The 125,714-nt window shown below is 42.6% G+C and overlaps 2 protein-coding genes across 5 annotated transcripts; one reads left to right on the forward strand and one right to left on the reverse strand.

The window, feature by feature from the left end:
• Positions 1-10,200: 10,200 nt before the first annotated feature.
• LOC115142072 (probable U3 small nucleolar RNA-associated protein 11) lies at positions 10,201-15,061 on the reverse strand. The gene is made up of 8 exons (XM_029681546.2): positions 14,878-15,061; positions 14,579-14,640; positions 14,334-14,436; positions 13,805-13,927; positions 13,386-13,479; positions 11,334-11,464; positions 10,963-11,073; positions 10,201-10,565 (listed from the first exon to the last, which is right to left on the reverse strand). Exons 1-8 carry the CDS (start codon positions 14,935-14,937, stop codon positions 10,482-10,484), a joined length of 768 nt encoding a protein of 255 aa, XP_029537406.1. The 5' UTR covers positions 14,938-15,061; the 3' UTR covers positions 10,201-10,481.
• An 8,617-nt stretch (positions 15,062-23,678) lies between these two features.
• LOC115141215 (four and a half LIM domains protein 3-like) lies at positions 23,679-75,926 on the forward strand. 4 transcript variants are annotated; one of them, XM_029679949.2, is made up of 6 exons: positions 23,679-23,929; positions 69,288-69,472; positions 70,516-70,690; positions 73,264-73,433; positions 73,667-73,853; positions 74,166-75,926. In XM_029679949.2, exons 1-6 carry the CDS (start codon positions 23,851-23,853, stop codon positions 74,321-74,323), a joined length of 954 nt encoding a protein of 317 aa, XP_029535809.2. In that variant the 5' UTR covers positions 23,679-23,850; the 3' UTR covers positions 74,324-75,926. The 4 variants fall into 4 exon arrangements, with proteins under 4 accessions (XP_029535809.2, XP_064856196.1, XP_064856197.1 ...); XM_065000124.1 differs by lacking the exon at positions 23,679-23,929 and adding an exon at positions 41,254-41,340; XM_065000125.1 differs by lacking the exon at positions 23,679-23,929 and adding an exon at positions 49,270-49,321.
• Positions 75,927-125,714: the final 49,788 nt, after the last annotated feature.

A 125,714-nucleotide genomic window follows, 5' to 3' on the forward strand; every position in this document is an offset into this window, starting at 1 on the left:
GAATTAGAGCAGTAAAAATAAATGTTTTGCCATACACATAGTATACAGTCTGATATACCAAGGCTGTCAGCCAATCAGCATTCACGGCTCAATGCACCCAATTTATAACAGCACATGTTAAACTGGTATACAGTAGGCCTACATACAAACATATTAAACTGGTATACAGTAGGCCTACATACAAACATATTAAACTGGTATACAGTAGGCCTACATACAAACATGTTAAACTACAGTACAAACAAACATATTAAACTGGTATACAGTAGGCCTACATACAAACATATTAAACTGGTATACAGTAGGCCTACATACAAACATATTAAACTGGTATACAGTAGGCCTACATACAAACATATTAAACTGGTATACAGTAGGCCTACATACAAACATATTAAACTGGTATACAGTAGGCCTACATACAAACATATTAAACTGGTATACAGTAGGCCTACATACAAACATATTAAACTGGTATACAGTAGGCCTACATACAAACATATTAAACTGGTATACAGTAGGCCTACATACAAACATATTAAACTGGTATACAGTAGGCCTACATACAAACATATTAAACTGGTATATATACAAACATATTAAACTGGTATACAGTAGGCCTACATACAAACATATTAAACTGGTATACAGTAGGCCTACATACAAACATATTAAACTGGTATACAGTAGGCCTACATACAAACATGTTAAACTGGTATACAGTAAGCCTACATACAAACATATTAAACTGGTATACAGTAGGCCTACATACAAACATATTAAACTGGTATACAGTAGGCCTACATACAAACATATTAAACTGGTATACAGTAGGCCTACATACAAACATATTAAACTGGTATACAGTAGGCTTACATACAAACATATTAAACTGGTATACAGTAGGCCTACATACAAACATATTAAACTGGTATACAGTAGGCCTACATCCAAACATATTAAACTGGTATACAGTAGGCCTACATACAAACATATTAAACTGGTATACAGTAGGCCTATATACAAATATATTAAACTGGTATACAGTAGGCCTACATACAAACATATTAAACTGGTATACAGTAGGCCTACATACAAACATGTTAAACTGGTATACAGTAGGCCTACATACAAACATATTAAACTGGTATACAGTAGGCCTACATACAAACATATGAAACTGGTATACAGTAGGCCTACATACAAACATATTAAACTGGTATACAGTAGGCCTACATACAAACATGTTAAACTGGTATACAGTAGGCCTACATACAAACATATTAAACTGGTATACAGTAGGCCTACATACAAACATATTAAACTGGTATACAGTAGGCCTACATACAAACATATTAAACTGGTATACAGTAGGCCTACATACAAACATATTAAACTGGTATACAGTAGGCCTACATACAAACATATTAAACTGGTATACAGTAGGCCTACATACAAACATATGAAACTGGTATACAGTAGGCCTACATACAAACATATTAAACTGGTATACAGTAGGCCTACATACAAACATATTAAACTGGTATACAGTAGGCCTACATACAAACATATTAAACTGGTATACAGTAGGCCTACATACAAACATATTAAACTGGTATACAGTAGGCTTACATACAAACATATTAAACTGGTATACAGTAGGCCTACATACAAACATTAAACTGGTATACAGTAGGCCTACATCCAAACATATTAAACTGGTATACAGTAGGCCTACATACAAACATATTAAACTGGTATACAGTAGGCCTATATACAAACATATTAAACTGGTATACAGTAGGCCTACATACAAACATATTAAACTGGTATACAGTAGGCCTACATACAAACATATTAAACTGGTATACAGTAGGCCTACATACAAACATATTAAACTGGTATACAGTAGGCCTACATACAAACATGTTAAACTGGTATACAGTAGGCCTACATACAAACATATTAAACTGGTATACAGTAGGCCTACATACAAACATATGAAACTGGTATACAGTAGGCCTACATACAAACATATTAAACTGGTATACAGTAGGCCTACATACAAACATATTAAACTGGTATACAGTAGGCCTACATACAAACATATTAAACTGGTATACAGTAGGCCTACATACAAACATGTTAAACTGGTATACAGTAGGCCTACATACAAACATATTAAACTGGTATACAGTAGGCCTACATACAAACATATTAAACTGGTATACAGTAGGCCTACATACAAACATATTGAAGTGTAATATACCAGAAACAACGTTATATAGAGCTGTGGATAGAGACTTGTTGCGTTGCTCTTCCTCTTCTAACCAGGCTGCACTTTCATGCTCCTAAAACAGTTCAGAGTCAGCGTCATGCCCTGCAGCTGTCTAAATGACATAGGGCACACCCCCACCCCATTCCTCACCCCCTCTTATAGCTGTTGACATGCAAGACCTTAACAAACCTCCGGGGTATCAGAGTGGGGGGCACACAGGATGCCCTGTGCATGTCGGCAAAAAGAGCTCAAACTACCAAACAATGCAGAGGAAAAGGAATGTTACGTCAATATCTTTCAAATCAGAGGATCACCCTCCACCCACCGCCCGCTCTGCTACCCCGCCAACCCACCCCAGCCTCCCCTCTCCAGGCTCTGGGTGAATGAAAGGCGGGCTTCAGGGGGAACAGTGGACTGTCTGTTGCGGCCGGACAGAGGGACAGAGGGGTCCCGGAACTGCGCACACAGCGGTGTGACCGCTGTGGCCCATGCCGCCCCCTCCTACCACCACTCTCACCGCCCCTGGTCCTGGTACCCTGGACCTGAAGGTCCTGACGAACGCACTCCTCTGGTCATGTGACGCTGAGAGAAAGGGGTAGGGTGAGAGGAAGGAGAGAGGGATGGAGTAGGGAGGAAAAGAGAGAGTAGGGAGGGAGAGGAAGAGACCGATAAATGGCGTGTGAGTAGGGAGAGAGAAAGGGGAGGTAAGTCAGTCACACCGCCACCAGGTAGAACAGGACTCATGCACAGAGGATCAATATTGAAGTGCCACACAAGGATTCATGTTAAGCAGCTCTGTGGCTGTGTGTGTGCTAGTGGGTCAAAGTGCGCTACAGCACCTTGACTTATTTTGATCATCTTGAATATTATGAAATATTGCCCAGGAAAATGTCCAAATCTAGCCAGAAGGCAACACTTCTTATTTAGTATTTGTGGAACCAAAGTATTCCATCGGTCTGGTTTAATTTGGAAAAGTTTGACCTATTTTGACAGTTGAGTTGTGTTAAGGCTTTGGTGTCCATATTAAGGCTATGTTGAGTTGTGTTAAGGCTATGGTGTCCATATTAAGGCTATGTTGAGTTGTGTTAAGGCTTTGGTGTCCATATTAAGGCTATGTTGAGTTGTGTTAAGGCTATGGTGTCCATATTAAGGCTATGTTGAGTTGTGTTAAGGCTATGGTGTCCATATTAAGGCTATGTTGAGTTGTGTTAAGGCTATGGTGTCCATATTAAGGCTATGTTGAGTTGTGTTAAGGCTATGGTGTCCATATTAAGGCTATGTTGAGTTGTGTTAAGGCTATGGTGTCCATATTAAGGCTATGTTGAGTTGTGTTAAGGCTATGGTGTCCATATTAAGACTATGTTGAGTTGTGTTAAGGCTATGGTGTCCATGTTAAGGCTATGTTGAGTTGGGTTAAGGCTATGGTGTCCATATTAAGGCTATGTTGAGTTGTGTTAAGGCTATGGTGTCCATATTAAGCCAGTCTCAGAGTCAAAAGAATTGGAGCTGCTTCGTGTGAGGCCTAAACTAAAACATCACTCTCCATTTCCTTTTGGCCTCTCCTTAACAACTGTCTCCCCTTTGCTCTGGTCAGCACCGCAACAGCCAGACCCAAGCTCAGTCCTCCACCCCCCAGGCCCGGTGACATTTGTGCAGGGCTCCCTCCGTCCTCCCGTGGGTCCCAGGAGAAGCTGATGGATGGGGCCTGTTTATGAAGCTGCTGCCACCACAGTGATCAATCAAGCCTGACTCAGAGTGATCTGGGCTCAGGGCCTGCAATCTTCTGTGTGTGAGAGAGCTCACACACACACAGAGATCGGCTCTCTCGCAAACACACCGCAAATCTCTTGCAGCTCCTTTCCTGATGAACACATAAACCCATACATGTTCACAGTACATACAAACACGCACAAAGGTGTGTACATCTAGAGTGGGATGTTTTCCTTTGAGTCGATTTGAATTTTTGATACAGTAAGGCTGTGACTCTTGTGACTTTCGCCTGGAAGTCAGCTGTGGGTACAGTTCTCACCTGATCCCAGACCAAAGTTGTTGGACATAAAAAAAACAAATGAGAGGGAAAATATGAGAACTTGGTAATGAGATCAAAGGAGGTAAAGTTTGTATTGAGTCGAGTAGAGCCGAGTAAATTGGCAGGATAAATCTGATTATGGAAACTTTCCTTCAGAAACTTGTGTTTACAACATTCAATAGATATACTGAGTGCACAAAGCATCAACACCTACTCTTTCCATGACGTAGACTGACCAGATGAAAGCTATGATCCCTTATTGGTGTCACTTGTTAAAAGCATCAATGTAGATGAAGGGGAGGAGACAGGTTCAAGAATGATTTTTAAGCCTTGAGACATGGATTGTGTATGTGCGCCATTCAGAAGGTGAATGGGCACGACAAAATATCTAAGTGCCTTTTGTATGGTGCCAGGTGCACTGGTTTGTGTTAAGAACTGCAACGCTGCTGGGTTTTTCACACTCAACAGTTTCCCGTTGGTTGTATCAAGAATGATTAACCACACAAAGGACATCCAGCCAACTTGACACAACTGTGGGAAGCATTGGAGTCAACACGGGCCAGGATCCCTGTGGAATGCTTCCGGACGCCTTGTAGTCCACGCCCTGACAAATTGAGGCTGTTCTGAGGGTGAAAGGGGTGGGGGTGCAACTCAATATTAGGAAAGTGATCTGAATAGCTCCACGTTTTTCATATTTTGGACGCTGAACCAAAACCAAAACATAATATTAGAGAAAGGGAACCTGAGTGAACAAATAACAAAACATAGTAATACTTTTAAAAAAATGTATTTAATAAACAAAGTTATGCAACACACAATGTGTGAAAAAGTAATTGACCGCTTACACTCAATAACGGGTTGTGCCAGTGACTGCAACTAAACGCTTCCTGTGGCTGTTGATGAATCTCTCACATCACTGTGGAGGAATGTTTGCCCACTCTTCCATACAGTACTCCTTTAACTCAGTGACATTTGTGAGTTTTTGAGCATCAACAGTACATTTCAGGTCCTGCCACAACATCTCAATCAGGTTTAGGTCTGGATCTTGACTAGGCCATTCCAGAACTTTAAATGTGTTACTTTTCAGCCATTCTCATGTAGACCTGTGTTTTTTGGTTCTTACTGTGGAATGCAGGTCTACATCAGAATGTCTGAAAAGCGACACATTCAGTGTTCTGGAATGGCCTAGACAATGTCTAGTTAAAGCAGTTCTACATGGAAGAGTGGTCAGAAATTCCTCCACAGGGATGTGAGAAAAGGACCAAATCACATGTTTTATTTGTCACGTGCGCTGACCACAACAGGTGTAGACTTTACTGTGAAATGCTTACTTACGAGCCCCTTACATTTGCAAACAATGTAACAGGAAATTGTAACACAATAAAATAACAATAACGAGACCATATACAAGGAGTACCATTACCGCGTCAATGTGCAGGGGTACGAGGTAGTTGAGGTACAGTAAATGAGGTAACATGTACATGTAGGTAGTGTGACGACCCTCCCACTCTGTCTGCCGAATTCTCTCTTTGCTTTTGTTTTCCATCATAGGATGTCGGTGGGCGGATCCGGGAGGTTCGTCAGCGAAATGAAACACACCTGGGCTCGGGTTCGACCCAGGGATATATACACCTTTCCCACATACATTGAGAAAACTCTCTCCACGCAGATACACTGTTTTTTTTCCATTGTGGCATTTGGGGTTTCTTTGTGTTGATTTGTTATGGAGCGTTTCAACACCCCTCATTATCACCACCTATTCAAGCATCCACTCACTTACAATACTGATTACACACACCATTGTTACTTGTATATGGTTGACTTTACTTAATAAAAATGTTTGTCATTTCATTATCTCCGTGTTTTCTCCCTCTTGGTTACGGGCTACGAGGCGGTTCGTAACAGTAGGGTTAAAAGTGACAATCAGGCAATCAGGATAGATAATATACAGAGTAGCAGCAGCGTATGGGAAGTGTGAAAGTGTGTCTGAGGGAGTGGCGTCAATAAGCATGTGTGCGTGTGTGAGCGTGTGTATTCTATATGTGTGTGTTAGAGTGCCAGTGTAGTATGTGTGTGTAGGTATAGTCCAGTGAGTGTGCAAAGAGCCGGTACCAGAGAGCCAACGCAAATATTCCGGGTAGTCATTTGATTTACTTTTCAGCAATGTTATGGCTTGGGGGTAGAAGCTGTTCAGGAGCCTTTTGGTCCCAACCAGTTATTGAGACTAACGGCCCTGCTACACTATAGCCATCGGGCGTCCGGCGTTGTCATCAGCCGTCAGACGTTGAGTAAACGCTTCCATTGAAATCAATGAAAGTCGCTTCACTTGTGCTCGCGTTGTGCCACATCCAATGGCAGTGTCCAAGCTCAAGAATCGCTGAGGTTCAATTCTCGATGGCTGACGCACACGTTCATTCCATCTGAGTAATGTGTCGTACTGGATTGCTAGTACAAAAAGTGAATTGCTTTGCCACATTTTTTGCAGAATTATTTTATTGCCTTGTTTAAAACAGGATGCATGTTGTGGAATATTTGTTATTCTATATCGGCTTCTTTCTTTTCACTGTCGATGAAATTAGTATTGTGGGGTAAGTTTTCTATCACAGCCATTAATCTGTCGCTGTATTAAAGTCACCAAATTCCTGAGCTGTTTCCTTCCTCTCCGGCAACGGAGAAGGACGCCTGTATTTTTGTAGTGACTGGGTGTATTGATCTGCCTATTATTATTTTTTATTACCCATCTACCTATAGGTGCCCTTCTTTGCGAGGCACTGGAAAATCTCTGTGGATGAATCTGTGTATGAAATTCTCTGCTCAACTGAGGGACTTAAAGATAATTGTATGTGTGGGGTACAGAGATCAGGTACTAATTCAAAAAGGACGTTAAAACACTGAGCCCATGCAACTTATGTGACTTGTTATGCAAATATTTACTCCTATTTAGGGTTGCCATAACAAAGGGGTTGAATACTTATTGACTCAAAACATTTCCCCTTTTCATTTATTTGTGAACATTTCTAAAAAGATAATTCCAATTTGACATTATGGGGTATATTGTGTCTAGGCCAGTGACAAAGTTTCCACATTCAATGATTTTAAAAAACAGGCTGTAAAACAACAAAATGTGGAAAAAGTGTGTGAATACTTTCTGAAGACACTGTAGCTAGGTTCACAATGTAAAAAGCAACTTCTGAAAGTAGAGGATCCTTTAGTACCACTAGCAACATTTTAATGAATAAATGGAACAAAGCTATTGTCCTTACGCATAATCGATGAATATGGTTGAGTACAGTAAGGGAAAATAGAATAAAGAGGCTCTTCCCCTCTGCTCCTCTCCGCTTTCAAAACAACATGCTCCGTGTAGCAGGTAGAACGTCACATTGACGCGACACTGATGGCAAAGCAACGCTTATAGTGGAGCTGAAGTGTAAAGGGGCAATTCATTTTTCACACAGGGGATTTGGGTGTTGCATAACTTTGTTAATTAAATAAAATCAAATAATTATTAAGTTATTTATTCACTCAGGTCCCCTTTCTCTAATATTAGGTTTTGGTTGAAGATCTGAGCATTCAGTGTCCAAATTATGCAAAAATAGAAAAAAATCAGAAAGGGGAAACTAAAATTTTCACACGTATAATGGCAGCTATAAAAACTGGACCAGTCAAAAGTTTGGACACACCTACTCATTCAAGTGTTTTTATTTAGTTGTACTATTTTGTACATTGCAGAATAATAGTGAAGACATCAAAACTATGAAATAACACATGGAATCATGTAGTAACCAAAAAAAGTAACAAATCAAAAAATATTTTATACTTGAGATTCTTCAAAGTAGCCACCCATAACTTGATGACAGCTTTGCACACTCTTGGCGTTCTCTCAACCAGCTTCCCCTGGAATGCTTTACCCAAAAGTCTTGGAAGGAGATTCCACATATGCTGAGCACTTGTTGGCTGCATTTCCTTCACTCGCGGTCCAACTCATCCCTAACCATCTCAATTGGGTTGAGGTCGGGTGATTGTGGAGGCCAGTTCATCTGATGCAGCACTCTATCGCTCTCCTTCTTGGTCAAATAGCCCTTACACAGCCTGGAGGTGTGTTGGGTCATTGTCCTGTTGAAAAACAAATGATAGTCCCACTAAGCCCAAACCAGATGGGATGGGGTATCGCTGCAGAATGCGGTGGTAGCCATGTTGGTTAAGTGTGCCTTGAATTCTGAATAAATCACTGAGTGTCACCAGCAAAGCACCTCCACACCTCTTCTTCCATGATTCAGTGTGAATCACACATCCAGAGATCATCCATTCACCTACTCTGCGTCTCACAAAGAGATCAGGCCAAAGGACAGATTTCCACCGATCCATTGCTCGTGTTTCTTGGCCCAAGCAAGTCTCTTCTTATTATTGGTGTCCTTTAGTAGTGGTTTCTTTGCAGCAATTCAACCATAAAGGCCTGATTCATGCAGTCTCCTCTAAACAGTTGATTTTGAGATGTGTCTGTTACTGAAACTCTGAAGCATTTATTTGGGCTGTAATTTTTGAGGCTGGTAACTAATGAACTTATCCTCTGCAGCAGAGGAAACTCTGTATCTTCCATTCCTGTGGTGGTCCACATGAGAGCCAGTTTCATCATAGCGCTTGAAGGTTTTTGCGACTGCACTTGAAGAAACTTGACTGACCTTCATGTCTTAAAGTAATGATGGACTGTTGTTGCTCTTTGCTTATTTGAGCAGTCTTACCATAATGTGGAATTGGTCTCTTACCAAATAGGGCTATGTTCTGTATACCTCTCCTACCATGTCACAACACAACTGATTGACTCAAACACATTAAGAAGGAAACAAATTCCACAAATTAACAAGGCACACTAGTTAATTGAAATTCATTGAAATGCATGCCAAGTGTGCTTTGAAGAAACAAAAATATATTTAGATTTGTTTAACACTTTTTTGGTTACTACATGATTCATTGTGTTATTTCATTGTTTTGATGTCGCCACTATTATTCTACAATGTAGTAAATATTCAAAGTAAAGAAAGACCTTGGAATGAGTAAGTGTCCAAACTTTCAACTGGTACTGTATTTACCTATGACAATTCTGACTAGTCTTATGTATACTGTTATGTAGACCATACTTGGTCTTTAAACGACGCAAAGAAAATACTAACTAAACTATGTTCTTGAATTGAGCGGCGAGAGAAAGTTAAGCTCAACTGTACTTACTTCAAATCTGCCAACTAGACCCTCTGCCAAAATAAAGGAAACACGAAAATAAAGTGTCTTAATAGGATGTTGGGCCATCACGAGCCAGAACAGCTTCAATGCACCTTGGCATAGATTCTACAAGTGTCTGGAACTCTATTGGAGGGATGCGACACCACTCTTCCAACAAGAAGTTCTATAATTTCGTGTTTCGTTGATGGTGGTGGAAAGCGCCGTCTCAGGCGCCGCTCCTGAATCTCCCATAAGGTGTTCCAATTGGGTTGAGAACGGGTGACTGAGCCATGGCATATGGGTTACATAGTTTGTGTGTGCATCAAAGCATTCAGTGACCACTCGTGCAATGTGGATGGGGGCATAGCCATCGTAGCCAAAATAATGCCCAGAATAACAGGCTGCCCAGTATTTTTTTTACGTGAACTTAAGATTGATGGGATGTTAATTGCTTAATAAAATCAGGAACCACACCTGTGTGAAAGCACTAGCTTTCAATATACTTTGCATCCCTTATAATATTATTTACCAAGTGTTTCCATTATTCTGGCAGTACATTCCATTGATAAAGTACACTAGTGCCATCTACTGGTAATATAACTGAACAGCATGATATTGATAAACGCTCACATGAACCTATAAAGATGACGTTTGACAGACAAGATTGAGGCTTTAGGAATCTGTCTCAAAACAATTTATTCATACAATAATCAAACTTATATCCTTTGATAAATGTGTACAAAAACCCTGCAGTGCTGCAATCATAGAGATAAATCTATGCCTCCAACAACAATTGAGAGTGAATTATTTTACCATTTCACTTGTCCATATCCACATGAATTGCGCTAGGCAAACCAAAGTCCACATTTCTGTCCGATGTAGACCGACTGGTGATTGTGTAACAGGCCACAGAAAGGTCTGGTTGATGATGCGTTTCCTGTTCAAAGAGGTTTACCTTTCTCAGCACTTTCTCTTAGCTTCAAACTTGTAGACAGCAGAGGCATTGACCGTCTCTTTGCTCACCTTCACCTTCTTGTTCTTATCCTGGACAGAGGAGACACCACAGAGATGGTAATACTGTTGAACATTTATCATTTAGTGTGTCATCGTATTCTGTGGGAGACACACACAAGCACAACGAGGATCAAAGAAACCTCCTATATAGTTAACAAGCAGGCTGTTCTTTCTAGAAGTAGACGCCCCCTTTGGGACAGTAGATAGAATCGAATGGATTAGAACAGAACACAATTTAAAAGCCTAGAATTAAGTACAACTTATCCACCAGAGGGGGGAAACGTACCTTTGGACTTTCTAACATGTGAAGCGCCTAGAAATACCCCATCAATACAACTATCATGAGGAAATCCATGTCTTTCCCAACCACCGTCGTAAGCATTACGAATCATTAAGTTTATATGGCTTGCGGTCATCTCCTACTCACGTGTAGGTCTTTGCGTGTCTGGATCTTCTGGCCAATGACAAACATCTTCTTCTCCCGGTCAATCCGCTGGGACAAGATCTTATACTGGTGCTTCCTCTGTCTGGCCAACTTCTGCAGAGAGGAAAACATACGCAACAATCAACACATGTAACAGAGAAATACTCTGTAGAGTTGAATAACCACACACACCATAATTGAGAAATCCTATGAGTTTATGCTAACAAAAGGCCTTAAAATGAGAGACTGGAATGGTCAAAAAAATAAATAATGCAAAATCGACCCACCCGGTGCCCTGGGCGAGCTAAAAAGAATGCACCCATTGCTGAGGATCAGTGTGGCTATCAGGCTACACGGGGGCAGTCCCGACTGACCTTTATCACGAGAGGCTCCACTGCACCCTGGATGGTCTGGCTCTCCAGCGTATGGAGGGTGGGCCGGTTGTACACTCTATCCACCAGCTCAGGAGCTGTATCCAGGTGGCTGGCCAGGTCAAAGTCTGCTACTGTAGTGGAACACAAAACCAGGAGATATGAGGGCTCTGTCTGTTTCAGATGGTCTTTAAAAACAGTCTTCAATTAAAGGAAAGATTCACCCATCTCATTTCATCTCTAAGCAATGTTCTAAAGATTCCTGGAGACAATTCATGTTTATCGGAGATACCTGATCCTAGATTGGCTCTCCTATTCTTAGAGGCTTTATGAATATGGGCCCTGATTCCTAGGTGTACAAGAAGAACGTCTGTACGTATGATGAAAGTGGGAGTTAATGGCCTTTGTATGAAATATCCAACACAATACTACAAAATAACACTGCCCAGTGTGTATATACAGTTGAAGTCGGAAGCTTACATACACTCGTTTTTCAACAACTCCACAAATTTCTTGTTAAACTATAGTTTTGGCAACTCGGTTAGGACATCTACTTTGTGCATGACACACGTAATATTTCCAACAATTGTTTACAGACAGATTATTTCACTTATTATTAATTCACTGTATCACAATTCCAGTGGGTCAGAAGTTCACATACACTAAGTTCACTGTGCAGTTAAACAGCTTGGAAAATTCCAGAAAATTATGTCATGGCTTTAGAAGCTTTAGAGGCTAATTTTAGTCAATTTTACATCATTTGAGTCAATTGGAAGTGTACCTGTGGATGTATTTCAAGGCCTACCTTCAAACTCAGTGCCTCTTTGCTTGACATTAAGGGAAAAATCAGAAATCAGCCAAGACCTCAGGAAAAAAATTATGGACCTCCACAAGTCTAGTTCATCCTTGGGAGAAATGTCCAAATGCCTGAAGGTACCACATTCACCTGTACAAACAATAGAATGCAAGTAGAAACACCATGGGACCACGCAGCAGTCATACCGCTCAGGAAGGAGACGTGTTCTGTCTCCTAAAGATGAACATACTTTGGTGTGAAAAGTGCAAATCAATCCCAGAACAAGAGCAAAGGACCGTGTGAAGATGCTGGAGGAAACAGGTACAAAAGTATATATATCCACAGTAAAACGAGTCCTATATCGACATAACCTGAAAGGCTGCTCAGCAAGGAAGAAGCCACTGCGCAAAAACCGGCATTAAAAAAGCCAGACTACGGTTTGCAACTGCACATGGGGACAAAGATCGTACTCTTTGGAGAAATGTCCTCTGGTCTGTTGAAACAAAAATAGAACTGTTTGGCCATAATGACCATCATTATGTTTGTAGGGAAAAGGGGGAGGCTTGCAAGCTGAAGAACACCATCCCAACCGTGAAGCACGGGGGTGGCAGCATCATGTTGTGGGGGTGCTTTGCTGCAGGAGGGACTGGTGCACTTCACAAAATAGATGGCTGCATGAGAAAGGAAAATATTGAAGCAACATCTCAACACATCAGTCAGGAAGTTAAAGCTTAGTCACAAATGGGTCTTCCAAATTAACCATGACCCCAAGCATACTTCCAAATTTGTGGCAAAATGGCTTAAGGACACAAAGTCTAGGTATTGGAGTGGCCATCACAAAGCCGTGACCTCAATCATATAGAACATGTGTGGGCAGATCTGAATAAGCGTGTGCGAGCAAGGAGGCCTACAAACCTGAATCAGTTACACCAGCTCTGTCAGGAGGAATGGGCTGAAATTCACCCAACTTATTGTGAGAAGCTTTTGGAAGGCTTCCCAAAAAGTTAAACACAAGTTAAACAATTTAAAGGCAATGCTACCAAATACTAATTTAGTGTATGTAAACTTCCGACTCACTGGGAATGTGATGAAAGAAATAAAACACTACTATTATTCTGACCTAAGACAGGGAATTTTTACTAGGGTTAAAATGTCAGGAATTGTGAAAAACTGAGTATAAATGTATTTGGCTAAGTTGTATGTAAACTTCCAACTTCAACTGTACTTTGCTTGGTGTTTGCATTAATGTATTCCTCTACCTTCTTGCTTTGAGTCCACGTAGAAGGTGTGCCCGTTTTTCTGTTTGCCGTCAGCGTCCAGGAGATGGAGTTCTGATTTCAACCTCTCAATTTTCTGAGGGCAATTCAAAACACTTAAGCCTGCACCATCACCATTGTATACCACTATTGACAACTTCAGTGATTTAACAGAGTGAGTACAAGAAAGCAACAGTCTGCACGTTGCACTCCACGGGATAAATTAACAGTTGCTGTTGTTCAATTGCTTTTCATAGGCTCTTATTTGTGCTGACTGGCATAGGTTCACCTCACAATTTCACACTGTACATATTCACAGCCCATTCATTTATCCAATCATACAGCTAGAAGGAAATAAGTTCATTCAAGAACACAAGGAACAGTTTATTCAAGTTTAAAAAGGCACCACACTGAGCTCTTACCTTGCCCTCAGCCACTCTCTTCATCTCTACATATCTGATATCCTGCGTCCTCATCACCTTCCTCTGTTCCTCTGTATTCTCCTCCTCTGTTCCTTTAGCCTTTTTTGCCACATGCACTCCATCCTTTCAGAACACAAGAGGACCAGAGATGAGGCTATTGTATTATCGGACTGTAGAAATGGCACAACCATTAATCTATCATGTTTTACTTTCATTCTTATACCAGCGAGGATGAAATATGGACATGGTAAGACAGTCAAACATGAAATGACCGTATAAGCTAGCTATTGTATTAGCCCGAGTGCCAGTCTGTTTGTGCCATCATGCCAACTGATTATCACGCCTAACAATGAGCATGGGAGTTGGCAAGTGCACAAGCAGATCTGGGACCAGGCTACTCCTGTACAACCCGGACCCAGATCTTTGAGGTCTTACTCCATTGTGTTTGGCTTGACAATGACCAGAGGAGTTGACAAGACAGCACAAATCTGGGACCAGGCTAAGCAACATCCAACGAGTGATGACTTACCTTAAGCTGAGAGCTGACCATCTTAAAATAGAACTCATCGGGGTTTTTGTCCAAGGTTTTTTTATGCAAAGCAGCAAGGGTGTTCTGTTTCTTGTGGTAGTCACTGAAAAGGTCGAAACAAAGGATATTAAAGATCAGCAACCAAATCAAATCTGTACATGGACCACACATATCTAGCTGTGTAGCCCATGTGACAGATCAGCAAATATGTGTTACTAGAATAAGCATGAATTAGATTGACTTACTCCGCGCGAAGTTTGTAATCCTTTTTCTTTTCAAGATGTCCCAGATGTTTTCTGAAAACAGGCTGTGGCACAAAATTGAAGATGATTAGTTAACGTTATTTATTACAGTAGGCAACAGGAACCAAATTCACATTGTCATTAAATAGTTAGCAACATAATGCTACATGTCAACAACCACCAATCAATCAATACTTTACACATTGGTAGCTGTACAAACAATAGCATTGCTACCTGGAAAGTTAACGCGTTAGCTAGCTAGCGATAGTAGCTAGCTAACGTAACAATTTTCTCATCCTTACCTGGGATCTTTCTTTGTGATTTTTTTGTTGGGATTTCAATGCCTTTCTAAACGACGACATATTTCCGATTTTCAAAGTAAAATAATCTATAAAGTAGACAGTTCTTCCTAAAACAAGCAACTGTCTGACTAACTACAAAGCCAAGACGCAAATGCCTCAAAATTCTCCCTTAGTAAAACACGTGGGTATACAGGAAGCGCTACTTCACTTTTCATTTAAGAAGATTCGCTATTTCTTCGCTCTTCGCTGGCAACTAATATGTAGTACAAATCAAACAAATTATATTATAGTGAGCTCTCTTGATGTTATGGTGGGTGAAACGAGTGATGACAAAATATTAATATATGTTTCGAATTTCCGTTAGTGTCATTATTCATATCAACAAAAATAGACAACATCAAACTTTTGTTGAAATTATTGGATGCAATATTCGCAATTAAACAGTAGGTGGCACTGTTACACACATTTTGAAAATTAACCAGGCACTCCTGCCCTGATGTTGAAGGTACTATGTGATAGGTATTTGGGTATGACGATGAGCCAGGCTCCTCCTGTACGTGTCATCTTTCTGATAATGAATGTCCGAATACAGATGATATAACTAACCCCTTGGTCCTCAGGACTACCTCTAGTATTCAGCAGAATATGCTCACTAAATCGAGGGGCTTAAAATATCTATTTTAATGCTATTATGTGCGTATATTGTCATTTTTCAGCGTGAATTTAAAAAGTAGCTTTAACTTTCGTTGTTGTGAGGATAATCAAACTAAGACAACCAAATGAGCAATTCAGCCCAGTAAATCATTTACTGTGTTGAACGTTTTCCGTTAAATGTTTTACTGTGGCTTTAAAATATCAACTTTGGCAATCTTTCTTCAAGCAGACCAAGGCAGATGCCAACATCCTGCTCCAGAGACACTGAGCACACATCACCATTATCTTTATATGGACTTTTTAAATCATCGGCATCCAAAACTGGGATCGTCCAGTCTGGTCTGTTCTGTCGCATGCTGCAAAATGCCAGGCTTGGAACCAGGAAAAGCTCCATAACAAACCCAGGTCACTGCGCTAGTCAGTTTATATGTCTTGGCCACAGTTTTGATGCTCCAAATTACTTAAGTCACCGTAATGAAGACCTGCTTTTGCCAAAGAAGTTGATTAACACAAACAGATAATAAACTCAGCAAAAAAAGAAACGTCCTCTCACTGTCAACTGCGCTTACTTTCAGCAAACTTGTGTAAATATTTGTATGAACATAACAAGATTCAACAACTGAGACATAAACTGAACAAGTTCCACAGACATGTGACTAGAAAATGAATAATGTACCCCTGAACAAAGGGGGGGGGGTCAAAATCAAAAGTAACAGTCAGTATCTGGTGTGGCCACCAGCTGCATTAAGTACTGCAGTGCATCTCCTCCTCATGGACTACACCAGATTTGCCAGTTCTTGCTGTGAGATGTTACCACACTCTTCCACCAAGGCACCTGCAAGTTCCCGGACATTTCTGGGGGGAATGGCCCTAGTCCTCACCCTCGGATCATGGCAGAACACTGATATTCCTGTCTTGCAGGAAATCACGCACAGAACGAGCAGTATGGCTGGTGGCATTGTCATGCTGGAGGGTCATGTCAAGATGAGCCTGCAGGAAGGGTACCACATGCGGGAGGAGGATGTCTTCCCTGTAAAGCACAGCGTTGACATTGCCTGCAATGACAACAAGCTCAGTCTGATGATGCTGTGACACACCGCCCCAGACCATGACGGACCCTTCACCTCCAAATTGATCCCGCTCCAGAGTAGAGTACAGGCCTCGGTGTAACGCTCATTCCTTCGACCATCACCCCTGGTGAGACAAAATCGCTGCGGAATAGTGGTAGCCATGCTGGTTAAGTGTGCCTTGAATTCTAAATAAATCACAGACAGTGTCACCAGCAAAGAAGCCCCACACCAATGAACCTCCTCCTCCATGCTTCCCGGTGGGAACCACACATGAGGAGTTAATCTGTTCACCTACTCTCCATCTCACAAAGACACAGCGGTTGGAACCAAAAATCTCAAATTTGGACTCATCAGACCAAAGAACAGATTTCCACCAGACTAATGTCCATTGCTTGTGTTTCTTCCTATTGGTATCCTTTGGTAATGGTTGCTTTGCAGCAATTCAACCATGAAGGCCTGATTCACGCAGGCCTCTGAACAGTTTATTTTGTATATCACCCCTACCTTGTCACAACACAACTGATTGGCTCAAATGCATTAAGAAGCAAAGATATTCCACAAATTAACATTTAACAAGGCACACCTGTTAATTGAAATGCATTCCAGGTGACTACCTCATGAAGCTGGTTGAGAGAATGCCAAGAGTGTGCAAAGCTGCCATCAAGGCAAAGGGTGGCTACTTTGAAGAATCTCAAATATAAAATATATTTAGATTTGTTTAACACTTTTTTTGGTTACTACATGATTCCATAAGTGTTATTTGATAGTTTTGATGTCTTCACTATTATTCTACAATGTAGAAAATAGTAAAAATAAAGAAAAACCCTATAATGAGTAGGTGTGTCCAAACATGTGGGGCCACAGTGCATGAACCATAACCATGTCGGAAATTACACACTCCCCATCTCTCTCGCACAAAAATAGTTATTATTAATACATTACATATACTATCACGGGCATCGAAAGCATGCTCTTCTCCTCAGTGACATGGGGGTAAGGGGGTACAACACCTCATTGGGGAACACCGCTCTCTCTCGCTCCACTTCCTGATACAATAATCCAAGGAGAGACCACGCAAAGCCACAGTGGCACCAGATCCCTAATCCCTAATCTCATGTAGAATCTCACTTTGGGAATGCTATGGAAAAAGCTCAAGAAGGAAGAGGGATATTCCACTATTCCACAAACCATCTTTTTTTTCTGGGTTTGCACTCTCTTTGCTCTATCCCCCATGACCACATGACCACAAAGAATGTGTTTAATATGTGTGAGATTTGCCCAGCGAGCAGAATATTCTGCGAGTGATGAAGAAACCACTGAATGGGTTCAGTGTTTCCACTTTATGTCACTCACTTGTTTTTCATGTTCATCTCTAATGACCCTACTGTTTGGGGTCTGCCTCGGGGCCACTGTGATATACTAGTCCACTAACATGAGTCTAATTACCAAAACACAGACAGCACTTTAGGATTTACGGGTTAAATCATGTCTGCGTAGATTTAGACTAATCAGCACTACAAGCCCAAATGCCTGTTGAATTATTGTAAGGGGTAAATAGTAGAATGAAGATTGTGAGTCATAACAAGTGGATCCTAGAGTGGGAGGACAAGAGCATTCGCCAAAGGGTCAGGGATTTCGAAATGCCCCTATGGTGGCAGATCAAGTCAAATCAAACTTTTTGTCACATGCGCCGAATACAACAATTGTAGACCTTACCGTGAAATGCTTACTAACAAGCCCTTAATCAAACAAAAGTATCAATTGTGATGTTTATGGGACATATTGGAGTGCCAACAAAAGACGCCCGTCAAAGGTAATGCATGTTTTATATTTTATTTCAGCGTTTTGTGTAGCGCCTGCAGGGTTGAAATATGCTAACCCCTTTGTTTACAGCTGGTGCTATCATCAGATAATAGCTTCTTATGCTTTCGCCGAAAAGCATTTTTAAAATCTGACATGTTGGCTGGATTCACAACGAGTGTAGCTTTAATTGAGTATCTTACATGTGTGATTTAATGAAAGTTTGAATTTTATAGCATTTTATTTGAATCTGGCGCTCTGCATTTCCCCTGGCAATTGGCCAGTTGAGACATTTGCGTCCCGCCCATCCCTAACTAGATTTATCCAACAGTGCAGTTCAAGAAGACTTAAGAAAATATTTACCAAATAAACTAAAGTAAAAAATAATAAAAAGTAACACAATAACATAACAATAACGAGACTTTATACAGAGGGTACCAGTACCGAGTCAGTGTGCAGGGGTACAGGTTAGAGGTCATGTGTACATGTAGGTAGGGGTGAAGTGACTTTGCATAGATAATAAACAGCGAGTAGCAGCAGTGTACAAAAGAAATGGAGGTGGGGGGCAATGTAATAGTCCTGTGGCCATTTGAATAATTGTTCAGTAGTGTTATGGCTTGGGGGTAGAAGCTGTTAAGGAGCATTTTGGTCCTACGCCTGGCACTCCGGTACCGCTTGCCGTGTGGTAGCAGAGAAAACAGTCTATGACTTGGGTGACTGGAGTTTCTAACAATTCTATGGGCTTTCCTCTGACATCGCCAATTATATAGGTCCTGGATTGCAGGAAGCTTGGCTCCAGTGATGTACTGGGCCGTACACATTACCCTCTGTAGCGCCTTACGGTCAGATGCCGAGCAGTTGCCATACCAGGCGGTGATGCAACCGGTCAGGATGCTCTCGATGGTGCAGCTGTAGAACTTTTTGAGGATGTGGGGACCCATGCCAAATCTTTTCAGTCTCCTGAGGGGGAAAAGGTTTTGTAGTGCTGTCTTCACGACTGTCTTGGTGTGTTTGGACCATAATAAATCATTGGTGATGCGGACAACAAGGAACTTGAAACTCTCGACCCGCTCCACTACAGCTCCGTTGATGTTAATGGGGGCCTGTTTGGCCAGCATCGGTCTGTGGTGGTACATAGATGGCTACAAATAATATAGATGAGAACTCTCTTGGTAGATAGTGTGGGCTACAGCTTATCAGCCAAGCAATACCTCAAGACTTCTTTAATATTAGACACCAGCACCAGCTGTTATTGACAAAAAGACACACACCCCCACCCCTCGTCTTACCAGACTTAGCTTCTCTGTTCTGCCGGAACATGGAAAATCCCTCCAGCTCTATATTGTCTGTGTCGTCGTTCAGCTATGACTCAGTGAAACATAAGATATTACAGTTCTTAATGTCCCGTTGGTCGGCTAATTGTAATCGTAGGTCATCCGTTTTATTTTCCAATGATTGCATGTTAGCAAGTAGAATTGATGGCCATGGGAGTTTACTCGCTCTCCTATGGATTCTCAAAAGGCAGCCTGATCTGCGTCCTCTTTTCCTTCGTCTTTTCTTCACACAAATGACGTGGATCTGGGCCTGTTCCCGGGAGAGCAATATATCTTTCTCGTCGGACTCGTTAAAGGAAAAAGTTTCTTCCAGTCAATGGTGAGTAATCCCCGTTCTGATGTCCAGAAGTTATTTTTGGTCATAAGCGATGGTAGCAGCAACATTATGTACAAAATAAGTTAAAAATAATCCAGATCTATGGCCTGTTTGGTTTTTAATATGACCCCATAAAAATAACAGCATTGAAATAAGCCTGCTGGACAGTGGCTGAGTTCAGGACTCTGGTCCTGTCTCCGCTGGCCCTGACCATTGCAGGGCCTTTTTTACAACAGGCCGACCCTGTCAGAAAAGTCCTCGAAAGGAGTTCCTGCGTGTGGTTCTAGATCTGTTTGTGCTGTCTGTCTAATTCCTATGGTCATTGGCGTGACAATGGCCATAGAAGTTGACAAACAGACCAAACAGATCTGGGACCAGGTTAGGAGTTTAACATTTTAGTCCCCCGACCAAGACCACAGTATTTTTCCAGTACAATTACATTACATTTCTATGATGAGGCCCAGCCTCTAAGACAGATAGTGCGAGACATAACATTCTTCCTGTTTTTTCTCCCCATCTCCCCCACTGTTCCTCGAGAGCCAGCAACAGTAAGTGCACCCCTGGACCTGATTCCCACCCTCACTCTCCAACCACAAATTCCCATAAAACGTAAATCATCTCCAATTAACTGTTAAGTCTGCTGCTTAATTTCTCTGCTTGAGGTTGTGGTGTATATTGCTGGATTACCTGTTATATTATGGAGCCTCAGAGTGAGGTAGAGTGGGTGGTGGGTGTTGGGTGTTGTAAGTCTCCAAAATATGTCTGCAATCCTGAGGTAAAGACAGTTCATCTCAAGCTTCAGCTCAAGCAGCTGTGAGCTTTAGGCCTAGGATTCTCTTATTGTCTTCTACTTATGCATAGCCTACATTTAATTTTTGGACAAGCAACCAATTGGATATTGCATTTGGACAAGCAACTACCACTTCTTAGAAGTGGTCAAAAATACGTGGTCTTAGACATGGTCTATAGATAGCTACTCTAGCCCATGGTGACCCATTATGGCTAACTCTCTTGGCAGATGCGACAACACCCTTCAGAAATTAACATCTCTTTTTTGTGCCAATGACACATATAGTACATGACAGTCACCTGGCTGAACTCATAACAGGTCATACCAGGTCGTATTCCGAACCGCATCCAAATTTGATTCTAAATTGAATCTAAAACTCTAAATCTAAATCAAAGGTCAAAATGTGTCCTGACATTACTGGACTCTGGTGGAAAATTGGCACTCGTGTTATTTTTGCTGTGACGGTTCCCAACCCGACACCACACACACACACACACACATGACAGGCTGGGTGCAGAACAGGGTCAGCCGCAAAGCAACACCCCTGGAGCAGTTTGGGGGATAATACCTTGCTCAAGGGCACAATGGCTGTACAATAGGTGGTACCAGAAATAAATGCCAGCCTCCGAATGCCAACTCACTCCATATTTTTCCCATCAGCACGGGTAATCCCCCCCATCAGGAAATGTATCATACTCATATCTCTAGAGTCATGGGGCTTCAATTAAACTCTGTGCTTCTTTTCCAAAATTGAGACAGAGAGTTGTTCTGTGTTGGGGTACAATATGGATCTCAACATTTCTCAACAAGAAGAAGAAGATCACTTTTTTCCCTGTGTGAATAGAGCAGCTTCGATTCTCTAATTTGTTGTGCAGGACTGACAGGCTTCCACCGAGGTGTGTAAAATAAGAATTTATAATTAGGGGAGTGAGGTGTTGAGACGTCCTGACAGTATCAGAGACACACTCTTCAAATTGTCTTGCCTTTGAACCGTGAAGACTGAGGAGTCTCACATGTCTTAGGAAACGTGAAGAATCCTTGCTTATCAACCCTCCCTGATCCTTTTAAGAAATGTGACACAATAGTTTTTTCCCTAATGTTTCGCAACCCATGATGCAGGTTGTAAAATATAAAATAGGGGTTCTAATATGGTTCACATCACATGCGTGTGTTCTTTATCCCATCAAATACAGTATTCTGAATCTAACGGTAACATGCACACTCTTGGTAAGGACCCTGCTTCAATGTCAAGACCATATCCACCCATTTACTTTTCCAAATGACACTATCTTGTTTTCCATCTATGTACATTGATGATCTCGAGGCAGCACTCAAAACACCTTTTTTTTAAAGCTGCTTTTAAGAATAATCCAAGCAGTGCTCAAAACTATTTCCTTGTTCCCTTTTTAAATTATAATTTGAAAACCATAGATTTATTTTATCACATCCATCTTTTTCTTGACCAAGTCCTCAGTGAACTGGCACCGTTGGCACCCAGTTGGCACTCATGCCTAGTTATGTAAAATGTGTTTGGACTGAGTGCAGAACCATGTGAAATGGCGATCTGCTAGAGCTAGCCTTGGCACTTGTCTCCGTGTAGTCTAAATAAAATGTGACGGTCAAAACACACCAGTTCAGACCAGAACAATACCATGGTGCAGGGTGATGTATGTGTCAACATCATGTTCTACAGGCTCAGCACAGCTTGCTGATGAAACACTTGGATTAACCTCTCCTCTATTCCTGGGAGTGTATAAAAAAAAGTGTATATAAGTGCCTGATCTAGGATCAGGTAACGTCATGTCCTTATAATGTTATTCATTATGATCTAAAAAGCCAAACTGATCCTAGATCAGCAATCCTACTCAGAGACACGTTTTGCATACTGGCCCAATTTCTACCCCAAGGACATACAGCTGCTGACATTTATATTGAGAACGCTCCCTCTTGTTGACTCATATAGACAAGATGAGACAAATGAAAAAAAGAGGGGGACAGAAGACAAATCGTATGAAACAGGAAGTGAGATCATTACCCATATTGGGGCAAAGTGCGCCAGATAGATCGTGCCTGAGTTAAGAGAAAGAACAGCTGTGCAGTTTTGGGAAAATAGGAGAAAGTACTGATTCTGGTCACACACACACACACACATACATACACACATATAGGTTTCAGTTTAACACGTGTAAAAGCTATCAATAAACTTACAACAGGAAAAAACATAATGAAAGAATGACCAAAGGAATTGAAAGCAATACCAATCCCAGAGGGCCTATTATGCACTTGTTGACAACATTGGATGAACTCTACGCAATGGCAATTCAAGCCCATAACACAAAACTATACAGTAGTAGGCTTACTGTCCATATTGTTGTGCAGGTTTGTTTGTCAGTGTTGTGTGTAAGCTAGGCCTACTTGTTGTCTGTTATCCCCACCTACCTGTTATGTGTGTCTAGCAAAATAATGATATCAGCTGTAGCCTAGATTGCAATCAAATCACAATTTCCATCAAGATATTTTTGGGAGAACTTGCATCTGTGTAAGGTGTGAATATACTTTGTTAGGGCTAATTGAGTGACTGTCAGTGACTGACATAACAATAGAAAAACTACTGAGGCACAACCCAATTTAGAAATTGCACCTTGTGTATTCTACTATTCTTACTCTCAACAGTAAATCGAGACCCCGACTTTTGGAGGGGAATTCATCGCGGGCCTACAAAAGGGGGGCTGCCAGTTTCCCCATCCCTGGCCTACATGACCAAAGCACAGCACAGTCCGAAGGTTCGAAGTCAGAGGGAGGAGATTTTTTCTCCAATATCGGGGCGGGGTCTTGTGACTGACTCACCATCAACTTCCTCATAGACAGTAGAGCCGGTAAACTGTGTCACACTTCAACATTGTACAGTTAGAGGTCTGAGTAGATTGCAGTGAAAAAGGAACGGGAAAAATTGTACAGTATAATAATCTGCCAGTGGAGTAGCGACCGGCAGAAATTCAAATCGTTTGAATGTCTGGTGACACAGCGCGAGAGGTGGGCTTCGATTGTCAAGTCGCAAAGGTGCATTCAACAGCAGATATAACGTCGGGTAAGCGCGATCACCCATTCTACCTTGAATAGTGAATTGCAAACTTTTCGCCATCATATCTCCACTGTTCTTAGGTAGACCTACGTAAACTCTAGAGTAGGACGACACACACGTTTCTTATTCTTTGCACATGGATATACTGATAAACCATTCTCTTTCTTTTTAATCATTATATTGTGCTATTTTTGAGTCGTCCCATTCATTGCGCATTTTAGCCAGATGTCAGTAATGTAGGCATAATATGCATTTATTGAAGGAAATACGTTTAATTTGAACTTTTCAGTTTTGAACTTTTCATTTGCAATGTGAGGCAGAAAAGAAGTTGAGCAGTGCTCCCGGATTCTGAATGAATGAATGAATGAAGGATAGATACAACAATGCATATAATGCATGTCAGGACAGGAAGAATGGAATATCCGACAATTTAGAAATAGCCTACTTTGTAGCAGTTTTGTCCATATTATACTAATGAGACTAAGTAACCCGAGAACAACTGGAAATTGAGACTAGACTATACTTATAAACTAAACTTTCTACTGGACAATGGAACAACGGGAGTTATAAAGTAATTCCATAACAGCATGTACGTGTTTGTTGTCTCACGTCAAGCATAAGAGCCTCGGAATGGGATCTTGTGCCTAATGATGTCAATTTCCACATGACGTTTCTACTTTCCACATTTCTAAAGCAACAAATGGTCATTAGCTCCCACCTAAACCACTCCAATTATGTCCTTATAACTATAGTAGGGAAGGTGACCTAGTAGGCTATATCACTTCATTCGTGGATTTCTGCAAGTCTCAGTTGGTTGGAGAGATATTTAATATGTCTGCATATTGTTATGTCTACTAACTCAGTATTTAACCATGTCTTCTATACAAGGGTATAGAAGTGCTGAGATAATTGGAGGTTCTCTAGACTTTGTAGTGTCCCTGAACATGCTCCAGTTGCACTGATTCTTGCCACTTAGCACCTTCAGTAATTACACACCGTGATAACTGGGACTGAAGACAGACGGAGCCATGAATGGAGGAGAGAGGGAACGATTGCAGGGAAAAAGGGACTATTCTTGTCACAGGGAGTGCTGGCATGTCCAGTGCCCACAGATGGGGCTGCATCCCAAATGGAGCCCTATTCCCCACAGTGGAGGCTGCTGAGGGGAGGACGGCTCATAATAATGGGTGGAAAGGAGCAAATGGAATGGCATCAAACACATGGAAACCATGTTTGATCCCATTCAACTGATTCTGTTCCAGCCATTACCACATGCCCGCCCTCCCCAATTAACGTGCCACCAACCTCTTCTGATTCCCTACAGAAACTGCAACACATAGGGCCACATATGGCTCTGGTCCAATGTAGTGCACTATGTAGGGAATAGGGTGCCATTTGAGACGGAGCCATGGAATACTTACCACCCTCTGTTTTTCCCTGGCTTTCGTGCTACATGTCGTACCCCGAGGCTGTCATCAGGACTGGCATGCCTGGGGCATCCTGGCACTGATGGCGGTAGCTAGCTATCTCCTCATTGACTCGGTGGTCAGTCCCCAAGGCTGAGCAGTTCTTGGTTAGAACACTTCTGGAATCAGTATGGACTAAGCAGGAAAACCTGGGACTTTTGCAACCCTAGTCATGTTTCTGTCTCATCTGTTGCCGTTTCACACGTGTTCCATTGGGCGAGAAAGGGAAGCTAAATCATACCCTTAAAATAGCTGTGCTACCAGGCTTACTGTGAGTTCCAGACCGACTAGCTAAGGCGCCAGCGCAGTTGGTTCTCCCTTGCATGCTGCCTGCCTCCTGCTTCACCTGGGACAACTTTTTAGAGATCCCTGTTGTCCTACACTTAAGACTACAATAGCCACAAGGCTGTTGACAACCAAAGCATCCATTACTGCAGTTGTTTAGCAGTTAACCCATTTCCTGTAGTTTGTTTCATGTAATCATTTTATTTTCAATTTCTACTTCAAGTGGCGCACACTTTGTTAATAACATGTATTAAATAATATGAAATAAAAATAAGTTTAAAAATAAGTTGACTCACCCACATAAGTATACTTGGATGCACATGTATCAACATTGAAATATGTTTTTCTTTGTTTGGCTAATGGCTAGGCTAATGTGGATTCTACCTAAAGCGCAGACATGGCAGTGGCAATAGCCTGCAATTCACGTCACCCATGTAGATGGCAAACATTTGTTTAACTCTCAGTGCCCGGCCTCTTTCCCTCCAAACATTGTTCATTTAGCAGCATTGCTGCGTGAGCTAGGCGATGGGAGACCAACTACAGCGCTGCTTAATTCACTGCCCTTTCGCCGACGCAGGCGGTGACTCTTCTTCTGTCGGTGGCATCATTTAGGTTGGCCCCTAGGTATACTTTCTTTTGGGCTATGAACCAAGTGCGAACCGGCAGAGTTCCCACATTTGTTGTTGCGTCACCTCGCCTTAGCTGAGGAACGCACCTCTGGCAAACTACAGTGTTCTTTGAAGGAGCCTCTCTTCTGGGTGTGTTGGTACAATATAACAGATGCTCAAGCTAATTTATAAATCGGCACCATTCTAATTACTTTTGTGTATATTGTGTATGTGGACACCCCTTCAAATTAGTGGCTATTTCAGCCATACCCGTTGCTGACCGGAGTATAAAATCGAGCACACAGCCATGTAATCTTTTTGGACAAACATTGGCAGTAGAACGGCCTTACTGAAGAGCTCATTGACTTTCAACGTGGTGCTGTCATAGGATGCCACCTTTCCAACGAGTCAGTTTGTCAAATTTCTGCCCTGCTAGAGCTGCCCCGGTCAACATTAGGTGCTGTTATTGTGACGTGGAAATGTCTAGGAGCAACAATGGCTCAGCTGCGAAGTGGTAGGCCACACAAGCTCACAGCCAAGTTCCAAACTGCCTCTGGACGCAACGTCAGCACAAGAACTGTTAGTTGGGAGCATCATGAAATGGGTTTCCATCGCCAAGCAGCCCCACACAAGCCTAAGATCACCATGTGCAATGCCAAGCGTCTGCTAGAGTGGTGTCAAGCTTGCCACCATTGGACTTTGTAGCTATGGAAACGTGTCCTCTGGAGTGATGAATCACGCTTCACCATCTGCCAGAAGAACACTACCTGCCCGACTGTATAGTGCCAAATGTAAAGTTTGGTAAAGGAGGAATAATGGTCTGGGGCTGTTTTTCATGGTTCGAGCTTGGTGTTCATAGTTCCAATGAAGGGAAATCTTAACGCTACAGCATACAATAACATGCTAGACAATTCTGTGCTTCCAACTGTGTGGCAACAGTTTGGGGAAGGCCCTTTCCTGGTTCAGCATGACCATGCCTCCGTTCACAAAGCGAGGTCAATACAGAAATGGTTTGTTGAGATCGGTGTTGAAGAACTTGACTGGCCTGCACAGAGCCCTTACCTAAACCCCATCAAACACCTTTGGGATGAATTGGAACACCGACTGCGAGCCAGTCCTAATCGCCCAATATCAGTGCCCAACCTCACTAACGCTCTTGTGGCTGAATGGTGGAAAGTCCCTGCAGCAATATTCCAACATCTAGTGGAAAGCCTTCCCAGAAGAGTGGAGGCTATAATGGCATCAAAGGGGGCATCGGCTCCATATTAATGCCCATGATTTTGGAAAGAGATGTTCTACAAGCATGTGTCCACATGCACTACAATACCAAAAGTATGTCTTCTAAAAGATCTCATTCATTATTTTAAATAAGAAAATATGCTATTGATTTCATAAACAAGGATGGAAATAAGTATCTTATGCAAAAACCTTCATTTATTAGATCAAATACAACGCTCGTTTCATAAACATGGATAGAAATAATAGTAATCCTTGTCTTTGCTCTATGCTAAATTACATTTGATTTATAAAATTAGATTAGATGAGAATTAGATTACTTTCGACATCGATGCTCTTCATTTTTCTGTAGCATCACATTGTCACTTATGAAAGTCCAAGGTCATACCCCCAAGACATGCTAACCTCTCACATTACCAATAACAGGGGATGTTAGCGTGTCTACGGGGTATGATCTTTGACCCTCTCTAGGGTCCTATAAAATCAGTGTTACGGAGAACGCGGGACGGAATCACAGAATCCAGACATTTAAAACGGAATTCAACAATATGAAAACATTTATTGACCATAGCAAATCAACTAAATGCATTAATATGCCAAAGATTATCACAAGACATGAACAAAATGCATCAGTGAATCATATTTTCCTGTAAGCTTTCTGAAGAGGCAACTTCACAGGAATTCCCCTGTCTGAATTTGCGCATTTGTCTACCACTTTGTGTAGCCGTTAGCGATGATGCTAATTTAAGACAACCTCTTCTGGTAGATGGAAAGGTTCTCAAAAACCTTCTCAATTAAATGTTAACTACAAAGTAGCCTATGCCTACCTGGCAGAATGTTAACATGATTGTTTGTATCAATCCAGTGGCCATTTGTTTTGTAAAATCTGCAGTCACATGATCATTACAGAAACATTGCTAACCAAATGGTCTCAGGATGGTGCACAGTTAAATTTGAAGGTTAACTACACGCAAAAAACGAAATTGTCTTAGATTTTTCCAGACCGTAAGTCGTTTCCTGATATGGTTTAAGCATTGTTGTGGACTTAGAACATCCAATTTGGTTGTTTTCTATTACAAAGGTGTGATTTTGAGAGCAAAAAGCAGAGAAAAACAGAAACCTGGAAAATAAACTTTTTTGGGGGGTGGTGGCGGTGACTAACTTAATCAGGCATAAGATTTGGCAGATTTTTTTTATAGGGCCCTACCTATGTAACTCAAATGATACACTACATTATTTACCATTTCATTTCTCTTGGGCACAAAATAATCTGAAAAAGAAACTGCAAATGCATCCAACAAGTTTGTAGCCACAAACTTGATGCAGTCATGGCGTGCTAGGAATATGGAACCAAATACTAAACTTTTGACTACTTTATTGACATTGTTTTAAAGCACAATTTCATTTGTTTGCGAGGCATTTGAAGTTGTGGCCGCAACCAAACTAGATTGTGAACAACTCTTGGCAGAATGCATTGCTTGACTGCCGTGAGTGTGATTGGCACTATATCATTTGCGAATTGCAGCACCCCCAACGATTCATTCTCGAGTTCGAGGTTGTTGAGCAAAGGCTGTGTGTACTGTATGTTTTGGTTCTTCAAATCTGTCCATAACATTCAATAATAAATGAATTGCATTAATTCTTACACCATGCGATCAGTTATCAGTTCTATACATGTATATAATTTTTTCTGTGTATTTTACCCACCTTTTCTCCCCTATTTTGTGATATCCAATTACGATCTTGTCTCATCACTGCAACTCCCCAACGGGCTCGGGAGAGGCAAGGGTCGAGTCACGCGTCCTTCAAAACATGACCCGCCAAACCGCGCTCCTTAACATGCGCCTGCTTAACCACGAAGCCAGCTTCACTAATGTGTCAGAGGAGACACCATTAAACTGACCATAGAAGTCAGTCTACAGGCGCCCGGCCCGCCACAAGGAGTCGCTAGAGCGCGATGAGCCAAGTAACCCCCCCCCCCCCCCCCCCCCGCCCGGCCAAACCCTCCCCTAACCCGGACGACGCTGGGCCAATTGTGTGTCGCTCTATGGTACTCCTGTTCACGACTGGTTGTGACACAGCCTGGGATTGAACCCGGGTCTGCCGTGCCACTCGGGAGGCCCACGTGTTTTCTTCTTTATGCTGCCAGCAGCATGAAATGTTTCCCTGCGCGCATATATGACCGACAGCTGTTGGTCGGAGCACAGCTCCCAAGCCACTGAGTTGAAGGAGTGCGTATTAAGTCATTCAAATAATGAACTGTTTGCGAACTTCACGTCACTAATCAATGTCAGTGTCAATCATTTGATTTAAAAAATACTTGCTAAACAAAATCTTTCTGAGATATTTTTTTTTTTGTGTAAACAGTTTCCCATTTTTTGTTGCATACAATATTATTTGAATAATGTATTTTATACAGTCATTATTAAACATCTTTGTCAAGGGTGTTAATCATTTCTGACCCTACATGGACAGTGGTAGTTCCGCTCAAAGCCATGTACTATCGTCAACTTTTAAACAAATAGCTCTTCCTCTCAATTGTACACCACAACTCAACTTCCTCCTATGAAGAACTGTGTATCTGTAGTGTCCTGCTGTGCCAACCAGGCCAATCTGATGGTTTTACAGTTTTTTTCACAAGAGGGCAATAAAATCCAAAAGTAAACATCCTTTATGTAGCGTCTGGCATGCCTGCCTTGACCAAGCTAATGGAGTATATCATGTATTTGTTTGCCCCTCTCTCTTTCCTCTTTTCTCTCTATGGTGTTTTAAGCGATCACATTCTGTTCCCCGGGTGCCGAAGACGTGGATGTCAATTAAGGCAGCCCCCCCGTACCTCTCAAACTCAGAGGGGTTGGGTTAAATGCGGAAGAGACATTTCAGTTGAATACATTCAGTTGGACAACTGACTAGGTGTCCCCTCCCTTTCCCTTTATTTGGAGGTCTCTGTGTTTTGCTGAAGGTTAGCAGTTCTCTGTTTTGGAGTGGTGCCATGTTTAAACTTCAGTGGGACCATAATGACTTGTAATCAAATGTATCTTAAGGGGAATCAGTATTGCAGTATGTGACATATTGGTTAAGATGGCCAGTTACTTTAAGACGAACGTAAAAGCTACCCAGGCAATCTGAACACTAGTTCAGAAAATAGAACATTACAAAGGCATTGAGCACACAAGTGAACCTGTCAAGCATTACCTCCAAAGCAGGCTTTTCTCTCTCTATCCTATATCCTCAAACCCCAACAGCCATTTCCCCCCCTTCTTCCTGCCTTCCTCTGGTAGTCAGACTAGCCACTAACCAGGCACCCTTCAATTGAGTATGTGGTGTGTGGCACGCAGCTTGAGTGTGTCTGGCCTGTCTGTGAATGGGGGGGGGGAGTGACCTCATGTTTCCTGCGTGAGTGGGGTTGGGTGTCCAGGTGCTGCAGTGTTATTGTGAGGGGGCACAGCTTCCTCCAGCGGCTATTTTGTAGGAAATGTAGGAAAATGGCCGAAATCCGATTCTGAGAGTTTGACCCCCTGCGGGAGGCATCGTACGTTTTTTGTATTTTTGTTTTGTCTTTTTAATTTCACCTTTATTTAACCAGGTAGGCCAGTTGAGAACACCTTTATTTAACCAGGTAGGCCAGTTGAGAACACCTTTATTTAACCAGGTAGGCCAGTTGAGAACAAGTTCTCATTTACAACTGCGACCTGGCCAAGATAAAGCAAAGCAGTGCGACAAAAACAACACAGTTACACATGGAATAAACAAAAGTACAATCAATAACACAATAGAAAAATGTGCATACAGTGTGTGCAAATGAAGTAAGGAGGTAAGGCAATAAATATGCCATAGTGGTGAAGTAATTACAATTTAGCAATTAACACTCGAGTGATAGATGTGAAGATGAGAATGTGCAGTAGAAATACTGGTGTGCAAAAGAGCAGAAAACAAGAACAAATATGGGATGAGGTAAGTAGGTAGTTGGTTGGATGGGCTATTTACAGATGAGCTGTATACAGCTGCAGCGATCGGTAAGCTGCTCTGACAGCCGATACGTGAAGTTAGTGAGGGAGATATAAGTCTCCAACTTTAGTGAATTGATTTATTTATTTTTTAGCAATTTGTTCCAGTCATTGGCAGCAGTGAACTGGAAAGAAAGGCGGCCAAAGAGGTGTTTGCTTTGGAGATGACCAGTGAAATATACCTGCTGGAGCGTGTGCTATTGGTGGGTGTTGCTATGGTGACCAGTGAGCTAAGGCGGAGCTTTACCTAGCAAAGACTTTATAGATGACCTGGAGTATGTAGCGAGGACCAGCCAATGAGAGCATACAGGTCGCAGTGGTGGGTGGTATATGGGATTTGGTGACAAAACGTATGGCACTGTGATAGACTGCATCCAATTTGCTGAGTAGAGTGTCGAGGCTATTTTGAAAATGACATCGCCAAAGTCGAGGATCGGTATGATAGTCAGTTTTACGAGGGTATGTTTGGCAGTATGAGTGAAGGAGGCTTTGTTGTGAAATAGGAAGCCAATTCTAGATTTAATTTTGGATTGGAGATGCTTAATACGAGTCTGGAAGGAGAGTTTACAGTCTAGCCAGACACCTAGGTATTTATATTGGTCCACATATTCTAAGTCAGAACCGTCCAGAGTAGTGATGCTAGTCGGGTGGGCGGGTGCAGGCAGCGATCGGTTGAAGAGCATGCATTTAGTTTTACTAGCAGTTGGCGGCCACGGAAGTAGTGTTGTATGGCATTTAAGCTCGTTTGGAGGTTTGTTAACACAGTGTCCAAAAAAGGGTCAGATGTAGGTGCTCTGTGCTCTCCTCTGGTCTCTCTCTCTCTCCTCTCTTATGTATAAAGGTTATTTAGGCCATATGTTGTTCGCTTCTCCCCTCACCCCTTTCACTCTTTCTGTCATAATTGTTTCTTTGGTCCCTCCTATGACATCAAATAATCCTTACTGTCTACCCGATCTTGCCAATTCATGTTGTGTAAGAGTTTGGCTATTCCAATAACATTTTGTGAGAAAGCCCTGTCCACTCTCCTAGCTGCGTTCGAAACCGCATGATGTCAGCGACAGCCCCATAGCTCTTGTGATGAAGCAGATGTTTTAGGTGCGTGATTCCTGTCGAGTCACCCCCCCCCCCAGTCATGTATCCGGCTTTGTGAGTCAGCCATGACTGGTTCCCTGGCTGCGCCCAGACTTACAGCAGGAGGATTGTGTCTACTGCAAGACTGAGAAGTACAGCTATTGAGTAGTTGAATGTAATCATATTTAGGCCCCTCTGCACAAAACAATCATGTGACATAAATACAAATTGTACTATTTTAATCCTGTATTTTAAGCCTCATCCAAAAATAAGAATTGGACAAATGAAAGTAATTGGCTGAGGATGATGCTGGACCATCTGACCATAAAGAGGACAGTTTTGATATATAATTTTTTTTTTTTAAGTTCAAATCCAGGCACATCACATGATTGCGCAAAACACATGGCCCTCGTCATGACGCAAGACGGACTGTCTCGTTAGCATCAACACCTCCCTCGTGATTAGTGTTATCACGTTAGAAAAGGTTCACCGTTTTAATGGCACATCTATAGTGAGTTAACCTGCCGTCTAAGTTGAACTGTTGTGAAACAATGGTGAGGACGGTGTTCAGTCTGGTTTAGGCAGTCTGATGGTTGATTTCAGCATTTGGCATGCATTTCTATCCCCCTCGCCTAGACTTGCAACACTGTTAGAGAATGTGCCCTAGAACCCTGGCAGCCACACCACCGTGCCTTGTCAGTTGTAAACATCACTCTTATTCCCCATTTTCCCATAAATGGAGGCCATGTATAAATATTTATTTTTTTCAAGCAAACATGCCTCCAGAACCAACACGCAAGTCCCATCAAGCCGTGTAAAAGTACACAAGGCACACATTGCGAGTTTGAAGACAAATCGCAGCGGTTTTGAGATGACGAGTAATGTGATGTGCATTATGAATTTCATACATACGTTGGGATGTGACTAATGATTAAATCATAGGATAGGCCTAAATGGTTAACAGAGGCACTTGGGGGGGAGGGGGGGGGGAATGTAGGCCAATCATTTATACAGCGTGGTAGGGTGTGTAATTACGCCTTGCAACAAACCTGGGAAAGACGGTGTGAAGAGGCCTCTTTGCTGCTGTTCACTCAGCAACCCGGTGTCCTCCATTTGAATTGGGAGTGTATATGTTTATACAGATATATTCACCCTACAGTAACTTAAACATCCCTTCCGTAGCTGTCCCCTGTAATTACTTTGGCAACTCCCAAAGCGTTTATCTTCGAGGACCGTGACCTACCAGAAAACTACTGTCCGACAACAATAAAAGGAAAAACAATGAGGAAGAAGGATGACGTTTTATCGAGGAATCCATTTGTCAATCAACCACACAAACCCAAACCTTTTTTTCTGTTTGATTTCTTCCGATGATGATAATAAAAGCTGGGTTTTATATAGCCTCTTTCAAGACCAAGACGCTTCTACTCGGTGAACTTAAGGGCGGGCCCAAAAAAACACATCTGTGGGACAGACTGTCCTGAAGGATCACCCTCTCGTGATAAGCATGTAGTATCTCTTGTCATCTTTCAGTAATCCTATTCTCGACCAGATTTACACCTCCCGTAATGTATGTGATAGAAGTCATTGTTCATCTGGAGTGTCATGGATTTAGTCTTTTCCTTTTTTTGGGGGGGGGGGGGGGTTGCTCTCACACACCAAGCATATGGCCTAATTGGCCTTCACTTTGAGGCATTGTGGCTTGCTATGATCCCCACCAAAGAGTGATTCTCAACAGCCCTGGAACAAGGCCCGGCGCTAATGCTAACGATACAACCAGAGAGCATTAGAGGGCCTGACATCTTTCCACGACAGCATTCTCACAAGGCTTTCGAACACAACAGTGATGTCCTGGCGTAGCAATTTGCCTGCAATCCTTGTTTGTTCCAACATGCCATCAGCACCATCGACACCACCGCAGTGGCGTTGTCTTTTACATGGTTCGGCTACCCACCTCGCCCCCAGCACTCACTCACTCGCGCACACGCTGAGCTAAGTGCCGAGGCCGGTGTATTAGGCTTGATTGCTTCCCAACACTTAATGAGCCTAGCCTCCCACCACATCTGCAAGAAATGAAACCAAATGACTGACATCATCACAGATGTGGCGTAATCGGAGGAGAGTCTGTGTGTGTGTGTGCGCATTTCCTTGAATTTGTGTGTGTTTGGATGTATGTGGACCCATTTTTGTGCAGATATTGAACCCTGTACCATAACAAGTTGTTACTCACCACAGCTCCTCCAGAAAAGCTGTGAAGTGTGTACGTGCGTAAACTCCTCAACCCAAGTTATGGATTGGCTCACCCTGGACGCCCCGTCTTGCATGAATGCATTAAAAGCTGTTAATTGTACAGATTAGATATGCATTTTTCTCCTCTGTTAAATTCATATGGCTGTTTATTTGGAGCACAGCTGCGAGTGAGTGTGTTCCCTTCTTTAAGTAACACAAGCAAATCCCTGTTCCGCATGATGAAACTGGTGGGCCATCAAGAATGTAACTCCTTATCGGGTATCTTCAGTAGCCGTCTCTCTCTCTCTCTCTCTCTCTCTCCCCATCTCCGTGGTTGAATAGACAGTGGAGTTCTCTACTCCGAGGAGGCAGGCTGAGACAGGCCAGACCGACCTGCCACATTCACACATTCCGATAAAGGTGTGAGCGCATGTCACTCTGTGGACCTTAAATCGACGTGTATATGACAAGTTGCCTAAGTCCAACATAAACCTAGGGGAGTGTTTACTTGGCAGCAGCATGGGTACAGGTTGGCACTAATGTGCAAGAGTCAAAGGCAGAGTAAAGGGGGGGGATGTTCCCATCACAATGCCTTGTACTTGCAGGAGCCATAAATGGGAGAACGTGTCCTTGGCTTGGCTATAAAAGAACACAAGCTCTTGGTTGATGAAGAGGAGAAGACTGAGGTGATTTACGACAGGACGGGCAATGGAGAGCCACTGCCAGGGATCTTGAATGAAGGGATGCAGAGAGGAGTGGCCCAAGAGGAACACCATTAATGCTCGTAGGCCACTGACAGGTGTGCCTGTCGCAGCATGGCTTCATCTGAGATTACTGCAAGTCCCTACTGTTTGGTTGGAGTGCAGTGCATACTAATGTTATTGACTCTCGCTTGTAAGGGTTTGTGTTGGGCAACTAGGCCGGAGAAATTCCACTCCCTTTTTTTCCTGCAGATTAAAGGTAGACTCAGTAATATGACATAGATGCAGAAAATAAACACATTTCCGCAGCAGTCTTGCATCTCTATCTGCAGCGCCGCTCATGGCAACGTTATATATACCTTTTTAATTCAACAGAGAGCGGAAGAGAACGTAATTTTATTTGACACACTTGATTAAACTGTTTACCTTTTACTTTTAAGGTCTTTTGTCATGCGGTCGTATCTATGAGATCATTGGACTAATGTTCTCCAAAGAGCGTCATCTGTTTGTTCGATAGGGCATGCAGAACCAAAGGGCGGATTAAGCCCAGGATGTTTGTGGTAATTGAATATATATATACACTTTCAACTAATAATAATTTGTATTTTTAACAGCCTTTGTTTTTAGTTTTCTGTTAAAGTGTTACCTGAATTGAACTGTTTTTAGTTGGCCCAAACTTGGCACCAATTTGAGAAGTCTGTCAATTCTGTCAACATAAAATGTGTTTGCTCAATTTGTCTCATGTTTGTTCAACTATTATTTTGGCATGTTAACAAAAAAAAAAGGCTGTGGAACCAATAATAATTATACTTAACAAAAATATGAATGCAACATGCAACAATTTCAAAGATTTTCCTGTGATTCAGTCAATTGAAATAAATTCCTTAGACTGTAATCTATGGATTTCACATGACTGGACAGGGATAAAGCCATGGGAGCCAGGTTGACCCACTGGGGAGCAAGGCCCAGCCAATCAGAATTGAGTTTTTCCCCACAAAGGGCTTTACTACAGACATAAATATTCCACCACCCCCGCAGGTGAAGGTCCTGGACTGGCGTGTTTACACATGGTCTGCGGTTGTGAAGCCGGTTGGACATACTGCAAAATTCTCTAAAACAACATTGGAGGCGGCTTATGGTAGAGAAGTGAACATTCAATTCTCTGGCAACAGCTCTGGATGACATTCCTGCAGTCAGCATGCCAATTGCACACTCCTTTAACTTGAGATATCTATGCCATGTTGTGTGACACAACTGTGCATTTTAGTGGCCTTTTATTGTCCTCGGCGCAAGGTGCACCTGTGTAATGGTCATGCTGTTTAATCAGCTTATTGATATGCCACACCTGTCAGGTGGATGGATTATCTTGACAATTGATAAAATGCTCCCTTACAGGGATGTAAATAAATTGAGAGAAATAAGCTTTTTGTGCGTATGGAGCATTTGTGGGACATTTTATTTCAACTCATAAAACATGGGACCAACACTTTACATGTTGTTTATATTTTTGTTCTGTGTAGTTGAAGCAACTACAATTTATTTATTTTTTCTTCAGTGTAACTCATTCCAGAGCAGAGACCAGAACATCTAACATGTTTACCAGCACAGATGGGACCCAGACCTTAAATGCCATAGAGGTTCTGTTGATGTTGTGTCTGCTGTTGTGCACATTTCTTTGAGGTTCCCAGGCCTGTTAGACTCCGTAATGTAATGTCCAGACTTTCTGGTTCTCTGATCAAGACTTTTATAAGTGTCCTGCTACTGTCAATCAAGACAACCTTTTTTGTGTCTTCATTCGAGAGGGAGAGATGTCTTCACTTGAAGGGGACTGTGACATCCATAGAAACTAAATCTATTGGAGTCTAATGTTCATGATGACATCACTCCCATGCCCCTGACCGTCAAACACCAAGCTGACCCTTACTGCAGATGGAACCCTATCCCTACACATGACCGCTGACTTTGACCGTGACCCTGATCTGAAAGGTTTAGAGGACATTTGGTCAGAGTGAAATCTATAGTTTCCCAGCTGCATTCCTGTTTAGGGCTTTTACACCCAGAGAGGCAGTATTCTTGAATCTGTTTCAATAATATGCTTAGGTTGTGAAAAATACTAATGTTGCTATAATTCTGCATTGGTGTGGGCTGGAATATAATCGCTGCTTTGCACTGTTCAGCTCTCCTCAAAAGGTGTAGAGCCGGGGTGCTGGGTAACCATCCATGCAGGTTGCCATCTCCATTCAGACTTACTTAATGGGGGTTGCCAGATTACCTCTCTATTCTCTACTGAGACTGTCCAGCTGTACATTCTCAACGCATCCACCCATTCCTCTCGAGCAAAGTCTGGCAAACATTATTAGTTGTTTGTTCTCTTCTTTTTGCCATACGTTAGCAATTCAGTTTTATTTTAAGGGGAGTAGGAGACCTAGGCATCCAGCATCAAACAGAACCACATCCAATGCAAGTGTAAAATAAATGAAATCAATGAGTAGAACGGGGGCGCGCCAGACTGCTTGGAAAGTAGTACAGCATAGGGCCAATGACACCAACACCATGACTTCGCCCCGAAAATATTTCACCCCCCCTCGGCTGCCCTCATCCCCTCGCCGGCTGGGGGAAAAAAAAAAGAATTTGGAAAACAGTGGCACCCCATTGGTCAAAAACTGGTTGAATCAACGTTGTTTCCACATTTCAACCCCCCCCAAAAAATCTAAGTGACGACGTTGAATCAACATGGAAAAGAGATTTGGATTTGCAAAAAGTCATCGACGTTGAGGGCATTTTTAATCACTTTTTTTTCTCAACCATTTAAAAAAAAAATCATAATAATAATAATCCAAATCCAATGACATTTTGTTGAATTCACAAAAGTTGACAACTCAACCAAATGTAAGTCAAAGTTAGATGTTGAACTGACGTCGGTGAACAGTGGGACTATGATGTTAGAGGGCTTTCGGTCTTAAGTCTGCATATAGATAAGGCTCATTGGTCAGACCACGTCATACTTGTTCTCTGTTGGACACCGAGATCATTTATGTGTGGTGTATATGTGTGCTCCTACACATTCCTGTGTTTTGTATGTGTGTGTGCCAGCTTTTTAACCTTTACAGTGTAGCCAGATTGAATGGTGTTTACTGTAGAGTGCCGTGGGATGCCTTTTGTCACCATCTGTGGTTGACTGTGACGCTGTACAAGCTAGCAGCCCACTAATCAGGGGTTGTGCAGTAAATTTAGTTAATTTACACCTTGTGTGACAAACATGTACTTTTAGTTGATCGATGGAGACGTTCTCAGAGCAGTGACTAAACCTGGCGCCTTTGACTAGGGAGTGTCAGTCTGTCTGCCAGGTTTCTGTCTTTTTCCGTCTCACTGCTAAAGTAATTTTCCTGTTCCTACTAGTGTTGCATGGCATACCGAAACTTCAGTACTTTTTCAATACTAGAACATGAAAAACGGTTTGGTACTTCTGTGAAATGTGTCTCACGTCGTCTACTGATTGAGAGAGGATCACGTCTGTCTTACAGCGCAGCCGATGTCCCCTTTATGGTGCGTTCGCACCATGCCTGCTCCACTTACTCATTGCTAGCTCTAGCCTGTACTGAGGAACCACTGCACTCACTGGGAGCATCACCACTTATGCTGCACAGAGGTTAACACACTTAAATAATGCACGGCATTTAGAAATGTTAAACTGTTAATTTACTGTTCGCAAAACAATGTCCATTACAGACTAGAACACTTTATAATGCAAGATTCCGGTAGCTTCCAGCTTTGTAGGCCAACTTTTTCTTACTAGCTTACAGCTGAAGCTAACATCAATACACTACCATAGTACCTTGAAAAAAACAAACATATTGTTGAAATCCAAAGCTGATTTGAATAAAGTTTTTGGTGACATTCACTTCGTCTCCCTTGCCTCACATCTCTCCCAGTCAAGATCATCTTTGCTCGAGCCTTGAACTGACTGTGGTGTGCGTGTGAATAAGTGCTAACTTTTATAAAAAGATATTGCTGCTTCTATGCAAATGTTGTTGACCAGTATAATAACATGAGTCCCAAATGGAAAGGAAACGGTTTCATCTGTAGCCCCATGAAATCAGTCAAACAAAGCTCAATAACACAATGAATGCACACACTTCTATTGAATATGCATTCACCTGTATTGTGACTAGGCCTAGGTTACATCCTGATTTACCCAGTTTCAGTAGATTTACCATACAAATAAATCAATACCATTGTTACGTAGTTGGCTTGGTTAAATAAAAAAAATCGAATGGATTGTATAATTGATTCATTAATGCATACATTCAAAATTCAAACATTTCATCAAATGTAATGACATTAAACAAAAAAAAAAGATCTGTCTGGATCAAGTGCAATTCTGTGACTTTGGGTAATACGTCTTGTTTTTTTGTTTTGGTATCAAGTATTGTCATGGTATCGAGTATCGTGATACTAAACCTGGTATCGAAGTAAATATTCTGGTCTCATATCAACACTACTTCCTACTCTGTTAAGCTGTTCTTATGTCCTAGTCTTGAGGTTTCGCCTATACTGTTTCCTATAGCCTACCGTCTCCTAAAGGACAGACATGTATAGCACCAGAGTAAAAGAGGGAGTTGAGAAAGAGTGGGGAGATTGTGGTTGATATATTGAGAGAGAGAGAGAGAGAGAGAGATAAGACATGTCTGATTGGGACTCGACATAATTCAACTCCACTACCTGTGTTTACCGAAACACCTGTGCTTGCGTACATTGTCTCTTTTATTTAACCAAAGCGCTGGGTGGACTTTGCATTTTATCACTTTGCAGTGAATTAGGCGGAGAACACGAATAGTGTTTTGCATGGCTGGATGATAAAGAGATCCCATGTGACACAGCGAGATAAGAGCGTGACTGATTGTGGCTCTCCTCTGGTAAAGTTGAAATCGGATTTCTTAGATTGGGCTCTCCTTCAAGCACTTTTGAACACACCAGCAGTCGAGCTCCCTGTCCATTCGCACCAAGGTATATCTGCAATTTTTGATAATGATTATGATGATAAAAATGTGTCTTCTGAGCATCTACTTATAACAACCTGCCACTCCCCAAATATCTTCTATGACAAGGATGCAATGACCTGCCCTTGACCTGGCTACTACTAGTTTTGACTCATTTCTTCTCAGCAGTGGAGTCAGAAGAAGGACGGGACCAGAGTGAATGAGCACTGAGAATGTGCCTGCATTGCAAAGTCCAGGAAATATTGCACAATATAGACCCAGAATAAGGAGTTTCATCTCTGGGTCCATGCTCTACCATCTTTCATGCACAACTGAACGTGGCCCAGGTTCTCAGGTTGGAGAAGGGCAGAGAGATGGAGGGGGAGAGGAGCAGAGGGGAACGGGGTGGAGTCCTTGGCATGGCAGCTTGATTTATGGACACCTTTTTGAAGTGAGCTCATTCCAGCCGCATGCTCAGCCTGCGTTTTGAATATCAGAGCCGGGGGGGGTTTATGTGTGTGTGAGCCAGGGCGTTCTCCCTGCGGTACGAAGAGGGAAAAAATTGACCCGCGGGTCGCTGACCCCCACTGGCTGCACTGTTGGCTTCTCCAACAGACACGTGACATTCTCTTCTCTCGGGTCCTATGTGAAGGTCAAAGAAAATGAGAGAAGGGAGGGAAGGAGGGGGGAGAGAAAAGAGGTGGTTCTTTTTTGATTGGTCCGCTGGGGATTGTACAATTGGGTCAGGAGAGGCGTGTTTCGGCACAAGCCAGCCGTCTTTCCTCTTTCTTCCCTCATGCCGGACTCTGGAAGGATGTTTAGTAACTGTGTGGTTGTAAGTTTTTTTAAATTTAATTTAATTTATTTTTTTTATTTTTTGTTGTCATTATTCCCTATTGGCCTAATGCAGATTTTTTTTAAATATTTTTTTTCATGGCCGGCGTGTATAGAAGTTGACACTTTTACCTGTTATGTCCGCTTCAGTGAAATCACTGTTTAAATGAGCACAGCTTTTATTGGTCTCTTATACCAGTGAGGAGAGTAATTTGGCAGGATTATGCCTATTAAACCCTAGTGCTTCTTATCCCAGTCTGGTCCGCTCTCTGTCTGGATTGATTATCCACTCAGTGTGCTTTGATGACTATGACCAGGATCTGCCCACTTTGTTTTTAGAGCTCATTTCCTAAATATATCAAGTTGTTTGATCTTATCGGGTTCATTTATGAGTGGAACAGTCAGAATTGTGAATATGAGCATTAATGACACTCATTGGGAAGTCGCCACAAATAGACTTTTATTTTCATCCCAAATGGCACCCTGTTCCCTATATAGTGCCCTATGTTTGACCAGAGCTGTACGTGCCCTTGTCAAAAATAGTGCACTATAGGGAATAGGTTGCCATTTGAGACTCCGCTTTAAACAAACAAACTGCTGGTTGCTCACCGCTTCTGGTCTTCCTGCACTAGTCACCCATTGTCCCCCGATTTTTTTTATTTTATTTAAAAAAAAAAAGTTTTGTCTTAGAGGGTTCAATCTTCCTATTTTACATGTGCTGTATATGTTTGTAGATGAGCGCAGTGGCCTGCTGTTTCTTTGTCTACTTGCTTGTCTCTGTGTCAGGTGTGTTTATACAGTACGTGTCTGTTTTTCTTTGTGACCGTGTGCGTACTGTGTCTGTGTTGGGATCTGTGAGAGCTCTGGGATATATCTCTGTTCTGGGGACAGGAAGGAGCAACTGGCCCCTGCATTGTCTTTGACCCCACGCTAGTCATAGGGGTCACCCTCCAGCAGGAAAGGAACCTACTTCTGGCCTCTCCTACAAATACCAGAATGAAAGAAATGGTCATTACGTTTTTATGAGTGGAAACTTCAAATTTGATACGTATCAGACAGGCCAACTGGTGGAATGGGACTCTCGAAATAGAAATGCCTCGCTCCACCACCATTATCACACCTAGTTATTAGGTCTATTATTCTATTTTTGTACAGTAGATCTTTAGTACGATGCTTTTAATATGCTTCTGTTATACGGTCCCTTACTGTACAGACATGGATTGACCTGATCCTCAGGTTCTGGAGACTTTTGGCCAACTTTCCAAGAGTTGCATCAGTTTTGTATATAAGTTATTTTTTTATTTAGGGCACCTTAGATCCATAATGTGTTTTGTTTTTTTATCGGGGTAAAGGGAATGAAGTCAGCCCACGAGTCATGTACAGTATCCGATGAAAGTGAAATAGTTCATCGAGCATATGCGTACTCATTCAGTGCATAATTGATCATAATTGAGTGTAAGAGTCAACATATTTCGCATTGCCACGGTATCACCTCCAGAACGCCCTCGGTGAACTCTGGGAGGACTAGAAGCAAGGGAAGACTTCACTGCCAAGTGTTTTATGGTGCCGGGGAATGAGGGCACTGTTTACACATTTCCAAGGAGACCTTACTCTGTGGGGGGGGGGTGATTCATCCCAGTCGTTTCCCATTTGGCAGGTTCCCTCTGGACATACGTAATGTCCCCCCCCCCCCCTCAAATAAACCCATCTTTTCAAGGTCGTGGAGCGAGTGAGCGAGAGCGAAGGGCTGGTTTTTGGTGACCGCAATTTACTCTTGTGAGTTGCAGAGAACATAGCTAGGGTAGATGTCAGCTTTGATACTCATTACAAGTGTACGTAACTAGGAACGTTGTGCAACACTTCTAATAGGACATGTCTCAGATGCCTACACCTGCAAGCCACAAAGCCTCCAGATAGTCCCTATATAGGTTTGAAATAGAGAGAGCGAGCAATGGGGAAAGAGAGCATTGTCACATTGACCAAAAATCTGGCATCTTAACCCAAGGATCAGGTGCCACCATAGCAATCATGAGTGGCCATGTGTGTGAGAGGAATAATTGCTTGCAGTTGTGGCGAGCAGCAATTGCATGTGGCCATCAAAGGGTGCTCAAATTGCTGACTGTGCGGGCTCAGAAACTCTACACCAGCTCCTTGATGCCCTCGCTAACTGTGCTGAGTCGGCAGAGTCAGGCGACCACCTGGGAATGGCCAGTTTACAGGAGCCGTTTTGGCTCTGTGGCGCGTGGTCTAGCCTTGGTTTTTGGTCCGTGTGGGTTGGAAATAGCCATGGACCTATAAAAGGCGGCGAGAATGTATGGCATGAAAGGGATGATGTCAAATCAACTTGCTGACGTATTCATGAACATTGTGCTTACTCTATGTTAAATGGGCTGTGTAGCATTTGACTAGCCAACTTTGTGTCAAAGGTTTAAGGGAACTACACAGATGACCATTTGGTAAGCAAATACAGAATGTGAAGGGTCATTCAGGTCAGATCCCTAGAAACCAGGAAGGATGGAATTTGCATTGCCCGTTACAGACGATAAGAGGCAGTGTGTATCTTTCACCACTGTCTCTGCATGGGCTCTACCGGGCTCTGAGAAATGCCTTAGGACACCAGTAACTTGATATACAGTACAATCTCAGCCTTGAGACCAGTCCTACTACAGCAGGGGTCTCCAACATTTTCTAGCTACTTTTAAATTATGAAATATGTTGCAAACTACTCATGAATTATTTCCTAGATAAATAGGCACTATTTAGTATTTTCACATTGTTTTATTTTTCCTGGTTTGGGTTCTTTTCTTCTTCAGTTTTTCACTCTCAAAATTGCAAGTATCCATAGAGAACAATGACATTGGATGTTCTAAGTCCATGTCAATGCTTAAAACCTCTCTAGGGTATGTGGGACGCTAGCGTCCCATCTGGCCAACATCCAGTGAGATTGCAGAGCACCAAATTCAAATACAGAAATACTCATTATAAAAATTCAGAAAACAAAACATATTTTACATAGGTTTAAAGATTAACTTCTTGTTTAATCCAACCACGGTGTCAGACTTAAAAAATGCTTTACGGCAAAAGCATACCTTACGATTATTTGAGAACATAGCCCAGTTGACAAATTATTACAAACAGTAACCAGCCAAACAGAAGCGTTACAAAACTAAAATTAATCCCTTACCTTATGATGATCTTCATATGGTGGCACTCAGAAGACATTCATTTACTCAATAAATGTTCCTTTTGTTCGATAGTCTCTTTATATCCAAAAACCTCAGTTTTGTTCGCGTTTTCTTCAGTAATCCACAGGCTCAAATTTCGTCAAAACAGGCAGACAAAATCCTAATTGTATCCGTAAAGTTCATAGAAACATGTCAAACGATGTTTATATTCAATCCCCCAGGTTGTTTTTAGCCTAAATGATCTATAATATTTCAACCAGACAATAACGTTGTCAATATAAAAGGTAAACAAAAAATACACTCTCTCGGGATTGCGCATGAAAAAAGCTCTGACACGTCAGGGTCCACTCATTCAGACTGGTCTTACTCCCTCATTTATAAGAATACAAGCCTGAAACAATTTCTAAAGACTGACATCTAGTGGAAGGCATAGGAACTGCAAATTGAGTCCTAAGTCAATGGATACTGTAATGGCATTGAATAGAAAACTACAAAAAAAACAATACTTCCAGAATGGATTTTCCTCGGGTTTTCACCTGCCAAATCAGTTCTGTTATACTCAGACACTATTTTAACAGTTTTGGAAACTTTAGTGTTTTCTATCCAAATCTACCAGTTATATGCATATCATATCTTCTGGGCCCGAGTAGCAGGCTGTTTAATTTGGGCATGCTTTTCATCCAAAATTCCGACTGCTGCCCCCTACCCTAAAGAAGTTAAATTGCATCAGAAAATTTGAGGGCTGAAAAAAAAAAAAAAAAAAAAAAAAAAAAAAACACATGGATTTTTTGGGTGTAATACCCCTTTAACTTGTGCATTTTGCAAAAGAGGAATGTGCTGGTCTAGTGATGTTTTTGCTGCTGCATGTATCCAGTGGTGGAAAAGTACCCAATTGTCATACTTGAATAAAAGTAAAGATACCCTTTTTTAAATTAAAGACGCACCCAGTAAAATACTACTTGAGTATCAGTATCAAAAGTATAAATAATTGCAAATACTTTATATTAAGCAAACCAGATGTCACAATTGTTGGGTTTAAATGTTTTTAACTATGGATAGCCAGGGGCACACTTTGTGTTTAGTGAGTCCGCCAGCTCAACGGCAGTTGAGATGACGACCAGGGATGTTCTCTTGATAAGTGTGTGACTTGGACCATTTTCCTGTCCTGTTAAGCATTCAAAATGTAACAAGTACTTTTAGGTATCAGGGAAAATGTATTGAGTAAAAAGTACATTATTTTCTTTAGGAATGTGGTGAAGTAAAAGTAGTCCAAAATGTAAATAGTAAAGTACAGTTACCCCAAAACATGACTTAAGTAGTACTGTATTTTTACTTAAGTACTTTACACCACTGCATATATTATGACAGAGTTTGTAAATCAAAAGCCCACCCGATTTTATATAAATAATCATTATATAATTCTGCCAGGTAAGCTTACTTTGCAGTTAACATTTAATTGAAGGTTTTGGGGAAAGTATTTTCCTACCCAGAAGACAGTTCTCATTGTCACGAACTGGATACACGAAGTGAATAAGAGACAAACGTGCGCAGCACACAGACAAACAAGGGCAATATTGATGGAACTTAATTGGCAGATATTGTGTCACGGTTTGCTTTTTAAGCCAATTCTGGCTAACTAGGAGTGAGAATGTGGATTTGATTGGTTAGAGCTTGAGGTGTCTGCTTGTGAGATTTAGTTTTTAACCGTTTGCGCTGGAACACGTGAAAAATACATGCACTTTCAGAATTGTTTGGCGAGCTAGTGATAGGTGGGCTGCGAGCTACCAGCGTTCAACCTGTTAGAGACCCCAGTACTACAGCATAAAATGTGTGACTGAATCCATTTCTATGACTGAATCACTGACCTCTAAATTAGAAAATCACCATTTCCGTGCCAAAGTGTCAAGTCTTCACAGTTCAGAAATATTCAACAGATTGTTTTTTTCTGGGTCCAGACATAACAGCCTTGTCTGACGACTGGGGAGGTTGTTGTGTCTGATGTAAAACACCGGCAGAGATGAAATTGACACCACGCCAGTAAAGATATTGCATAGGAGGACTCCCTCCGTTTCCCCTTCTGAAGATTAGTGCAAACACCATCCTCTCCGGAGACCAGCTAGGCTGACCTGCTGCTGAAAGGGAGCCAGAGTGTACTGTGACCCACTGTAACTAAATATTCTGGTCGTACTGCTCTAGTAGCACCATTCTCCTTTAGGTGGGAGAAATGCAATACTTTTTCAAGGATCAAGCTAAGGCGGCATGTTTTAAGTTCTGTTGCAAACATGAATGATATTTGCCTCACAAAAACAAACAAAAAAACAGCATTTGACAGATATTCAAACAATCAACTTCCCATGTTATCTACACGTCTGCGTTTCCACCTTGCTCCAATGAAGCCTCAGCGGATGCTATTGAGCCAAACCCTCCCCTCACTCTGCCAGTGTCTGTAGTATTCAGTAGGGTTCTGTTTTTCAAAGAGATGAAAGGGAAGCCCTGACCTATCCCCTGGATCGGAGTGCAGATGACCGGCAGCCCAGCCAGGGGAGGACAGGACAGTGACGAGAATTATGGGATGGCCATGTTTGGTAATAAATCTGCACGGTGCTGCTGGTCAGTGGGACTCCTGGGAATCAGGGCCATGTTTTGTTTTGTTTGTACAAGGAGGAATAATATACTCCACCTTCTCATACAGTGGCTTCTGAACTGTACTCACCCCACTCCATATAATCCACTCCCTACCAATGTCCACTAGGGCCCTAACTGAGACGATTTACTGTAATGACTGTCAACTACATGCTTGCTCCTTTTTTCAGACATTTCTCTCTCTCTCTCTCGCTCTCTCCCCTTAGACTTAAACGCTATCTTGTTTATCTTTTATTACTACGACTAGCTTTTTATCCTTTTGTTGAACATTGATCTTTATATAGCCTTTTCTCTCAGCTCTTTTGTCTCTGCATTCTTTCACTTCCTGTGTTCCCCTTGCAATGCTGACAGTCTTGTCATTATCTCTCCCTCAACTAGTGTTTCCCAACTCAGATCTAGGCCGATATCTTTTCCCACTTGCTCCCCTGTCTGTCACTTACTGTACCTTTCCCTTTCTCGCTCTCTCCCTTTTTTTCCCTCTGCCCTCTTAACATTTACCGGTGAATACCAGTGCTGCAGAGAAAGTAAAGACACCCCTTCCTGAATTCTCCAGTCAGTGACTGTCCAAAACCTCCTTTGGCATGCTGGAGTTGACTGCATACTTCCCCCGAATCCAAACCAGATGTGAAATTGTAATGTATGGCAGTTTTTTTTTTCTCTCTTCAAAGGAAGTCGAATGTGGGCCAAAAATGTAGTCTTTTTGACCATCCACACCGGGATATAAAAATGTATCCAGATACATTTTCCAGAATCTAAAGCTGTTTTTCATGATTGGTGAAAAAGCACTGTAGGATTTAGGTACATTTTTTTTCCTGTTATCGTTGGGGGAAGAGTTATGGTAAGCTTGGATAGACATTTGGGGGAGGGGGATATATGACAATTGCATTTCGGGCTGTGCTTTACTTCTGAGAGTAGCTATTCATTCTTTCCTCACAATGAACATGTCCTCTCTTGGCAAGTAAGAATACAGTTTTATCACAATGTCATTTTTGGCATTTACAAAAGTCACTAATAGGCCTACAGAAATTACTGTTGAGTGCTGTGTTACCTCCTTTTCTGTGGTTAACTGACATTCTCCATAAGATATTCTAAATCACTATGAAACTCCTCCTGTTTCATGTTGAGCCCCATTTTTTTTTCTCCCCCTTCAGGGCCAGTTAGCGCATATCCTTCTACTCGCTGTGCAAAGTAAACCCTGCTAACATTCTAGCGGAGGTTTGTGTCCCGCATAGGCCTGTCTTTTTCCTGTGTTTCTTCTGCCTCTCTTCAAATCTCTAAATCACATCTCTCCTCTACACCTGCTCGCTCATTAAAAGCTAAGAGGAGAGACAAATGCCCTGCCACAGGTACTCATTTGGCCACCTTTATGTTTACGGCACTCTCCCTCATCAGATCCCTCTGTGTCCTCCCACCACCATACCAGGCTGTGTTTAAATGCTCAGGTACAATGACCGGTTAGACCTCCTGTGTCTGGTCCTCGGCCCAGCCCTCTTTTGGTGAAGTCAAACCCTCCACATAGGAACAGTGTACCGCTTTGTCACTACTGAGCAAAACTAAGATGAGCTGTACTGGGCCTGCCTGTTTATGGTTCCAGCATAGTTGCTTGAACCATGTGGGAAGGACGATATGAGAAGAAAATATCTGAGCCAGCACAGTATGGCTTGAGTCTGCATGATATTATGAAAATGGTCAGTAGAGACCAAGCATCTCGACGCTGTTATTCTAGGGATCACAGAGAGTAGCGATGGCCACAGCAGTAGTGTTTTAGTGGGCCTCGGGCCTACTGATTTGTAGCCTCATGAAATGTGTGAGGAATGAGGTTGGTGGGTGGGCCAGGTTGTTCTCGTCTGAAAGTGGGGGAGAAAAGACGTAGAAGTGGCAACTCTTCAGCTGGATCCTCTGTTTACCAACGGCGTCCGATCTGTGGCTCCACTCAGTGTCTGGAAGCGTAAACAGCGGCGGCCACAGATTGTGCAATGGCTATGCATCCCGACCCGTGGAATCTATGGAGTGCTGGGGCGGAGTTGGCCTGTTCCAACCGCAATTAAGGAAATGATGCATTGCTTAAAACAGGAAGTGTTGGTTTAACAAAGGTTTGACCTACCGAGACACATCAGAGTTTAAGATATGCCTCTGGCATTTTAATCGTGACGAGTGAGTGCCTTTGTCCTTTGTTTTTTTTATGTTGGGTACTATTGGAAAGCAGCTAGCTAGGTTCTGCGTCATATTATCCCCATGTGAATTGTCAGTTAGAAGCAGAAAGCATCTTTGTGGTCTGAGTGTCTGTTCATTAGGTTGTTATAGTGACTGTGTTTGTAAACGTGGTTATCTCGTTTTCATTGGGTTGTTATAGTCACTGTTTTTGCAAACATGGTGTGATCTCGTTATCATGAGCAATTTCCTCTGCTTCCTCTGACTTCATTGGCTCACCCCTTCCTCACAGTTACTGTAGTGTCTTTATCTGATACAGCGAATGCCAACGAGTGCAGCTCACAACTACAAAAGTACAAACAGATGTTGCTCATGAAATGTATCCCCTAGTTTGACTTTGTTGCTTCATTGTGCCTCTAGTCTCATGTCAACCGACATGCATAGGCTGAGTTACAGTGGCTTCAGAAAGTATTCGTACCCTTAGACTTATTCCTCATTTTGTTGTGTTACAGATTAAATCCAAAATGTATTACATGGTTTTTTTCTTACCCATTTTCACGCAATACACCATAATGACAGTGTGAAGTCTTTTTTTTTTTTTTTGCCACATTTATTGAAAATATCAAATTTGCATAAGTATTCACACTTCTGAATCAATACTTTGTAGAAGCACCTTTTGGGTAAGTCTCAAAGCTTTCCACATCTGGATTTTGCAACATTTCTCCATTCTTTTCAAAATTCTTCGATCTCTGTCAAATTGGTTGTTGATCATGGCTAGATAGTCATTTTCAGGTCTTGCCATAGATTTTCATGTAGATGCAAGTCAAATCTGTAACTCGGCCACTCAAGAACATTTACTGTCTTGGTAAGCAACTCCAGTGTAGATTTGGCCTTGTTCAAGTTCATTGGGAATTCATATCCCAGTGTCTGGTGGAAAGCAGACGGAACCAGGTTTTCCTCTAGGATTTTGCCTGTGCTTAGCTCCATTCCATTTATTATTTTATCCTGAAAGACTCCCTAATCCTTAACGGTTACAAGCATACCCATGACATGATGCAGCCACCACTATAGTGAAGAATATGGAGAGTGGTACTCACTAATGTGTATGTTTGGGGCAAATCCAATAACACTTTGTATTCAGGACAAAAAGTTATATTGCTTTGCCACATTTTTTTGCAGTATTACTTTAGCGCCTTGTTGCAAACAGGATGCATATTTTGGAATATTTTTTCATTCATGTACATGCTTCTTTTCAATGTCAGTTAGGTTAATATTGTGGAGTAACTACAATGTTGTTGATCCATCCTCAGTTTTCTCTTACCACAGCCATTAATCTGTAACTGTTTTAAAGTCACCATTGGCCTCATGGTGAAATTCCTGAGCGGTTTCCTTCCTCTTCGGCAACTGAGATGGGGAAGGACACACATATATTTGTTGTGACTGGGCGTATTAATACACCATCCAAAGTGAAATTAATAACTTCTTCATGCTCACAGGGATATTTAATATTAGCTTTTTAAAATTTTTACCATCTACTTTCTTCTTCTGGAAAACCTCCCTGGTTTTTGTGGTTGAATGTGTTTGAAATTCACTGCTCGACTGAGGGACCTTACAATTATCAGTATGAGTGGGATACGGAGATGAGCTAGTCATTCAAATATTGTTAAACACCATTATTGCACTCCGTGAGTCCATGCATCTTATTATGTGACCTTATAAGCACATTTTTACCCCACTTATTTAGGATTGCCATAACAAAGGGGTTGAATACATATGGACTTAAGACGTTTCAGTTAATAATAAATAAAAAAATGTTTAAAAAAAAATATATATATATAACGTAATTCCACTTTGACATTATGTGTTTGTGTGTAGACCAGTGGCAATTTATTTGATTTTTTTTTTTATCCATTTGAAAATAAATGTCTATGTGAAAAAAGTAATGGGATGTGAATACTTTCTGAAGGCACTGTACTTATCCAGCACAAGACTTGCAGTAGCTAGATCATTGTGTTCTCAAAAGCCTAACAAGGCAGTTGAACCTGACAGCCTGTTGATGTCCTGATGTTAAGGGAAGTCGCCAGGCAAATGTCCAGTCATCTTGGCCTCCTAGCTGTCTCTGTGGAGAGTGTAGTCCTTGAATTATCAACTGTTTAAATCCCAAAGGACACTGGCCTTGCCTTGCCTTAAAAAATGTGTTTAAACGTAAAGGGATTGTAATCCTAAGGACAGTCTAACACAGGGGTGTCAAAGTCAAATGGACGGAGGGCCAAATAAAAAAATCAGCTACAAGACGAGGGCCGGACTGTTCGAATGTTCATTGAAAAAATTTTAAATGACGCATATAGTCTAGTGAACCTAATTGAACCTACTGAAAACCTAACAAATATATTACAATATGATCAGATAAATAAAGCAATATTTTCTTATGGCTCTGTCAGTAATCTTTAATTTTCAACAGACACAAAAGACAAATTTCCTTTATATAAATATCCCCATAACATGAACATTAAATGAAAGAAACCGGTATTCAAGGCACCATCAGTAGACTATATTTTCTATTTTAGCAAAAGTGGGCTAAATTTACTTCAAAGAAAAAACAATAATAGCAATTTTCTATCATCCACTCAACTGAAATATTTTTAAAATATAATTGGATTGAAATACAAAAAAATAAAGTGCAAAAATCTATTAATCAAAAACAACACTTTGTTTAAGGAGAAGTAACATGCAGTGAAAACAAATATTAAATTTTAACTTTTAAACTTGAACTGAGTAAAAACTCTAAATATGTGATTGCACAGTAATGTTCACTTGTTTGAGGTTGAGGGTGATACTTGGTGGTGTCCCATCTTTTCCACAAGTTCATCAATGTTCGGGGTAAGGCTCTGAGCTGAAGAAATCCTCAGAATTGAGTGGAGGTGTTCAGCAGTAAGTCGACTTCTGTGTGATGTTTTGTTCAGGTTCATCAAAGAAAACAGTTGTTCACACAGGTATGTGCTGCCAAACATAGACAACGTTTGAGCAGCCTGGATGCGCAGCTGGGGCATTGTGCCGGGGAGGAAACGGGCGAACTCCGCAGCACCCACTGCCGCATATTTTGCCCTCAGTGCATCATTGCATTGGAGGTCAATCAACTCCATTTGGAGGTTTGGTGGTGAGCTTTCCACGTCAACAGCAAATGGGTTACCGAGCAGTTCCAACCTGCTTTTTTGTGCTTCAAAGTCAGCAAATCGGCGTCGAAAGTCAGCGGCAAGCATACCTATTTTATCAGCCAACTGTGTGCTCGGGAACGCACTGGTAGAGAGCTTCTCTTTCATGGTCTGGCAGCTGGGAAAGTGGCTCAAATTTTCTTTCCGCATCTGCGTCTCCCACAGAGTCAGTTTGGTTTTAAATGCCTTCACTGTACTGTACATATCAGAGATGACACGATCCCGACCCTGCAGCTGCAAGTTTATTGCATTCAGATGACTCGTAATGTCACACAGAAAAGCCATTTCACACAGAAACATTTCGTCTCGGAGTTGTGTTGTGTCTTTCCCTTTGCTGTCCAAGAACAGACAAATCTCCTCACGAAGCTCGAAACATCTTTGAAGCACCTTTCCCTGGCTTAGCCATCGCACCTCTGTGTGATAAGGCAAATCACCATGCTCCGTTTCTAACTCCGTCAGAAATGCCTTGAACTGGCGGTGATTCAAACCTTTGGCTCTGATAAAGTTAACTGTGCGCGTGATGATGCTCATTACATGCTCCATTTTCAAGGCTTTACCGCACAACGCTTCCTGGTGTATGATACAATGATAAGCTGTCAGCTCACCTGTCGCGTTTTCCTCTTGCATCTTTTCCCGTATCTTCGCCACCAGTCCGCTCCTGTGTCCACACATCGCAGGTGCTCCGTCGGTTGTCAAACCCACGAGTTTTTCCCAAGGCAGCTCCATCTCATTTACACATCTTGACACCTCTTCATACAAATCATGCCCCGTAGTTGTGCCATGCATAGGACGTAAAGCCAAAAACTCCTCTGTCACGCTTAGGTTGGAGTCCACTCCGCGGATGAAAATTGACAACTGGGCAATGTCAGAAATGTCGGTGCTCTCATCCACAGCCAAGGAATATGCAATAAAATCTTTTCCCTTTTTCACAAGCTGCTCTTTTAGATTGATGGACAACTGGTCTACTCTCTCGGCAATGGTGTTTCTGCTCAGACTCACATTTAAAAAGAGTTGCCTTTTTTCTGGGCAAACTTCGTCACAAACTTTAATCATGCAGTTTTTGATGAAATCCCCCTCCGTAAATGGCTGGGCTGATTTAGCGATCTCTTCTGCCAAAATAAAACTGGCCTTGACAGCAGCCTGGCCTTGTGATTTGGCTTTTTTGAACAGAGCCTGTCGAGATTTGAGGCCTCGTTTTAATTCCTCTGCCTTTTGTAGCCTTTGTTCCATGTCCATATTCTTGTTTTTGTCCGCGTGTTTCGTTTCATAATGTCGTCTCAGATTATACTCTTTCAGTACCGCCACACTTTCTCCACACAGAAGACACACAGGTTTTCCAGCTACCTTCGTGAACATATACTCCGACTCCCACCTTGTTTGAAACCCCGGTTCTCAGTATCCACCTTCCGTTTTGCCATTTTTGATGGGTATCTGAAAGTTAATTTTACTGTGATGCTGACGACTGCTGTGCCAATAAATATTGAAATGAAGCAGCCTACTGCTCGGTGCGTCACCTTTGCATTGTGGGAAATGTAGTATTGGTGCGTGTAAAAGATCTGCGGGCTGCCGGCTTGCTGCGGGCCGGTTCTAATAATAAATCAAGATCATCCCAGGGGCCGTAAAAAACCTTCTTGCGGGCCGGATGTGGCCCGCGGGCCTTGACTCTGACATATGTGGTCTAACACAAACAGGTTCTGGACCATGAAAATATTGTTGTGTAATTCATGCAATTGACATTTAACATTCGTCACCAAATGGAGACTCTTATCTAGCTGACACGGCGTGATACATTGAGTAAATAAGGCAGGGAGAGGTTCCCCGTTTGGCTTAGTTTTGAAATGGCCATTGCGATTGGACTGTAACACAAATGAACTTTTCTCGATATGCTCAACCGGGCCTTAAATGATATACTGAAGTGTCCAGCGCTGTATTTTCTACCCGTCTCAAAGCCAGCCAAGGAGCTTTACTCTGTCTGGAAGACATCCAGACAGTAGAACTGAGGAGCATAATGTGGTGGTATGTGTTTATCCAAACCCAACGTTTCACTTTTCCTCTGCTCTGATTTATGACGTGTCATAGGTTTCAGATCCAACGCCAAGATTGGATTTTCCTCTAAATGGCACCCTCTACTTTGCTCTTTCTATCGCTTCCATTTGATTTCTCCTTAATTTCTTCTCACTCTCCGTGCGTTTTCTCTGTCCTTCTCATATTGCCCATTCTAGCCAGTTTAGCTAATGCAGCAATTGTCATGTTTTTAATTAGAAAAATACTAAGCAGGTTAATATTAACTGATACACTTACATGACCAAAAATTATGCGGACACCACTTCAAATTAGTGGCTTCGACTATTTCAACAACACCGGTAGCTGAAAGGTGTAGAACATCGAGCACACAGCCATGCAATCACCATAGACAGACACTGGCAGTAGAATGGCCCGTACTGAAGAGCTCAGTGACTTTCAACGTGGCACCGTCACATTTTTGTGACCTGCTAGAGCTGCCCCGGTTAACTGTAAGTGCAGTTATTGTGAAGTGGAAATGTCTAGGAGCAACAACTGCTCAGCTGTGAAGTGGTAGGCCACACATGTACCATGTATAAATCATCTGTCCTCTGTTGCAACACTCACTACTGAGTTCCAAACTGCCTCGGAAAGCAACTTCAGCACAAAACTGTTCTCTGGAGTGATTAATTACGCTTCATCATCTGGCAGTCCGATGGACTAATCTTGGTTTGGTGGGTACCAGGAGAACGCTACCTGCCCGACTGCATAGTGCCAAATGTAAAGTTTGGTGAAGAAGGAATAATGGTCTGGGGCTGTTTATCATGGTTCGGGCTAGACCCCTTAGTTCCAGTGAAGGGAAATCTTAACGCTACAGTATACAATAACACTAGACGATTCTGTGCTTCCAACTTTGTGGCAACAGTTTGGGAAACAGTCCTATTTCAGCATGGCAATGCCCCTGTGCACAAAGCGAGGTCCATCCAGAAATGGTTTGTCGATTTTATGTGGAATAACTTGACTGGCCAGCACCGAGCCCTGACCTCAACCCCATCGAACACCTTTGGGATGAACTGGAACGCCGACTGCGAGCCAGGCCTAATCGCTCCAACATCAATGCCGACCTCACTAATGCTCTTGTGGCTAAATTCTGCGGGGACTTGCTTCCAATGTTCCAACCTCAAGTGGAAAGCCTTCCCAGAAGAATGAAGGCTGTTATAGCAGCAAAGGGTGGACCAACTCCATAATAATGCCCATGATTTTGGAATGAGCTGTTTGACTAGCAGGTGTCCACATACTTTTGGTCATGTAGTGTATCTGTAAGCATTGACTATGTAATAGTCAGTTGTGAATATTCTTTCATTGCACTCTAGGATTTATTTTGAGGGTGCATTGTGGGCTGTATTCCCACCTCTCCCATTCACAACATTCATTGTTGAGGTGACAACACAAGTATGAAAGGAAGCAGAGGTATTTGGCAACTACAGGAAGTATAGGTCAGCTGGATGCTGGAGACTCAGATTCCCTGTGCTCTACTGATTTGCGTATACTCGCCAATACTCAATGAAACCTATTCCCACACATCTATAGAAACACAAAACCATCTAAACAGACAAACACAGGATAGACACAACAAAATTGTACACTTGTCATGCCATTTATAAAACCTTTGATTGGTCAAAACAGAGGACACTGGCTCTAAGTCCCTGGAGAGCCACAATGTGGTTTGCAGGGGTCTATGAAATCACAAAAAATGTTTGCCTGATTCCATTACCCCCGTGCACAAAGCGAGGTCCATACAGATGGTTTGTCGATCTTTGTGGAAGAACTTGACTGACCTGCACAGAGCCCTGACCTCAACCCCAACGAATACCTTCGGAATGAATTGGAACGCCGACTGCGAGCCAAGCCTTATTGCCCGACCTCACTAATGCGCTTGTGACTGAATGCAAGCAAGTCCCTGCAGCAATGTTTCAACATCTAGTGGAAAGCCTTCCTAGAAGAGTGGAGGCTGTTCTAGCAGCAAAGGGGGGGGACCAACTCCATATTAATGCCCATGATTTTGCAATGAGAAGTTTGACAAGCAGGTGTCCACATACTCTTGGCAATGTAGTGTATATGCTTTGATGTTTTTATATAGACCAATGGTTAGTTCAATGTGTGTGAAATATATGCCTTTGGGCTGCAATAGGAAGCCATCTTTGTTTCCCCTCTACTCCTCCATGTCTTTGAGATGTTGTAATTTAGGAGAACTATTGGATAGACTCTTAACGGACTGGCTTATCTTGACACTTTTACTGAGGAGTGGCCATAGACTGTATGGGAGTACTCTTTGCACACCGGACTGGCCTGACCAACTGCAGAGCGCCGAGTGGTTAGAAGTAATATTCCTAAGGAGGCCAGCTCATGTCTAACACACAACCACTCCCCCATATTCTGGTAGTCAATCCTTTCTTTTCTCACACTTTAAGATGGCCATTCATGTCCTTTTTTTCTTAATATATGTCCTTTAAAAAGAACAACGGTGGTCTCATTCCCAGTCAGTGAAATAGAGGTGTTTTTAAAACCGGGAGCACACATTCTTGTCGAAGTTAAAACCGTTGTAGTCGGTAATAATAAGGATTTGTTGACCTTGTTTGAGTCTCCTTTCCACACTTTGGAAAGGAGACTCACAAGATACAGCAGCATTGCTTGTGGTTGATGTCTGTGTGTGAGGACACTCTGAACCTTTTTTGAGGATCTCTGTGTGTGTGTGTGAATTGGTATGTGTGCATATGTATGTGCTTAATCATAGAGTACACACAGACAAGCAAGAGCTTGAACTCTACACAGAACACCTGTTGGGTGAAGTACACAGGGCGATGTCGCTGTCTAGTACGTCAAGGGCTCTCCTTGCCATGTTTACACCGGCTCAGCTCCAGCAGCCTTACGCTTACTCACCGACACTCTGATCCACTCCGACAGACTAATCCTCAACGCATGATTATAGAGGAAATTTCCAGAAATGACACAAGTAGCTATAGCGTCACATAATTTTTTTTTTCAGCCTCTAAGACATGCATGTGTTTCCCATAAGATTGAAACGTGTTAGTCGTGTGCACTCTGGCTATAGATAGGCCTATAATGTACTTGGTTTATTTGGTTGTCTCGTAAATATCACCCTTTCATATCCACATTTTGAAATCTTTTTTGAATAACTTTCTCTGCTCATGGTCTTCATAACATTTTCCTTCACAACAACTTGTCTCTCATCAATGCTATTCCTGTGTCTGTAATTGTGGAACATTAGATGGTTGTCATCATTTGCTTGTGTAGCATACTTTGTGGAACTCGCTACAGTCTCTTTTCTTTTTTTTTCGACAGCCAGGGACTGTCTCTCTCATCTGTTGATGTAACACACTGTCTACTGCTTTGTCTGGCAACTCTGACCGTCGCCAAACAGACGTTTTACAAGCGGATACTCTCACCGGGGCGTTGGGACAGAGGAAGAGCGCTAGGGACTGTTCCCAGCGCGGCCGGCTCGTTTGGAGTGAACCGAAGCGCGACCAGAGTTTTTAATCAGGGGATTAGCGGGCCGTCAGTTAAACCGGACCGAGCACTGGGGTTGGTGGGAGGGAGCCTTAGCTAACCCATCTCTGGCGCACATCCTGAGTTTGAGCCTGATCAAACGGCGTATAGTGCTGACTGACTTGGCAGCAATGAGTAAACAACTTGCATAGACCCATAGAGAAAGCAATCGGCCACTCTATTGTTTTATCTCTACGCATAGAGAGAATCACGTTTACATTGCTAGGGTTCTATCTCTACGCATAAACCTCTGTCTCTGTTGGGTCTCCAATAAGCCGGTTTGTGATGACTAGACTAGACTGACCTTGACGTTCTCTAGCTATCTCACCGGATGTTCTGGCTGAGACTGAGAAACTTCAACCCCAATCAACGGCCTCGAAAGAGTAAAGAAAGTCAGAGGAAAAGGCACTGGTGAGGAGCCGCTCCATTTTTACGTACAGTATATAGCATTTGCAGCATCTGGATACGTTTCCATTGAGCTAAATGTCTTCCAGACAGTTACATTCCCTTTTGTGAATTATGCATGTAATATACCAAAATGTATTACAAGTAACATTCCCTACTGTAAGATATGATATAATAAACAGAATTGTTGTTGGTCATCCTTGGCGGGGGAGGTAGTGCTTTCCTAGAAGTCTCTCTCTCAGGGGAATGTGTCACTCACTACTCTAGTGTTTGGGAATGTTACGAGCAGAAAGTGGTTTTTCTGAGTCACTGCGCCCCAAGCACGGATAATATGGACTCCTTCCGGGAATCCGGGATACACTGGGAGCAAAGCAGTGTGAGAAATAGTCTCGATCGTAGTTCTCTGAGTACCACTTCCACCCCCTACAACCTTCCATTCTCTCGGTCTCGCTCTCACTCTCTCTGAGCAAACAGCAGCCCCCTCACCATCTCTTTTTAGGGGGTGGTGGTGGTTTGAAGGGTGGTCGTTTCGGTTTCTGGATTCAATCACTTGTGGAGCCCCAGGGTCGTACACTGACGTCATGCTCTCTCGCTGTGAGAGCCCAGGTCCTGTGGCATCCGGAGTTAATTTACCCATCAGGGCTGTCCGCTCGCCCCTCACAGATTGTTACTCCGGCATTTCAATACTACAAGATGTGAAGACAAAACAACCCGTTCTGTCCTACCCTAATATGTATTTATGTATCGGGCTTAGGAATGTCGACGAGTGTAAAGTCCCCATCCTTAGTTTGGTGTCCTTTGGAGCCACTGGCTGCTTCCTAATCTTAACTGATTGCCGGCAGGCGTGTTATTGTAGCTCAAGCCATCGTCTCCCCAGGGGCCATAAATACTTGTAAACTCAGCAAAAAAGAAACGTCCTCTCACTGTCAACTTTATTTTCGGCAAACTTAACATGTAAATATTTATGAACATAACTGAGACATAAATCTAACAAGTTCCACAGACATGTAACTAACAAATTGAATAATGTGTCCCTGAACAAAGGGGGGGGGGGGGTCAAAATCAAAAGAAACATTAAGTATCTGGTGTGGCCACCAGCTGTATTAAGTACTGCTGTGCATCTCCTCCTCATGGACTGTACTAGATTTGCCAGTTCTTGCTGTGAGATGTTACTTGCTGTGAGATCTTCCACCAAGGCACCTGCAAGTTCCCGTACATTTCTGGGGGGAATGGCCCTAGCCCCCCGGTCCAACAGGTCCCAGACATGCTCAATGGGATTGAGATCTGTGCTCTTCGCTGAACGTGGCAAAACACTGACATTCCTGTCTTGCAGGACATCACGCACAGAACGAGCAGTATGACTGGTGGCATTGGCATTAGAGGTTGACCGATTAATCGAAATGGCTGATTTTAATTAGGGCCGATTTCAAGTTTCATAAAAATATATGTTTTAATATATATTTTTATGAAAACTTGAAATATATATATATTGCTCAAAAAAATAAAGGGAACACTTGAACAACACAATGTAACTCCAAGTCAATCACACTTCTGTGAAATCAAACTGTCCACTTAGGAAGCAACACTGATTGACAATACATTTCATATGCTGTTGTGCAAATGGAATAGACAACAGGTGGAAATTATAGGCAATTAGCAAGACACCCCCAATAAAGGAGTGGTTCTGCAGGTGGTGACCACAGACCACTTCTCAGTTCCTATGCTTCCTGGCTGATGTTTTGGTCACTTTTGAATGCTGGCGGTGCTTTCACTCTAGTGGTAGACTCCCTCTCATGCTAAAACTCACACAAGTGGCTCAGGTAGTGCAGCTCATCCAGGATGGCACAACAATGCGAGCTGTGGCAAGAAGGTTTGCTGTGTCTGTCAGCGTAGTGTCTAGAGGATGGAGGCGCTACCAGGAGACAGGCCAGTACATCAGGAGAAGTGGAGGAGGCCATAGGAGGGCAACAACCCAGCAGCAGGACCGCTACCTCTGCCTTTGTGCAAGGAGGAGCACTGCCAGAGCCCTGCAAAATGACCTCCAGCAGGCCACAAATGTGCATGTGCCTGCTCAAACGGTCAGAAACAGACTCCATGAGGGCCCGACGTCCACAGGTGGGGGTTGTGCTTACAGCCCAACACCGTGCAGGACGTTTGGCATTTGCCAGAGAACACCAAGATTGGCAAATTCGCCACTGGCGCCCTGTGCTCTTCACAGATGAAAGCAGGTTCACACTGAGCACGTGACAGACATGACAGAGTCTGGAGACTCTGTGAAGAACTTTCTGCTGCCTGCAACATCCTCCAGCATGACCGGTTTGGCGGTGGGTCAGTCATGGTGTGGGGTGGCATTTCTTTAGTGGGCCGCACAGCCCTCCATGTGCTCGCCAGAGGTAGCCTGACTGCCATTAGGTACCGAGATGAGATCCTCAGACCCCTTGTGAGACCATATGCTGGTGTGGTTGGCCCTGGGTTCCTCCTAATGCAAGACGATGCTAAACCTCATGTGGCTGGAGTGTGTCAGCAGTTCCTGCAAGAGGAAGGCATTGATGCTAAGGACTGGCCCGCCCGTTCCCCAGACCTGAATCCATCCACCAACTCCACGTTGCACCACAGACTGTCCAGGAGTTGGCGGATGCTTTAATCCAGGTCTGGGAGGAGATCCCTCAGGAGACCGTCCGTCACCTCATCAGGAGCATGCCCAGGCGTTGTAGGGAGTTCATACAAGCACGTGGAGGCCACACACACTACTGAGCCTCATTTTGGCTTGTTTTCGGACATTACATCAAAGTTGGATCAGCCTGTAGTGTGGTTTTCCACATTAATTTTGAGTGTGACTCCAAATCCAGACCTCCATGGGTTGATAAATTTGATTTCCATTGATAATTTTTGTGTGATTTTGTTGTCAGCACATTCAACTATGTAAAGAAAAAAGTATTTAAGAATATTTCATTCATTCAGATCTGTTATTTTAGTGTTCCCTTTATTTTTTTGAGAAGTGTATATATTTTATTATATTTTTTTAATATATATATTTTTGTTATACCTTGTATTTAACTGGGCAAGTCAGTTAAGAACACATTCTTATTTTCAATAACGGCCTAGGAAAGGTGGGTTAACTGCCTTGTTCAGGGGCAGAACGACAGATTTTCACCTTGTCAGCTCGGGGGATTCAATCTTGCAATCTTACAGTAGTCCAACGCAATAGCGACCTACCTCTCTCTCGTTGCACTCCACAAGGAGACTGCCTGTTATGCGAATGCAGTAAGCCAAGGTAAGTTGCTAGCTAGGATTAAATTTATCTTCTAAAAAACAATCAATCATAATCACTAGTTAACTACACATGGTTGATGATATTACTAGATATTATCTAGTGTGTCCTGCGTTGCATATAATCTGACTGAGCATACAAGTATCTAAGTATCTGACTGAGCGGTGGTAGGCAGAAGCAGGCGAGTAAACATTAATTCAAACAGCACTTTCGTGCGTTTTGTCAGCAGCTCTTCGTTGTTCGTCAAGCATTGCGCTGTTTATGACTTCAAGCCTATCAACTCCCGAGATGAGGCTGGTGTAACCAAAGTGAAATGGCTAGCTAGTTAGCGCGTGCTAATAGCGTTTCAAACGTCACTCGCTCTGTGCCTTCTAGTAGTTGTTCCCCTTGCTCTGCATGGGTAACGCTGCTTCGATGGTGGCTTTTGTCGTTGTGTTGCTGGTTCGAGGAGAGGGACAGAAGCTATACTGTTACACTGGCAATACTAAAGTGCCTATAAGAACATCCAATAGTCAAAAGTTAATGAAAATCAAATGGTATAGAGGGAAATAGTCCTATAATAAATACAACCTAAAACTTCTTACCTGGGAATATTGAAGACTCATGTTAAAAGGAACCACCAGCTTTCATATGTTCTCATCTTCTGAGCAAGGAACCGAAACGTTAGCTTTCTTACATGGCACATATTGCACTTTTACTTTCTTCTCCAACACTTTGTTTTTACATTATTTAAACCAAATTGAACATGTTTCATTATTTACTTGAGACTAAATTGATTTTATTGATGTATTATATTAAGTTAAAATAAGTGTTCATTCAGTATTGTTGTATTTGTCATAATTACAAATAAATAAATACAAATCGGCCGATTTGAATCAGTATCGGCGTTGAAAAATCATAATCGGTCGACCTCTAATTGTCATGTCCGGATGAGCCTGCAGGAATGGTACCACATCAGGGAGGAGGATGTCTTCCCTGTAACGCACAACGTTGAGATTGCCTGCAATGACAACAAGCTCAGTCTGATGATGCTGTGACACACCGCCCCAGACCATGACGGACCCTCCACCTCCAAATTGATCCCACTCCAGAGTACAGGCCTCGGTGTAACGCTCATTCCTTCGACGATGAACGCAAATCCGACCATCACCCCTGGTGAGATAAAACCGCAACTCGTCAGTGAAGAGCACTTTTTGCCAGTCCTATCTGGTCTAGCGATGGTGGGTTTTTGCCCATAGGCGACGTTGTTGCAAGTGATGTCTGGTGAGGACCTGCCTTACAACAGGCCTACAAGCCCTCAGTCCAGCCTCTCTCAGCCTATTGCGGACAGTCTGAGCACTAATGGAGGGACTGTGCGACCCTGGTGTAACTCGGGCAGTTGTTGCCATCCTGTACCTGTCCCACAGGTGTGATGTTCGGATGTGCCAGGACAATCAGCTGTCCGTCCCGTCTGCATGTAGCACGGTCTTAGGCGTCTCAGATAATGGTAATTTATTGCCCTGGCCACATCTGCTGTCCTCATGCCTCCGTGCAGCATGCCTAAGTCACGTTCACGCAGATAAACAGGGACCCTGGGCATCTTTCTTTTGGTGTTTTTCAGGTTCAGTAGAAAGGTCTCTTTAGGACACTAAGTTTTCAAAACTCTGACCTTAATTGCCTACTGCTGTAAGCTGTTAGTGTCTTAATGACCGTTCCACAGGTGTATGTTCATTAATTGTGTATGGTTCATTGAACAAGCATGGGCAACAGTGTTTAAACCCTTTACAATGAAGATCTGTGAAGTTAATTCGTAAAAATCAAAATATCTTTGAAAGACCGGGTCCTGAAAAGGGGATGTTTAATTTGGATGTTGGGCCAAAGCTGCCTGGATGGTCCACGCAAGGGGGAAAGAAGTGGGCTCCAGAATGCCTTGGATGATCCATGCCAGGCTCCGAAAGCTTGTACCCTTGGTTGTTTAGACATCTCCAATGCAATATTGGTCCAGCCTTCACGGAACTAGTGCTTACATCAAACCTAAGTGCTTTCTGGCCATACTTTGAACGACTTGTTTGCAAGCTACTGATACAAATGAACTGGGAAAGGGCAATAAACAGATCCTCCATTTTTTTTAAATTTATTTTAGATGAAGGATGATGTCAGAACACAGGCTAACCTTTGCTTTCAGTACCGCATGAGTATGCACATGCCTGGTCTCGTTCACCTGTTTGGAAAGCAAAGCTAGCACATACCTGGTGCAGCAGGATATGCTTTGGTTTGATGGTGCAGCCTACACCTTAGCCTTGTGTCATATGTATAGACAAGTCATTGGCATGAAGCTAGCTAACATTTTACTTTGGCTCACTAAAGAAAATTCTAGGTATTGAACCGTGGGGTTGCAAGCTCAAATTCCATCCAATCATCCATGTTCGGTTTAACCAAGGTGGTTGTCAGTGACGCCAGCCCCAGTTTCATGACTGAAGTGAATAATGGTTGAGTCTCTCAGGTCCTCGGGGGATATGTATCAGTTGCCTCATTAGTTGTAGAGCTGTGGTAGGCTAGTGACGTGAACCAGAGACCGCAGGGCTCCCTAACAGTAACGCTGCCTAATTTATGGTTCTGCTTATTGAAGGGGGAAGAGGGGGTTGAAAGTGCCTCGCCAAAATGGGTAAAGTGGTGTAATTTCAGAGGGAACACATCATTGGGTTATTTATGAACATTAGGAGCAGGTGAGGACATTTTTGTCTTTACTCCATCACCCGACTCATTTGAAGCAATTCCACATGAATGACAGACTCCCATTTTTTTTTTTTTTATAAAATAAAATCTACGTCAAACAAAAACCAATGATTGCAAAGTTAAACAAACCTTACAACGCTATGCACAAGGACTACTTCCAATAATTTCCAAAAATGTCATAAAAACACATTTACTTGAACAGTGGAATTGCCCCTCACCGAGAGCTGAAACATGATAGTTTAGGTCTGTGGTCTTTGATCCAGTATTATGTGTTGTGGTGATTGCAGTGTGTGTGTGTGTGTGTGTGTGTGTGTGTGTGTGAATATTAACACAGGCAGCACTAGACCTCTCAAGTCTTGATTTCATTATTTCTGGGTGGTTGAACACTTATCACAGGGCTTTCCTTCAGCGACACTGTAATGTTTTGGCAACCAGATACCATTACCATAATGCGCAAACAATATTATTGTGCACTTTGTGTACTTCAGCTAAGATATAGTATGTCATCAAACTGATGTTCCTTTAAAAACTGTATGTATAAATATAACATTACAGTATATGTTAGTGAATATACACTACATGACCAAAAGTGTGTGGACACCTGCTGGTCGAACATCTCATTCCAAAATCATGGGGATTAATATGGAGTTGTTTTGGTAGCAGAGAGAACGGTCTATGACACTGGTGGCTGACGTCTTTGACAATCTTTAGGGTGTTCCTCTGACACCGCCTGGTATAGAGGTCCTGGATGGCAGGAAGCTTTGTCCCAGTGATGTACTGGACTGTACGCACTACCATCTGTAGTGCCTTGTGGTCGGAGGCCGAGCAGTTTCCATACCAGGCAGTGATGCAACCATGCTCTCTGGTGCAGCTGTAGAACCTTTTGAGGATATGAGGACCCATGCCAAGTCTTTTCAGTCTCCTGAGGGGGAATAGGCTTTGTGCCCTCTTCACGACTGTCTTGGTGTGCTTGGACCATGTTAGTTTGTTGGTGATGTGGACACCAAGGAACTTGAAACTCTCAACCTGCTCCACTACAGCCCCGTCGATGAGAATGGGGCGTGCTCGGTCCTCCTTTTCCTGTAGTCCACAATCATCTCCTTTGTCTTGATCACATCGAGGGAGAGGTTGTTGTCCTGGCACCACACGGCCAGGTCTCTGACCTAGGGCTGGGCGGTATACCGTATTTTACTATATACCGGTATTGATGCACGGACCAGTTTTGGTTTTTACTTTACCTTCTATAACAGTATTTGAATGTTTGGGTTTTTAAGTGTGATACGTCCATTTGTATAGTTTACTCCTCTACTTGCGTCATCTCGCTCTCGCTCTCTCGCTTTCCACACAGACCTAGTCCCATCCCCTGTCACTCAAGGAGCGCATTTGTTGTTGCATGCCCACGAGACACCTTTGTTCAGTCTGAATGGTTAATGCAGCACATGCAACAATGTTGATGACAAAGATAATGGTTTGCAAGCCCTGCACATCCGATGAGCGTCAGAGTTGGTGTAGTACGATTTGATCTTAGTCCTGTATTGACACTTTGTCTGTTTAATGTTTGTCGGAGGGCATAGCGGGATGAAGTATAAGCTTACGGGTTGGAGTCCCGCTCCTTGTAAGCGGCAGGTCTAGCCTTTAGCTCAGTGTGGATGTTGCCTATAATCCATGGCTTCTGGTTCGGTTATGTACGTACATTCACTGTGGGGATGACATCATCGATGCACTTATTGATGAAGCCAATGACTGATGTGGTGTACTCCTCAATGCCATAAGAAGAATCCCAGAACATATTTCAGTCTGTGCTAGCAAAACAGTCCTGTAGTTTAGCATCTGCTTCATCTGACCACTTTTTTTATTGACCAAGTCACTGGTGCTTCCTGCTTTAATTTTAGCTTGTAAACAGAAATCCGGAGGATAGAATTATGATCTGATTTGCAAATTTGTTCTAGTCTCTGTGTCTGGAGTAAAGGTGGTCTAGAGTTTTTTTAATTTTTTTTTAAAATTCCCCTCTGGTTGTCCAGAAGTTATTTTCGGTCATAAGAGATGGTAGCAGCAACATGATGTACAAAATAAGTTACAAACAACGCAAAAAAACTAACATAAACACACAATCTGTTAGGAGCACGTAAAACATCAGCCATCTTCTCCTTGGCTGTCTTGGAAGTTGGAAGCACAGAATTGTCTAGAATGTCATTGTATGCTGTTGCGTTAATATTTCCCTTCACTAGAACTAAGGGGCCCCAGTCCGAACCATGAAAAATAGCCCCAGACCATTATTCTTCCTCCACCAAACTTTACAGTTGGCAGTATGCATGGGGTAGGTATCGTTCTCCTGGCATCCACCAAACCCAGATTAGTCTGTCGAACTGACCGATGGTGAAGCGTGATTTATTACTCCAGAGAATGCGTTTCCACTGCACCAAGGTCAAATAGCGGTGAGCTTTACACCACTCCAGCCGACACTTGGCATTGCTCATTGTAATCTTAGGCTTGTGTGCAGCTGCTTGGCCATGGAAACTCATTTCATGAAGCTCCCGACGAACAGTTTGTGTACCGATGTTGCTTCCAGAGGTAGTTTAACTCAGTAGTGAGTGTTGCAACTGAATGCAGATCATTTTTAACCACAATGCAATTCAGCACTCGCCAGTTCCGATCTGTGAGCGTGTGTGGCCTACCACTTTGTGCTTGAGTCTTTGTTGCTCCTAGATGTTTCCACTGCACACTAACAGCACTTACATTTGACCAGGGCACCTCTAGCAGGGCAGACATTTTACGAACTGACTTGTTGAAAAGGTGGCATCCTACATTGGTGCCACGTTGAAAGTCACTGAGCTCTTCAGTATGGGCCATTTTTTAATGATTTTTTTTACACCCTTTTTCTCCCCAATTTCGTGATATCCAATTACGATCTTGTCTCATCGCTACAACTCCCAATGGTCTCAGGAGAAGCGAAGGTCGAGTCAAGCATCGTCCGAAACATGACTCGTCAAACCATGCTTCTTAACACACACCCACTTAACCCGGAAGCCAGCCGCTCCATTGTGTTGGCGGAAACACCGTTCAACTACGACCGAAGTCAGCCCGGCCTGCCACGAGTCGCTAGAATGCAATGAGCCAAGTAAAGGACCCCCGGCCTAACCCTCCCCTAACCCGGGCGACGCTGGGCCAATTGTGCACCGCCCTATGGGGCTCCTGGTCATGGACGGTTCTGACACAGTCTGGGATCGAACCCGGGTCTGTAGGGCTTTAGACCGCTGTGCCACTCGGAAGGCCCAGTAAGGCCATTCCATTGCCAATGTTTGTTTCTGGAGATTGCATGTCTGTGTGCTTGATTTTTTTATACAACTGCCAGCAACGGGTGTGAAAACCCTATGCACTAATTTGAAAGTGTGTCCACATACTTTTGTGTGTGTGTGTATGTATGTATATAAATGAAACGGTAAATGCAAATATTTGAGGTAAATATTTATGTTGGGAAGAGATGAAGATCTGTGTGGACCACCAACCGAGACAGCGGTGAATACTACCCTCATGTCAAACTCATGACAGTCGACTTGTGAAAACACAAATCGAGGATAGGCCTACATACAAATATATATATTAATATATATTAAAATATATTCATATATTAATATATATATATATATATATATAAATATATTAATATATATATATATCAATATATATTAATATATTTTATTAATTTATTTTAATATATATATATATCAATATATTTTAATATATTATAATATATATATTGATATATATATATATATATATAATAAAATTAATAAAATATATTAATATATATATATCAATATGTTAATATATTTTATTAATTTATTTTAATATATATATCAATATATTTTAATATATTTTATAAATTTTATTATATATATATATATATCAATATATATATTAAAATATATTTATATATATATTAATTTATATATATATATTTATATCAATATATTAATATATTTTAATATTTATATAAATATATATATATAAATATATTTGAATATTTATATCAATATTAATATATTTTAATATATAAATATATTTGAATATTTATATCAATATTAATATATTTTAATATATATTAATATATGTATATATATTAGTGTATGTAGGCCTATCCTCGATTTGTGTTTTCACAAGTCGACTGTCATGAGTTTGACATTAGGGTAGTCTTCACCGCTGTCTCGGTTGGTGGTCCACACAGATCTCCATCTCTTCCCAACATAAATATTTACCTCAAATATTTGCATTTACCGTTTCATTCCTTTCATCTCGGAGACAGTAGATTCAGAGGGGTTGATAGTGTTACGGAGGAGTGCAAGCAAAGCCCAGAGTGATAGCTCTGTGCATCTCCCTCTCTCTCGTCTGCGTGTGCATCTCGCTTTCATCACTCGGCAATAAAAGTTCATAGCTGTTTTGAACTACCCCTCATCAATGCCAAGTCTCATCTCCTGTTCCCTCTCTTTCTCTTTCACTCTCCCCGTCTCTCTCTCTCCATTGAGTGTTAAGTTTTAGTTCAACTTCAGTTAAAGGTGAACCGTAGAAAGTGAACAGAATGACAGACCGAAAAATGCTTGCAAATGACAAATTTAACAGACCAAAACACTACAGGTGTTAACATTTTAAGTTCACTGATGTCTCTCCTAACCAGAGTTCATCTCATCTCCCCCTCCACCCTGTGTCACCCACTCCCTGCCTCCTTGCCGCTCGCCTTCCCCAGCACAAAGGGTTCATTTTAAAGGCTCATGTTCATGCCAACACTCTTTTTCTGTTGCAGGGATGGAACAAGTCACAATGAGCGACCGGTTCGACTGCGACAACTGCAAGGAGTCCCTATACGGACGCAAGTACATCCAGGCAGATGGGGGAGAGGGGGACAACCCCTACTGCATCCCCTGTTACGACAGCCTGTTCGCCAACACCTGCGACGAGTGCAAGGAGCTAATCGGCCATGATGCCAGGGTAAGACTTTTGATTTTGGATCCACTAGTGGGTTATGTTCATTAGGGCATGCAATACTTGTTGAGTCATTTCAACACCGCAAACTATTGTTACATGGTAATGAGTGGTAGTTAGTAGTTCTCATTAATTATGCATTCTGTATGCTAAATGAGGCAGTTGTCTTTCATGGTGTGGATGTGGAAGTGCAAGGTGTAGGCAAACATGCCATTACAGATGGTTTCCAACCAAGCTCAACTAGCCAGCCATGCCATGTCAGACCATGAAATGCTGTGAGGAAAATGTCTTCTTGTTCTCCACAATGAAAGCAGTTTTAATATTTCCTTAATGGAAAACAAACACATGACGCTGATTATTTGCGATAGTAACAAGAGGGAGTGGATGAGATAAGCGATGAGGGTGGGTGTGTTCTCTCGCTCTCTCGCTCTCTCTCTCTCTCAGCTGCCTCTCTGCCTCTCAGCTCGGGGATTCGACCTGCCGCCCCAGCTAGCCTATTCCCTCTGTTCATAACCAGAAACCCCATTGTTAGCTTGAGTTTTCCTGGTACTTGCAGTGTCAGGATGACCTGGGAGTCACCAGAGTTATTGTCATTACAGATCCAAAACACATTAAATTAGATGTATAATGCACTATTTTTAGATCATTTACAATACTTGACCATGGTGGTCACAGTAGTTCACTGGTCATTTGAAACAGGGTCACCAAGGCAATTCTATCCAATGTACATGTGTAGCCAGTCACTTCTACATTACACGTTCCGTTACATTGTGTAGCCTACATTGCACTCCTTTCCAGGAAGTCCTAGGAATTTGTGTCTGTAAATTGTCTTGGATGGAAGAATAGCATGAGCATAAAGTACTAATCTTGCAAATGTAACCGGTATTTTGACCTGCTCCAAACACAACAAAAAAGCATAAGGTCAGCAACAGTGCAGCGCCCCTGGAGCACTTTCGGAGTTAAGCGGCTTGCTCAATGGCACAACGGTAGTGGATGGTAGCTCTGATCTCTGATTCTGATCTCGACTGTTGCCCTTGTTGTATCTCCAGGAGCTGTTCTACGAGGACCGGCACTACCACGAGCACTGTTTCCGTTGTTTCCGCTGTGACCGCTCGCTGGCGGACGAGCCCTTCACCAGCCAGGACGAGGCCCTGCTGTGCAACGACTGCTACTGCAATGAGTTCTCATCCAAGTGTGTGGCCTGCGACAAGACCGTCATGCCAGGTACTGTGGGTGTGGGTGTGGGGGGGGGGTGGTAATGAATCTTTTCCAGCCATTACAACGAGCCCATCCTCCGATTTAGTGACACCAGCCTCCACTGACAAACTCACTTCTAGCATATATATTTAACATATGCTACACATACTGTACACTACGTGACACAAGACTGTAATCATGATCTTCCCCACGTCCTTGGAAATGGTTTGTCCTTGCGTCACCCTGGCACTGTTCATAATTTGTGCAGCTGAGTGTTTAAGATGGTCTGAAGATATAGGATAGTGAACATGAAAAGCACAAAGAGGCTTTGTCGTAAAGCTCGAGATCTCGAGAAATACCTTTGACAACAAAACATTTGCACCTAGCCAGAGGAAGCGAGAATGTCAGAGAGACAAAAGAGCGATTGAGAAGAAAGAGTTAGCGAGTCAGCGCGGCCGGGGCAGAACGTGACAGGGTAATTGCCAGTTTGCCTTACTTGCTGTCTCTGAGCCAAATCCCCGTGCCTTGGAGAGTGGCCAGGTGTCTGATGATAACGAGATAAAGCCCGTAAACTATTTCGGCACCACTGTATCAGCCGAAACAGCAAATGATTCCAGGAAGAGTGTGGAGGTGGTGTACCTTCTTTTTTTTTTTATGGATACTTCTTTAAGTTTAGACAAATTCCCTTCACTGTATTCAGTGTGCGTTGATGGTGTTGGATGGTGTCAGTAAGGGATGTCAGATAGCGAACTGTAAAGATACAGATATCATCTGTATCATCTGAGCCTGTAAAATAATGACGTGTTTTAGTGCCAACCAGATTGGGTATAGTGTCATTATTCCGTCACACTTTATTTGGACAAATACTTTTTTCTTTAATGAGTTGGACGAGAGGGATTTACTCCAGACACCCCAACAGGCCCTCATCCCCGTCATTCGCAGGAGAAAGAGGCAGAGGTAGGGCAGAAGTTGATCGGGGTGCCTTGTGAGGATCCGGCAACGTGTGGCTAATCTGCCTTTGCCATTGTTACAATTGGCTAACGTACAATCGCTGGATAATAAAGTGGACGAACTTAAAGCACGTGTATCCTACCAACGGGACATTAAACTGTAATATCGTATGTTTCACCGAGTTGTGGCTGAACGTCGACCTCTTCTTGAACTGCACTGTTGGTTAAGGGCTTGTAAGTAAGCATTTCACGGTAAAGTCAACATTTGTATTCGGCGCATGTGACAAATAAAGTTTGATTTGAATAACATACAGCTGGCGGGTTATACACTGTATCGGCAGCAGCCTCTGGTAAGACACCCTAGTCATAGACTGTTCTTGCATGGGGGAGGAGGTGTGATGGTGCTTTACTAGAATTCAAGGCACACTGAACCAGCATGGCTACCACAGCATTCTGCAGCGATACGCCATCCCATCTGGTTTGCGCTTAGTGGGACTATCATTTGTTTTTCAACAGGACAATGACCCAACACACCTCGAAGTTGTGTAAGGGCAATTTGACCAAGAAGGAGAGTGATGGAGTGCTGCATCAGATGACCTGGCCTCCACAATCACCCGACCTCAGCCCAATTGCGATGGTTTGGGATGAGTTGGACTGTGAGTGAAGGAAAAGCAGCCAACAAGTGCTCCGCATATGTGGGAACTACAATGTAGAAAATAGTCAAACTAAAGAAAAACCCTTGAATGAGTAGGTGTGTACTGTAGATGATCTACAGATAGTCATACTATCAACAACGTATCTTTTAGCATCTAGGGTTAGGTTTAGAATAAGGGTTAGGGTTAGTGGATTGTTTGTTGAACTGTTGTTGAACATCTACTGAACATCTCCAAACCATATACTGTACTTGGGAGTTGGGACTATCCAAATAAAGTGTTACCTATTGTTCTGATGTTGTGCTGTCGCTAGTGGCTTCTTGCCTAGGGTGTAGTTTTGCACTGTCAAGCTTCACTTGGTAAAGCTTAGGTGCCATTTGTCTTAGAACTCCATACCAAACTTCAATCATCTCAAGAATATCCCCTAAGCCATTCGAATGGAATCCTGGAATCCTCAGAAGCACTCTTGTCACTTAGACAGATCTGATAGAACAAGACCTGGGTTCAAATACTATTTGAAATCTTTCAAATACTTTGAGCATTTGCTTTAGCCTGCCTGGTGTACCAGGTGGGCGTGGTTTGCAAATGTTGGACTTTTCTATTGGTTCCATTGCAACAGGCAAGGTCAGTCAAGCACAGCTTTAAGTATTTGACATGGTTTCAAAAAGTATTTGAACCCAGGTCTGGATTGAGCCACAGCAATGTCGGTTGCCAGGGATATTTGGCCAAGCGGTGAAATGTTGTGCACTCTTGACAGGGCTTTTTCTTTTTGTTCTCACTCAATTTTCCCTTCAACCAAATATTTCCTCAACAGTGGGACATTCTGTTGCTATTATCGCTGTCAACTGCCATGCATCTTCTGACTTGGACCTATTTCGTATTTAAAAAAAAAAAGCTTTTTACTTCGATATTGTCTTCTACCAAATAAATATCTCCTCCTTTCTCACTTCATTTTTCTCTCATCTCTTTTCTCTCCTCTCTATCTCTGCACTCCCAGGCACGAGGAAGTTGGAGTATGGTGGCTCCACATGGCACGAGGGATGTTTCATCTGCCACAGCTGTGAGCAGCCCATCGGCTCCAAGTCCTTCATCCCAGACAAGGATGAACACTACTGCGTGTCCTGCTATGAGGACAAGTTCGCCCCGCGCTGCACCCGCTGCAAAAAGGTCCGTGTGAAAACTTCCCCCAAAATCCCCTCTTTATTCCCTGCTTATTCCTTATTTCCTGATTCTGGGAACCAAATGGGTTAAGGAGTTGTGTGGCAAAAGCCTTAAGAGGGTATCCATTCTGTATTATTCTGAAACATTTTTATCACATCTATTGAGTGTATTCCATTCTATCATTTTGACTTGTGGTCTTTGACTAACTATGATGACCTTTGACCCTCTCTTCCCTCCAGGCCCTGGCTAAAGGGGGCGTGACGTATCGGGATGAGCCGTGGCACAAGGAGTGCTTTGTGTGTTCGGGCTGCAAGGTGCAGCTGGCAGGGCAGCACTTCACCTCGCGCGAAGACAACCCCTACTGCCTCAAGTGCTTCGGCAGCCTATACTCCAAGAAGTGTGAGGCATGCAGCAAGCCTATCACAGGTAGGGTCAAAGGTCACAGACAGCTATTATGACCCAGTAGCAGGGGACAGTTGAGAAAGGCTGCTATAGACATGTCTTTTTTCTCCTGAGGATCCAAGTTTACTGAGTAACTGTTGGCCATGTTCCAGACTGCCTACATAGCAGTCGCGCACCAAATCTTCAAAGGGATGGATAACATGGCATTCAATCAGTGGTTATCTTTACTCGTGGCGACTGCATTGCGGATAATCTGATTACACGTGTTTATTTATGGGAGGAGACCTCAGTGGCTACTTGCTGTTTTGTTAAATAACACCTTCCTGTCTTGTCCAGGTTTTGGCGGAGGGAAGTACATCTCGTTTGAGGAGCGCCAGTGGCACCAGCCCTGCTTCACCTGCACAGAGTGCTCGGTCTCTCTGGTGGGGGCGGGCTTCTTCCCCAATGGAGACCAGATCCTGTGTCGCGACTGCAACACCAATAGCAATCTATAGACCACACACAGACACCGTATCGCCCCTCTCCTCACACACACACACCCACCTAGGTCAACCCCAGGGCCCCCCCATCACTGCCAAGATTGTTAACACAGACCCACAGACTGCCTCTCAGGTCATGCCAACACACACAAGTTTCTCACTAGACCACAGCTCGATCCCTCATCCTCCCCCAGAGCTTTCTGCAGCTTGCTGTCAAATACCAGAGCTAAGCATCAGGCTACTGAAGCAGACACAGACAAAAATCAGCCAGACTAAGGTTGATCTAACTTGGCAGAGGCACGTTTTCATTGTCTTCTTTGCCAAATAGACCTACTTTTCCTTCACCTGTATGTATGAGTGACTTTTAGGTCAGATTATGTTTGGTTTAACAGAGGAAAAAGTCTTATCTTTGAACAGAACTGAACCGTTATGAACGATTAACTGATTAGTGGTGTCATTTGATGGATTGCCAATGATCTACCAACCAAAAGAATGATCTACCAACCAAAAGAATAATCTACCAAAGAAATGTAGTATCTGCCATCAAAGAATTAACTGGTATGGGGGAAAACCATGGTTCTGAATTCACTGAAGAATTTAATTCCAGTATCACTACTCCAATATGCTGTATTAGAGGCTATAGCATTTTAATGTGAGGATAACATTGACCAACGTGCAAATTGTCCATCGAACATTGGCCGAAATCATACTATTTTTGATGTAGTTGCTATCTAGACTGGAGAGGGGAGATCCACTCCAAGGCTTTCATTCTCCACAATAAGTTGTGACTATGTGGAAAAGTGTTTTGTGCCTTTAAAAAAAAATGCCATACTTGATATAGTATGTATTATCAAACCAAAGAAAAGAGAAATGCTTACAGCTTATGCGTACTTTTTGCTAGATTTATTTTGTATGAACGCATCACCACTAATCTATGAATGCAACACTTTTGTAAAGCAGCCACAGAACACTGATATTTACTACATTGTAAATATGTTGTGCAAGTAAAATATGTTTGAGTGATTTCAATGCTGATAATTGCAGTTTTGTGACATACGACTGTTCTCCTGTGTCAATTAGGTTTCAGAGCAGCATTTGCTGTCATGCTTTAGTTGTTACTTGACCTGTAGCCATATCATGATTTATTTGAAGAGAATAATGAGAGAATAATATGCTGCAGTGGTTTGTTTATGCAGTTGTCAAACACTTTACCAGTATACCGAAGAATAGGTCCAAGAGATGAAGAAAAAAATAGAAATTGAGAGAACGTGAAAAGAAAGAAAGCTTGGTGTACTGGAGAAAACCAATGAAGTCAGTTTAAGACATAAGGAAAACGTTGTCATGTATTTGCACTATGGCTAAAATATTCCCCGTGCTCCCAGAATTTGTGAACACACAAACGCAACTCGAGCATTTATATATGGAGCAACACCTAAACCACTCTTTGCCTTTTTTAAAAATAACTATTGTTTACTTTTTTGCATATTGACACTTATCTACGTTTTTCGTCAAGCATATTTCCTTTTTTTTCGCCTTTGTATTCAATCTTTCTGTTACTATCGCTGTCGTTTGATAATAAATGGGCTAGTCCCAAAGAAGCTGAGCTGCATTTCATCAACTAAGTGGTATGCATGTCTTTGTTATTACCAGACATGGGTTCAAATACTATTTGAAATCATTTCAAATACTTTAGCTGGGCTTTATTGAGCTTGCCTGGTGCAATGGGACCAATAGTATAGTCGCAAAACTGCAAACTCCACCCATTGGCACTTCAGGCAGTCTAAGGCAAATGCTAAAGGTATTTGAAAGATTTCAAATAGTATTTGTTTGCCTAAAAATTATATTGATTGTTGCTGTTGAGATTGTCAGGTATACAAAAAAAATTGAAATATATCTTTTACATTATTTTGAGCTTTGATGCTGGCAAGTAAGAGTTGGCAAATGTGCTTTTTATGATTCTAAAAAAAGATGGAGAAACACGCCATCTGCTTGATGGAAGAGTTGATTCAAATCAGTTAAGTGTATTCTTTCAATTGTCCATTTGTATGACCTGTTTATAAAATGTTATTAAAGAAATCTTAATTCAAACATCAATTTTCATTTAAAAATAAAAATATTTTTTTAATCGAAAACCAGATGTTTTAGACTTAGATTTAGTGAAACACCTCTTCTGGTCTTAATTTTGACAGTTCATTGCAAAAGTAATATATTTGTCTTTTTAGTTGTAAATCTAGCTCTTTTTGCTCTTAGTGGTTCAACTCTACCATTGAAATTGCGCCTCTAAGTCATCTCAAGGGAGGTATTCGTTATGAAATACACTCCCTTCTATATGAGCTGGTGGTACCACCTCAAGGATAAATATAAAAGCAGGTGACACAATGGTCTTGGTAAGTGGAGTGTGCCAATTATACCGTATATTGCATGATGCTTCCTTGACCTAACTACTGACGTTACACAAAATTCAAAAGGAAGGTCCATTTCCGCATATGACCAAATTGAACGTTTGTACACATGCACTGTATGTGCTTTTACGAATCAATAAAACATGTAGTCTACGAGGATCATGTTTATATTCGTAGCTACATCCATTGTAACAAGAAATAGATGAAAATGGTGGTCATGTCGACTAGATATTTTTTTCCCCAAACCGCTATGACTGATTGGTGGCGCATTCCGATTAAAAACAGTTGGCTCATAGTTCAATCAATCAAATGTATTTATAAAGCCCTTCTTACATCGGCCGATGTCAAAGTGCTGTACAGAAACCCAGCCTAAAACCCCAAACAGCAAGCAATGCAGGTGTAGCAACTACAGTGGCTAGGGAAAAACTCCCTAGAAAGGCCAGAACCTAGGAAGAAACCTGGAGAGGAACCAGGCTCCGTAGGGTGGCCAATCCTCTTTTGGCTGTTCAATGATTGTGAGTTCTAATTCCACATGGGCCTGTATTTACAATATTAATCCCGTGCCAACACAATTCTAATTCTGAAAAGTGAAAGCATACTTGTAAGATAGGTCACCCTGGTAGTAGTTGTAGGTTTTAATACAGTAGCCAAGACCAATCTGTGAGTTAATTTGACCCTTGGAAAAAAAGGTACTGCGTAAATACTGCAATGCAGGTTGGATTGAAATGAACCCCTAGTCTTCATTTTCAAGGTGATGATTGCACTTTTCTTCCCAACACAATACTGCAATAAATGTGAGTCCACATTTCCAATATTTTTTGCGTGCCCAATGGGGGATTTGAACTTACTCTGCAAGTGGCAATAGATGTCAGGAACTCTCCGAAGCCATATTGACATCCGATGCACATTATTTTATCATCAGAACGTGCCCGTGGAATTCTGGTAAGTGTGCTTTAATGAAAAAGTGTTGGGATTAGGTACAACTAAATTTACCCACCCCCAAAATGAATATTTATGAGAAATTGCCCCCAACCACAACTTCTCACCTGAATGCATTTTTTTGTACTTATGTGAAGGGGTTGGGTAAAGGTTGAAATTGGGGTTGAAATTTACCCTAATGTGTGGGTTGATGTTGTGCTAGTGATCTTATACTGTATACGGTAAGTCATCCAGTTCGGCACTTGTTTGTGCAACTAGCTTTTGACAGTCAATGTATGTAATTCAAATGGTATTTTACTGGCAGTATAGTATATGTCCAGATACCTACTTCTTTGTTGGCCGAGCTTCAGTGTAACCCAACTACTGGAAACCTCTAGGCCTGATTCAGCATATAACACAAGGGTGTAGGAACTACACATCTTTGCTATGGCAGTGTGTGTGTATGCATGTATGTGTGTTTATGCTGAGTAGGCCGTTTCATCGCCTTGATAAAGCAAACAGGCCAATAACAAACAGACCGCCAGCTACTCTCTCCTGCGAGCATTGGTTCAATGTCTTTCTCCCTCCTGCCTTTCAGATTTTTTCACCAAAAAAGGAAATGGAAAACTTTGCTCATGGGAGGGGAAGAGGACTGGAGGGAGCGAGAGAAAGAGGGAGGATGAGCACATCTGGAGCTGCTCCATGGTAACTTTCACTCAGGGCCAGTTGCACACACATGGTCCCTCAGATTTATGGGAAGATGACTTGGGTAGTGAGTTGAGGGCTGATCGGAGTGGTCAGAGCAAGCCCATATGACTGAATCATCTCACAAACAGACTGTAGCTGTAGCTGTAGTTGTTTATATGGAAACTGACCTTAAACATGGTATAGGCTACAAGACTCTGGGGCTCTAAGAAGTTAGACTATATTTGTAATGACTGATTATTTTTCATTAGTGGCCCCTAATTATTTTTTTTTAAATTACACAATCTAGTAGGGAATAAAGAAAGATTCAGAGTATTGATGTAATAGTATATTGTACACCTTGTTCTATAGTGATTGGTCAGCCAACAGCAGTGACTGAAAAGTGGTCCTCAAGTAGACAAATGGCGCTGAGAGGGAGGGATTATACCTTAGACCCACTTCAATTTGTATACCGCCCCAATAAATCCACAGACAATGCAATTGCACTGCACACTGCCCTATCCCATTCAGACAAGAGGAATACCTATGTAAGAATGCTGTTCATTGACTATAGCTCAGTCTTCAACACCATAGAACCCTCCAAGTTCATCATTAAGCTCGTGGCCCTGGGTCTGAGCCCTGCTCTGTGCAACTGGATCCTGGACTTCCTGACGGGCCGCCCCCAGGTGGTGAAGGTAGGAAACAACACCTCCACGACCCTGATCCACAACACTGGGGCCCCACAAGGGTGCATGCTCAGCCCCGTCCTGTACTCCCTGTTCACCCATGACTGAGTGGCCACGCATGCCCTAACTCGATCATTATAAGTTTGCAGACAACACAACAGTAGGACTGATTACCAACAATGAGGGAGGAGGTGAGGGTCCTGGCGGAGTGGTGTCAGGAAAATAACATCAACAAAACGAAGGAGCTGATTGTGGACATTAGAAGACAGCAGAAGAAGACGCCCCTATCCACATCAACAGGACCACAGTGGAGGAGTTCCTCGGCATACACATCACTGACAATCTGAAATGGTCCACCCACACAGACAGTCTGGTGAAGAAGGCGCTACAGCGCTTTAATACACTAGTTAACACTAATAATGTCTACATACTGTTTTACTCATTTCATATGTACAGTTGAAGTCAGAAGATTACATACACTTAGGTTGGAGTCATTGAAACTCGTTTTTCAACCACTCCACAAATTTCTTGTTAACAAACTATAGTTTTGGCAAGTCGGCTAGGACATCTACTTTGTGCATGACACAAGTAATTTTTCCAACAATTGTTCAAGGCCTACCTTCAAATTCAGTGCCTCTTTACTTGACATCATGGGAAAATCAAAATAAATCAGCCAAGACCTCAGAAAAATAATTATAGACCTCCATGAGTCTGGTTCATCCTTGGGAGCAATTTCCAAATGCCTGAAGGTATCACGTTCATCTGTACAAACAATAGTACGCAAGTATAAACACCATGGGACCACACAACCGTCATATCGCTCAGGAAGGAGATGCGTGTCTCCTAGAGATGCCACTCCAATATTGCTCGTCCTAATATTTATATATTTCTTAAATTCATTCTTTTACTTTAGATTTGTGTGTATTGTTGTGAATTGTTAGATACTACTGCACTGCTGGAGCTAGAATAACATCTGCTAAATATGTGTATGTGACCAATATACTTTGATTTGATATGTCGGCTCATTTGGAAATGACCTTCACATTTCTATCGCGATATCTGTAATACTTCAGCGGAACAGATTGAATAGAGCCCTTAGTGGCCCAAGACTACACACTGTCTGTTGAGTCTCGTGCAGTGTCTCTCAAGCTCAAATATACAATCTCCAAATTCCATGTCACAAGTGCTGTAAGACAAACAATCAAACGTATCTCTCACTGGCCTCAAGTGCCCAGATCCTAACTTGAGATGATTGTGCACAATTAAAATTTCAGTGCAAATAAAATCAAAATAAATCCCAAAACAGACTGTAAAATAAGACTATTGCTATTTAGCAACCACCCAGATGCTTACGAACAACCTTGGCCTTTCTAATATTGTCTACAGATGTTTTTAGATGGTTCACAGTAGGACACAATGAAACAATTCAGGTTTGGCATCTGTATACTGTAAAGGCCAAGCTCCTCACCTGCGATTTGAAAATGCAATCCTCTGGCAAACAATCGCCGTCTTTCGTTACCGCACCTATTAACAGCATTCGATTATGTTCAATTAGGAAGGTTTTCTTGGAAATAGAATTGTGGAATTGAATCACAGTGAATGTCTGGTGTCTAGCCACAACTGGCAAATGAGAGAACATCACATACTCTCAAGGTTTCTACCACAAACAGGAATTCGGAAGGGCACAAAAATCTCCCGCTCTCTCTCTCTCTCTCTCTCTCTCCCTTCCATTGAATTTGTTTGCCCTCTGTTTCTCAGTTCCAAGCCAAATCATCCTTGCCCAGCAAACATCTCAGGCCAGAAAGCTGGACAAATATCTAGTATAGACTGCATCCAATTTGTTGAGTAGAGTGTTGGAGGCTGTTTTATAAATGACATCGCCGAAGTCGAGGATCGGTATGATGGTCAGTTTTTACGAGGGTATGTTTGGCAGCATTTGTGGATGCTTTGTTGTGAAAATGCAGTGAGTTGATGAGTTCATGTTGCATATGCATGATACACTACAGTATGGGCTTTCACTTGGCTCCATCCGGCTCTGGTGGCACATTTGGTTTAGTTTGATGTCCATTTGAAAATGGCTTCACAAGTCAGTTCTCACACGCATTCACGCTATTCAGAAGTCCTTAGTTTCTGAAAAAAGACGGTAGCTACAGTATCTGACTTAACATACACAGTTTGACCAAACCGCTACGCAATCATGACAACCATGAGTGAAAAGGAAATAGTAGCTAATACATATTTAGGCTGGGAGGCCAGTAAGAATGACACAGTAGTCATGACATTACTTTAGTTTCTCACTCAATCAAACATACTGACAAGCTTTGTCATTCCAGACTGCCTGACATTTTTCTTTTCTAATCTTTAATTTCCACTGTTGTGGGGGAAAGGAATGACAGTTAAGAAAATAATATGATGCCTCTGTCTCAAAGTCCAGAATATTTCTCCCAAAATATTTTATTTGAACAAACTAGATGTTTTATTTTTTTATTCTTAAAACTCTAAGCCTTGGTTGGGGTGGGGGTACTATGAGTTTTTATTTTAGGGTCCCTTTAGGTGTCAATTATTCTTTTTAAATGTTTTATGTATTTGATAAATATTGAATATGGCCTTTACTAATATAGCCCAGAGAAACGCATTGAATAACACATTCATAAATGGCAAAAAAGACAGTCAAAATAGAAATCATAAGAAACAAGGTGTTGAAGTGTTTGTCATATCTAGGTGATATAAGAAAGCCTAGGATTTTTTTTTTTTTTTTAACACATTAATCCCTTTTTTGGGTAGGCACAAAATACCTTCTTATACTTCCAATCATTCTTTTTTTTTACCGGTACTGGCTACCTTCAGATGAGTCCTGTGACACTTGTGGAGATCATAGAGCAAAACGGAGAACACCATTGTGTTTGTGAGAATTTCCCCTTTCCACATTAGTTTGTAGGGAAGAAGACTGATTTTCGGGATGTCTCCTGGTCTGACCAACACCACTCTAGCTCTGTCACTTTTCACCACAGATGTGGCGGTACGACACACATGGTGGATTGAGGCACGTACGATGCAAAAACATACAATGCACCAGTGTGTCAATCACCTCTAGGGGGTTTACACAAAGGCAGTCTATTTGCTCCACATCTCCAGCTAAGGCACGTCTGGTGCACATGTGAGTTTCATCCCGCTAATAATTATGCTCATCGCACTTCCAGCACGTGGCACAAAATCATTTCTCCGACAATAAAGGGCATAACTGGTTATTATAAAGTCCATAAAAGTAGGAGGGAGGCCTGATTTGACACTAGTTCCAGTGATCCTCAGGCCTTACAGGAAGTTGGGTCCATAAAGCCAGCTGTATAGGGTGATAACAGGCTCCATGTTGTTCCCACATGGCCGTTCCCATTCTCCTAGACCTAGAGGATCAAGACTGCCGGTTACCGGACCAGTTAACAGAGGCAGCAAAACCAAATGGCTGGTTGAACAGTGTAATAATCATTGTTTATTAATAGTTTATAAGTATGCATATGTAAATGCAAATACATAGTGAAACTTCATACTATACTTGTAATGTTTCAACCACTGTTTCAACCATTGAATGATGAAGTGAGATCCCCTCCACAATTTGGATTTGTGGGCAGTGTAACAATTGGGTAACACAATTGTTGTTATTCAGTTCGGTTGATTTGATATGCCGAAAACATTACTCTACTAAGAAACCTGTCGAAATATAATAGTTCTGACTCCTAGACACGTTATCTCACTCTCATGATGAATCAGGCCTTTCATCCACTAAGTGGACACATTTGGGATTCTGAGAGCAGTTGAACAATTGAATAAAACAGTTTTTTTTCTGATAAAGCTGCTGCATTGTTGAAACGGGTGGTTTCATGGAAGACCAATAAAAAAAGTAGAAAGTAGGAACCAAAGCGTGTTATACTCAAGAGGAGGGAACATAATTAAAGTCACACAGGAATTGCACAGATCACCATCTACACAGCAGCCATTCTTTGCATATGATTTCGGCTCATTTGAAGGGAGACATTTTCAGAGATGAACATCACACCATTCGCACTTAGCACTGGAGTTGGAGAATTAGTCTACTGGTAGTCAGTCGCAAGTCAGACATGATCAAAGAAGGATAAACCAGTTTTGTCGAGACATTTCACTTCTTTTGTCTGTTCCAAGAATTCACGCATACAGTGCTTTTCTTTTTTAGCTCTTAAAGATAACTTCCACCAATATTTCTTTCCCCAAGCAGACATAAGCCTGATTGCTGTAATGCCATTAGCCTGTAGCCATTAGCCTTGTTAGCTACAAAACAGCTAAGCCAAAGCTTTGTTCTATTTACCAGACAGAAGCCTGAGGTCATTGGCTGTTTGAGGCAGTACTAATGATCAAAATACAGTGGTTAAGTGTTTGACTTGCGCTGCCACTATATTATTAGCTATGACAACGAATGAACCTTTAAGGCCTACACCTTGACCGTGTGAACAAGAAGCCATGTTGGGAAGAGTATAGGATCATGGCCATTAAAAAGTATATCCTACTATAGCTTACTACTAAGTTCATTGAACAAGTTGCTCAAATCCAAAATGGAGGACAATCATAAACTAGTCTTCTCATTGCTCATGGACCAGTTGGTCAATAGTGAAGTCTTGTGACGCCTACAGTATTCATATGGCTGTCCTAATATGGACACCATACCCGTGTCAATTTCTCCTGTGATACTCGATGACGTACTCTGAAAACCTCAATCTGTCCAGCCACTCAAACAGCTGCCTTTCTCTCAGTAGTAACTCCTTGCTTTGCCCTGTGTGAAGTCTGTGCAATGTCTAGACAAGCACACCTAAAGATTAGTCACTGAGATGGTGTTACTAAATGTGTCTGTAATGTGCCCTGAAACAAACCATAAAAATGGAGGCCATAAATTATGCCATGTCATGGCGGCTCCTGATGCTGGGCCAAGGGGAAGGGCCACGGAATGTGGTGAGATGACACCGTCACCATCTGATCTGACACACTTGTGTCCTCCGGCAGCACTGAGGCCACCTGCCATTCCTGACCCATAAACAGACAGAGCTATGAGAACAAATGGGATGGGCAATTTCAACCAAGCATTTGAGTCAGCAAATGCCCACACAAGTTTGTAATAAATGTCTATAGACATTGCAATGCCATGATGTCATCAACTACTTGATTAGATACCAGTAAACAATACAACATCAGTGTTATCCACTTTTTTATTATGTTTCTCATGTTAATACCAATGCAATATTAACTTTACAATAATAGCATTATAACCTGCATTGGTTCAACTGAGATGTGGAATATTAAAGAGAGGAGCTGAGCATGCATGAGAGAAACTTTGAGGATTGCAAAAAGATGACTTGAAGAAACCTCGAAGCTGTCTTCTTACTACCTCTTCCAAAACAAATGATCGACCAGGGTTTGTTCGTCATCATTTTTGATTCCATCTGAAAAAGCACGTTAGAAGTCATCTCAATGTAATTGAAGAATCCCATAACCACTTCTGGGAAAATTGGAAAACCCTAAACAAACAACACGAAAAGTTATTTATTCAAAATGGAGATGTATGGGTAAACCACTTCTCCAATCTTTTACAATGTTATTTAAGGCAAGTCAGTTAAGAACAAATTCTTATTTACAATGACGGCCTAGGAACAGTGGGTTAACTGCCTTGTTCAGGGGAAGAACGTCAGATTTTTACCTTGTCAGTTCTGGGATTCGATCTAGCAACATTTCGGTTACTGGGCCAATGCTCTAACCACTAGCCTACCTGCCGCCCCTATAACAAAGAACAACCAACAAAAACATATACATGATCAAATACAAATCTTAGAATCAACTATTAAAGACTACCAGAACCCACTGGATTCTCCAATTACATCGAATGAACTACCAAACTAAATACAAACCCTCCAACCCAAAACCCTCCAACCCTCCAAGCCTGTGGTGTTGATGGTACTGTATCCTCAATGAAATGATAAAATATACAGACCACAAATTCCAATTGGCTATACTTAAACTCTTTAACATCAATATTGGCTCTGGCATCTTCCCCAATATTTGGAACCAAAGACTGATCACCCCAATCCACAAAAATGGAGACAAATTTGACCCCAATAACTAACGTGGAATATGCGTCAACAGCAACCTTGGGAAAATCCTCTGCATTATCATTAATAGCAGATTCGTACATTTCCTCAGTGAAAACAATGTACTGAGCAAATGTCAAATTGGCTTTTTACCAAATTACTGTAAGACAGACCACGTATTCACCTTGCACACCCTAACTTGACAAACAAACAAACCAAAACAAAGGCAAAGCTTTAGACTCAATTTGGCATGAGAGTCTGCTATACAGATTGATGGAAAGTGGTGTTGGGGGAAAAACATACAACATTATAAAATCCATGTACACAAACAACAAGTGTGTGGTTAACATTTGTTTAAAAAAACAAATTTCTTTCCACAGGGCCGTGGGGTGAGACAACTCTCTTCAACATACAGTATATATCAACAAATTATCAAGGGCACTTTGAACAGTCTGCAGCACCCGGCCTCACCCTACTAGAATCTGAAGTCAAATGTCTACTGTATGCTGATTATCTGGTGCTTCTGTCCCCAACCAAGGAGGGCTTACAGCAGCACCTAGATCCTCTGCACAGATTCTGTCAGATCAGATTTTGCCATCAAAAGGTACAAAATTTGACAATTAGGATCTGGCTAAAAATATTTCAATCAGTTATAGAACCCATTGCCCTTTGTGGCTCACCAAACAAGAATTCACAAAATGGGACAAACACCAAATTGAATTCCAAACAGAATTCTGCAAAAATATCCTCTGTGTACAACGTAAAACACCAAATAATGCATGCAGAGCAGCATTAGACCGATACCCGCTAATTATCAAAATCCAGAAAAGAGCCATTCAATTCTACAACCAGCTAAAAGGAAGCGATTCCCAAACCTTCCATAACAAAGCCATCGCATACAGAGAGATTAACCTGAGAAGAGTCCCCTAAGCAAACTGGTCCTGGGCCTCTGTTCACAAACACAAACAGACCCTACAGAGCCCCAGGACAGCAACACAATTAGACCAAATCATGAGAAAACCAAAAGATAACTACTTGACACATTGGAAAGAATTAACAAAAAACTGAGCAAACTATAAGGCTATTTGGACCTAAACAGAGAGTACACAGTGGCAGAATACCTCACCACTGTGAGTGACCCAATCTCAAGGAAAGCTTTGACAGACTCGGTGAGCATACCCTTGCTATTGAAAAAGGCTGCCATAGGCAGACCTGGCTCTCAAGAGAAGACAGGCTATGTGCACACTGCCCACAAACGGAGGTGTAAACTGAGCTGCACTTAACCTCCTGCCAAATGTATTACCATATTTGAGGATATTTCCCTCACTCATATATTTCCCTCATATTACACAGACACAAAGAATTTGAAAACAAACCCAATGTTGATAAACTCCTATATCTATTGGGTGAAATACCACAGTGTGCCATCACAGCAGCAACATTTTTGACCTGTTGTCACAAGAAAAGGGCAACCAGTGAAGAACAAAACACATATTTATGTTCATTTATTTTCCATTTTCTATTTGAGCTATTTGCACATAATGACATTTGTAATGTCTTTATTCTTCTGGAACTTTTTAAATTGTATTGTTTTTAAACTTTTGTTAATGATCTATTTCACTTGCTTTGGCAATGTTAACATATGTTTCCCATGCCAATAAAGCCCTTCAATTGAATTGAGAGAGAGAGAGAGATATTTGGGGTAAGGTGGGGCGGGGGCTTGATTTTTAAAATCTGTGTTAGAACAACATTACCACTGTACTGCATCACAAATGCAAGGTTGAAATGTCTGAAAATGAACTGGTTGAGTGACAGTGACAAAGCAACGATCTGTGCAAAACAGAGGAACAGGAACTGGTGTTGTCCTCAGTGAGTGAAGGTCAGACAATAATAAGCCATTTAGAAATTGGCTAGTACAATCTGGTGGAAATATATATATGTATATATATCATATATATATATATGATTGTCTCACTCTACACAATGGCGACTTAATTGTACTGTATGCTTACTGTGTCACACCCTGATCTGTTTCACCTGTCCTTGTGATTGCATCCACCATCTTCCCCATTATCCCCTGTGTATTTATACTTGTGTTCTCTGTATGTCTGTTGCCAGTTCCTCTTGTTTGTCAAATAAACCAGCGTTTTGGTTCTCAGCTCCTGCTTTTCCCAGTCTCTCTTTTTCTCGCCCTCCTGGTTTTGACCCTTGCCTGTCCTGACTCTGAGCCCACCTGCCTGACCACTCTGCCTGCCCCTGACCCTGCCTGCCGACTGGTACCTTTGCCCCACCTCTGGATTATTGACCCCTGCTTGCCTTGACCTGTCTATTGCCTGCCCCTGTTGGATTATTAAACCATTGTTAATTTGATGTCTCTGCATCTGGGTCTTACCTTGATTCCTGATATGCTGGGAGACAAAATAAGACTGGGAGACACAGTGGGGTGATGTCACCAGAGTTTAGATTTTAAAAAGTCAAAACTGCATAAAAGGATGACATTTGAGGAGCCTGATCCTAGATCTGTTTGTGCTGTCTTGCCCACTCGTATGGTCAATGTCATGCCAATGACCATAGATGTAGGCAAGGCAGCACAAACAGATCTAGGATCCGGCTAACTTTTGAGTGTTGTCTCAGTGAAACGTGGCACCAGACGTGCTCTGTATGGGAGTGGGATGGTTACGGTGTAAAAAAAACAGGGAACGCATTCCGAGGGTTTACTCATCATTCCAAAGAGGCTCTCCCCTAGCCTGTCTCGGGGCTTTGGGTTAGCCTGGGTGTCTTTAGCAGACGTGACCCGACCGCAACGTGTCAGACGATAGGTCTTTCTTCCCAGTAACTGTACATTAACTGTATAGCCATGCCTTACCGACCACTGACCAGTAACAGCATGTTTGTTACCAAAGAAATTGTGTTTGTTACCAAAGATATGAGGACAAGTTTTATAGTGAGTCAATAACTACACCAAACATGTCTATGTACTGCCAGACTATGTATCGTCTATGAAATCATAATTCTTATCACAGCAATAGGAGGACAAGTCAAAGTTACTGTACACTGGAACAAGAGATAGGCCTTGTTGCACAGTGTAAAGTCCGTAACTACACCAAACATGTCTATGTACTGTACCAGCATTGATACATTGATGGAGCAACATCCTTAACAGTCTGATACGTAACATGATGCTTCCTGTATTAATATAGCAGTTCCATGGTTCATTATGTCCAAACCTCCACATGTAGTCCTGATTTGATATGCTGTACAAGTACTAGTACTGTAGCACGGAAGACATTACATTGGAGCTACCAGATACATTTAAATGGAGCTACCAGATACATTCAAATGGAGCAACCAGAAACATTCAAATGGAGCAACCAGAAACTTTCAAATGGAGCAACCAGAAACATTCAAACGGAGCTACCAGAAACGTTCAAATGGAGCAACCAGAAACATTCAAACGGAGCTACTAGATACATTTTAAATGGAGCAACCAGAAACATTCAAATGGAGCTACCAGAAACATTCAAACAGTGCTACCAGAAACATTCAAATGGAGCTACAGTAAGTCAATGTATAATTCTACAGAGAAAACACAAGCTTCCTTAGCTCTCGTCTTCTCCATTCCCTCCCATCTGAGGTCAAGGAGTTAGGCTTTCTTGCAGATCCTCGGCTCTGGAGTTGGAAGCTTCTGTACTGTCCCATAATGAGTTATCTCTGTGGGGAAGACCAGGCATTACTTTTCCAGAGGCAGGGATGGATGGATGGATGGATATAGCCTTGGGTCCAGACAGCCAAACCTCCAGACAGAGGCACTTTGTTGTGTCAGTAAATGGCTACATTCTGAGTGGTAACATTGTACTCTAAACAAGACAGAAAGACACAGACAGACAGACAGAAAGACACAGACAGAAAGACACAGACACACAGACAGAAAGACACAGACAGACAGGCAGAAAGACACAGACAGACAGGCAGAAAGACACAGACAGAAAGACAGACAGAAAGACACAGACAGAAAGACACAGACAGACAGACAGAGTTCTCTCTGAAAGCATATGGGAACTATAGAATCGAAGGAAAAAGCACCACATAAAATAAATAATTAAGTAAAATCATCCTTGAAGAATGCAAATGTGGAGCATATGAGAAGAAGGCGGAACAATTACAAATACTCAGATTCCATAATCAATGTGTTTAAATTACTCACAGACCAGGTACAGGATCTTTAAGATAATGGCATCAGAACGTTTGAATACTGTTTCAGTAACTGTTCACACATGTTGCTTTGTTTCCGTCCCATCCCATTGTATTTCATACATTATGCAGACTTCTAAGTATGCATTAGCCTGTTCCCAGAGCTGTTTATACTGTCTTGTCAACGTCTATGGTGACTGACCGCACAAACAGATCTGGGACTAGGCTATGTATGCATGATTTTCAAAGTAAATGCTCTACGCACTAAAAATAAATGTTTCTAATTAATGCCAGATAGGGGTTCTTTGGCTTGTAACCATAGCGGAACCCTTTTTTAGTGTTATATCAGAACCCTTTTTTGAAGGTTCAATAAAGAACCATGCTCATAAGGTTCTGAATTGAACTTGTATGGTTCTATAAAGACCCCTTTCCTAAGGTTCTATAAAGAACCATTAAAAAAAAGTTCTATATAGCCCCAAATAATTGTTCCGCTATGGTTACAACCCCTTTTTTATGGTTCTTAGTAGAACCCTTTATGGAGAATGGTTCTATAAAGGAACCTTTCTCAATCTGAAAAGGTTATTTGTAGATAATTTTTTGAAGAACAATACATGGTTTCTTATTCTGGTCAGCCATATAATATTGTTAAAATTCAATAAGGGTGTTAATATTGTGTTAATGAACAAGTTGAGTCAAGTGAGAACTACCTCTGACCAGCTGGGGGTCCCTGACAAGAGAACTGAGAACCACGGGCTGATTTAGTCAACGGTTCTAAAATGACAAGGCCATACACAAGTCTTTTACAAGACACCATCACTGCTGACCATGATCATATATCCTTTTAATGGCATAACACAACACATTTGATCAACTGGAATGACACTCTCACTCACGATTACACAAAAAGAGCTATGAGGCAACCATGCCCCCAAATATTCAAATGAGTCACCTCTCCTACATTTCAATTAATCACCAAAAGAGCAAAGAACCCTTTTGTGAACTCAAAGGGTGAGTGACTCAAAGGGTTATTTGAGTCATTATGGTTCCACATAGGAAAATCACCTTTTCCAAAGAACTCTTGAGGAACCCTTATTTTCTTGATTTTTTTATTAGTGTTTTTAGCCACACAGTTTGTAACATACAAACCTAACTATGCTCCTTGTCTTGTTTTACTGCCAAATCCCTTTTTTCTGAGTTTCCTCAGAAAATGCGTACATCAAATTAAGGCCAGCGAGACATTGAACATGTTGCTTGTGTTCAAAGAAAATGTTTGGGGCACATTTAACACAACAAATCACTGACTACCACTTCATATGTTCAATCATGGTAGTGGCTACATCATGTTATGGGTATGTTTGTCATCGGCAAGGACTAGGGAGTTTTCTTGAAAAGAATGAAAAGCACTAGAGCTAAGCACAGGCAAAATCATAGAGGAAAACTTGGTTCAGTCTGCCTTCCACCAGACACTGGGAGAACACAGTTTTCAGCAGTACAATAACCTAAAACACAAGGACAAATTTACACTGACGTTGCTTACCAAGAAAACATTGAATGTTCCCGAGGGAAAATTGTTGTCTTGCAATAATAAACAAACAATTTGGCATAGCTTGATGAATAATGGGCAAACTGAATCTAGAGGTTTTAACACAGAAGCTGTCAAGTGGAAGTAGATTGAGTTGCTGTAGTCAATTACTGGGAGGAGTGTTGCTTGAACAATCTTCCTCCTCTTTTCAAAAGTGAGACGGGATGTATTTCTATACAGCAAACCAATCTTTACTCGCAACTTTTTTTCAGCTTATCAATGTGTGTTTTAAAGGACAGCTTATCGTCAATCCAACACCTAGATACTTTTAATTGGGCACAAGCTCAATTTAGGTTCCTCTCAAGGCACAGATATGCACGCAGGTCTTAAGGATCAATTTTACGAGACCTGGAGAAATCTTGAGGTTTTCAGGGAAACCAACATTATTCATGTAAAAAGTGAACAGTAAAGGGCCTAGTATTGAGCCTTGTGGCGCTCCTTTGGTTATGTTAAGAAAATTAGACTGAGCTCCATCAGCAGATATACATTGAGTTCTGTCATACAGGTCATTTTTAAAACCAGACACAGGGATGGTCCAGACCTCCTTAGCAAGAGTGTATGATCAAGCATATCAAATACTTTCGACAGATCAATATAAAGGGCAGCATAATGCTAGTGTTTTATCTACTTTATGCCATTTATGACTAGAGAAGCAGCTCAGATGATGCTGTGTTCTGGCCTTAAGGCCTGACTGGTGAGAGTTCAGAATACAATTTTTAATCTTAAAAGGACCGCAGCTGAAAGTTCTAATATTTTCGCTAGACTTGAAAGTTTTGAGATTGGGTGACAATTATTAAGATCACAGGGATCATCACCTTTGTGGATCAGGAGAACAAGGGCCGACTTCCTCACCTTAGGAATAATACCTAAGAGAATGGACAGATAAAAAAGATGATGTGTCAAGGGCTCCACAATCAGAGGTGCAGCAACCCGTAGAAGACACAGGTCAAGCATGTCTGCACCAGTGGACTGTTTAACATCAACAACAAAGAGAGTGTCTAGAACTTCCCTAGTAGTGACTTGCTGAAGAAATAACAACCGGTCACCATTTACAGTAGCAGGCAAGTCTGTGATTGAACAGGGGTGCATAAGAGATGAGTTTCTGTCATTGTCTTTTCAGAGTTGTCCTTATTGCTGCTATTTGCCCTTTCAAATAAATAGCCTGCTGCGATAAAATATTGGTTAAACACATCAGTTATTTCAGTTTAGCCTTTTATAGTACTGTCACACCCTGATGTTTCACCTGTTCTTGTACTGGTCTCCACCCCCCTCCAGGTGTCACCCATCTTCCTCATTATCCCCTGGGTAGTTTTTATACCTGTGTTTTCTGTCTGTCTGTGCAAGTTTGTTTTGTTCCTTAAACCTACCAATGTTTTTTTCCCCTTGCTCCTGCCTTGTCTATTTGATAGTTTTCCTGGTTTTGTCCTTTCTGCCTGCCCTGACCCTGAGCCTGCCTGCCATCCTGTACCTTTGCCTTCCCGTGTTAAAATGAATAACCTTTTGTTAATTCGACACTGTCTGCACCTGGGACTTACCTTCAAACGTGATAAGTACTGGAGTTAAATAGAACCTCATTGGGCAGAGAGGTGTGGCTGCTTCTTTTTAGTGGTTTAAAATCCTTCCAAAACTTAGCGGATCACCACAAGGGTCAGAAATAGGATTCATGAATGAGCTTAGCCCTTTTTATGGAAGCAGTACATTTGTTTCTAAGACATACTGTATAAGGAGATAAAAATGTAGGTACATCTGACCGCTAACCAGGTGACACATCATGGTCACACATGGAGGATTAAATGAAATGTTACTCAGTCCGTTGATTCTGTGAAATCCCCTTGTTAGCAGGATCTAACGTATGTAAATGAGAGCTAGACAGGCACTGCATCTGTGTAATGCCGAGGAACTTAAAACTGCTGACTCTCTCTACTGCAGTCCAGTTGATGTGGATCGGGCTGTGTTCCATTTTCTGCTTCCTGAAGTCAACGATCAACCTTGTTTTGCTGACGTTGAGGGAGAGGTTGTCATCCTGGCACAACAATGCCAGTTCATTGCCAGGTTATCAGCCTACGACTGTGGTGTCGTCAGCAAACTTGATGATGGAATTGGTGTGGTGCAAAACCAAGCTGTCGTGGGTGAACAGGGAGTACAGCAGTGGGCTTAGGACGCACCCCTGGGGGGCCACTGTGTTAAGAGTCAGTGTGGAGGAGGTGTTGCCAATCCTCACAGCCTTTGGTCTGCCCGTCAGGAAGTCCAGGATCCAGTTGCAGAGGGTAGTGTCCAGACCCAGGCCTCTGAGCTTGGTGACAAGCTTGGAGGGAACAATAGTGTTGAATGCTGAACTGTAGTCAATGAATAGCTTTCTCAAATAGGTGTTCCTCTTGTCCAGATGTGTTAGGGATGTGTGAAAAGCTATAGAAAATGCATCTTCCATGGATCTGTTGGAGCGGTAGGCAAATTGGATTTGGTCCAGTGTGCCTGGCATGCTGGCCTTGATGTGGGCCATGACCAGCCTCTCAAAGCACTTCATGATGACGGGGGTGAGTGTGGCGGGCGATAGTGTCGTCACACACAGAGAATAATCCATCAGATTGTGACCTGGAGAGAGGTCACCCTGAAGGATGATCAAGTCTCAGTGTTGTCATGTTGCTAAACAGGGGGCCAACACCAGATCTTCCACAGATGGAAAGAATAAGATCCATCCTACTGATACTTCATCTCCCCCTGCTGTTCTGTTTACCGTCTTGTGTGAGGGGTATAAATGGTGAAGGGACTAGACTACCAAAAAGCACAGCATATGGACATGGAAAAAGCTCCTTAGTTAATGAAAATCAGGTGGACAATACAGTTACATAGTCATCAATATGAATCTCAGAACAACAAAAAGGTTGACAACATTTTTCATTATATTCTGCCTACCCAGGGTAAGTGATTTCTGCATTACTGACCATGTCATCTGTTTGTAGAAATTATATACTGAACAATGTATGTCATATAAATTCTGCACAAATATGTCTTCATACTGTGTAATTCAAGTTTACCAGCATTTATTGTAGCAACTATTGAGTAACAATTCACAGTGACTGTAATGATTATATGTGGTGTGGGACACTCTAGTGGTCAACTGTAGTATTACACTCGTGACAGTAGGACGTCCCTGACAGAGCCATACAGTAACATCACAGAACAATGAGACAGACATTTCACCGGATGTATAAATGTGAAGCATCAGTTTCCACTCACTGTTTTCAATTGATAGTTTTTATGGATATATATATATACAAAGAACTATGCTGATTCATGATTTTGACTGGATTAGAAATGCTGCCTGCCTGTCTGTCTCATCCCCACTCCTGACACGTTCATTACTATGGGACACCCGTAGATCGAATTTAAATATTGAAACAATGTTGCAAATGTCAGAGGGAGAGACAGCAAGGTTTATATAAATCTCCTCTGTTGAAAGAAATGGGAGATCATTTCTAGATGATTTTTATAGAGGAGATCAAGTTTATAAAGTGCCTGGCTGGGCTGATGAGACAGTGGATTGCACAGTCAGATGGAACAGAGTAAATAGGTATTTTAACATCATAGATTTAGCTTATAGAATAGACACCGGCTGGGTTTTAACCGGTTTTGATGCGGTTTTAACCAATCAGCATTCAGGATTAGACCCAGCCATGTATAAATTCATAGACACAACACTATAGACTTCCGCAATGTTCCATTACATGATGGATATGCTTGACAGAATATGACTGTGTGCCCTTTGCAGATGCATTTAATTGCAATGCGGGCCAACGGTAGAGGTCTTGCTGTCACATATTCAGCCACAGCCCTTACACCGTGAATATTCTCTCTTTTACGCTACCCTCTTCATCCACAAATGGAATGGGTCTGGATGGCTTTTTATCTTGGATTTCCTGCACAGCAGATACAGCCCCTGTGGTCGAGGCCTAACTTTCTGGCTTTGGATATGGGGGGGGGAGTCACAATTTCCTTGCCCTATTGCTGCAGGAAAAGCTTTTGTCAATGCCGCTTTCCTTTTCCCCACTGACAGTCCGTTTCAATCTACAGGACAAAGGCGTTGTAGGCGGACATGTCGATGATGTTGTTGAAGAGGACCGTAAGGCCATCTACCACTGGCAGTTGTACGTTCCTGGGGATTTGTTGTCAACTCCTGTCGTAGCATTGTAGTCAAAAATCATCTGTGGCTTTTTGGCCTCTCTCTCTGGCTCACTGCTCCATTTTTGTGGAATGTGCTGATCAAAGTCACATTTTTGTTTTTCTTGGGACAGTAGTTGTTGGTTGTAGTCTTAGTCCTGGTGAGGCAAATTTAGAACATGCAGCTTTCTCTCCTGAATTCGCAGAAGCTCATTGGGCAGTTCGGGCTTGTTTTTCTTCACTGTTCCCAGCATGGTCAAGCCCCTATCCAGCAGCTCTTAGGGTGTGAATAAGTTGTCCCACATGATCATGCGATCTTCGAGCCCTTCTACCATGTCCAAATCCACCTGCAATTCCCTGATTCTTTTCAGGTACTCCTCCTGATTTTCCTGTATAAATTTGTAAATCCATGCTCAGCATCACAAGCGACCCATATCTTGATGCCATACGATCTTGATTTGCTGCGCATGTACTACCTAAAGGGACAGTGCCATCTGAATGGAACAAGCCTTTCAACTACCATGACAGTATGGCCAGGGTTGTACAGTAGGGGCAAGCGCTCTACCCATATAGCCCATACATCTCTGATTTGGGACAACTTGTCTCTTGCACCTTCACTTGTTAGGGTTTTTCTTGTTTTACGGTTGTCAAATCAAGTCACTCAGGACATCACACAGAATGTGGCCATTGACATTGTGGCTGGAAATATTCCCCTGCCAGTGTCTTGGTTCCATAAACTGTGCAATGCTTCACCTCAGTAACCATATGTAGGCATGCAACTGTATCCTATCCAGTGTCTTCCACTTGTCCTGGTACACACGCTTCCCCTCCAAAGGGGTCATTGTCAAATCAAATCTAATTGTATTTGTCACATTGTCACGCCTTGGTCATAGTGTTTTGTGTTTTCGTTATATAGTTGGTCAGACCAGGGTGTGACATGGGTTTATGTGTTGTGTTTCGTATTGGGGTTTGTATTATTTGGGATTGCGGCTGATTAGGGGTGTGGTATAGGTTTGGCTGCCTGAGGCGATTCCCAATCAGCGTCAGGTGCTTGTCGTTGTCTCTGATTGGGAACCGTATTTAGACAGCCTCAGTTTCGCTTTGTATTTCGTGGGTGTTTGTCCTGTCTCTGTGTTATAGTCACCAGATAGGCTGTATTAGTTTCACGTTCCGTTTGTTGTTTTGCTTAGTATGTTATTGAGTTATTTCATGTACGCATTCTTTCATTAAAGTCATGAGTAACCTACACGCTGCATTTCGGTCCGACTCTCTTTCTACAAACGAAGAACGGCGTTACACACATACACATGGTTAGCAGATGTTAATGCGAGTGTAGCGAAATGCTTGTGCTTCTAGTTCCGACAATGCAGTAATAACCAACAAGTAATCTAACTAACAATTCCAAGACTACTGTCTTATACACAGTGTAAGGGGATAAAGAATATGTACATAAAGATATATGAATGAGTGATGGTACAGAGCAGCATAGGCAAGATACAGTAGATGGTATCTCGAGTACAGTATATACATATGAGATGAGTATGTAAACAAAGTGGCATAGTTAAAGTGGCTAGTGATACATGTATTACATAGGATGCAGTAGATGATATAGAGTATAGTATATACGTATACATATGAGGTGAATAATGTAGGGTATGTAAACATTATATTAGGTAGCATTGTTTAAAGTGGCTAGTGATATATTTGACATCCTTTCCCATCAATTCCCATTATTAAAGTGGCTGGAGTTGAGTCAGTGTGTTGGCAGCAGCCACTCAATGTTAGTGGTGGCTGTTTAACAGTCTGATGGCCTTGAGATAGAAGCTGTTTTTCAGTCTCTCGGTCCCTGCTTTGATGCACCTGTACTGACCTCGCCTTCTGGATGATAGCGGGGTGAACAGGCAATGGTTGTTGTCCTTGATGATCTTTATGGCCTTCCTGTAACATCGGATGGTGTAGGTGTCCTGGAGGACAGGTAGTTTGCCCCCGGTGATACTTTGTGCAGACCTCACTACCCTCTGGAGAGCCTTACGGTTGTGGGCGGAGCAGTTGCCGTACCAGGCGGTGATACAGCCTGCCAGGATGCTCTCGATTGTGCATCTGTAGAAGTTTGTGAGTGCTTTTGGTGACAAGCCGAATTTCTTCAGCCTCCTGAGGTTGAAGAGGCTAGTCGTAATAATGATATTTTGAATAGGATCGGTTACATGCCACGGCCACAGCCACGGAGGCGTAATCGGGTAGGCCCTGGATGCACTTTCAAGATTTTGTTGGTTTGTCAGTCAGCCTAAATTCCATTGTACATGATTTGGGGACCAGGCTATATTGCATCTCTGTTTCTGTACGTGGTTGTGGTTGTTGGCTAGCGCGAGATGTTCCATCAATTTCCTCCATTAAATCCTCTTTTTTTTAAATCACAATCATTGGGATAATCTTCAACAATCATTTGACTATAACTGACGGCATTATCATCTTCTTCTTCTGGTTCTGACATTCCCTCTTCTGTAGGTCGAAATGGATATGACACTTCCTCTTCTGTAGGTCGAAATGGATATGACACTTCCTCTTCTGTAGGTTGAAATGGATATGACACTTCCTCTTCTGTAGGTCGAAATGGATATGACACTTCCTCTTCTGTAGGTCGAAATGGATATGACACTTCCTCTTCTGTAGGTCGAAATGGATATGACACTTCCTCTTCTTGTCACGTTCTGACCTTAGTTCCTTTGTTTTGTCTTAGTTTTAGTATGGTCAGGGCGTGAGTTGGGGTTGGGGTGGGCAGTCTATGTTATTTTTTCTATGATTTGGGATTTCTGTGTTTGGCCTGGTATGGTTCTCAATCAGAGGCAGCTGTCAATCGCTGTCCCTGATTGAGAACCATACTTAGGTAGCCTATTTTCACTCTTGAGTTGTGAGTGATTATTTTCTGTTCTGTGTTTTGTGTATTCACCGTACAGGACTGTTTCGTTTCGTTCGTTGTCGCTTTATTGTTTTGTTTCAGTGTTCGATTGTTCTATTAAATCAATATGGACACTTACCACGCTGCGCATTGGTCCTCCTCTTCTTCCACCACCAACAACGGCCGTTACACTTCTTCCATTTCTGTAGGTGGTTTGTTAGGTTTCTTTAATCCTGCTTGTTGGTTAGAGGGACAGCACTAGAGGATGTTTCACAGCCATTGTCTTCAGAAGGATCCTCTTCAATTAGCTGACTAATTGACAGGATCATCATACCAGTGATTGTCTGGTAGGGGAGTTTATCGTCTCTACCTCGTGTTGAGATTCAGAGTTCAGACCACTTTAAACTTGAGCTGCAGCTCTACTCTCTCTGGTCTGGTATGTTAATTTCGTTATCCATCATTTATGCAGTTTGTTCGAGAGGGGCAGTTCCGTCAGGCTGACTTGTCACTTGTACAAAGTTATGTAAAACTATTATCTCTTATAGTTTCTCAAATCATATAAGATGACCACTTCACACATGTAGTGTTACAGTTACAGTTTTCCTTTATAACATCACAAAATAAACAAAATTACATTAGTGTTCTATTGATCTTCTCGGACAATTCTCTGCGTTCTATGTTGGAAATAATTGTTCCAGTATTAGCTTAAGAACGTGTTAGATTTAGTCGGGAAAAGTATTTTGAAACAAATGCACATTCCTTGGGTGAATTTGGAGTGGGAGACCTGAATCCTCTCTCCTTGATTTACAACCAGGTGTTAACCCCCACCAGTTTCCTCCTCCCCCGGTTGAAGGTACTCATTCCAAACCTGATCTGACCTATTTGGATCCTCACAGGACCGTCACGACAGGGTATTACCAAACATCCTGGGATGGCACAAGGTTGGTATAAAGGTATAACAATCTGGATACCGCCAAAGCCTATCATGAACTTCAAATAGGCCTACTGGTAGCCAGCGATGTAGTGTTTCAATAAAATGGTGGGTAAACTGATGGTCACGGTGAAAAAAGTTACACTCCTTCTTTCAATGCATTTTTTTCAAAAGGTGGGTAAAAAAGAGGAAGAGTGAGGCCCAAATCAGCGTAAAAACGGTCACCTTCAAGCAGGTGGCGATTCTTTGTTGTTTCGTCCCTCCAAGCAAATAGTTTTTGTATGGTCAATGAGAGGTCAATGAGAGTCTCGAATTTGGTCAACAAAAGAATGTATGACTTATTTGCTAGGTGAGGTTTATTTGATTGAATATACATTTTGTAATGCTTAAGTTGTTACAAGTGTACTGATATAAGTAGGACACAAGACATCCTGGCAACTTTTGAGAAAAAAACGCTTCATGTAGGAGTTGTCTTGAGATGGCGATCCATATTCATATTCTTTGACAGCATTTTCAAGGCCTACACCACTTGCTGGTAGCTACCCTCTCCGGTAATTTTAAACACATGAACACACGCAGAATAGATAGCCTACATTCAATATAATATATGAGTTGAATCAAAACATGTTCTACACCCTAGTTCATGAGTTGTCCATAACTCATAAGTTAATGCTTGGAGTCTTCACAGATCGTGTGACATAAAACACTACCTTTCCTTACATTAATGACAGTGTTATTTGTCATTATTAAGCATTTAACAATTGAATTAGAACATTTTATTTTTTTATTTCACCTTTATTTAACCAGGTAGGCTAGTTGAGAACAAGTTCTCATTTACAACTGAGACCTGGCCAAGATAACGCATAGCAGTGTGAACAGACAACAACACAGAGTTACACATGGAGTACACAATAAACAAGTCAATAACACATTAGAGAAAAAAAATATTCTATATACATTGTGTGCAAAAGGCATGAGGAGGTAGGCAATAAATTGGCCATAGGAGCAAATAATTACAATTTAGCAGATTAACACTGGAGTGATAAATGATCAGATGATCATGTGCAGGTAGAGATACTGGTGTGCAAAAGAGCAGAAAAGTAAATAAATAAAAACAGTATGTAGGTAAATTGGGTGGGCTATTTACAGATGGACGCTGCAGCGATCGGTTAGCTGCTCAGATAACAGATGTTTAAAGTTGGTGCAGGAAATAAAAGTCTCCAACTTCAGCGACTTTTGCAATTCGTTCCAGTCACAGGCAGCAGAGAACTGGAAGGAAAGGCGGCCAAATTAGGTGTTGGCTTTAGGGATGATCAGTGAGATACACCTGCTGGAGTGCGTGCTACGGGTGGAGATTTCGGCAGTACCTGTATGGTTAGTGAGAAAGTCCATATTGCAAATGTACGGTCCCTTACTAGCCGTCCGAAATCGTTTGTAAAATTTGCGGACGGCGTCGGGCCGAGCGGCAGGGCCGGACCTACCAGGAAGTCATCAAATGAACTTTGTCGGACATTCGGTTTCCGTTTTACAAAAATAATAAGATTTAGGTCATTTTTCCGCTGTCCCGGAAATTCCCACAAGAGGGCATAAGCAATCATATTGCTATTGGACAAAACATCACGATTCACGACGGGGCCTTATCTCGAAAACTGAAAATATTTAGAAGCCGAAACTCGGTGAGCGTAGGGGCGGCATAATGGGCAGTTGGCCCCGAACAAGATGGCGTCTAGGCCTCAACGGTTTTTGAGTTATGGCCATTCCTCTGGGATTAAAGGTCCAAAATGAAAATAGAGAAATTATTTTTCCACTTCACGTCAAAGTCAAGGAGCCTCCGGTGTCAATAAAAAAAGAACCAGCCATTTATCTATCGTCATTTAAGAGAAATCGTACAACGACACCTAGGTGATGTTCACGGATAGGTGTTTTTTTTTTTCAACGGTTACAGATCCAGTTGCAGGGTGTTCTTACGAATCTTTTAACGTGTGCTGCGGAGCTCTGCGAGATTTCTGTGATTTTCTATGATTTTCTGAAATAACACACACTCACTAAACCCTCCGTAAATAACTAAGTTCTTAACGTAAAGACTTCAAACTCAGGATTCTGTAAAGGCATACCCCAATCATGATATGAGTTTATTTATAGCTTCCTGTGCCAACCGGAAGTGCCTTAAATGGTGTCACAGTGGCAGTTTCCAAGGGTTAAAAAGGTCAGATCTTTTCAAAACTTCATATGTGTGATTAGGCAACCCCCATAAACTGTAAGTCAGTCATTTCTCCCAACAGATGTCAAAGAAAAGCTCTCTCTCACACACACACACACAGAAACACACACACAGCAAGGATGGAGTGACAAAGTGCGGTGCTTAAAGACACACAAAGCCTAAAAAGTGGGTTTGGTGTCAATTGGTATCAGTTTGGTGTCAGAATGACATCTAATTGACTGATGGACACTGACTTGCTAGTTGACTTTTGTACATTAGCAATATGTTTAAACGGAGAGGGACCATCACCAAAATGGCATTCTGAAATCAACACAAAAAATGGCATCACCATAGTCTCCAGACTGTGCCTAGTTCAACGAGACGCCCCGCTTGACCGTAGCTCGCTCTGAGTGCAGTGACCTTGAAAAAAAGCAGAACCAAAATGAAGCCTGGCCCTCAATGTCATTTGCTTGTGGGTGACAGTGAGAGAACCGTTAGGGTGAGAAGCACAATTCGACCTCAGGTACGTTCCTAAGGTCCTCCCGATCCGTGCAAGCCTAACCTTGATCGTGTAGCATTAACCCTTAATAGTTAAAAGAAGATGTTTATTTCAAAGAGTTTGCATTGACTTCTCTCCCCATAGGAATACATTGCCTGCACCTCTAAATTCAACCTGAAGCCTATGTGGGTTATGAATGCCTTATGAAGCTGTCTTCTATGACAGTCCATCAGACCACTATGAGGTCTACCTGTGCCAATTATAAGCTTCCTGAAGCAACGGGAAGTGATTGAAATCACCTTATCAGTGTTGATCCATACACTGCCTGCAGTTTGATAGACATAGTGCATTCAACCCTGTGTAGATCAGTCAATTCTTAACTTAAAGACTTAAAACTCAGGATTCTGTAAGTGGCTATGTCAATCAAGACATGTGTTTACTTATAGCTTCCTGTGCCATCCGGAAGTGCCTTTAATTGGGTCACACTGTCTGTTTTGAAGGGTTAAAAAAGTCACATCTTTCCAAAACTTCATATGTGTGACTAGGTAAACCTCTAAACTGTAAATCAGTCATTTCTCCCAACAGATGTCAAAGAAAAGCTCTAACACACACACAGCAAGGATGGAGTGAAAAAGGGCGGTGCTCAAAGACACAGAGAGCAGGCAATGGCATAAACATAATCTCTAGGCCGTGCCGAGTTCAACGAGATATCCCGCTTGACCGTAGCTCGCTCGGTCTGAGCGCAGCGACCATGAGAAAAGTAGGCCCAAAATTAAGCCTGCCCCACCACGTCATTTGCTTTTGGGTGACAGTGAGAGAACCTTTAGGGTGAGAAGCACAATTTGACCTCAGGTACGTTCCTAAGGTCCTTCCGATCCGTGCAAGCCTAACCTTGACCGTGTGGCATTAACCCTTAATAGTTAAAAGAAGGTGTTTACTTCAAAGAGTTTGCATTGACTTGTCTCCCCATAGGAATACATTGCCTGCACCCCTAAATTCAACCTGAAGTCTATATGGGTTATGAATGCCGTATGAACCTGTCTTAGTAACAGTCCATCAGGCCAGTATGAGGTCTACCTGTGTTGATTCTAAGCTTCCTGGACCAACCGGAAGTGGTTAAAATCACCCTAAAAGTGTTTTTCCATTACCTGCCTGCAGTTTGATAGACATAGTGCATTCAACCCTGTGTAAATCAGTCAATTCTTAACGTAAGGACTTAAAACTCAGGATTCTGTAAAAGCATACCCCAGTGAGGATATGTGTTGACTTATAGCTTCCTGTGCCAACCGGAAGTGCCTTAATTGGTGTCTCAGGGGCTGTTTCGAGGGGTTAAAAAAGTCAGATCTTCCAAAACTTCATATGTGTGATTAGGCAACCCCATGAACTGTAAATCAGTCATTTTTCCCATAAAATTTCAAAGGAAAACTAAATCACACAGACACACAACTTGGAAGGAGGGACGTATTGGGGTTTGTAGAGACAGACAGTGCCTCCAATAGTTAGCTTTGTTCGAGCTAAAAAAGAACCGTCAGACCTAGAGTTCGAAACTTTAGAAACCTGTTCTAGACCTCGGGTCGATAGTGCGTGGTGAGTTAGGTGGCTCTAGAAGGTTCTCGGACCGAGAAATAGCCTCGTACATTTGCAATGACTTCAATTCATTTTGACCATTACGAAAATGGCGACATTTAGAAAAGTCTCAGAGACACAAGACTAGGTGCATTGAAACCGGCTCGGCCCATAGAGACGGACCCCAACGTTTCGGTCCGATAGCTCATTCAAGGACCCCATAGCAAGGCATTGAAAAAGTGGATTTTCAGCACCAATTAGGGTTTTACTCGGGCGCCGAAGGACCTATCGAGCCGAAACTCGGGATTCGGGGTCGCCTCACATAGGCCTTCACATAATGTCCGACCTGGACCCGCAGCTAGAACGTAACTATGTGTTTTACGTTTTAATTATGTTTTAAACTAATGGCGCTGTGAATTATGGGCCTGCTCTGACATATGTGATAGTTGGCTTCTAAATGAGTTGGAAAAAGTGGGTTTGGTGTCAATTGGTATCAGTTTGGTGTCAGAATGACATCTAATTGACTGGTGGACACTGACTTGCTAGTTGACTTTTGTACATTAGCAATATGTTTAAACGGAGAGGGACCATCACCAAAATGGCATTCTGAAATCAACACAAAAAATGGCATCACCATAGTCTCCAGACTGTGCGAGTTCAACGAGACGCCCCGCTTGACCGTAGCTCGCTCTGAGTGCAGTGACCTTGAAAAAAAGCAGAACCAAAATGAGGCCTGGCCCTCAATGTCATTTGCTTTTGGGTGACAGTGAGAGAACCGTTAGGGTGAGAAGCACAATTCGACCTCAGGTACGTTCCTAAGGTCCTCCCGATCCGTGCAAGCCTAACCTTGACCGTGTGGCATTAACCCTTAACAGTTAAAAGAAGGTGTTTACTTCAAAGAGTTTGCATTGACTTCTCTCCCCATAGGAATACATTGCCTGCACCTCTAATTTCAACCTGAAGCCTATGTGGGTTATGAATGCCTAATGAACCTGTCTTCTATGACAGTCCATCAGACCACTATGAGGTCTACCTGTGTCGATTCTAAACTTCCTGGAGCAACCGGAAGTGGTTAAATTGACCCAAAAGGTGTTTTTTGATGTACATAACCTTCAAAGGTGAAAATGACTACATTCAACCCTGTGTAGATCGTAGATCAGTCAATTCTTAACTTAAAGACTTAAAACTCAGGATTCTGTAAGTTTTATGTCAATCAAGACATGTGTTTACTTATAGCTTCCTGTGCCAACCGGAAGTGCCTTTAATTGGTGTCACAGTGGCTGTTTTGAAGGGTTAAAAAGGTCACATCTTTCCAAAACTTCATATGTGTGACTAGGTAACCCTCATAAACTGTAAATCAGTCATTTCTCCCAACAGATGTCAAAGAAAAGCTCTCACACACACACACAGCAAGGATGGAGTGAAAAGTGCGGTGCTCAAAGACACAGAGAGCAGGCAATGGCATAAACATAATCTCTAGGCCGTGCCGAGTTCAACAAGATCCCACTTGACCGTAGCTCGCTCGGTCTAAGCACAGCAACCATTAGAAAAGTAGGCCCAAAATTAAGCCTGGCCCTCAATGTCATTTGCTTTTGGGTGACAGTGAGAGAACCTTTAAGGTGAGAAGCACAATTTGACCTCAGGAACGTTCCTAAGGTCCTTCCGATCCGTGCAAGCCTAACCTTGACCGTGTGGCATTAACCCTTACCAGTTAGTTAAAAGAAGGTGTTTACATCAAAGAGTTTGCATTGACTTGTCTCCCCATAGGAATACATTGCCTGCACCCCTAAATTCAACCTGAAGTCTATATGGGTTATGAATGCCTAATGAACCTGTCTTTTGACAGTCCATCAGGCCAGTATGAGGTCTACCTGTGTTGATTCTAAGCTTCCTGGACCAACCGGAAGTGGTTAAAATCACCCTAAAAGTTTTTTGATGTACCTGCCTGCAGTTTGAAAATAGTGCATTCAACCCTGTGTAGAAATCAGTCAATTCTTAATGTAAAGACTTAAAACTCAGGATTCTGTAACAGCATACCCCAATGAGGATATGTGTTGACTTATAGCTTCCTGTGCCAACCGGAAGTGCCATAATTGGTGTCTCAGGGGCTGTTTCGAGGGGTTAAAAAATCAGATCTGTCCAAAACTTCATATGTGTGATTAGGCAACCCCCATGAACTGTAAATCAGTCATTTTTCCCATAAAATTTCAAAGGAAAACTAAATCACACAGACACACAACTTGGAAGGAGGGACGTATTGGGGTTTGTAGAGACAGACAGTGCCTCCAATAGTTAGCTTGTTCGAGCTAAAAAGAACCGTCAGACCTAGAGTTCGAAACTTTAGAAACCTGTTCTAGACCTCAGGTCGATAGTGCGTGGTGAGTTACGTGGCTCTAGACGGTTCTCGGACCGAGAAACAGCTTCGTACATTTGCAATGACTTCAATTCATTTTGACCATTACGAAAATGGCGACATTTAGAAATGTCTCAGAGACACAAGACTAGGTGCATTGCGACCGTCTCGGCCCATATAGACAGACCCCAACGTTTCTGTCCGATAGCTCATTCAAGGACCCCGTAGCAAGTCATGGAAAAAGTGGATTTTCAGCACCAATTAGGGTTTTGCTCGGACACCAAATGACCGATCGAGCCGAAACTTGGGATTCGGGGTCGCCTCAGCTAGGCCTACACATAACATAAGAAATGGACCCGCAGCTAGAACGTAACTACGTGTTTTATGTTTTTTTATGGTTTGAACATAAGGCGTTGTGAATTTTGGGCCAGCTCTGAAGTATGTGATAGTTGGCTACTAAACGAGTTGGAAAAAGTGGGTTTAGTGTCAGTTTGTATCAGTTTGTTGTCAGAATGATATCTAATTGACTGATGGACGGTGACTTGCTGGTGACTCTTGTCCATTTGCAATATGTTTAAACAGTGAGGTACCATCACCAAAAGTGACATTCTGAAATCAACCCTAACGAGCCATTGAGATGAACCAGAATCACTGCCCAGCCATCCCGAGTTCATCGGGCCAGTCAATTTCACATTCCTGCAGGGTTTTTATAGCATGACAAATTCGTGATGGTACCTGCCCATTGAACCATATTGCAAATGCACAGTGACTTTGCAAAAGTAAGAAAACATAAACAAATGGACATAATGAAATCACCTTATTTTTATTTTTGGGTTACCAGTTGCACAACAATGCACGTGCATTTGCAATATGATTCTATAGTGAAAAAACATCACCTAATGGACATTCTGAAATCAACCCTAATGAGCAATTGAGATGAACCAGAATCACTGCCTGAATCACTGCAGCCATCCCGAGTTCATCGGGCCAGTCAATTTCACATTCCTGCAGGGTTTTTATAGCATGACAAATTCGTGATGGTACCTGCCCATTGAACCATATTGCAAATGCACAGTGACTTTGCAAAAGTGAGAAAACATAAACAAATGGACATGATGAAATCAACACAACGAGTGATGGAAAGGTACAACTATCACTGCTGCCATCCTGTGTTCATCAGGCCAGAAATTTTGCATTTTTGAGCATGTCAAATTTCTGCCAATTGAACCATATTGCAAATGCACGCGCACTTGCAATTTGATTCAGTGAAAAACATCACCAAATGGACATGATGAAATCAACACAACGAGTGATGGAAAGGTACAACTATCACTGCTCGGCCATCCTGTGTTCATCAGGCCAGTCAATTTTGCATTTTTGAGCATGTCAAATTTCATATGGTAAATGTCCATTGAACCATATTGCAAATGCACAGCGCACTTGCAATATGTTCAACAGTGAAAAACATCACAAAATGGACATGATGAAGTCAACACAACACGATGGAAAGGAGCAACTATCACTTCAGGCCATCCTAGTTTATCTGGCCAGTCAATTTTGCATTTCTGCAGGATTTTTGAGCATGTCAAATTTCATATGGTAAATGCCCATTGAAACATATTGCAAATGCACGTGACTTGCAATATGATTCTATAGTGAAAAACATCACAAATGGACATGATGAAATCAACACAACGAGTGATGGAAATGTACAACTATCACTGCTCGGCCATCCTGTGTTCATCAGACCAGTCAATTTAACATTTTTGAGCATGTCAAATTTCATATGGTAATTGTCCATTGAACCATAAAAAACGTGCACTTGCAATATGATTCTATAGTGAAAAAACATCACCTAATGGACATGATGAAATCAACACAACGAGTGATGGAAATGTACAACTATCACTGCTCGGCCATCCTGTGTTCATCAGACCAATTTTGCATTCCTGCAGGATTTTTATAGCATGACAAAATCGTGATGGTACATGCCCATTGAACCATATTGCAAATGCACAGTGACTTTGCAAAAGTGAGAAAATATAAACAAATGGACATGATGAAATCAACACAACGATGATGGAAAGGTACAACTATCACTGCTCGGCCATCCTGTGTTCATCAGACCAGTCAATTTTGCATTTTTGAGCATGTCAAATTTCATATGGTAAATGTCCATTGAAACATATTGCAAAAGCACGTGCACTTGCAATATGATTCTATAGTGAAAAACATCACCTAATGGACATGATGAAATCAACACAAAGTGATGGAAATGTACAACTATCACTGCTCGGCCATCCTGTGTTCATCAGACCAGTCAATTTTGCATTTTTGAGCATGTCAAATTTCATATGGTAATTGTCCATTGAAAATTGCAAATGCACTTGCACTTGCAATATGATTCTATAAAAAAAAAACATCACCTAATGGACATGATGAAATCAACAAGTGATGGAAATGTACAACTATCACTGCTCGGCCATCCTGTGTTCATCAGACCAGTCAATTTAACATTTTTGAGCATGTCAAATTTCATATGGTAATTGTCCATTGAACCATATTGCAAATGCACGTTTTGCAATATGATTCTATAGTGAAAAACATCACCTAATGGACATGATGAAATCAACACAACGAAGTGATGGAAATGTACAAAATCACTGACGGCCATCCTTTTCAGACCAGTCAATTTTGCATTCCTGCAGGATTTTTATAGCATGACAAAATGATGGACATGCCCAAACCATATTGCAAATGCACAGTGACTTTGCAAAAGTGAGAAAATATAAACAAATGGACATGATGAAATCAACACAACGAGTTGGAAAGGTACAACTATCACTGCTCGGCCATCCTGTGTTCATCAGGCCAGTCAATTTTGCATTTTTGAGCATGTCAAATTTTCATATGGTAAATGCCCATTGAAACATATTGCAAATGCACGTGCATTTGCAAATGACTATTGAAAAAAACATCACCAAATGGACATGATGAAATCAACACAACGAGTGATGGAAAGGAACAAAATGTTGACATTTTTCACTTTTGATTTTTGATTTTGAGCATGTCAAAATCATATTGAAAATGGACAAAAATATTCCTTATGCACAAGTAAAAAAAAAAAAAAAAAATTATGATAATAAAATTGGACAAAAGTATATTGATACAGTTCTTTACACATGTGTAATTGACAAAAAATCGAAAGAATTTCGAAAAACGGTCCAGAAAGCACTTTTTAAGGGGTGATAAGTTTTTACAAAAATGTCATTTTTTCAAAATTTTGCTTTTGGACGTTGACTTGGGTTACATATCCAATATGAAAAACCACGGTGGAGCGGATTCGCCACCTGTTGAATTTTTAAAGTGTTACAACTGGCAATAGCCATATGGCATTTGCAATATGCTTTGCATGAATCAACGCCGAATTGGGTGGTATTGGACAATGTGTATATGGTTTGTCCACTGCCAATGACTTGCCATTCATTTTTGTCCAATACAGGGGGTCTTCCTACGTAACATTTCATTATGTGTTCAGTGAAAACCAATCCAAAATAATGTAGGCCTAGGCCATTGCAAAATCGAATGTTTCTAACCGAAAGAGTCAAATATAGGCCTGTTGTCATTAACACATACTTGTTGGATGGATTGGATGCGCATTGGTGTCTAGCTGTAGGCTAGTTGTCTGGTGATATTGTCGACCATCATCAGCTGATCCAGAAAATATTACAAATATTGATAGAAAATAATAAAGCTAAATAAATGGCCTACTACTTCTAGCCACGGATGGCACAGAAAACACTACTACCCACGCGCACCCAAAAATCAAAGCAATGAGCATTCTAAACAACTGAGTGACAACAGAAAACCAGGCTAAATCAATGGATAAATCTTATGCATTGGAATAAAGGCTATTTTCTTTATCAAGGGCGAATGGCAAATAAACAGTAAAATTAGGAAGTACAAAAGAAAATCTACGTGTAAAGGAGCTTGGCTGAGGCCAAAGTTCAGCACTACTGGATGAGTAGTAGCACATAGAAATACATGACATGACAGAGAGGTGGTGGTGTTCGTGCTCCTGTGAAACGAGGCCCGCCCCTTGCATTTATGAAAGCAATTGTTTCCAAAGCTCAAATTATATCTCACTCTTTTTACAGTTCTACTGGATAATGTTAATAAATGTTGTGTTTATTGTAATTTCAACTATCGTGGGGTCGTGACTTTGTTGTGTGATATAGGTGGCTCATTGATAACAACTCTCTATCCTACTATAGGCAGTTGGCTGCCTAGTGATTGCAGCATTGTAACTTCGATGTGAATAATTGGCCACAATGTTTAGTTTCCAAGTGCAACTGGATAAGCTCAACTGAAATGCACCAATTGCGCATGATACTCATTATTACTATACTCTAGTTTATCAATCATTTCCAAATCTTTAAGCACTGAACAAAAATATAAACGCAACATGTAAAGTGTTGATCCCATGTTTCAAAAGCTTATTTCTCTCAAATCTTGTGGACAATTTTTTTTATATCTCTGTTAGTAAGCATTTCTCATTTGCCAAGATAATGCATCCACCTGACAGGTGTGACATATCAAGAAGCTAATTAAACAGCATGATCATTACACAGGTAATGAGATCCTGAGGCCTATTGTCATGCCATTCATCCACCGCCATCACCTCATGTTTCAACATGATTATGTACGGCCCCATGTCGCAAGGATCTGTACACAATTCGTGGAAGCTGAAAATGTCTCAGTTCTTCCATGGCCTCTATACTCACCCGACATGTCACCCATTGAGCATGTTTGGGATGCTCTGGATCGACATGTACGACAGTGTGTTCCGGTTCCCGCCAATATCCAGCAACTTCGCACAGACATTGAATAAGAGGGGACAACATTCCACAGGCCATAATCAACAGTCTGGTCAACTCTATCTGAAGAAGATGTGTCGCACTGCATGAGGCAAATAGTGATCACACCAGATACTCTGGTTTTCCATTCCACGCCTCTACCTTTTTTTTAAGGTATCTGTGACCATCAGATGCATATCTGTATTGTTGCATTTGCGTTTACATTTTTGTTCAGTATACTGTACATGACAAATGGGCGACATATGTTCCTCTTTCCTAGGGCGGCAGCAGAACTGCTAGGACCAGACCTGACAAACACAATAATTTGCCTCTAATTTACTTGTGTTTGCGGTGGACCTTGGCCTGCTCAAAGTGAGCCGCTGCCGCTGGGAAGTCAAAACTGTCCAACTCCTTAGAGCAGCCTGCGATGCGCGTCAGCCTCATTACTTTGTCCTCAAGAAGGAGTGATCTTGAGGCCATCTTGACTCTGTTTTGGAGAAATAATCCCTTCTTGACAGGCACACTTTACTGTATATGGGGATAATCAACACAAACTTCTCCAATTTTGCCCAGTCAGGGTACACTTAGCTAGCTGAAGTCCCTTATGAGGACCTCATGTCTTTTGTATGAGTAAAAACAGAAACACAACAACACTCATTTCCAAGCACTTCGAGGATTTATTAGCCTATGAAGTATATTTGCCTTTGAAGTTTAAGCACATCGACTGGTATTTCCATCAATTAATAAAAAGCAATTTTGCAATGGATTTGTTTTCTTCTCTCTGACAATTTGGCCGGCAACTATTGTATTTAGGGGTTCATCATATTTTGTTGTGGGGGTGGGATCTACCAAGCTAACATATGGAATTGTTTTAAGATGGTCATATCAAGGATCAGTTATATTTTGATTTTGAGTTTTGGGACCCCTTAATATATTAAAAAAAAGCATTGAATTTGTCCTTACTGCTATTAACCCATAGAAAAACATTGAATAACAGCTTCATACAGTACATGGATAAGCAGATAGTAAAAAAAGTTAAGTGTATGTGCTGCATCGCAGAGATATAAGAAAGATCAGGAAACTCTTTTTATATTTGATGGAGAACCACCATCTGTAGTACTCAATTGTAAAAGTAAAGATAGCTTAATAGAGGGAAATACTACTTGAGTAAAGTCTAAAAGTTTCTGGTTTTGGGCCTCCTGAGTTGTGCAATGGTCTAAGGCAATGCATTGCAGTGCTAGCTGTGCCACTAGATATTCTAGGTTCGAGTCCTGGCTCTGTCGCATCGTCGTTCTGGTTAGGGGGGAGGGTTGGCCGGCAGGGATGTCTTTGTTCTGTCACGCACACTAGCGACTCCTGTGGCGGGACGGGCGCAGTGTACGCTGACAGTCGCCAGGTGCACAGTGTTTCCTTCGACACATTGGTGCGGCTGGCTTCCGGGTTAAGTGGGCTTTGTGTCAAGAAGCAGTGTGGCTTGGTTGGGTTATGTTTCAGAGGACGCACAGCTCTCGACCTTCGCCTCTCCGAGTCCGTACGGGTTTTGCAGCGATGAAACAAGACTGTAACTACCAATTGGATACCACGAAAAAGGGGTAAAAAGTATCTGGTTTTAAATGTATTTAAGTATTGGGGTGGGAAATGTACTCAAAATACTATATATCAAATTCCTTATATTAAGCAAACCAGACAGCATGATTTTAGTGTTTTATTTTATTTATGAACAGACAGGGGCACACTACTGCACTAAGACATCATTTACAAACTCATTATTCGTGTTTAGTGATCAGAGGCAGTAGGGATGTTATATTGATAAGTGGGTGATTTGGACCATAATTCTGTCCTGCCTGAGCATTCGAAATGTAACGAGTGCTTTTTGGTATCAGGGAAAATGTATATTTTCTTTAGGAATGTAGTGGAATTAAAGTTACAATTGTCAACAAATATAAATATTAAAGTACAGATACCTCTTAAAACTACTAAAGTTGTACTTAAATGTTTTTTTATATAAGTACTTTACACCCCTGTAGATGGGTCAAAATACTTTTCTAGGCCAAACTGTTTGGCACTACAGACATTTTCGTGAGAAGACCAATTTTCGGAAGGTCTCATGATCTGACAAACACTGCTCCAGCTCTGCCACCTTTCACTGCAGATGTGATAGGGCGACATCGGCAGATGCAGTAGATTAAAATGCAGCCCATGCAAAAAACAGATATCTCTAGTTTAAACTGACGGTTTTTGATGCAGATTTCTTTCTAATCTGATTCTAATCTCTATTTCTGCAGGGCCACGGACATCTCCTCTTATGAAACACTAGGAGGATTTTAAAGTCAGTCCTATAGTTGACCAGTAGCCAGTGGGGTACAGCAAGGATGGTGAGTGTCATCGTGCATGCGGCACTTTGGGGTGGACACACCTGTCTCAATCAATGACAGATTTGAAATAGACAATATTGTGACGTACATATTGTTGGATTACTTCATGGATGTATTTTAATAACAGAGTTTTTTTCTAAATTCAGACACCCCACCAGCTACTGGACAATGACATTTTCGAGAACGAAGAGAGTATCGCCAATACCAAGTCAATTTAAAAATCTCTGCCTACATTTCATATAGGCAAACCTGTAATTCCCAGTAATAGATACCAAAGATCTCTGACTAAATCACATATTTTGTAACAATCTGTAGCTAGTAATACATACCCTTGGTGTACGGATACCTTGAGAACAAGGTTCAATCTCTCATGTCTAGATTTTGCACTGACTTCTCTACCCCGTTCATTGCGGAGTGTCACATGATGTCAGTGTGGGCAAGTTCAAGGTCGTCATTATTTTTGAGCGTGTTGCGCATGTTCTTCTTCGATGAGCTTTAATGGCAGTTGGCATCCAACATATGTTGCATTACCGCCACCAACTAGACTGGAGTATAAATCCATTATAAAACCCACCACCCTATTACACAATTTAACCCTATCTGGTCCTACACCAGGCCAAGGGCCTGGGAGGACGGAACACCACCACTAAACACCCCCTGTAACTCTTCTGCAGTCAAATCTTGTAAACCCAAGTATTTCTCTGCAGCTGCCACCATAACAGCTATTTTCTGTGACTTTACGTTCCATACCTGCAGTACAGTTGATAACCGTAGCAATGAACGCTAAGCCAATCACTTTGTACTGGCACAATTCTACTATTCACCAGGTGCCTCTCTGGATCCCTCCCCCTTATCCCATATTACTCTACAGAAGCTGCCTCATACCCATAAGCTTGGCATCTGAAACACCGTAATGGGTTCGGCACAAAATCTTTTAAGGAATAACGGATATATCCCAACATTACCTTTTCTGGTAAAGACTCAACATCAAAAATCAATAGAACAGACAATGACTCTTCAGTTTCACCACACTCGCCATCTTGTCTGCGTCGCAAATGATCACAAATACACTTCGAATCCAATCAAATCCAATTTTTACATAGACGTGATTAGCAGATGTTATTGCGAGTGTAGCAAAATGCTTGTGCTTCTAGCTCTGACAGTGCAGTAATATCTAACAAATAACATCTAACAAATTACACAACATATACCCAATACACACAAATCTAAGTAGGGATGAATTAATACTATATACATACGGACGAGCGATGTCAGAGCGGAACGGACTAAGATACAGTAGAATAGTATAGAAAAAACGGTATATAAATATGAGATGGGTAATGCAAGATATGTAAGCATTATTAAGTGAATGAGAAACCGTAGAATAGTACAGAAAACAGTATATACACATGAGATGAGTAACGCCAGATATGTAAACATTAAGTGACTAAGATACTCTAGAATAGTATAGAATACAGTATATACATATTAGATGAGTAATGCAAGATATGTCAACATGATTAAGTGACTAAGATATTGTAGAATAGTATAGAATACAGTATTTACATTCACTCTTTCAACAGCACAATTCCATTTTCCCAGACCCTGAAACCACATATGGATCAGCCAAAAGGAAGGCGTTCACCTTCTCCAAAAATGTCACTCCCAATGGACCAGAACCATCCGCCTCATGACTACCATTATGAGGCTCGAGCTCAGAAGCCCTCGCCACACCTTCCTTCCCAAGTAATTCATCCTCACTATCCTCCAATTCACCTTCAGAGCTACTGGAGTACTGCTCACCCCGCGTGTACTCGGAACTCAACTCCTCTTTCTCTTCCTCACTATACATATTTGCACTATAAAACACTATTTCTCTCTCAGCTGGTGCAGCCAGCCGGCCTTTAACCTCAAGCATATCGTCTGAGCCTTCCACCTCCTTTTTCTTCTTTTGCCCCATCTTTCAGATAGTATTTGGGAAGCTAACATATAATAGCAAACTAAAAACAGGAAAGCATATTAACCAGAATGCAGCTGTTTGCAGTTAGTCAAAAGAGCGAAAAAATCTATTTATTTTTAGAATCTAAAATAATTAGACATAGGAATCTTTTTCCTATTTATTTTATTTTCATAACCATTGCAGTTACATGTTATTACAGTGTAACTATGAATTATTACAATGAATGACAATACTTGTCACTGTGTAATTACATGTATGTAATGTAAATTACATGTATGTAATGTATGTAATTCAATTGTATTAAGGACCCCTTAAAATGATGTGTTATTGCTGCAATTATTGTAATGATTAATTATTGTAAAAAGACTGGAAATAGCGCTCATCTCTTCCATTTTGAGAGTTATTTGGCAGTGGTAAGGGTTTTGGAAAGTTCAGAAACTGCTCTTTCTGATAATACGTAGAAATCAAAACGTTGTACCTGCATGTGGCTCTGTAGGAGGATGTAAAAAATTGGCACTCTGGTGAAAAACATTTCCTTTTAAAACTTATGCTTATAACAGAAATTCTGTTTGCGATATGAAACATTCTTAAGACATATGTGTGTTAAATACACATATTTATGAAAAGTCAAGGTCGGAGGGGGGCATGACTTAAAACATGTCAGAGATATTTGAATTTTAAATTCATAATGAGTCAAAAAGACAAGTACACAGAATTTTGACTACAAAACGCCAAATACCTATTTAGACCTAATCACTGTAACGGCGTTATTCGTTTGTGGAAAGAGAGTCGGACCGAAATGCAGCGTGTAGGTTACTCATGTTACTTTAATGAAGAAAAACGTGATACAAGAAATAACTGTGAGAATACAAAACAACAAACGGAACGTGAAACTAATTACAGCCTATCTGGTGACTACAACACAGAGACAGGACAAACACCCACGAAATACAAAGCGAAACTGAGGCTGTCTAAATACGGTTCTCAATCAGAGACAACGACAAGCACCTGACTCTGATTGAGAACCGCCTCAGGCAGCCAAGCAAAACTAGACACACCCCTAAACAGCCGCGATCCCAACTATACAAACCCCAATACGAAAAACAACATATAAACCCATGTCACACCCTGGCCTGACCAACTATATAACGAAAACACAAAACACTATGACCAAGGCGTGACAGAACCCCCCCCCCCCTAAGGTGCGGACTCCCAGACGCACCTCAAGAGCATAGGGAGGGTCCGGGTGGGCGTCTGTCCATGGTGGCGGTTCTGGCTCGGGACGTGGACCCCACTCCATTAATGTCCTAGTACCTCCCCTTCGCGTCCTGGGATCATCCACCTTCTCCGCCGACCATGGCCTAATAGTCCTCACCCAGATCCCCACATAACTGAGGGGCAGCTCGGGACAGAGGGGCAGCTCGGGACAGAGGGGCATCTCGGGACAGAGGGGCAGCTCGGGACAGAGGTGCAGCTCGGGACAGAGGCGCAGCCCGGGACTGAGGGGCAGCCCGGGACTGAGGGGCAGCCCAGTACTGAGAGGACGCCCAGCACTGAGAGGACGCCCAGTACATAGATGAAGCTCAGGCAGGTAGTAGGCTCCGGTAAATCCTGGCTGCCTGGCGGAACTGGAAGATTCTGGTTGTCTGGCAGATCTGGAAGAGACTGGTTGTCTGGCAGATCTGGAAGAGACTGGTTGTCTGGCAGATCTTGAAGAGACTGGTTGTCGGGCAGATCTGGAAGAGACTGGTTGTCGGGCAGATCTGGAAGAGACTGGTTGTCTGGCAGATCTGGAAGAGACTGGTTGTCTGGACATTTTTCAGGGACAATAAACAGAGTTCGGGAGATCTGGAAGAGACTGGTTGTCTGGCGGATCTGGAAGAGACTGGTTGTCTGGCACTTCTGGCGGATCCTGGCAGACTGGCGGCGCTGGGCAGACTGGCGACGCTGGGCAGACTGGGAGCACTGGCGGCGCTGGGCAGACGGGGAGCACTGGCGGCGCTGGGCAGACTGGGAGCACTGGCGGCGCTGGGCAGACTGGGAGCACTGGCGGCGCTGGGCAGACTGGGAGCACTGGCGGCGCTGGGCAGACTGGGAGCACTGGCTGCTTCATGCAGACTGACAGCTCTGGCTGCTTCATGCAGACTGACAGCTCTCTGCAGACTGGCAGCTCAGGCTGCTCCGAACAGGCACGAGGCTCCGGCAGCGCAGGAGAGGAGACAGGCTCTGGCTGCGCTGAACAGGCGGGAGACTCCAACAGCGCAGGAGAGGAGACAGGCTCTGGCTGCGCTGGACAGGCGGGAGACTCCGACAGCGTAGAAGGGAAGGAAGGCTCTGGCTGTGTAGAACAGGCGAGGCGCACTGAAGGCCTGGTGCGTGGTGCTGGAACTGGTGATATAGGATCGAGGACATGCACAGGAAACCTGGTGCGGGGAGCTGCTACCGGAGGACTGGTGTGTGGAGGTGGCTCTGGATAGACCGGACCGTGCAGGCGCACTGGAGCTCTTGAGCACCGAGCCTGCCCAAGCTTACCTGGCTCGATGCCCACTCTAGCCCGGCCAATAGGAAGAGCTGGTATGTGTCGCAGCTGGCTCTGCACCCGCACTGGAAACACCGTGCGCTCCATAGCATAACACGGTGCCTGCCCGGTCTCTCTAGCCCAACGGTGAGCACAGGGAGTATGCGCAGGTTTCCTACCTGGCATAACTATTCTCCCTTCTAGCCCCCCCCCAATAATTTTTTTGGGGTGACTTTCCGGTTTCCAACCGAGTCGCCGTGCTGCTTCCTCATACCTGCGCCTCTCCTATTTCCTCTTGGGACGGTGATATTCTCCCGGCTGCGCCCAGGGTCCTTTACCGTCTAATTCCTCCTCCCATGTCCAAATCTCCAAATGGTGCAGTCTCTCCCACTGCAACTGTTCTTCACGATTAACAGGGAGAGTAGGCTCAGGTCTGACTCCTGACTCAGCCACTCTCTCTCTGCGCTTTCCCCCGTTACCGTTTTCCGTGCCCCTCTTCGCATTGCTGAATCCCCCTCTTCGCATCGGCCGCCCACCTGTCGATTTCTTCCCACGTAGTATACTCCATACTTCTGCAGTCCATAAGCGTCCTTTAGCTCCTGCCAGTTCACACGGTCCGTGATGTTACTTTAAAGAAGAAAATGCAGCGTGTAGGATGTTACTTTAAGAAAAAACTGATACAAGAAATACAAAACAACAAACGGAACGTGAAACTAATTACAGCCTATCTTTTTTTATTTTATTATAAAAATAATTTATTATCTTCAATACCATTCATTCTTTACAACTCATAATTTACATACATACACAAATAATGGTATTTTAAATAAACTAATTAAACTAAAACATAAACCACAAACAAAACCTCAGGGGAGCATCTTCCCTCCCCGTTACCCTACAAAATACCTCTCCCTATCTCCCCGTCCCTAATCTATCCTCTTACACATCTAAATGACACCCAGCCCTAAACCCCCCTTCCACCTCTCCCGAGCAGCATGCTGCCCCCACTTCCTCTCCTCCCTCTTCATCCTCCCCTCAAATCTCCTTCCACCCTCCTCACTATCCCTTCCACCCCCAATCTTTCCCTGTCTTCACCATGTTCTGCCTTGCTTCCCACAGCCCCCGTTTAAAGAGACTCATGAGAAGCCAGAGCAGAAACCTGTCCCGATCCGTCCCTCTCGCTCTCCCTACACCCCTCTCTAACCTGGCCCACGTCAATACAAAATCCCCCTTTACCAAACCAGGAAACCTAACAACACCCGTGCCCTAGCCCATACTACTCCGGCAAAGGCACAGTCCCAAAAGACATGGCGCACAGTCTCCTCCCTGCCACAAGAGGATCTTAGACAGGTGGGGGATTGCACCAAATTATACCGGTACAAGATGGAACGTACCGGCAAACACTTATGAAGGCTCAACCAATTCAGGTCCTTGAGCCTGTTATCCAGACCCCGCGCCTGCACTCCCTCCCAGACCACTTCCAAGATGCCCACTACAGGCGCCGGACTCCCTGCCTTTTTCTGACCTCCTCGTACAGGTGCCTGTGATCTAAACCTACTCGGGCAACTTCAACCTCAGGGTGCGCACGCAGCCACTTGGCCGCATGACCAAAGTGCCACGGCAGCTGTTCCGCCCGAGGACCCGTGTTAGACCACACCATTATGCTTCTCGCCTGATACGAGAAAAACACCCGCAGGAGGTAACCGGACGGGTGTATCACTGGCTGAGCAAGCTCCGTTAACAAGAAGGAAACAAAAATTGAGTCCAGCTTGAGGGGGAAATGTGGTACCCCCCTACCTCCCTCCCGATGGGACAGATCATGCGTGCCCTGGCGACCCACTCGCACCTGCCACTCCACATAAACTGAAACACAAGCCTCACTAGAGGCCTCCTCAGACAAGCCGGCAATGGGTAGATGTATGCCAAATACAAAAGAGACGGCAACACATCCACCTTTAGGACCAGGACTTTGCCCATAAAAGACAAATACCTAGCTTTCCACATTGCTAGCTTCCTCTGTACCACTGCGATACGCATGTTCCAGTTTAGCGTCGCTGAGCCGGAGGTCTCAAAATGGACCCCGAGAATCCTCAGGGCCCCCTCACAGAGAGATAACCCCCCAGGCACATCCGTTCTACCGTGCCATCTTCCGAAAAACTTGACAGAAGACTTTGCATGGTTCAGAACTGCTCCCGACGCTCGGGTGAAATCCCCAAAGATGGCAAGGGACCTTGTCAGGCACGAGTCCTTGCACAACAGCAAGGAAGTGTCGCCGGCGTACTGCGTTATCTTAACACGCAGCCCACCACTTCCAGGGATCAGCAAACCTTCCACCCCTGTGTCTGCCCTAATGGCAGCCCCCAGAGGCTCCATGTACAGAACGAAGAGGAGAGCCGAGAGTGGGCACCCCTGCCTGACCCCAGACGAGAGGTCAAAAACATCACCCAAGTGACTATTTACACTAACTCGGCACCCCGCTCCGACATATAATGTACGAATCCATCCTATAAACTTCTCCCCAAATCCTAATCGACCTAACACTCTGAATAAAAAGGATCTATTCACGCGATCGAAGGCTTTCGCCTGATCTAGCGCTGCTACCATTAAAGGCAGACCTCTATCTTCAACCCAAGCGATGGAGTCCCTGATTAACTGTAGGTTCCATCTAATAGAGCGGCCCTCTACCCCGCACGTCTGATCCTCATGAACGACGTAGGGAAGGGCTGTGCGCAACCGGTCTGCTAAAACCTTTGCAAGTAGCTTGTAATCTACACACAGCATGGTCAACGGCCGCCAGTTGCCAAGGTCTGTTACTTCCCCCTTCTTATATAAAAGTGACAGCACACCAACAGCCATTGATCCCCCGGGACCCCGTCTCAAGGATGGCCTTCAAGACTTGAGGACCACTGGTCCAAGTATACCCCAAAACTTGAGATAAAACTCAGCCGGCAGCCCATCTATCCCAGGCACCTTCCCTTTTCCCATCCTCCTAAGAGCGCTCTCAACTTCTTCTAGTGAGATCTGGGCCTCCATCACTTCTCTAATGTCCTCCGGCAACCGCCTGGACAAGTGTTCTAAAAACACATTTCCCTGCTCTACATCTATTTCCCTTTCCTTAAATAAACCTTGGAAATGATCAGTTGTCACCCTGACCATATCCTCTGGTTCTCTAACTATACTACCATTTTCTTCCCTAACACCATGCATTACCTTCCTACTCTGTCTTGCCCTAACCAATTTAAAGAACATAGCAGAACAAGTCTCATTATGTTCTAGAAAGCCACTATGCGCTCGCTCAAGGAAAGCTCGAGCCTTCCGCTCCTGCAACTCCCTGAGCTGCGCCTTTAGGGTTGCGGATCTCTCCCAGTCAAACGACCCGCCGAGGTTGCCTGCCTCGTATTCGAGTTCAATTAACCTCTGGATACGATCCACCTCCCTCCTCTCCTCCCTTTTTTTCCTCTTGCAATACCCTATTATAAAAGCCCTAATCCTCACCTTAACTAATTCCCACCACTCTAACACCCTCGCACATGGACCGGAGGCCCTCAAGCCTCCAAAAGAAACCATAAAACCCGTCAACAAAAGCCCGCTCCTCCAGCACATCCCGATCTAGCTTCCAGTACCCTCTACCAAAGAGGCAGACTGGCGACCCCACCTGCAGGAGCACCCCGTCGTGATCCGAAAAGAAAACAGGCAACAGCCGCCCAGACAACTTACCCAAAGACCTGGGTACAAAAATATAGTCGAGCCTCCGCTCAACCCCCTGGAGTTACGCCATGTAGGACCGTCCATTTTCGGAGTAGTGTGCAGACCACCATCTACCAGACCATGGCAAGCCATTAGCCTGGCAATGGCGCCCGCACTGCTATCCCCCTCTTCCTAAATCTGTATTAAAATCCCCCATCACTAATTTCCTATTTGTGACACACAGGGGCGTCAGACAGTCCACCATCTCCCTTCTGTCTGCCACCACCTGTGGCCCATACACCACCACTAATCTAAATTTACAATCCCTTATCGTGACATCCACCCCTATAACCCTCCCCTGCATTACCACGAAAGAATCCTCCACTTTTACCTCCCTGTGCCCACACAAAATCCCTACCCCCGATGAGTGCACCCCCAACACCCCAAACCGACTCCCCCTTGTCCCACCCTCTTAAACCTAATAACATCCCCTCCATCCCTCAGGTGAACCTCCTGTAAAAAACAAAATCAAATCCCACACCCTCCAAATAACAAAAAACCGCCCTCCTCTTAACAAAATCCCTTAAACCCCTTACATTTAAACTAACAAAAGTAAAATTAGACTCCATGAAAAATAAATACATGTAATACACTCAAATTCTAAACCCAGACAGAAAAAACATAAAACAGGAGACTCACCCGATGCTCCCCTGCTCCATATCTACCGGTGAGAACACCATCCGTAATCCCGACATCCCCCCCTCTTCCTCCATCACACCCTCCCAGGATGCAGGAATAGTGTTTGGCTCCGGAGTGCCCTGCACCCTGGGTCTACCACCACAATCCTCCCCCTCCCCAGTGTTGCAGCTGGTTTGGAAAAAAATTGGGGAGGCTGAGTCCCCAAACAAAAAACTCCCCACCTCCTCTTGTACCCAGTCCTGAGTCTTGTTATGTGTGTCCCCACCCAACAGAAGTTGAGGGCCTGGGGAAACCAGCAGCAACCCAGAGGTTTCTCCCGCCCCCATCACTCTCTTGGCCATCCCTTCCCCCTCACTGTCGGCCAATCGCCCCTCCTCTTCATACTCTTCTTTGGTGATGGCGGCAGTGAAGAGATACCACCCTCCCCCCCGCCAGCTCCTCCACCATACCCCTCATCTCTTCCACCATGGCACTTTCCCCCCAGTCCACTTTCTCTTCCACCGTCTCCTTCTCCACCACTCCTCCCTCGCTTTCTTCTCTCTCATGCTCCTCCACTCGGTTGCCTTCTTCCGCCGCTTTTTCTGGTTCTCCTACTCCCGTGCCTTCCGTTTCCTTCTCTCTTCCATCCGCCGCTTCTGGCTCCTCCTCCTTCCTTGTGGCCTTCCCTCTGGACCTGAACTCTGGTCATGAGGCGTGCTTCCTTCCCCTCCTCTTCTTCCCCCATCCCCCGCTCCTGCTCCCCCCCAGCCGCAGACGCATATGACCTCTGACGGGCCGGGCACCCCTCCACAGGTGTGCTGACGAGCCACACCCATGGCACGTCTTAGGCTTGTCACAATCCTCGCCTCGTGATCCTCAGATGCACAAAATCTGCATTTTCTTGCACTGCATGAGGCGAATATGTGACCATAGGCCATACAGCGTCTGCAAAATGGGGGCTGACGTGCATAATACAACGTCCCCCTGTCAACCCCTAGGGAGAACATAGCAGGAGGATGGAGGTAGCCACCATGTCCCCTTGGGTCCTCTCTGAGGAGGGCCTGGAAGCCTCTCCTCCCATTCCAAAACCCAAGGGAGTCTTTGAGGTGCCTTGCTGAGGAGACGTTATCCATGTATCTCCCCAGAAAAGCCCTCACCTCTTTGTCCTTAACGTAAGGGTTGTAAATGTTCACAGTTACAACCCTAAAGTTATTCTTCGCCAGGCTTGTTATTTCGTAGTGGCACATCGGCCTCTCACCTCCCACTGCTCTTGCCCTTCTCAGGATATCATCGTGTTTTTCCTCTGTATATAGTGCAACGTCGTATGCTCCCTCCAACGAGTTGCCTTGGAAACAAAACACGTCCTTCACCGTCAGCTTTAGAATCCCCATCAATATTATCCTTCCAAAGGATTCCCGTCCTAAAGGCTCAAACTCCTTTTCCTTCCAAGCAAACCGAATCGTGTTGGCCAGCCCAATCCCAGGGACCGACCGTGTTGATGTATTTAGCACCATCTCCGCAAGGAGAATGGCGCTCGTTCTCTTCTCTTCCAAAACAATTGAAAAGAAAAAACCAAGTGACTGAGCCTATCTTGTGACAACAAACACAGAGACAGGAACAATCACCCACGAAATACAAAGCGAAACTGAGGCTGTCTAAATACGGTTCTCAATCAGAGACAACGACAAGCACCTGACTCTGATTGAGAACCGCCTCAGGCAGCCAAGCAAAACCCCTAAACAGCCGCGATCCCAACTATACAAACCCCAATACGAAAAACAACATATAAACCCATGTCACACCCTGGCCTGACCAACTATATAACGAAAACACAAAACACTATGACCAAGGCGTGACAAATCACCAGCTCTTCAAAGTAAGTTACTACATAATAGTCCAGTTTGTAAACATTCTCTATGAAATGGACTTTTAAATTATGTATGTCCATTTTAAAAGTGGTTACAATTCATGATGTTTTGATGACGATATTATGATAAAATAAAAATGTCATCCATTTTTTTATTTTTATATTTTAACTTTTTGAAATGACTAATTAACGAACCAAAATACCAAAAAATCTCCAAATTGATAAGTACATGAAAAAAATGGCCTGGCTTTCAGAGAAATCACATGCAGTCTTGTTTACAAGTTCGAACACTGGAATGTGGAACACCTCAATTTGGCTGATAGAAATCTTTTGAATTTTGTTTAATGACTTTCAGTTTAAGAGTCATTATTTCAATATAGCGTACACTTTCTCGTTCTGTACTATTAACAGAGTGGGACGGGTGTGGCTTTGTGACAATGATCAAGAGCAACTGATCACCGATTTGATAGCTCAAACGCAGACACCCTCAAAACATCAGCTAGGCGGGTGTCGGCTATCACCAGTTATCACTTGATCTGACTGAATCTAGGCAATAATTAATGCACGTAAATTACAAATCCTTACAAATCATCGATTTTTAAAATCTCCATTTTGAAGTAGTCAATTGAATTATTCACGATTGGCTGATCCCTCCTGATGACCCCGTTTGACATGACTCCGCTAGAGGCATTATCATTCTCTTCCCCAGATTACAGGGTGATGATGTAGAGTCACATGGAGCACAACAGCATGAATCCTATATATGGCAGCCTATAGACCAGCAGCACTGGGAGTTGTAGTAGTCGGCATGGGTAGGCTCAGAGACCTGTATGTAATGATGACATGCTTATGTCTCCATAACAATGGGGGTCGTTGTCCCAAGAGCAGGCGACAAGCATAGGTCCAAAATAAGCCTACCACAAAATAAGCCTACCTCTATGCAGATAGCCCGGTTAGCCAATGTGCGGGAGCACTGGTTTGTCGGCCCAATTGAGGTAGTATGTACTGTACATGAATGTATAGTTAAAGTGACTATGCATATATGATAAACAGAGAGTAGCAGCAGCGTTAAAATGGGGTTTGGGGGGGTGGCACACAATGCAAATAGTCCAGGTAGCCATTTGGTTACCTGTTCAGGATTCTTATGGCTTGGGGCATTCTCACATAGGTGTTCCATTTGTCCAGGTGGGAAAGGGCAGTGTGGAATGCAATAGAGATTTCATCATCTGTGGATCTGTTATGGCGGTATGCAAATTGGAGTGTGTCTAGGGTTTCTGGGATAATGGTGTTGATGTGAGCCATGACCAGCCTTTCATGGCTACAGACGTGAGTGCTACGGGTCGGTAGTCATTTAGGCAGGTTACCTTAGTGTTCTTGGGCACAGTGACTATGGTGGTCTGCTTGAACCATGTTGGTATTACAGACTCAGACAGGGAGAACTTGAAAATGTCAGTGAAGACACTTGCCAGTTGGTCAGCGCATGCTTGGAGTACACGTCCTGGTAATCCATCTGGCCTTGCGGCCTTGTGAATGTTGACCTGCTTAAAGGTCTTACTCACATCGGCTGCAGAGAGAGTGATCACACAGTTGTCTGGAGCAGCTGATGCTCTCATGCATGTTTCAGCTCATCTGATAGGCTCATGTCACTGGGCAGCTCTCGGCTGTGCTTGCCTTTATAGTCTGTAATAGTTTGCAAGCCCTGCCACATCCGATGAGCGTCGGAGCCGGCATAGTACGATTCAATCTTAGTCCTGTATTGACACTTTGCCTGTTTGATGGTTTGTCGGAGGGCATAGCAGCATTTCTGCGTTAAAGTCCCTGGCCACTAGGAGTGCCGCCTCTGGATGAGCGTTTTCCTGTTTTCTTATGGAGGTATGCAGGTCATTGAGTGTGGTATACAGCTCATTGAGTGTGGTCTTAGTGATAGCATCGGTCTGTGGTGGTATGTAGACAACTACGAAAAATACAGATAAACTCTCTAGGTAGATAGTGTGGTCTACAACTTATCATGAGATACTCTACCTCAGGCGAGCAAAACCTTGACACTTCCTTAGATATCGTGCACCAGCTGTTGTTTACAAATATACATAGACCGCCACCCCTTGTCTTACCAGAGGCTGTTGTTCTATCCTTCCAATACAGTGTAAAACCCACCAGCTGTATGTTGTTCATGTCGTCGTTCAGCCACGACTTGGTGAAACATAAGATATTACAGTTTTTTATGTCACGTTAGTAGTTTAATCTTGCTCATAGGTCATCGATTTTGTTTTCCAATTTTTGCATGTTTGCCAATAG

The sequence above is a fragment of the Oncorhynchus nerka genome, linkage group LG14 (genome assembly GCF_034236695.1).
Source record: "Oncorhynchus nerka isolate Pitt River linkage group LG14, Oner_Uvic_2.0, whole genome shotgun sequence".
In the NCBI taxonomy this organism is placed as follows: Eukaryota; Metazoa; Chordata; class Actinopteri; order Salmoniformes; family Salmonidae; genus Oncorhynchus; species Oncorhynchus nerka.

Excerpts from the sequence above, each read along its gene's own strand:
- LOC115142072 (XM_029681546.2), bottom strand. The coding sequence starts at position 14,937 with ATGTCGTCGTTTAGAAAGGCATTGAAATCCCAACAAAAAAATCACAAA. Across the intron at positions 13,480-13,804 it reads AGAGAGTGGCTGAGGGCAAG|AAAATTGAGAGGTTGAAATC; the intron begins GTAAGAGCTCAG and ends AATTGCCCTCAG. Across the intron at positions 11,074-11,333 it reads TGGAGCCTCTCGTGATAAAG|AAGTTGGCCAGACAGAGGAA; the intron begins GTCAGTCGGGAC and ends TCCTCTCTGCAG.
- LOC115141215 (XM_029679949.2), top strand. The coding sequence starts at position 23,851 with ATGTCTGGTGACACAGCGCGAGAGGTGGGCTTCGATTGTCAAGTCGCA. Across the intron at positions 23,930-69,287 it reads AACAGCAGATATAACGTCGG|GGATGGAACAAGTCACAATG; the intron begins GTAAGCGCGATC and ends TTTCTGTTGCAG. Across the intron at positions 73,434-73,666 it reads GCTGCACCCGCTGCAAAAAG|GCCCTGGCTAAAGGGGGCGT; the intron begins GTCCGTGTGAAA and ends TCTTCCCTCCAG.